Source organism: Bubalus kerabau, chromosome 4, assembly GCF_029407905.1.
Source record: "Bubalus kerabau isolate K-KA32 ecotype Philippines breed swamp buffalo chromosome 4, PCC_UOA_SB_1v2, whole genome shotgun sequence".
In the NCBI taxonomy this organism is placed as follows: Eukaryota; Metazoa; Chordata; class Mammalia; order Artiodactyla; family Bovidae; genus Bubalus; species Bubalus kerabau.
This window is the reverse complement of record NC_073627.1, coordinates 140,885,214-141,022,459: the sequence shown is the minus strand read 5'-3', so window position 1 is coordinate 141,022,459 and position 137,246 is coordinate 140,885,214. Positions and strand designations below refer to the sequence as shown.

Sequence of the window (137,246 nt, the reverse complement as noted above, 5' to 3'; positions counted from 1 at the left end):
GGGGGGATGGTTTCGGGATGATTCAAGCGCATTACATTCATTGTGCACTTTCTCTTATTAAGACATCAGCTCCACCTCAGATCAGCATCAGGCATGAGACCCCGGAGGCTGGGGAGCCCTGCTCTCAACACAGAACCCCGTCGCACCTCATACATGATAAAGGATCACGTCGTGTGATGGCTGTCTCCCCAACCCCAGAGTAGCAGTCCCAGGAGGGCAGGGACATCATCCACTCCTGTGAGCTGGACACACTGCAGGTCCTCTAGGATCTGAGCAACTCAATGGAAAATGTGTATGTCGACGGGTATTCCCCTCAGCTCCCAGGCAGCACACGGGACGTAAAATCATATACTGACAGAAAGGGTTTTGTGATAGCTTTAATAGCACAAAATGTTTGTTGCTACAAGTTATACATGGATTGTAAACTGTATATAATGATACAAAGTGCTAACTAAATAGATGAGGAATGCATAATCACTTTGGCTCAGTTAAGTCCAATAATTTCAACAACTGGTTCACTTGAAGATTCATCTGACTGGCTAAATCTTCAGTTTTCATTGTTTAGAATAGTCAATGTTTTTACTGCAATCAGAATAACTTGCTGCACTTGTCAATGTGCAAGTTCGTGCAGTTTTGCTCTTGATTATATTTACAAATATCTTACGCCAGTTTTCATCAAACATAGGAAAAGGAAGCCTGCCTTTTTGTCCCCAAATTGTGAACAGGCATAAAGCTTTTTAAACATTGATCTTAAAACATGTGAACTGTTCATTGTCCAATTCTCCTTTCCAATCACACAATCTGGCTCCAGTCAAAACAAATCTGGTGAGGAGCATAAACATTTATCCCACACGTTAAGGTTATTGATAAATACTGCATGATTTCATCTTATGATTAAGTTCTACTGTGATCATGTATTCATGTTCTAAGTAATAGTCCAAAATTTCACAGCTATTTGAAGAAAAGGGGCAGAACTACATTTATTTTCAATGTTGGAAAACAAACAAAAACCAAACCCCACAAATGTACTCAATCACACTCCTGATAGGATTACTACTGAATTTCAAAAGAGAGTCCTGTGTTGTCTGTATAAACTTGCTTTTCTCTAATTTTACCTTTCCCTCCCATGATATTCAATGTAATACAAACTATGTTATCAGAACAGTTTAGCTCTTTAGTTCACTTAAGTTTACCGGCCTTTCCAATTTTATTCAAGGCTTTTCGAAGTCCAACGAGCCAGCAGATGTACTTTCTTCCCAAAGAAAAATGAAGACTTGAAATAAATAGGTTATAGAAGGCAAATCAGGTGTTATTAGATTTGTGAATAAGACACAGAAACAAGGCATAGTAAAAAGATGGCCAAAACTGTTGAGACAACAAAAACTACAAAGAAAAAGTCAAAGAATTCAGAAGACTACCTGGATATACCATCTTCCTTAAAGATATCCAGATGTATTCTTGAATAAAGAGGTCCGAAGCTAATTTTTTTTGTTTAAGCTATACGTTATTTTCCACTATAACACATCAACTTTACAAAACTTGATGTGAGAGAGAAGACAGATAGTTTCTGCAAACTAGCAAACCTGGTGGTTCAGAGTGCTTTTGTTCAAGTTGACCTGGTTTTCCCTACGGTCCTCTAAATATTCCACGTCTACACCATAAACAGTCATTGCTGATACATGACACGTGTAACAGCATCCCTTCCGAGTCGTGCTGTGTGTTCAGAGAGCCAATCAACCTCCTTGAGATAAATGGTAACTGATGCTTTCTAACAGTTTGGTCCTAAAGCTTCACATTCGAGAAACGAACACAAAAGTGTATCATGAGAGGAAGTTGTTGAGTGTTCTGGGACTTGCGGAGTGGAACTGGAAAGATGGCTACGGGAGGAGGAAGTGGCCAGCGCCTGTGGAATCACAGGAATCGTCTCAGGCAGGTTGTATGGCAAACATGAGAAAGGGAGTGAGCGGAAGAAAACCGATGGCTTCTCTTCAAAACTCTGTCAACTGTTCCCACAACCCAGGTCTGATTTTCCAAGTTTCCCAAGAGCTTGAAATAACTCTGAGACAACTGTCTTCAGAGCTGAAAGGCTTCAGAGTGTAAGTGATGCTTCCTAAAACAAGAAGCCTGTATTTATACCACAAATTGGAACTCATTCCAAAGCCTCTTAGGAAAAAATAAAAAAGGAAAGAAAATCCAAAGTCGTGAAAAATTCACATGCAGCTAATAAACATAAAAATAACACACACACACACACAAACCCCCAAAGCAATTTCATAGATTTCTAGGCCTGAGACATCCCTTATCTATACTATAGAAAAGACAGCATTATAACCTACTGGTATTAAAATCTCCTGATGTATTCTAGTTCTTGTACTTTATACCTATCATTTACGTAGCCTGCATCCGACAAATTAAAAAGGCGCCGTTAAGAGGCTTAGACAAAGAGTGGCTCCAAAGCTGGTTTAAAATAACTTTTTATTGCCCAGGACATTTTTTTTTCTTGTGTCATATTTTGTCTGTTTTATTTTTCTTTTCTTTTTTCATAACTATAAATTCAAGCTTAGGGAAGCTTGCCTTTGTCTTGAAAAACAAAACAACAAAGCTTTCATATCATTTGTAACCTGGTCCCATTTGAAGAGACAGGTGGGTTATCTTGTAAGAGTAAGATTTATACCACGAATGGTGCAGGTTTAGGTCTGGTGGTACTGAGAGAAGACAATGGCATTCTTGACAAAATTACAATCTGCTGGTGGCGTTTGCGGAAAAGAAGCCCTTGCAAATTTCTAAACGACAGTAAACTCTTATTAGGAAATTCTAAAGTGTTTTACAGGCCAAAAAGGGAATGAGGTTATTAGTAAAATGCCTCAACAGAGTTGGAATAAAATACTGGATTTGAGAGTTACTGGTACTTGGATACGTAAAAAGAGGGTGGAGGTTGGGTCATGCTTACAATGGTCTCAAGTTCAAATAAACTACTGTGACAAGACACCACTTCACAAGTCACACGCTGGCCCAGGGACTCTTCTCCTCCCTTAGTAGGTGCTGGCAGAAGGCGTGCTCAGTCGTTTTCCAATGTAGATGCTGAAAGGGAAACAGAGTGTGTCGTGTTTCATCTGTTTCAACAGCTCTATACCAACTTGTCCACAGACTGCTGTACAAAGGAACGTCTTCAGCCGTTTGCAAAAAAGGGCTTTCTAAAGGTCCACATGCACGGTTCCCTGACACCCTGAAATCATCACTGACTTACCTGAAGCTAGTCACCAGCCAGCTAAACTGGTTTTATGTGATTATGTTTACTTGTGGGGCAGGACTGGAGAGCACAGGGCAGTGATTAGACACAGTCAAGCCAGAGAAAACAGATGCTTCTGAAGAGACAAGCAGAGCCAACCTCCTTTGAGGTGGTCTGCTGTGGTGGACAAAAAATTCTACCAATATTTAAGCTAAGAAATACAGCAATATACCTAACTACAAAGCTGCCCGTGCTATAAACGTTCTAACAGTTTAATTCTTTTTTAAAAAATTGTTTCATGATTCTTTTCTTCTCTTTAAATTTATTTACTTCTAATTACAGGTTAATTGCTTTACAATATTGTGTTGGCTTCTGTCATACATCAACATGAATCAGCCATTGGTATACACATGTTCCCTGCTTCTTGAACCTTCCCCTGTCACCGCATCTAGGCTGTCACAGAGTACCGGGTTTGAGCTCCCTGCATCATACAGCAAATTCCCACTGGCTACTGATTTTACATATGGTAATGTACGTCTCCATGCTACTCTCTTCATTCATCTCACCCCTCTCCTTCCCTGGCAGTATACCAGTTTAACTCTTAACGGCTTTATATCACTTTCCCATGCCAAGCAAGGGTTTTACCCTTATAGAACAGAAGCAGGAGGGAAGTTAAGGAAAAATACAGAACCAGCCCACACCCCAATGTAATGAAACTGTAATATTTTCTAGGTTTATTTTAACTGCGCTGGGTCTCAGTTGCAGCTCATGGGATCTTCCCTGCGGCATGCTGACTTATTAGCTGTGGCATGCGTGTGGGATATCTAGTTTCCCAACTGGGGACCAAACCTGGATCCCTGCATTGGAAGCTTAGAGTTCTACACACTGGACACCCAGGGATGTCCCCCGATAATACTTTTCAAAATCCTTTTTTCCTCCATCTGATTATATCAGTAGTTACACCAGCAAAAGAAACAGTCCAAAGATTCATAAAAGGAAGATAATTCAAGGTGCAAAAGCCAGCCAACCTCCTGAGGGCAAATGAACTGCTGTGCAGTCAACCCTGGGGCGGGGTGGGGGGGCGGGGAGTCTGAGCTCTGAGCCTGCCCCCACACAACCACACACAACTTTCACACACTCCCTGTGTTGCTGTGCCCTAAGGCTGTCCTCACCCTCATGGAAGCAGGCACCCAGAAAGACAGAAGAGGTGTGTGAGACAGTCAGGTGTGTTTCCAAGTTCACGACTGTGAACATCTCTCCCATAGACTGAGCTCCTTATAGGGAAGTTAAAAGACGCTGTATCTTCTGTGCATTCTACACAGAAAATGACCCACTGGGTATGCTCAAAGAGAAGGCCGGATACATCCTGAATATAAGTAACAGCAAGTGCCTAACTCCTAAAATACAGGGTTGGCCAGAAAGTTTGTTTGGGTTTTGTCCACAAGGTGTTATGTTAAGAACGAACTTTCTGGCCAATCAGTATTTAAAAAATATATTTCCTCAATTGTTCAAATTAAAAAAAAAAATAAGGAATTTAAAAGACATGCCAGAAAAAATGAATGAATTACAGGTAAATGTGGGGTCAATTTTAGAAGAATTAAAAAAAAAAGACTATAAGGAGAGAAGAATCGTACTAATAGTATCAACCAATTTTTCAGTTTCACTCAAGGACTATTCAACAGAAGTGTGCTTTCCCACCTGGGAAAAAGAAATATTCACACCAACCCCAGCTTTACACACTGAAGGTTCATCTACTTTCAAACTCAGCTGATCCTGAGTAATTTATAGACAACAGCAACAAAACCCAAAAAGAAAAATCAAATACAGAAGAGTTCATTTAAAAAAATGATCATTTCAGGGATTAAATCATAGAAACAACTTGTTTTCAAATGAGGAAAAAAACTCTACCATTACAAATTCTTGTTCGGACAGGTGTACCCCACTTTTTGAAAGTCTGATTTACGTCACTTCACTATGTAAGTTAGACCTACATTAGTACATGTTTTTGTTCACTGAAAGAAATCTGAAGAGGAGTTTCACTTGTATCAAAAAAAAAAAAAAAGGCAAAAAGTGAAAATACCACTTAGGACTGGTTTTGCAGAGAGCTGTTAGGGAGACAGGGCGCCCCAAGCAGTGAGAACTGCCCTGCCAAGCTCCTTCCTAGGGACCACACAGCATCTCAGCACCCAGCCTCCAGAGACGTGAACCGAGTCTGTGAGCATCTGTGCTTTATCTTGCACCCGCTAGCAAGACATGTCCTCAGGTGACTGCTGCTTCACCTTGTGCCATTTCAGCTTACGGAAGGTTTCCTAGAAATGCTGTTCTTTCAGAGACTGGGGGAAGGGTGGAGGGGAACGTGTGTATCAACAGTGTATCCTAACGACTCGTTCTTCTAAGCTCACTCCACTTGTGCTAACATATGAAAAGGAAAACAACACAAACTGCTTTCACATGTATTCCTTACATCCTGAAAACCAAATCTGTGCAGAAAATGAGTGGAAAAAACTTCAGCCATTGACCAGTACTTACCCTAGCCCCAAAGCCAAAACATGGGAGAGGAGGAGAGATGGAATGAACACCTTGAGAAACTCTGCGGAGAAGATCCCCCCTTTCTTCATGGCTCCACTTTTCCTCATGCTTAAGGAAACGGAACGCTTAGGGTGCCTGAAGTGGAACTCCCTGGGGGAAGAAACGCAGAGGAGGGTGTCAGACACATGTCAGACAGTGTCTCGGGCACTGGCGGGCCCACGCTGCTGCACTGTGTCCACTGCGTCCACTGCAAAGGGACATGTACCGACTTACTTGGGTGGAATGTTTTCAGGCCTACTGGACCAGTCGGACACCCAGTCTACGCTTTTCTTCAGAGCATCCACTTCTTTCTCTCCTTCTGCAACTTCTTCTTCTGACTGTAGAGGAGAATGCACACTTTAAAAAAGGAGAAAAGGAAGATAGAGCCTTCCTACTACAGAAGACAAATATGGACAGAAAATATACAAGAATCATAAACTTGGGCATCAGTAATTTTTATGTAAGAAACATGCCATGTTTCTAAAAAAGCTGATAAAAAAATCTAAGATCAGAGTATTTAATATCTTTAAAAAAAAAAAACCTTGAGTGAGTTTCACTGTGGTTATATAAACATAAAATGAACCTGAAACTTAAATTATATCTCAATTTAAGAATATGAATCTGAAAAAAGTGTACATTAGAACATGTTAACTGAAGTGTGGAAAGCACTGATAATTGTTGAATCCGAGTGGTACGTGTATGGATGGCCATCATAATAGGGTCTATTTACTTCTGTATGCATTCAAAAATTTTCATAATTAAAAACTAAAGGGAACATATCAAAAAGTATATGCTAACAAATAGGAAAAAAAAAACTGGGAGAGGTGCTGCAGGAACAATTTAAATAATTATTAACAAATATTTTAAAATAAATAGTATTTATTAAGCATTTATCCAGAGACACGTATCGATCTAAGCACTTTCCACGTACTAAGCACTTTTCCCTATTAAAAAAAGGAACTATTACTATTCCATTTTACAGATGAGGAAACTGAGACATAAATAACCACCTAAGACTGTATGAGTAGTAAGTAGCAGGGCCGTATTCAAACCCAGGCAAACTGTCTCTATAGCCCCCACTCTTAGGGATTAAGTTTTGTTTTATTCCCTGGAAGGAGATTATAGTTTTTAGACAAATTGCTATCCAAATATTTCCCAAAGTTTATTCAAACCGGTGGCACTACAGGTAAAGAATCTGCCTGCCAATGAGAGGGAACAGGAGACACTGGTTCAATCCCTAGGTCGGGAAGATCCCCTGGAGAAGGAAATGACAACCTACTCCAGTATCCTGGCCTGGAAAACTCAATGGACAGAGGAGCCTGGCAGGCCACAGTCTATGGGGTCACAAAGAGTCGGACATGACTGAACAACAAACTACATAAGCCAAAAATTTTAAAAAGTAATTTAATACTGAGTAAGAACTGACATCTTTCATATCAAATCTCTTTCTTGCTAATGAGATCCTAAACTTTCGGCCTGAGAACACAAAATTTCCAATATCTTCTCTTTCAACAGAATCCACAGGGATGAACAATTTCTGAAAAATGACACAGATTTATTTATTCAGTTTTCAGGAATATGACCCAAAACCAAAGGGTCTCAAATGACCTGAAACCAAAGGATCTCGAAGCTAAGAATTATTCTGATGTTCTTTTGTTTGGACAGTTAACTTTTTGACCCAAACTTTCATTCTTTTCAGTAGGTAGTTATGAAAATTCTCTATGAAACAGCTGCCCCAGGAAGGTAACTTCAGAGAATCTCTAGGTATAGATGGCCCCTTTTGCTGTCAAACTGAAATTAAATCCCTGTGGATTTTTGCTGCTCTGGTACTGTCATTCTTAGTTCTGCTGGGCTTAACAAATTCCCCTGAATGACACAATGCAGCCTTTAGGATTAAGCTTGTTCCCACTGGGTTTTGAGATTACTGGGAACCATGAGTTGGCTCTCTGGAGTAAATCTGAAAACACTAAATCAAAACTGATCAACTGCTACAATTTACTTAGAGATCAGCCTGTCACAATGTTTCATTCAACACACTGTGGGTCACTTGAGTTTCTATCCTTGGTCTCAATCACCTCTTTTAAAACCACTCAAAGATTTAGATTTACATTTGTGAATAAGGTAATATTTCATCCTTTCCAAAAGAATGAAAATATAATAAGATTTTATGCTAATTTTTAGAGATGATGATCTTCAGACTACGATTTAGGGGAAAAAAAACAAAACCCTGATCAGTTTAGAATGCTGACCTTAAGAATAAGGGCTGTAACCTTTCCTCATTCAGTACCTTTTGCTTACTTTTATTAATCTTAAATTTATGAGTTTTAGGCTTTAAATTAATTGCCTTCTGATTTTTAGAATTTTAGAATACTGTAAAAATGTGCTTCATCTAATGAAGTGAGACTCATGCCTTTATCCAAATCAACACCCCTCGTCCCACATCCACGTCTATTATAATAGAAGACTCTGATCATTTCAGCGTGCAATCATGTGCAAGTCCCTTACTTTCCAATTGCTTACATTTTCCTTCTCTGGCCCACCCCAAGCTCTCTGAGGTCTCTAAACATGGATATTAAATTCCATACCACGGTACAGATAAACCACAGTTCTACAGGAGAGAAAAGGAAGGCATTTTCAGTTTGTATCATCTTCCAACCCATGCTGGCCTCTTTGGTCCCAGAAACACATTGAGAATTGCCTCTGAGAGACAATCTATGATCTGTTTTCTGCTACAAATGTGCGATTCAAGAGGACCATCATCCTAAAAGTTCAGTTTGAACAATCTTTCTCCTAAACGCATTACATCTTAGGCTTCCCTGTACCATGAACGACTCACCTGACATCTCAGTTCATTCTCATGACCTTGTGAGTGCTCCTGAAATCAATCCCATTCATCAGCTTACTTTAGTACAACAGGGGGCACAGGCCCAGACAGCCGGGGTTTCAGCCCTATCACTTACTTCCTTGGGGACCTTAGCTAAGTAACTTAATTAAGACAAAGCTTCGTGTTTCCAGTTTATTCATGGGGATACTGTCATCTCTTTCACTGAACTGAAAATAATGTGGGAAAAACTTTAAAAAATATTCTAATAAATGAGTGTGGAGATTTCTTAAAAAACTGGAAATACAACTGCCATACGACCCAGCAATCCCACTGCTGGGCATACACACTGAGGAAACCAGAAGGGAAAGAGACACGTGTACCCCAATGATCATCACAGCACTGTTTACAATAGCCAGGACATGGAAGAAACCTAGATGTCCATCAGCAGATGAATGGATAAGAAAGCTGTGGTACATATACACAATGGAATATTACTCAGCTATTAAAAAGAATGCATTTGAATCAGTTCTAATGAGGTGGATGAAACCGGAGCCTATTATAAAGAGCGAAGTAAGTCAGAGAGAAAAACACCAATACTGTATATTAACACATATATATGGAATTTAGAAAGATCATAATGATGACCCTATATGCGAGACAGCAAAAGAGACACAGATGTAAAGAACAGACTGTTGGACTCTGTGGGAGAAGGCGAGGGTGGGATGATTTGAGAGACTAGCACGGAAACATGTATATTATCATATGTGAAACAGATTGCCAGTCCAGGTTCGATGCATGAGGCAGGGTGCTCAGGGCTGGTGCACTGGGATGACCCTGAGGGATGGGATTCGGAGGGAGGTGGGAGGGAGGGTCAGGATGGGGAGCACATGTACACCCATGGCTGATTCATGTGAATGTATGGCAAAAACCACCACAATATTGTAAAGCAATTAGCCTACAATTAAAAATTTTAAAAAAATTCTAATAAATGAGCGCCTTTCCTTTGTCTTCCTAAAAAGGCTAAAAAAGTCATGTATTCTTCATGTGGATGATATAAAAATATTCAATAAGAGCCAATAATAGGCCTTTGTTAACTGTTTTTAACTGTTTCCTAACCCTAAGCTTCCTTCCCATTTATGAAAAAAATTCATCCTTTTAAACCCTAAAGTAATTAAATGATCGCCTCTTCAATTAAAAACAAGCAATATAAAAAGCTTTTTGAAAGTGTAAGTAAATTACCCCTATTGATTTCTCCCTTACTAAGAGTCCTACTTTGAAAGATATAATGTTTTTCTACTGGAGTTAGACTGCTTTTCGAAAAACATAACCTGGCTTAAATAGACTGATCTGATTGTTGGCATCACTTACGCAGTGCTTGATGATAACAGGGTTCTTTTAGGTACTTGTTTCTGAATAGGGATCACAACAGCGATCCTATCACAATCTGACAAGAGACCAAACTCTTTTCTCTCCTGAATTTCACAAATTCCTTTGGAATTCTAGGATGGATGCAGTCAGCTCTAGAATTCCACTTAAAATACAATTCTCAGGTGAGCCTAATTGTACACCTGCCACCCCATGAGCCAGGAATGTTCTTATCTGTGGTTGTTAGTTATCAGGTAGATTATTAGGGGGAAAAGGTGTGTGTGGAGGGGGAGGGAGGTCTAAGGTTAAATAAGTTCGGGAAGCAGTCAGCTCTCAGTATCGGTGGATCACACATCCTCGAATATGGAAGCTGACTGCACTACCAGTTTACATAAGGGACTTGATCATCCGTAGACTGTGGTATTGGGGGCAGGTGGTGGTGGTCCTGGGACCAGTGTCCTGAGAGTACCGAGGAACACCTGCACTTGGTGGAAATCAACAGACTTCTTTACTGCAGCAATTTCCAGAGCCTTTAATGTGTTTCTCATGCCCTGGTACCACTGGAGAGGGAAGGTGAGTGAACCTGGGGACTGCAGTGTATTTCCCAGATATCTGACTTCAGAACTACTTTATGGAACCTCCCATCGAGCAAATGTTCCTTAAAATGTTTTTAGGGAAATACTAACTCTGGACTTTCGACTTGTCTGTAGAAAAGGCTATATGGATGGAGACAGCTAATTCAGGAAAAGACTGAAGCAAACCATTAATTCACTTCTCCATCCTGGCATTCCTTAGTACACTTTTTCCACCCCCTACACCACCCCCCGGCATGGAAGCTTCATATAGTCTCCTCCCAGTTAGCTATAGCTAACTGCACACAACAAAAGCGATGGACAGAGGCGAGCAATTCCACAATCACAGGCAGCCAGCTCCCTACATGAGTGCCTTGCTGCTACAAGCTTCTCTACAACATAAAGCTCACTGTAAAATCGTTAGTAGTCAGTCCCATAGATTTTCTAGGTTTCAGAAAACAGCACAAATGAAGCACAGTCAACAAAAGGAGAAAGTGTGCAGCTTCTCAAACAGAAAGAACACTGAGTGGATCCCAGGTAACATGCAAAGTATTTCCAGTGCAAAGGGAGTCAGGACACAGCAGAGTGAGAACCCCACAAAACAGTTTTTGTTAGCATTCATTGAAACATTCATTCAACATACATTCTTCAAGTACCTTAACGTGGGAGAAAAAAAAACAATGCTTCCTGTTCTCAAGAATTTGCACTCTGACACTGGGAGGTGATCTGACACTGGGAGGTGATCTGACATGTCAATAAAAGTCAAGGGCTGGTTATGAACATTCTACTTCATTAACATCCATTACGTATTTATCACAAGGTTTATAATAAAAACCTTTGTAAGCTTTCAATACTATATCCACCGATATTTCCAACAGTGTCAACTCCTAGTGAAAATTAACTTCTTCACCTTAAGGAACTTGACGTGTGTAATTTAGGTGAGTTTTATCTCTTGCTACTGAAAATCATCGCAACAGTCACTGACTTGATTCTAGGTGTAAAAAAGCTTCACACCTGGTTCTACAACAGCTTTCATTTATTCTGTGACCTTAAATCAGTCATCAGTCTCAGTTTTCAAATATTTATAAATTCAAGACACTAGCCTGGAATATCGGAATGGTATAGACAAAAGAATTTCCCAATTCTTTTAGGTGACAAGATCCCAAATTCTTGGTTGTAAAGGAGCACATTCATGACCATAGGCATAAGTAAATTTCAACATCAGAACCTCAGTAAGTTAAAACAGCTTCAAACTATTTTTTAAAGTCTTTACTAAAGTCTTTACTCATATTCTTTACTATATTTTAGCCAAAGAGACTTGTTTAGAGATTTGTATTTTCCTAATTATTGTAAATCACAAAATTAAACAAACATACACACACACCTGAGAGCTATGGTCCTTGCTGGTGTGCATTTCCACGTCAAACATGATCTGCCCATCTTCTTGGGGGGAAGGGCTGGAAGAAAAAGACATTGAGCCGTTAGTTTTCTTTCAATTTGTCAAGTAAATTAGCCTCTACTGGATATTAGAAAATTAAAAGCTACAGTAGTATGGCTTTCAAAAGGCAGCAAATCAGAAAGTATACCATAATGCTGTGTAATAAAAATTAAAACTGAGCACTCTTACTGTCCAAATGATCTAGAATTTTTCAGTGGTGTTAAATTCCTTCACAGTGATAAATATGCAATGGAAATATCACCTAAAGACAGAAAAGCCTGTGACATTTTCTTATTTTTACTCCTTTTCCCAATAATGGTAAAAGGATCTTCAAATTCAGAAACTCCAGTTTGGGATTCTTTTTCTCAATGCTCTCTCATCGTTAAATAATTCACCAGTAGTCCTCAAAGTGTGAAAGCAGCTCTTAAAGACTCTTTCAGAAGGTCTGTAAGGTTAAAACTGTTTTTACAACACCATTAGGATTTATTTGCCTCTTTCACGCTCATTTGCTCATGAGAGTCCAGTGCAATTTTCCAAAGGCTGCATTATGTATAATATCATGACAGAGAGAATGCAAAAGCACATGAGAATCCAGCTGTTTTCTATTACGTCAGATATTAAAGAGATGTGCATAAATATAAAACAATGCCACTATTCTTACAAATTTCTTGGCTATGGAAAACAGTTACTTTCTGTTTAAAAAAGTTACTTACGGTAATGTTTGTTGTTTGGTATGGTAGGTTTGTTATTATTGACTGAATGAATACATATTTTTTTAATGCTCTCAGTTTTACTTTCTACTACAGTAAATATCAAAACATATAACCCACATAAATAAAAGATCTTTGGGGTCGCTAATAGTTTTCACAAGTGTGAAGGAGTACTGAGACCAAAAAGTTTGAGAACCACTATTTTACTTATTTTTAGAAATATTAACTCTGAGATATTTCAGAGTGAATTATAAAAGCTTATAACAAGTGATAACCTTTAACAAGTACAAGAATTATAAACTTTTAGACAAAGATACATGATCAAGAGTTGTACTTGATACAATAGATGAATACAATGTGGTAAGTGCTATTCTTAGCTGTATCAATGACTCCTTCTGTAACCATAGCGAGTCACTACATCTTTCTCTACACAACCCACCTCCCCACATGTAAACTCAAGTGGGCATGAAGGATGCTCCAGGCTTAACTTGCTCAAAGGAATTGATAATGACTATTATGAAATTAGAAGACGCTTACTCCTTGGAAGGTAAGTTATGACCAACCTGGATAGCATGTTAAAAAGCAGAGACATTACTTTGCCAACAAAGGTCCGTCTAGTCAAGGCTATGGTTTTTCCAGTGGTCATGTATGGATGTGAGAGTTGGACTATGAAGAAAGCTGAGTGCCGAAGAATTGATGTTTTTGAACTGTGGTGTTGGAGAAGACTTTTGAGAGTCCCTTGGACTGTAAGGAGATCCAACTAGTCCATCCTAAAGGAGATCGGTCCTGGGTGTTCATTGGAAGGACTGATGCTGAAGCTGAAACTCCAATACTTTGGCCACCTCATGCAAAGAGCTGACTCATTGGAAAAGACCCTGGGAGGGATTGGGGGCAGGAGGAGAAGGGGCCAACAGAGGATGAGATGGTTGGATGGCATCACTGACTCGATGGACATGATTTGGGTAAACTCTGGGAGTTGGTGATGGACAGGGAGGCCTGGAGTGCTGCGGTTCATGGGGTTGCAAAGAGTTGGACACGACTGAGTGACTGAACTGAACTGAACTGATTAGAGCTGCCAAGAGCATGTGTACGATGGTAATACATAGAGATGCTGGTGAGACTGACTAGAAAGTGAGATCCCCAGAAATGTGTCAGATATTTCCAAAGGTCTAGGAGTCCTTGACTATTATAACTGACATAAGTGAAATGAAAAGTATTAGTCGCTCAGTCGTATCCGACTGTTTGCGACCCTGAGGACTCTAGCCCACCAGGCTCCTCTGTCCGTGGAATTCCCTGTGTGAGAATACTAGAGTGGGGAGCCATTCCCTTCTTCAGAGGATCTTCCCAACCCAGGTCTCTCGCACTGTGGGCAGATTCTTTACCATCTAAGCCACCAGGAAAGTCCCATAACTGACATAAGAGATTCTACAATGAGGGTAGGAAAAGGGAAAAGCTGGTTCTGTATCAAACCACCATATTAACGTATTTAGAAAATTTCTGTCTTGAACTGGAACAGAAATCTCAGGCTACACAGCACAGGAACCCAGTAGAATGAGGGACTCTTATCCTCAGTGTACGGTCATTAGGCTGCTAACACTGCTGAATTCACAGCCACAGATCAGGTGAGGGGCCAGCCTCACAAAGCCATGATGATGAGGACAAGGCAGCCAAACGATCAAGTCAAGAATCCCAGAGAAGCACTGTTCTTCTCTACACTCATCTTACCATGGCAAGCTCAAAGTACGCTCACTTAGATTAACACTCAGCATTTCACTGGTAGGCTGATCTGAACAATCTGGCATGCACTATTATCCTGGCTCGTTGGCTTAAAGCTCAACATTCAAAAAACTAAGATCATGGCATCTGGTCCCATCACTTCATGGGAAAGAGATGGGGAAACAGTGGAAACAGTGTCAGACTTTATTTTTTGGAGCTCCAAAATCACTGCAGATGGTGACTGCAGCCATGAAATTAAATGACGCTTACTCCTTGGAAGGAAGTTATGACCAACCTAGATAGCATATTCAAAAGCAGAGATATTACTTTGCCAACAAAGGTCCGTCCAGTCAAGGCTATGGTTTTTCCAGTGGTCATGTATGGATGTGAGAGTTGGACTGTGAAGAAAGCTGAGCGCTGAAGAATTGATGCTTTTGAACTGTGGTGTTGGAGAAGACTCTTGAGAGTCCCTTGGACTGCAAGGAGATCCAACCAGTCCATCCTAAAGGAGACCAGTCCTAGGTGTTCATTGGAAGGACTGATGCTGAGGCTGAAACTCCAATACTTTGGCCACCTGATGCGAAGAGTTGCCTCATCTGAAAAGACCCTGATGTTGGGAGGGATTGGGGGCAGGAGGAGAAGGGGACGACAGAGGATGAGATGGCTGGATGGCATCACTGACTCGATCGACGTGAGTCTGAGTGAACTCTGGGAGTTGGTGATGGATAGGGAGGCCTGGCTTACTGTGATTCATGGGGTCGCAGAGAGTCAGACACGACTGAGCGACTGAACTGAACTGAGGAAGCTTTTAAAATTTTCTCCTGTCTTGACAACAGGATGAGAATCTCTAGGGACAGGGTCTCTGCACTAGCATTTTTAAAAGCTCCTGGGGTGAATCTAGTGTACAGGTTGGAAACTCCAACAAGAGGCTGGAACACAAAGCAAACACACAGAGGTTATTTTCTAATCATCACTGCAGTGACAATCATGTTTGTTTGTTTTAGTCGCTATTTCATGTCTGACTCTGTGTGACCCTATGGACTACAGGATTTCCCAGGCTCCTCCGTCCATGGGATTTCCCAGGCAAGAATATTGGAATGGGCTGCCATTTCCTTCCCCAAGTGGCAATCATATAGCTACAGGATAATTTTTTAATTAAAAATATACATAGGGACTTCCTTGGTGGTCAAGCGGTTAAGAATTCAACTTGCAAAGCAGGGGACATGGGTTTGATCCCTGGTCCGGGAACTAAGATCCCACAAGCTGCAGGGCAACTAAACCTGAGCATCACAACTACTGAGCCTGTGCACTCTGGAGTGACCTGATGTAGCCAAATAAATAAATAAATATTAAAAAATAAATATATAAACATTTTAAAATAAATAAAAATACACGTAAGTTAACTTTGGAACTAATAGCCAACACTCCTAAAACACTTCCACCTACAAGAAACAGTTCTTAACAATTTCAAGTATAGACACATTGGCAATTTTGATGACATGAGCTGTAAAGATGTTTTTAAATGTTCAGGTGTTAGATATCCCTAGAAAGCATCACTGAGCTAGAGTCCGAGGCCTCCTCTGAGGGGTGACTGGTAACCCAGAGCCTGAAAATGAGTCAGTGAGAACACAAAAGTATCTAAGAGCACCTACCACACATCAATTAACATGTTTAGAAACCTAATTGGAACACGTTCATGGGAAGATGAATTTGTATTAGATCACAAATATAACTGCAACCCCTGGTGGTCAGTGGTAAAGAACCCACCTGCCAATGCAGGAGACGTTGTGTCCCATCCCTGGGTCAGAAACATCCCCTGGGGGAGGAGATGGCAACCCACTCCAGTATTCTTGCCTAGAGAATCCCATGAACAGAGGAGCCTGGTGGGCTATAGTCCACAGGGTCGCACAAGATCAGACATGACTTCTTGACTAAACACACACATAAGTGACACAAGATGACCAGAAGGTGGGCAGGTGATCTTTTCTCTGCTCAATGACAGCACCAAGGGAACGGCCAGTTAAAGGACTCGCCAGTTCCCATGATGCAGGACTGCATATTTGAACATATAATAAAAGCCTTATCAGCAGGCCCATAACCAGCAGAAGACTTCAGAAGCCCATCAGTGAGTCCCACAACATAATATAAATGTGATTCACAAAAACAGACTTCTGCTGGAGCTCCTATACCTGGCGGCAAGCTGCTCAGAGGCACGCCATCTGCTCATAACAAGAGCCATCCTGGCTCCTCAAAAGTCCAGGGACATGTGAGTGATGTGAGGAGGTGTTGGGGGAGAGGGGTGTGCCACACAGCCATCACACCAGTCCTTTGTGGCCTCAGTAATAGCAATGGATCACCGTCATGCAGGAACTTTGAATATGATTTAACTCTTGATTCTCCTTTTCTACATTTTCTGGTAAGAAACAACAGCAAGTACTATGCACAATTTTTACAAAGTATAAAAACTCTGAAGACGGATGGCCAGCATTGCATCCCCTACAGATAATCACTGTTTACGTTTCAAGATGGCTCCTTAATCTATTTCCTGTGTATCTGCGTTTTCTATATGGCCAGTGTCAGTGAACTCGCATTAGCCAGAAGATCATCCAATAACCCAAAGCGCTAACACTACAGCTGTCAGCGGTCTAAGAACTGTTCAATATACCGCTAATGTCATTTAATTCCTAGTCCCTCTGGAAAAAAAGAGAAGACTGTACTGAGAAGTACACTAACAACTCAGTTCCACTCGCCTCATATATATTTGTATCCTGAACTCCCTCACAATAAGCAGTCCTTCATCAGAAGAACTAGTCTCCCCAAGCCAAATACAGGAAAACAAGAAATAAAACTTTTGAGCTTTAAGGAAATTCAATAGCCTTCAAAATTAACTATCTTTACAGACCCTGGTTGGTGCCTCCATCAGACTAATACTGGTATAACTTGAATCAGCTTGCAGTTCCTGCAACTCAGACATTTAGTGAGTGGCTACTATATGCCAGCACCATGACTGTCAAGAGTGAAGCTGGACCCCTGCCTTTTAAAACCTCACAGACTACATAAGGGAGGACAGATATATACAAAGATAACTGTATACGAGGCAGAAAGAGACCTGTGAAAGGACAAAGGAAATGGGAGAAAGATTAATTCTCTAAGTAAACATACATATCACTGCCTGGTAAATATCTGAAAATAATACAATCTGAAGAAGGAAACTAACTGATTTAATCTAAGGAAAAAGTGGGAACTCATGTCCTTGTCAACTGGCTGTCTGATTTAAACACATGCTGCCAAGAAATTGGGAGCTATATTTTTGTCAAATGAGGATGTAACTGATTTATTTTTTCTAATGGGAATTAACCTGGCAGCCCATCCATTTCTGGAACTCCACCAGAACATGGATCTCACTCACCTGTCGCAATGAGAACTGCCTCTTGAACTGCTCTGTCCGGATTCATGCTGTGCGTCCAAAAGAATCTTCTCCATGTCTCCATTGTGGATGGAGGATGAGGAGGGTACGTGCTCTAGCCCCCCATTCTTCCCATTGCCATTATCATTGCCATTGCTGCTGTTCATGGGGAGCTCCACCCAGGAACCTGTTGGACAAGTCAGATAACTGCCGTCAACCACAGCAAACGGCGGGCTTGAGTGTGCATGTACCATGCAGCCATGGTGAATTCAGATAAGAATTCTGGCTCGCCTGGAACCAGAGGTCCAAGTATTCTCAAGAAAATAAACCAAGAGCAATAAAAGTCGGAAGATCTACACCACTCTGTTCCTGAAGGCTCTTGTGCAATCCACCGATGTAGAAGAAGCTGGAACTCTAAAATGAGGAACTTAGAAACATGTCTTTCAGCCAGTTTTCTCTCTGGTTAAAACTTATGTACAATAAACACTGCAGGAGAACTTTTAGGTTGCTTTTCAGAAAATAAATAGCTACTTTATTACCAGATAGGCTACTTACCTTTAATATTTTAGTTACATGTATACATATTTTCCATAGTCTGCCTTTATCTATTTAGTTGTATAGTCTCTATCTGGCTTAGAAATTTCATAAAGTTTATCTTAGTAGTTAGCAACTGTGCCCTGATTAGTTCAAACAACTGAGAAGCTCCTGGAGAGGCAACTTAAGCTGATCATAAACATGTCAACTTGTGTGCAAGTCTGGAGCACAAAAATGAATGCAGCTGGCTCTTTGTTAAATCAGGTGAGAATGCTAAAAGCTCTAAAAAACGCTTTTCTGTCCCACAAATTAGTTTCTTCCCTTCCTTTATACCGTATTCTTTCCATTCCTTCTTCTTTCTCTATGCACTAAACATACCTCGCAAACTTGGCTTTTCTTTCTTCACTCCCACAAGTTGCACTGCCTAGGGTTTTCATGAGGCTGAGCCAGTGCGGGGGAGGGGGGGGCCGGGGACGGAGCGCGCATGGGCAACACTGACTGCCTCAGACGGAAAAGAGGGTGGAGCCACAGGAAATGGGCGGGGCCCTGGACATACGGATTGGTCTTGAAAATATGGCTCCATGAGTTTGCTGACTACAAGAATGTCCTTTAATTTTAGTAAGAATTGACAATAGCCAATAAAGCAACTTCACAACAAAAGAAAAGAGTGGTATATTTTTTCTCATAATTTCCATTCCTTACAACAAATTTTGTTTATAAAAGGTAATCACATAAGTTGGTGGAATCGTTCCTGTAAACTCCAAGCACAAGTTTTGGAGTTCTGTGGCTGAACAGTCTCCTATCAGTAAGTCAGAATAACAGGCTCAAACCCTAAACTGCACCCTAAATGAGGTGATGGCTAATCCAGACTCAGAAGTGAACGCAATATGACCGGTCTACAAAGGAAAAGCTCAAAAGGTAGCCCTGGCTGGAAATCTGACTTTCCCATTTACTGTGACTTCAGTTGCCTCATCTGTAAAATAATGATAACAAAGTACCTTCCTCCCAGCATTGCTGTGAGGACTAAATAGAGGAACACAGGAAAAGTGTCTCGTAAAGAAGAGATGTTTGTCTATGCACTAGTTAAAAGAGTTGATATTTGTAATGTACAGTGTTTGCTCCATAAAAATGAAGTTCCCTTTTCCTTCCTTTTCCCTCCAAGGCAGTCCCAGTGGCTGTCAGAATCCCATCATCACCACCAAGTCTTTGGCATTGTATTGTCAAACGACACAATTGTGAGACATCTCCGAGGTCGTCTTCTGTCCACACACAAAAATGTACACAGATTGGACAGGACTCAAAACAGATGAACAAATTCCACTAGCAAAGCTAAGAAAGATCTAACATTGGAGGTCATTTAACTAAATGCTTATGCTTGGAGGGCATATGGAGTGCATAAGAAATACACTAAAAGCATCCTTAAGTTTACAGCTCTGTCAAAATATTTTCTTTCCTAAAGGCTATCAACCCAGAATATTCACTGAAAGGACTGACGCTGAAGCTCCAACACTTTGGCCACCTGATGCAAAGAGCTGACTCACTGGAAAAGACCCTGATGCTGGGAAAGACTGAAGGCAAAAGGAGAAGGGGGCCGCAGAGGATGAGATGGTTAGATAGCATCACTGAGTCATGAATTTGAACAAACTCAGAGAGATAGTGGAGGACAGACAGAGGAGCTTGGCGTGCTATAGTCCACGGGTAGCAAAAGTTGAACATGACTTAGCAGCTGAACAACAAGCAAGTATTTTAACTGAAAAGAGTGACAGATAAAGGTATATGATGAACAAACTGTTTTCTTTTCTACTCCCACTCTTTTCTAGGACTGAAAAAACCTAATTTACACCAATAAGACCAGTTCTTCTTGTTCAGAAGCCCAATGTGACAAATAAAAGCCTAGAGTTGCTCTGGTAGAAGTAGAACTAAGGAACCAGGAGTTCTAGAAGGGTCTCTGTGAAAGCCAGTCTTCCCTAAAATATAATTAACGTTCACTGGAAGCAGCTGATTGGGAGGAAAAAGGCTGTAACAATATCAGGGTTTGGAGACCTTGCTTTTTTTTGAAGGACTTCCAAACCCATATGTAAATTCCACTTTCTACATGAAACGTATATAAGTAATCAGAGTGTAGGAACTTGAGGAGACACACCTAGAAAGGCTTGGTGAAAATGACCTGCAACAGCCTTAATGTGTGTGTGTGTGCTCAGTCACTCAGTCATGGCCCTCCAGGCTCCTCTGTCCATGGGATTCTCCAGGCAAGAAGACTGGAGTGGTTTACCATTTCCTCCCCCAGGGGATCTGGCGTCTCTTCTGTCTCCTGCACTGGCAGGTGGGTTCTTTACCACTAGCGCCACCTGGGAAGCAAGCACCTCTACTGCATGAATATCATCTCAAAGGAAGAAGAAACCTCTGGCATAAGTCCTGGTAATATAACCATGTGATAAACAGCATGATGACTATAGTTAATAACTGCATTGTGTATCTGAATGAAAAGAGAGTAGCTCTTAGAAGTCTTCACCATAAGAAAAAAATTTTTTGTAACTTTGTGATGATGAATGTTAACTAGACTCAACTGTATTGGTCACTTCAGAATAAATAAATAAAATCATTATTTTGTATACATGAAACTCATACAATGTTGTATCTCAGATACACCTCAATTTAAAACACACACACACACACACACACAGAGGCAGCCTGGATGGGAGGGGACGTTTGGAGGAGAATACATACATGTGTATGTATGGATGAGTCCCTTTGCTGTCCATGTGAAACCATCACAACACTGTTAATCAGCTATGTTCAAACATAAAATAAAAAATTAAAAGAATACAGAAGGGTTGCCTGCACACAGTGCGAAAGCAAAAACAAAACACATCTACCTCATAGAGTTGTTGGGAGGATCACAGGAATAATAAAAATAAAGTGCTGTGTGTTAGTTACTATTATAGTTCTACTCATTATCTTTTAAAAAAACACTTATTACAAAATTAATACATTCCTTGAAAATGTAAACAGTACATGAAGGACAAATTCAACCCTGTTCCCAACCTCCCATTCCTACTCCTAAAGGAAACTACTTTAAATAGCTTCATTTGGAGACTTCCAGAGAATACTTCATTTTTTTGTGTTTTGCTCTTACAAAAAAAAAAAAAAAAAAAAGGAACTGTATTGCACCTACTTTTCTGTAACTAGTATTTCTTACCTAACAACTTGATGTTTTTCAATGTCAATATATGTTGCTTTACCTTATTCTTTTGCATTGCATCCCATCATAAAGATATACCATGCTTTAACCATTATCCAAATGGCAATGGTTAATCATTACCCAAATGACTGTCTCTTAATATTTTGTTATTACCCAGGACTTCCGTGAACATTCTGCCAAGTAATCTTGCAATATCCATTAAAAGCCTTAAAAAAGGAGATTGTCGTTAACTCTTAATTCTCTTCCAGAAATATCATCTATGGAAATATTCAGTAAAGAGCAAGTTAGACATGGATATCCATTAAATGTTTACATAGTAGCTTTATCTTTTGAGTAAAAATGAAAAAAGGCAGACTTGTCTTTCTCAATAGATGAACTACATATGCCTTTTTCTCATCACCTACTTCATTCCTGATTTGCAGCCTCAGAATTCCTGCCTGGTCTAAGGTTACCAAGTCCCTTTTTCCTTGGAAAGGAAACAAGGCAAGATATGAGCACTGTGCTGTCCAAGTATTACAAAGTTGAAAGAAAAACCTCAATGAATTCTCTTCCTAATAAATAAGCTTTAAAGTTAAAAACTGGAGGCTCTATTATGTTAAAAGACTACTTACAAACTAACCATGGTTCTGTTGTGTCAGGTTGCACATATACACACTACAGGAGCTATTTTCTAGTTGAAGTGTGAGAACTGCTAAGAGGATTCAGAGATGCATGCCTCCACATTGTGTAACACAGTTCATTGTGAAGGCTGGTCCAGTAATTGTGATTAAATTCATGACTGCGTGGTGTGTTTACTCTTTAGAATTTTATAACCACCAGTTCAATCCTCTTGCAAGAAGGGAAAATGGGAAAGTGAGAGAATGTGGGAAGGGAGAGAAGGAAAAAGAGTTTTTCTCATTCTTTCCCCAAGTTTTCAATCCCATGTGCAGCTCATTCTAACCCAGGGTAACACATTTCATTATGTCTTATTTTCTTTCCTCAAAACCTTTCTTTTACTTCAAGTACCTGATGCTGGAATCTAGCTGAGAACAGTCACTGACATTTTTCTTTAAAACAACAACAACAAAAAAACAGTATTATAAGGCACTGAAGTGTCATGTATCATAGCCTTAAAGGCCTTCTTGTAGTCCTGGGGAACCAAGTACACCATAGCTGAAGATGTTTAAAAGATTAAAAAAAAAAAAAAGGCTGTACTGCCTACATGAAATAATAACAAAAACTGGATTACTACTGTAATTTTCCTCATCTTACCTACTGAATTTTATGACATAAATGTCCAATATCCTTAAGTAAATTGATACTTTTCTCTAAACTAAAAGTAGCAACTGGAAAATATTCTTTTAACTTTGGAAGTAGTTCAGATATTTCTCCACTGATTTGTAATGAAAGCAAACAGTCCCTCTACACGGATAAACTTTTTTTAAAAAGTCAGAGAAAGGTTCCATTATTCCAAAAATTTCAATAATTTGCTATTAAAGCCCCGCTTTGACCCCTGAACTACAGATAAAATCCCAAGCCACAGATTATCTGTACAATGAGTTCATCTCATGTTTTTCAGACTTGTGCAACTCTGCCCAACAAAGAACTTCAACTTATCAGCAATTTGGGTAGTATTAGACGCCTGAATAAATTGTTTTGCAGAGTGTCCAAAAATCACTTGAAGGAATCAATAAGCCTTCTTGTTTTGTTCAGTCCAGATTTGTGTATCAGGCTTAAAAAAAAAAAAGAGTGAAAGGCAAGAGAAGCATAATGAAATGTGGCACCATCTAAAAGCTTTTCAATAACATTTAAAGCAGCTCGCCCTAGCTCCAACAAAACACTTTCTATCTAGCAGATTTCCCGAAGCAACATTTTGATACTATACACAGAGGCTGAGCATCCTTGCACTTCTGTAACAGCTAATACAAATGTATCAGCACCTGACTGGTCAAGGGTATCAAAGACCTCAGGGGTCTGTCAGGACAGGGAGGAAAATCATCACATGGAGTGCAACCCCATTTTTCTGTTACATGGTCAAAGGTAAAGAAAAATTCCTTTGCTTTCTGTGATGCCAGGGACATATACTAACCAAACAGCTAATTTGTATCACAGAAAAACTGGAGTGCAATCAAGAAACAGTACACTACAAAGAGATCCATAGGCAGGTCACCTCTGTACATTAGGTGGGATGTAACACAGGGAATAAGTAAGAAACACACAAGACCAGGGGATTGTGGATCACTGAAGAGAAGTGTCCTGAAAGGAACACTAGATCGGGTGAAAGTAAAACCTCAGCTCTAGGATTTAGCCTGTGGTGAACTTGGACAACACACCTGACTCTAGACTTGTTTCTCTCTTTTTATGTGCTAATTTCTGCTGTACAGCAAAGTGGCTCAGTTACACACATAAATATATATTCTTTTTTTACATTTGTTTCTAATATGGTTTATCCCAGGAGACTGGATATAGATCCCTGTAGTATACAGTAGGACTTTGTTGTTTATACATTCTAAATAGACCTGTTTCTTTACCAGTAAAGAACAGTGGACAGCTACTGCTAATGTTTCTCCCCGTTTTAAAATCACATGCTTTTAAAAGAGTATGTTTAAAAAAAATTCTTTTTAATTAATAATTTTTAAATGCATATTAATATGTGAGGCAAATAACATTAAAAGACAACGAAATTAATCCTAATTTACTGTGGGAAATAATACATAAACCCTACATTCCAGAACATAAGACACTTCAAATTTTTGAAAAGTCAACATTTAAGGAATCACTTAATCAAAAGATGGAGCAAGAAAAATAAGCACTGAAAACATTTTTTAAATACTCAAATTCTATCTCAATATTGTGAGGAAAGGAACTCTCTTCTTTAAAATAATTGTTGGGCCATATTGAACACCTCTCCCTGATCAAAGGTCTTGCAGTGCTTTTAATGTTATTTAAGCATCCAACTGATTTTTAAACGACTTTATGTGGCCATATGCTAACTGTCCCAACTACCTCTTTCAAAAGGCAAATTACAGGAAGGTTAGGCAAGAACCTTCCCAAGACTTTCAACGAGCTTTAAAGGGAACTGGGAAAAGCCTCAGAACAAGATGTCTAAGCACCAGAATGTTAGGAAAAGCAACCGTATTTGGTCGTAACTCGATATTGGCATTGCCTTTCAACAGCCCACTTTTAACACATTAAAAACGAATGCGTTTTTAATCCCGTCTCTGAAAATCCATTGCCCCAGACGCCAAGATTTGTGCAATCTTCGACGGTTCAAGAGGCTGTTCATAATCAGGTTCACAAGACACACAACACGATCGTTTAAAAAAAAATTACTTGAGCAACTCTGAAACATCTTTTTTTAAAAAAAGTAGCATAGCCTCCTCACCCCCACCCTCACGTGATACAAGTAACCACTAAATTACCAAATAATTTTCCTGGCCAGCCTGTGCTAACAAAAGAACGCAACAAGAGGGCTCACATTCCGAGCCCAGGGGAAAGGCCGACCCAGAGAGGTGGGGTCAGCCGGGCCTGGCCCAAGCTCACAGCACCCTTGACCTCCCGCCCGCCCTCGGCCGCCCCCTCCTCTCGGCCTGCTGCCCGCGTCCATCCCCCGGCGTTCCAGCCGCACGTCCCCATCTCTGCCCACGTCCCCTTTGCTGCCCGCTCCGCCCACCCTCCCTCCCGCGCCGCAAGGCCCACCCCTCCACACCCCGATTGGCTCCTCTCTGGGGCCCACCACAGGTGGGATCTGCTCGACCCCCTCGTCTTCCCACCCAACTATCCTCCCCAACCGCGAACCCAAGCCGTTCCCCATCCAGGACCCCAGGAGAGAGAGGAACCAGGTTAGGAGGAAGACAGAAGCGACTCCTCCAGACTTGTGACGGGAGCTGTCAGTCATCCGCACATCCTCGGCCTTGACCAATGGGCTGTCTTCTCCTCCCGCCCCCCGCGCGGAGCTGGCGGCGGCGACCCGAGCAGCTCCTCCTCCCCCATCCCCTTAACCGAGTCCGCTGGCCCAGCACTCACTGTTGAGGCCGGCAGGCGGTGGCAGAGACTGTTCGCCTTCCTCACAGTTATTGTTGTTGTTGTGCGGGGGCGGAGGCTGTTCTACTAAGTGAGACGACATTGTCTGGCGGCTGGAAGAGCTGCGGCCCCGCAGCAAGGACCGTCTCCGGTTCTTGGGCAGCAGCACAACAAGCCGAGTCCCCCGCCCCCCTTTCCGCGCCTGCGCAGTCCCTCCCCCACGCTGACGTCAGGACCCGCCCCGACCACGTGAGGACAACACAACAAGCGGCGGGGCGGGGCGGGGCGGGGCGGGGGCGTGCCCAGGCGAGCAAGGTACGTGGAGACGCGGGAGTCGCGCTGACGCGCGCGCCAGGAATGAATTCCTGCGTGTCATTGACTGGCAGGATGGAGTAAGGTATGCGGCTGTAACTGGGATAGAGGATGAGGAGAGGTGTAATGAGAAGGTGCAAGGGCCTCAGGTGCTGACACGCAGGTCTCCCACACCTGCGGGATCAACATTGTTTTATCCTACCCGTGAGCATTTCTTTTTTAATTTCCGTAAGGACTCTTCAGATATTTACCATAGGTATCGTGGTGACACAAGGGAGGTGCCTCCCCGTCATAAATCTAAAATCAAGCTGGTGGAACACTGACACGCCAAACAAGGAACAATGTAAGGCAGGCCAGATTTTTTAGTTGATAAACAATTAAAAAAAAACATGATTACAAACAACACGCAATCATTATTTTAAAAATGGAAAATTTCAGGAAAACAGAGAAGACTATAATCACATAAATCGCATCACTTGGCCCATTCTGGAACAGGACATGTGAAACCTTGTTTCCTATAGGTGGGTTAACCGTAAACCATGTTCCTTAACCCTCCACCTACGTCCTATCTCCGTGTCTTTGTCGTTTCCTTGGTCTCATTTATGTGTGGCATCTATTTCTCTCGGTCTGTCATTTGTTTTTTTAACCTTGTTTCACTATAGTGTGTTCTCTAGTGTTAGTCGCTCAGTTGTGTCCGACTCTTTGCGACCCTATTGGCTTTGGACTGTAGCCAACAAGGCTCCTCTGTCCATGGGATTCTCCAGGCGAGAATACTGGAGTGGGTTGACATGCTCTCCTCCAGGGGATCTTCCTGACCCAGGGATCCAACCCGGGTCTTCGCCTTTGCAGACATTCTTTACCAACTGAGCCACCAGGGAAGTCCAGTATTTCATTATGCTGACGTTAAAATTTTCAGGCAATCGGATATGTTATTTTTATGACTTGGGAATACCCTCACACCATGATTTTAAATCTACTCCCTAGAATTTTTTTCTAATAGGTTGGATTTTTATACTTATACCTTAGTCCATCTGAAACTTATTTTTGTATGTTGTAAATTGCTTAACTTCAGTTCTTCGCAGTTGATCCAACAGTATTTATTAAACCATCCTTTCTACACTGATTTGAGAGTACACCATTATCACATTTTGAGTGAGTGAGTGGAATTGCTCAGTTGTCTCCAATTCTTTGCGACCCCATGGACTGTAACCTACCAGGCTCCTCTGTCCATGCGACTTTCCCGGCAAGGGTACTGGAGTGGCTTGCCGTCTCCTTCTCCAGGGGATCTTCCTAACACAGGGATTGAATCCCCATCTCCTGCATTGCAGGTGGATTCCTTACCACTGAGCCACCTGGAAAGCCCTTTATCAGCTTACTTGAGATATAACTCACATACTCTACAATTAACCCATTTAAAGTTCACAGTTCAGTGTTTTATTTACAGAGTTGTGCAGCCATCTCCACAATCTAATTCTCAATTTATGTCACCTCCAAAAGAAACGCTATGCTCATTAGTTATGTCTGATTTTTCCTAACTTCTTATATTTGATACTTATTCCATTCATTATTTATTTGGGTGTTTAAGAATTTTTCTCTGTTCAGAGTATGTTTTCGTACTGTTTCTAGTTTGGCGATTTCTCTTAGGTTTTCTTTGGCGCCTAATTTATGGTTAATTTGGGGAACGTTCCATGAATATTTGAAAAGAAGGTATGATTCCTGTGTTGAAGACAGCACATTTGATATATCTATTGGAAATACCTTAAGAATTATTTAAGTTTTTCATATTTTTTCCCTCTGTGTATTTCAAGAGGTCAGTTAGTATTTCACTCCTGATATGTTTCTATTTCTTCTCTTTTGTTGTAATTGAGGCTTCAGTATTTGATGCATAGATGTTCATAACTGTGTCTTTATCATTATGAATTGGTCATAGTTTTGTCCTCAGTCCAACCTTGTCTGATATCATGATTTTGGGTTTTATTATTGTTGTTGATGTTTGTGTTTAGTTGCAACATTTTGAGAAGGCAATGGCACCCCACTCCAGTACTGTTGCCCAGAAAATCCTATGGATGGAGGAGCCTGGTAGGCTGCAGTCCATGGGGTCACTAAGAGTCAGACACCACTGAGCGACTTCACTTTCACTTTCCACTTTCATGCATTGGAGAAGGAAATGGCAACCCACTCCAGTGTTCTTGCCCGGAGAATCCCATGGACGGAGAAGCCTGGTTGGCTGCAGTCCATGGGGTCGCACAGAGTCAGACATGACTGAAGCGACTTAGTCGTAATAGTATCAACATTTTGATGTACTTCTACCCATTTTTTTAACTTAAAAAAAAAAAAACATTTATTTTTAGCTGTGCTGGGTCTTTGTTGCTGCATGGACTTTTCTCTAGTTGTGGCCAGCAGGGCTATTCTCTAGTGGTATGCGGGCTTCCCATACCGCAAGAGAAGTGGTAGCTTCTCTTGTTGCAGAGCACGGGCCCTAGAGCACAGGCTCAATAGTTGTAGCACAAGGGCTTACTTGCTATGCAGGAAGTGGGATCTTCCCGGACCAGGGATCAAATCCACGTACCCTGCATTGGCAGGCAGATTCTTTACCACTGTGCCACCTGGGAAGCTCAGCAGCTAAACCTATTGTGCACTTAATCTGAGCCAGGCTTTATGACTATCTCATTGAGCTAATTTCCTATTTAATTCCCCCAACCATCTTAGGAGTTACGTATTGTTACTATTTTATAAATAAGAAAACCATGACACTTGCTAAGTACCATACACATGATGGCGATACAGCTGGTACTTGGACCTGGAACCATTTGACTGCCAAGTACAGACTCACCACTACCGTGCTCCCGTTTCATTTCCACACACATGTGAATGAAGCTGCCAGTGTATTCTGATTATCGTCTTGCTTCTTAGCCTCCAAGGCACTGTCTAGAAAAATGGTTCCAGTTGAGCCAGATTCCTCTTTACCCAAATTTAGAGATCCCACCTGGATACAGTCTGCGTTATCCTAACTAGCTGCACTGCCAGGCACCCTTCCTTTGGAACTTTTTTACTATAAATCACCGAGTTCCTACTTATCAATTATGGGCTTATGCAAAGTTCAGTATGTTAGGTGTAATTATTTACCATTTCATTGGTAGGAAAGAATGTTTACTTTCAGACACTAAAAAAAAAAAAAAAAATGCTGCCTATATGCTGGTATGTTAATCCAGGGAGTGATTTCTCTCAAATTATAGTTTTACTTTGCTTTCAAGAGAAGAGCCATAATTGTTATCATGCAGAAAATGTTTTCCCTTGATCTCTGAAGTTTTGTCAAGTTTGAGAACACTGCATTGTTATTGCCCTTGAAAAAATAAGGACCAAGTGATATAAATCAGTCAGGAAATGGACATTTTGATCCACAATTTTTGGAAATTGCTTTGGTACCTATAACACTGATAGCTAAATTAGGACCTTAACTTGTCTCATTATGTAACAAATCTTTGTCTACAACCATTCTGGTGCAGACTGCATCCAGATTTTAAATGTAGTCTATTGGTCTAGAACTTTCACTTTCCGGAAATTGGCCTAACACAATAATCAAAGAGGTCTGTCCATGGATAATCATTGCAGTATTATTGGCCACAAAAAAACTTAGATAAAAAATCTAGATGTGGCCAACAGAAAGTCAATAACAGTGGTACTTACTTCCTTGTAATGTAGTAATGAAGAATGAAAATGTTGGTCAGTGATGGGAAAATGTGGGGCATCATGTGAAAACAGTTTACAGAACAGTATGAATAGCCCTCCAGCTTTTGTATCTGTATGAAACCAAAAGAAATGATATCTGAGAGGAAGAACTGTGGATAGACTTGATTTTTATCTTCCTTTCCTGGCAGTCTATTAAAGAAGTGGTTAAGACTGTGGGCTCTGGAGATGACCCAGTTGGGTAGTATTTACGAGTCATGTGGCTCTGGGCAAGTTACTTTGAGAAAATAAGTTAATTTGTGTAAAATCCTTAGTAAAGTGCAACTATCATCATCATTACAATTATGAAATGGAAATTAAGTAAAAATACATATGTCTTTAATATCAGAGAGGCATCGTGTGTAAGATAGAGCAAAAAACATGGGACCCCGAGTAAAAAAAACTGATTCTGAGTCCAGGCTTTCCAGTGATGAGATGCTAGGCAAGTCACATCCTCTCTGAGCCTGTTCGAGGGTCAGCTAGGAAAAGTAATCCTCTTTCACCATCTCAGGGATGTAATAGGCATCAAATGAGATGTTTGTAAGACATAACCATGATGTACTCTGCAAACCATTATTGTGTGTGTGTGTGTGTGTGTGTGCTCAGTTGCTCAGACGTGTCCAACTCTTTGTGACCCCCATGGACTGTATTCCCACCAGGCTCCTCTGTCCATGGGTTTTCCAAATGAGAATGCTGGAGTGGGGTGCCATTTCCTCCTCCCAGGGATCTTTCTGATCCAGGCTCCAACCCACATCTCCTGCATCTCCTGTATCGATTGGCAGATGGAATCTTTACCACTGAGCCACCCAGGAAGCCCATTATAAATTATATTGAGTGTTGATTGCATATTGTACCCAATTACAAATAATTTTGCCTTGTCTTGGCCCTAAAGCAGAAGAGGTGTGAACTCAGTGGTTTCAGAAGGGAGGAAAGGAAGCAAACGTGGTAGAATCGAAGCATGAGCTCTGAGAGGCCTTCTCATCCAGTGACCAGATCAACTTCTCTGCAAGGCCCATCAGCACTCGGCTGCCAGCTGAGACAGTGAAGAGGCTCAGAGGAGGAAAGAACTTTATAGTATTTTCTTAGACTGGCAGCATTCCTGGTGTGGCATTTCACCACGTCCTAATCACCTTGTTCTTTCCTACTGAAGGCAACGGCTACCTGGCCTGGTAAGTGGATCCTTTCAGGCAGTACTAAGTAAACTGGGCAGCAAGAGTTTGATCTGGATTGGGGCTAATACATTAACATTTTCAAAGATCCTGTGAGGAAGCAAAATGTCACTTGGAACACTTCAAATTATGATGGTTCATTCTGCCGACTCTGCTGAGAGATTCAGAGAATAATAAAACAATAATACATTTCAATTCTCCAAAGGGACAGATACTGCAGTTTTCTTTGTAGTGACTCACAGTTAACATGACCCTCAACACAACAATTTTATATTGTGTCATCTTTCAAATGAGGACTTTGGTTTAATGAAGTTTGAGGTCCCTTTAAACAATAAAGTAGTCCTTTGATATACAGGTTAAGATTAATTAATGCTAATGAGGGACATTATTAGGTATTTTGAAGTGAACACTTCACCTGTAGTAATTTTTCTCTCATAACCTTTAATGGAGTTCAGAATTAGAACAAGAACACCAGTAATAGAAATTAAAATGTATTAAGAAATAAAAGCATCAAATATAAATATGAACATAAAATAACTTTTTCTCATTTTAAGCTGGAGAAGACCTTTCTAACTATAAATGAATAACTCTTTGGTTTGACTATAAAATAAAAAATTAAATCCCAGTTTATAGTATTTTGAGCAGATTAAAAAATGAGTGTTACTAACTGTGCTCCTAAATCTGACAGTTTGTAAAATGGACAATTTCCTTGAAGGGAAAACCACCAAAACTCATTTAGGTAATAGATAATTTGTGTAACTTTATGTCTTCACAAAAAATTAAACTCAATTAACCTTCTAAAGAGACCCAAATGGCATCACTCGTGAATTCTATCCAACACTGAAGGAAGAAATTATATTAATTCTGCCTACAGTCTTTGATAATATAGGTAAGAAGGGAAACTCATTTTATGAGGTCAATACTACACAGACCAGACAATGACATTGAAAGATAAAGAAACTATACGTCAGTATCCCTCGTGAAACTTGCAAAAATACTCAACAAAATACTAGCAAAAGAATCCAGCAATGCTCTGGGAATGCAAGGCTGGTTCCACAATTAAAAGCCAATATAATTCACCATGTCAACATCATGAAGAAAAACTACATGATCATTTTTAATAGATACAGAAAAAACATCTGGCAAAACCCAACATCCATTTGTGATTAAGAATGCTCAGAAAACTAGGAGTAAAGGGGAATTTCCTCAGCCTGGTGAAGACTATCTACAAAAACCTACAACTACTAAACTCAATGCTAAAAGACTGCATGCTTGTTCCCCTGTATCGGTGATGAAACAGGTTGTGTCTGGCATCACTACTCTTTTCACCATCATACTGGAAGGTCTAACCAGTGCAGCAAGACAAGAAATAAAAGGCATTGGAAAGGAAAACTGAAAAGACTGGAAAAAATAAAACATTTATTATAAATAATAATAATCTGCAGACATGGCTATGTAGAAAACTTTAAAGAAATCTACATAAGTAATCTGGCAAAGTGTCAGGATACAAGGTCAATATACAAAAATCAATTGTATTTCTAGATATTAGCAATGAACATTTTGGAAATTGAAAAATTTTTTTAACTACCATTTATAAAAGCACACACAGACAAAACCAGAAAGTACTGATAACGTATTTGTGAGATCTTTATGCTAAAATCTAAAAACACTAATAAAAGAAATCAAAGACCTCTATGAATGGAGCAATATGCTGCACTCATGGACTGGAGGGCACATTCTCTCTTCCTGAAGTGGTCTACGGATTCAATGCAAATCATTAGCAAAATCCAAGCAAGTGGTTTTGTTCTTGTCAACAGGCTGATTCTAAATTGTATATGGCAAGGCAAAGGCTCTAAAGTTAGCAAAAGTTTTCAAAAAGAACATAGCTGCATGATTTATGCAAAGCTACCGTGATCATGCAATGTAGTATGAGTGAAAGTTCAGACATATAAACTTAACAGAATCGTTCAGAAATAGACTAATGGTGTGTCAACCGATTTTCAACAAAGGTGCAAAGAAAAATGAACCTTAGTCTATATATGGTACATATGATTTTTATATGTAACATATAAAAACCAACTCAAATGGATCACATTCACATCACTAAATGTAAAAACTGAAAACTATTAAATTTCTAAAATATTTAAAAAACTTTGTCACCTTGTTAGGCAGATTTCTTAGATATGATACCAAAAGCATAACCCATTAAAGAAATAGTTGAAAAAGTGAACTTTTGTGAAAATTAAGAACTTCTGCTCTTCAAAAAGCTCTGTGAAAAGAAAAACAAAGCAAGTCTTGTAGCCAGATTATAGGAAATAATATGACTAGAAATATGTAAACACAATTTGGCTTATCATTTTTACTTTTTCTGATTGACAACGATAAAACATGAGATTTTTATCCTTACTTAGGGGTATATTTGTGACAGAACTTCCATTTTTGGAATGGAAATTTGATAATATGTACCAAATCATAAATATACCCATATCCTTTAATACAGTAATTTCTAGGAATGTATCCTAAAAATCTTACACACCAAGGCTGGTGTGTATGTTCACTATTCCAATACTCCCACTTGCAAAAATGAAAATAAAAATCTCTCTTGATAACAGGACTAAATAAGTAATGCATCAGCCACAAATTGAGGCTATTCGAAGGGGAAATCTGGCTTCAAGTACGCCCAAAAGAGAGCCAACACAAGTACATAAAAATATGAATGGGAATTTTCTCTGCATGATTACCTCTGGGTATTTTTTATTCTTTGTGAAGAACATGTATTTAGAAGAAAAAAGTTAATTTTTTTTTTTTTAAAGGAATTTAGACATTCCAGAGTTAAGAGCAACATGAAACTCCTGGTCTCCTTTATGGTACACAAGGATCTGATTTTGCAAGGGGAAGGGGGCAGGCTGAGTAATCTCTGACTAAAAGAAAAGGCAGCTCGTCATTCTCTTTCAGTGTCATTTTTGCTACTTCTCCAGTAAGGCACACCATGGACAGACAGCAGAGTTGACATCTGGGTCGCCCCTCAGTCACTCACGCTAGGATTGTATTGAATAGTGGTTTTGTTTGGGTATAAATACTTTTGACTTCCCCTTTGTTTGGTTCCCAGTTTGGCTCTTAAAAATGAAGCTCTTTCGGTATCTCATTTATGCATTCTCAAAAATACCTCCGAAATGTTGGTCAAGACTTACCTAGTGCCCCCTAGTGGGAAAGTCCTCAAATAACTGGCTGCTATGCACATACTTTTGTTCGCTGAATTCCTTCTTTTGGAGAAAACTAAATTTTGTAGTGTCTTCCTTTTTATAGGTACTGTGCTAAGGTGGCCTTTTCATACATATTAACTTTAGGTGTGCAATTCTTACGTAGTAGGTCACATAGTTTAAAACCATTATGCAATCAATAATCTGTCAAGCAGACAAAACTCAATTTATTATTACACTTAAAACATTTGAGAATCCCAAGATGTTGTAAATTCTCTGAACTTCTGATTAATACTAAAGATGTCTTGACCTTATATGCATAGTTGTAAGATGAAGCAGAATCAGTTTCCAAGGCTTTTTGGAGAGGAGGGGTGTGTAAAAAACTTTTTTTTTTTTTTATAAAAAACCTTTTTAAACCGTGGTGTCTCTTTCGCTCTCACAAACAGCTTTAATTATAAACCATCTGAACATGTAAGTACCTAAAATAGTAGTGCTCTTATATACTACAGTAAATGGCCTTCATTCTTGATTGCCTAGTACTACCTTTCTATTCTGAAGGTTGGAGCCTGGTTTTGTTCTTCTGTAAGTACACACTACCATCTCCATTTAGTGTCCCCCAGCAGGGTAATGGCCTAAATTTCACTAAAAATAATTTTCCAAGAATAAACACATTACTTGTATAAATATTGTTAAAAAAGGTAAGAACCTCAATTTTATTGTTTTCTTTAGGAATGTCTATGACCAGAATAATTCTCACATTTAAGGTTTTTTAAAAATCCTCACTTAATCTGAAAGGAAAAAGTGTGAATGCACTTTTCTATTCCAAAAGTCTAAGGTCTTCACAGAAGAAAGCTTAACATCCAACAGTTACATGAACATGTTTATATAGATACAGAGATTTAGATAATAACTATTGCCCAGCCACTAAAGATCGAGATTAAAAGAATGAAAGTTCTCCTACTATTATTTTTCAAAAAGGTTGAGAGAGGGACAGAATATGTATGTTTGTAGGTGTCACGAGAATGGGAGAATATTAAGCAACTTGACAAGACTAAGTTTACTCTAAGTATAACTTCTATTAATAAAAGGATTAACCATGACCATGAGTGGCTGGGCTTATAGTTTGCTACATCAAAGAAATTAAAAATTGATTCTTAAGAATATTTATAATAGCATTCATTTTATAGAGGCATTTTAATTTTTAAGCAATGTTTTTTGTAAATATATAAAACTAACCCTTAGTGTCATGGAAGAGAATCATCGTAACTACTGCTAAATCAAAGAAGAATTTCTGAGAGCTGCCTGACGATATTTATCTCAACACCTACACCCAAACTTTAGGGAAACAATCTCTCTTTAGGGCGATATCTGGAAAACTGCCTGATCAGTGTCTGCTTGTAGCCAGGGAATAGCCCACTTCCAAGTCAAGCATGAAGAATGACACAAAGTACAAATGTACCCAAGATCCCCAAGTAAATTAGGAAAAGTGCCATTATTTTAAGAATTATCAGACATATAATCTGTTTAAATACAAATTCAGATTTGTTAAGTCCAAAAGATACAGTAATTTTATTACATATAATTTCTCCTATGTGCTAAAAATTTCACTTACAAGACACAGTATTTGTATACGTGTAGAGGGGTTATGGTGGAGTTGTTGAATCATTTTTCATTGATGAGAACAGAACAACAAGGTAGTGGACAGATAAGCACTTGGGTCCACTAAAATTCAAAGCGGTACTACTGCTCAACCAAAACACACTACCATTTTGTTAATATGAATGCCTACTCATTTATCTTTTAAAAATAAAGTCCATCTTTTCCTCCATTAAAGCTTCTGCAAGACTGACACAAAGGTTCCTTCTACCTGTTAAATAGGGGTACTCTTCATCTTTGGACAAGGTATCACCCTTTAGGGAAAATGTAATCATATACATTACTAAATTTTTACTTGAGGCAGCTGTTGGGAGTCCATTAAGCACTTTTGGAACACTGTACCTTTAAAGTTTGTCTTTAATATTAATTGCTTTGGAAAACCAAAAATAGAAAAACATCTATGGCAAAGTACATTTCATTCAGATTTGACAGCAGTAAAATACGCCCCCCCCTTCAAAATTAGTGCAGTGTCAATTTTGTCTATGTAAATCACTTGAGGATAGTTTTGTTATGGTATGACTGAATAACCAAAAAAGTTTTAACTTGTTTAAAAAGTTTGTCTTTGACTTAGTATTCAGTAATGCAAAAATGAAATTAAGCACTGTAAAAAGTCTTTAAAAATGAAGTTCTACAAATGTGGTTCCCATTTACAACAGTTTTCATTAACAGATAATGAATTAAGCGTAGACACAATGTATCCAGTACCCTTATAACTACAATTAAAAAAAATCTCTAGTAGCATGTATATAGATCATGATATCTTTAGGAATACCAATATATAGTCAAAATATGTTCATACAGAACCAATACCTCTCCTTCTCCATGTAAAGAACACTTTTTAAAAATAATTAACAAAAATACCAATTAAACAGTGGAACCTCATTTCACTTCATTGCGCCCAAAGGTATGACACAAAATATTGGCTTAAAGAGGTAGATTAAAAAGAAAAAGGAAACCAGATTCTCCATTCTTTGTCACTTTTATTCAGTAGTAGTATTTTTTTTCCTTATTTTCAGTGCCAGACACGGCAAGGAGTGATTACAGCCAACTGTTATTAAAACATTTGTTCGCAACATGTACCCCCTTTACCACTGACCCCAAACTGACTCGTTGTGTGCTTTCGTTCTTTCCTTTTTATACCACCACCAAGACTGGGTGGAGGGGCAAGGGGAAGAGATGGAGGGGAAGAGTCCAGGAGCCAGAGAGGAGGAATGCTACAAGCCACAGTAAGAATGAGCTGTATTTAATTTAAAAAAGGGGAGGAGGGGTGTACCCCACAAATGATACAGTAATGAGGATACACAATTAAATCCCATAAGCATGACTGAAGGCTTTCACTGTGTTTGACGTCATCACAATGGAAGGCATAAAAAGTGGAGTAAATCAATGTTGACACAGTCCAATCTAGTCCATTAGGCAAGATGGTGCAAGAAGTCATTTAAATTAAAAGTGCCCTACCCTTACCTAAATGGCTAGCAGACATGGAGAACACCACAGGGAGGGATCCACAGAGCTTTCTCCATGTAGCTATGGAAAATGTGTTGTCGAATGGCACATTGTCAAACACTGGAAAAGGGGCGCCACAATGGACCTCTCTCTTTTTTAAGTACGAATGCTAGATTCAACTATCTCAACTAAGCAGGAAGTGGGTTCTTCTGCTAGGAAGGCCAACCCTAATTCACTTTGTCTTGAAATATATACAGATTGTTTGTAGTAGCTACGGCAATGATATTTTCCTTGGGGTGCCAGGCTGTGTGAAGTATTTTCTTGTTGAAGTCTAGGCTGTCGACACTGATTTCATCTTTCTTTCGCTTGCCACTTGCACACACTTTGCGTGGCTTCAGAACCGTGCGAGGTTTATTGTTTTCTCGTGATGCTTCCAGGGTTATGTCTCGCTTTGTGTTCCGGTCAAACATTCTGAAGAAATTATTGTAAGATCCAGTCATGACAACACTGGAAAAGGAGACAGAGCATCCAGTCAAATAATGAAAATGAGTTTTCGATAAACATTTCGCTGGTGAAACTCGGCCTAATGCTCCAAAGCAAGAGCTACTGCAAGCAGATCTGGGTTTAGGGAGAGGGCTGCTGGCACCAACCCAGAGACCAATCACTGGAATAAACTAGGAATACGGTATTAGTTACTTTGATGTCTATTCATGACTTTCATGACTGCCCAAACTGTCACCAAAGTTGAAAGCATCCTCAAGTAAGGCTTCTAAGTAGTAGTGAATGCTCTTAGTTGAAAACATTTACAACCCCAGTCTATGCAGTCCTCCAGACCAGCCAACCAACAACAAAACATAATTTGTGTAGTTTAGACTGGCATCCCCATGTTACCTGCATTTGTGAGGTTTTAATGGATTTTAATGGATTCTGACACCTAGTCTATAGCTATTTAAAAGGTGTTGCTAGCCAGCATTTCTATGGTATTCTTGCCAAGTATAACCTGAATCTAATCATGAGGGAATATTAGACAACACTCAAATGAAGGAATATTCTATACAATGAATGGCCTGTGGTTTTAAAACAAGCTGAGATCATGAAAGACAAGGGAAGAATGAAGAACTGTTCCAGATTAAAGGAGGCAATGAGATGGGACAAAGAACACGATTGAGGGAACTTGTGATATTTACAGGGATCTGTGTACTGCATCCATGTGAAATTTTCTGCCTTAGATGCCCGCACAGTCATTATATGAGAGAGCATCTTTCCAAAAAAAATTTTTATGTTAAGGCAAACTAACAGTTTTTCTATAATGCAAGATGCTGTTCAAACACGAGGAGAACGAGCTGGTGTAGCTGCGCGCTGCAGGCTTCAGTGATAAAACTATTGTTGAATAAAGTACTCTAATGAATATCTTGAAGGTAGGTTTAGTTAATTCCAGAATTATGTTTTCTTTTACTATTGTCTGTTCTCCTGGAACATAATGAATGGTAAATAAATACATGGAACAACAGACTGGCTCCAAATCAGGAAAGGAGTATGTCAAGGCTGTATATTGTTACCCTGCTTATTTAACTTATATGCAGAGTACATCATGTGAAATGCCGGGCTAGATGAAACACAAGGTGGAATCAAGACTGCCGGGAGAACTATCAATAACCTCAGATATGCAGATGACACCACTCTAATGGCAAAAAGTGAAGAACAACTAAAGAGCCTCTTGATTAAAGTGAAAGAGGAGAGTGAAAAAGTTGGCTTAAAACTCAACATTCAGAAAACTAACATGGCATATAAAAAAAGTGATTCATCTGGTTCATTAAAGGGAAAAATTAAAATTTATATAATAAGATTGTAAGTTTCTAGTGTGTTTTCACATTTACTTAGTGAAACACAATGTTTAATTTTTATCTGCCAATATTGCTGTAAGATTTCAAGGAAACCCTGGGGAAAATAAACTTGGAAAATGTAATTTATCTCAGTCGAAAAACACAACGGCCATTAGCAAATGTGGCAATCATACTAGGAGTGAAATAGTAAATTTCTTTCCTCTAACAGAATTCACATTTGAGTAAGATGTTTAGTTCAAATTAAAATCAATTTACCTGTCAGATCCATTCCAACAACATTCAAATTTGTCAAATATGCAGTCATTTTCATACAGTGAACAAAGTTTACTTCTGAGGTATTCATGCACCTGGCGGGGGGGTGGGGGGGAGGGGGTAGAAAAAAATATTATACACACACACAAACACACACACATATGTGTACTTAGCTTATATCACATGATCTACGGCTCTTGAAACTGAAAAATGATTTAACAAGTCTGTATCTTTTTAAGAAGGAAAATATATATAGACACATGGATTGAGTGAAACTCACTCAGTTGGGTCCAACTCTTTGCGACCCTATGGATTGTACCCACCAGGGTCTCCTGTCCATGGAATTCTTCAGATCATATACATACTTAATCTCATTAAAACTCAATTCTCTAAGAAACAGTAAAGGTACCGAGCTCCCCATTCCACAAATACACATTTTTCTTTCATACAACTGAGAGATATACCCTCCTGGGGATGGCACATTTACTCTTCGTAAGTTTGACTAAAATAGTAGGCCAGTAAACATTTTAAAATGGCACAGATAAGACACTGATTAAAGAATATATAGCAATATTTGAATTTTACAACCCTTCATTTTCTATTAATTGTTGATTAAAAAACATACAATACTGTGGCTTTACTCCCTTTTTAACTACCATTTTTGGGGCATAACTAACTGAAGCCTACAGTATCATTAAATGCATATGTTATGCACTGCATGACCCTGCCCTGATCCAGTGATAAATTATATGGTTACTTCACGTATGCATCATGGAAATATCTGACACACTTGTTATTGCTTACACACAATATGTACTCAGTCACTCAATCATGTCCAACTTTCTGTGATCCCGTGACTGTGGCCCACCAGGTTCCTCTGTCTATGGAATTCTCCAGGTAAGAATACTGGAGTGGGTTGCCATTTCTTCCTCCAGGGATCTTCCCGATCTAAGGACTGAACCTGCATCTCCTGTGGATTCTGTATTGGCAGGTGGATTCTTTTACACTGAGCCACCTGGGAAGCCCATTTCTTATATAGTACCCAAAGCTAATGAAAATAGTTGTTTTTCTAAGTACAATTCTATATTCACTAGTTTTCCACAAAGGGATCAACTAGAAAATAAATTTTAAAATATTCTTAGAAATGATACATTTCTATATTAATATTACTAAATTACAAAGGAAAGTTTCAAAGTATTTGTTGTGATCATAAGGGGAAAAAAGGAGTCTCCATCTCACTGTTCTTTTTCATTTAAATGAGAACCTTAAAATGAAGTAATGATAGAAAAGAACAAGTACTTTCTCAATGCTTAGAATTCTCTATGAAACAACCTAACGTCATTTTAAGTGTCCGTTTTATCTTTAATGGAATGATTCAGACCACTGTGTGTGACATTTTAAGTGAAAATCTGTTAACACAGAGGATTTACAACACTTGTGGGTTAGGACCCACAATGAGTATGTGAGGCAAATAGTAATGTTAACATTACCCTTCAATCACATAACAGGTCAGCTAGACGCTTATACAAACTCAATGGGAGTTGAATCTGCACCTGCTACACTGGGTATGATGTGAGTCTACTCCAATCACTAAGCCAGGTCAGCACAGGTAGAAAAACTGCACCCTGTCCAAGCTGTGCACATCTTCATTCTCTTCTCCAGAAGAACGGGACCCACGGGAGCAGCTTGGCTGACGGGGAGAATCCAGAACTGACATTCTATGACAGACAGGCAGCTCCCAAAGCTGTCTGCTGGGTACTCATACATCCCTCTCCTTCAGCTTAAGACAACAGTTACCAACCAGTTCACCTGACTGGGCGACACGCCAGGGTTAACCTCTAATTCAACTAGCACTGTCCACACTCTATCTGGGATGCCTCTAGTAGGCCTAGCCATTCTCCCCCGTCTTCTCCCCAGACCTCGGTAGAGACCTAAATTCCATCCTCACTTCAAATGTAGATAACAGTAGGAAAAAAAAGTTATCATTGAAACAAATTGGTAGCTTTACATTTTAATTGTAAAACTAAATAGAAAACAATCTACAAAAGTAGATATAAATTTAACATAAGGAAAAGCAGTGTATTCATGGATCTCTGAAGGAAAAAGCCCAATGGTGAACACACACTTTGTACTAGGATTAACACATACAGGCTATATACTCATTAAAAGAAAGAATTCCAAATACCTGGTATGTTTCCACAGGCCTGTTTTCCATATTTAAGTCCCAAATTTTGACTGACAAATAGTCTCTAGTCATCATATATCGACCACTATGGCTGAATTTTACATCAGAAATTGAAGAGATGATTTCAGAAAAAAAAGACCTGTTACTGGGATCTTCAGGTTCTTCAAACACTGAAAACAAGCAAAAAATGTTGGGACCATCTGTAATTACTCTGGCTTGGACAAAGCATTTACCCCAAACATTATTCACAAACTTCCTAGCAGTGAGCTAAAAATGACAGGCTAATAAAGAACTGGAAAACATCTCAAAGAACATCTGTAAGATTGTAACCTCCCTGAGAGAGTTTCTTAGGAGAATGAGAATACAGAAGCTGAAGAAGCAAAGTACATTATGTAGCACAGCACTTTCCAGAGTCACGTGGCTAATTCACCAGAACCAGACTTGTTTGCCACATCTGACATGTGTCAGCTCTGTGGTCCTACATATACCTCACTGACTTTGCCTATACCGTCACCGCAAGACACAGACCACCTTTGCCACTCCTATGCATACCCACGGTTTTGAGTGGTCAGGTAAAATTAGATTGATAAGAGGTATGTAACAGTGTTTGTAAGTTTTTTAAAAATTCAACATGAAGGTAAGAATAATGCAACCCCTGAATTTCTTAACCTTGTACTCTTCAAACTTAAACGAGCCAAAGAAACCTCTTCTCAGAAAAAAATCTTCCTAGGAAGCCCAAAACAGGAAGGAAGGGAGTGGGGAGAAGAGAAAGGGAGGCAGGCAAGAAAGGAAATGTTCTACTTGCAGACAGGACTTGAGAACCCAAACCCAAGTTCCCAAAGAATAGCATTCTATTAAAAGCACATCTACTGGGACTCAACAGATGTGCCCTAGAGACAGTCTTCTATGTTCTTCCAGTAGGAGAACCTGTAAAGTCTCAGGTTGATTCAGGCAGCTTACCAAAAGGTACAGGAGGTTTAAGACCCATGTGCTGTGCTTGCTCAGTCCTGTCTGACTGTGCAACCTCATGGACTGTAGGCAGCCAGGCTCCTCTGTCCATGGGATTCTCCAGGCAAGAATACTGGAGTGGGTTGCTATGCCCTGCTCCAGGAGATCTCCCCAACCCAGTGATTGATCCCAGATCTCCTGCAGGTGGATTCTTTACTGTCTGAGTCACCAAGAAAACCTATGTAAATGTTACGACGTCTGAAGACAAACAGAAAATGTTATCATTTGAAAATAAACTTACGTTTAGAATGCCTATCACAGAGGGCGGATGCCCTCATGTCACATAACCGAATGGTTCCTTTACTGCTGCTGTATACAAATGTGTTACAGCTGTTGGGATGGAATTCTGCAGCTGTAATCACCTCTGTCAGCTCTTCCATATTGGCAGGCTTGATATCCACAATATCTGGAGAGCATTTTATTAAGGAATTTCCTCTTAAAAGAAAGGTCAAGTATAATTTTATATTTCTCAAATCTACAGCTCATTCACAGACTTAAGCACACATATTAACACTATTTTAGAATGTAGAGGGTTTTTTTTTTCCCCTGAGTATGATATAAATCCCAGAAGACATAAAGAAAAGATTGCTAGGCCATCATCCTAAATATTAAGAACTTTCCATATTTCCAAACAAAACAAAAGGAAAAATCTGGAAGGCAGCACAATGGGGAAGCTGCACACAAATAACGGAGCTGATTTACCTGATATTAAAAAGGTGCTTAAAAAAAAAAAAAAACCTCCAATAAGAATATATGCAAATCCAATGAAAATTTTGGAAAAGAACAAAAAGAAATGGTTGAAAAAATATGAAAACATGCTCAAGTCTACTAAGGATGAAAGATGCAAATGAAAACAACTAGAGACCCTTTCACTAACTAGACCACGAAAGGAAAGCATTACAGGCAGACCTTGTTTCTTTGCTCTGCTTTACCGTGTTTCACCTATCAGTTCACTGCACTTCACCTATGATTTACTGCATTTTTTATAAATTGATGTTTTGCAGCAACTGTGCATCAAGCTAGCCTATCAAACACCATTTTCCCAACATCATCAGCTCAAACCTTTACATTATTATTACATTTGTTTCGGCGACCTGTGATCAGCTCAGCTATCTTTGATCCTGTAATCATGTGGGGGTACCATGATACACACATAAGGTGGTGAATTTAGTCAACTGCTGAAAGGACAACCAAGGGCTGAGAACATTACATAAACTTAGCTGATAAAGCAGTAGCAGGTTTGAGAGGGCTGACTCCAGTTTTGAAAGAAGTTCCACTTGGGTGAAATGCTGTCAAAGAGCACTGCAGACTACAAAGAAATAATTCATGACGGGAAGAGTCAAAATTGATGTGGCAAACACCACTGCTGTCTTATTTCAAAGAAACTGCTACAGCTACCCTAACCTTCAACAATCACCACTGATCAGTCAGCAACCTTCAACGAGGCAAGACCCTCCAGCAGCATAAAGATTACCGCTTGCTGAAGGTGCAGGTGATGATCAGCATTTTTCAGCAATATTTTTAAACTAAGGTATACATTTTTTTTTTTTTTTTTAAAGACATAATGCAACTACATACTTTAGCAGACTACAATATAGCGCTAACATTTATAAGCACTGGGAAACCAAATAATTCGTGTGACTTAATTTTAGGGCAGTATTCACTTTATTCTTGTGCTCTGCAACTGCATCTGTAGTATCTCCGAGGTATGCTTACACTGGTAGAGTATGAATTATAGTACAGTGTTAATTTTTCAAATGATATCTATTTGGAAAGATATACATTAATAGCAGTCATGATAATTAACATTTATCAAGAACTTAAGTACTTAAAAACAAACATGTATATACATTTCTATATATGTGTCTGTGTATATCTCATAATCATAGAAAATTTTTAGGAGGATAACATAAACAATGAGAAGTATTTAGACCATCATGCATCATGACTTGCACAGATCTTTTTCCAAACTAATGAGAATACTTTTATAATTAAAAACATTTTAAAGATAATACTCCACATATTTGTTTCTGTTACAAGAAACAGCTATTAAAAGTTTTTCTATTTTCATAGGTACAAAGAGAAAAATTCGTTAAAATTCCAAGAATCCAGTTTTTAAATTGATACATTATGCCTTTTATCAAATAATTTCACCCAGTGTTTAATAACACAAAAAAAGTGCTATAAAATAATAAGCTATTATATAAGAATCAAAACACCCCAAGGAGAGAATGAAAATAAATCCAGTATGAGGATAACATGCCTTCTTTACCCAACACCAAAAAAGGAAACCAAATGGATACTAAAACTCCTGTCTGTTATTTCCAGATGCCAAAGATTAATCCGCAAATCATCTGCAGATAAATATGTTTCATAATCACTATTAATAGAAATTGAGTTGATGTGATATGTATGAGCATTGGCAAATATTCTTCGTGGACTGGCCTCAACCATTAGATCCATGGGCCGAAAGACTGGCACCTGTCAATAAGACATGAAAAAGAAGTGATTACAAAATATTCACTTTCTACAAGAGAACTGAAGGTTCAGAAGACAGCATTACTCCAGTTTCTGAGGTAATATTAAACAGCATAATACTACACAGATTTAGTTTTATGAAGTAACTGATATTGGTTGTTTAAAGTGCTGACATGGGAAGAAAAATGAAAAACAAATTTGCCTTCCTACACTGGGTTGGAAGAAGCACAAGCTGGAATCAAGATTGCCGGGAGAAATATCAATAACCTCAGATATGCAGATGACACCACTCTTATGGCGGAAAGAGAAGAGGAACTAAAAAGCCTCTTGATGAAAGTGAAAGTGGAGAGTGAAAAAGTTGGCTTAAAGCTCAACATTCAGAAAACGAAGATCACGGCATCTGGTCTGATCACTTCATGGGATATACATGGGGAAACAGTGCAAACAGTGTCAGACTTTATTTTGGGGGGCTCCAAAATCACTGCAGATGGTGATTTCAGCCATGAAATTAAAAGACGCTTACTCTTTGGAAGGAAAGTTATGACCAACCTAGATAGCATATTCAAAAGCAGAGACATTACTTTGCAAACAAAGGTCCGTCTAGTCAAGGCTATGGTTTTTCCAGTGGTCATGTATGGTTGTGAGAGTTGGACTGTGGAGAGAGCTGAGTGCCGAAGAATTGATGCTTTTGAACTGTGGTGTTGGAGAAGACTCTTGAGAGTCCCTTGGACTGCACGGAGATCCAACCAGTCCATCCTGAAGGAGATCGGTCCTGGGTGTTCACTGCAGGGACTGATGCTGAGGCTGAAACTCCAATACTTTGGCCACCTCATGCGAAGAGTTGACTCATTGGAAAAGACTCTGATGCTGGGAGGGATTGGGGGCAGGAGGAGAAGGGGACGACAGAGGATGAGATGGCTGGATGGCATCGCCGACTTGATGGACGTGAGTCTGGGTGAACTCCAGGAGTTGGTGATGGACAGGGAGGCCTGGCGTGTTGCAATTCATGGGGTCACAAAGAGTCGGACACGACTGAGCAACTGAACTGAACTGAACTGAGAGCAATACTATCAGAATTTATAGTTTTTCCTAGTTTCAATCTTTTGCTTGAAAGACTTGCGAAGCTAATAAATATTTATGATTTAAAGTGGCTAAAAAGGAAATCAGCCCAAAGCATCAAATTCTTGGTATTTTTTATTGCAACTAGAAGATTTAGTCCATTTTTATTTTTTTGATCTCCAAAGAAAGTTAATCTTGAAACTTAACCTTCTAATAGCTGACAACCAAACCATAAGAACAAAAGAGAGCATGGTGGCATAGTGAAAAACAAAACAAATCAAAACACAGTCTTGTTGTGTTGGGTTCTGGTTCGCCCCTGGCCACGGTGAGACTCGTCTGTAGGTCGGGGTCTGTTTAAAATTTGAGTCTTTAATGTTGTGTCTGGTCACACAATCTTGGGAAGGGGCAGAGTGTAATTATTCCTATTCATGTTCTGTTGAGGATCTAGACTACATAACAACAGTACAGAAGACTATTCATTGGAATCAGATTTTTTTTAACATGTACTTACACGTAGTGTAGTAACTGTAGTAGGATCTCTATACCTTCCATCTTCCTCTTTCAAGTTATACCCTTCTGGTCTTTTGTCCCTTTCACTGATTTTCCATAACTTTATTGTTTTATCTGGGGAAAAAATAAAGAAAGTCTTAAAAAATGAGAGATTAACCTTGACAGAAGAAACACATTTTAAGTATATTTAAACATGCGATTTCATATCTCACCCAAAAGGATCCCAAGAATAAAATCCCTGATCCAACTCAATAAAACACAAACTTTCTACTACCAGGTGAATAAAAACACCTGTACATATAAAAACAGCACAGAAATTTAAAAAATCTATGTTAATGCCACTCATTAAATATCATTTAATATTAAAATCAGGTCACAGCCAGGTCCTTATCCTTCAAAAATTATTATAGCTAGAGGGGGCAGGGGAAACTGTGTGTGTATGTGTCCATCCCCTGGAGGAGGGCATAGCAATCCATTCCAGTATTCTTGCCTGGAGAATCCCCAAGGACAGAGCAGCCTGGTGGGCTACAGTCCATGGGGTCACAGAGTCGGACACAACTAAGTGACTAAGCACATGCTTAGTCATATGTCTATATATGCATAATGCTTAATATTTAACTTTTACATACGAAAAAAGTCAGTTAAAATAGCCCAAGGGTTAGTCGCTCCTTCATGTCTAATTCTTTGCCACCACATGGACTGTATAGCCCACCAGGCTCAGTTTTTCCTAGTTCATGGAATTCTCCAGACAAGAATACTGGAATGGGTATCCATTCCTTTTTCCAGGCTATCTTTCCGACACAGAGGTGGAATCTGGGTCTTCTGCACTGCAGGCAAATTCTCTACCATATGAGCCACCAGGGACTATTTAGAGTAAAAGTTACATTTGTGATTCAAGTTAAGTACAAGCCCCTGAAAATAGTTTACCAATTAAAAGCATACATCCCCAAATCCTTCAAGACAAAATTATTCAGTATTGAGAATATATAAAATAGTGTTTTTTACAATAAACTTTACCTCTGAAGTAAGTCTAGAGTTACAGAAAATTGCAAAGAGCACTGAGTTTCCATATACTCTTTACCCAGTTTTTTCCTTATGTCAGCATCTTATGCAACCACGGCACATTTGTTAAAACTAAGAAATTAACATTCCACGTTACCATTCACTAGACTTCAGACTTTACTCTGATTTCATCAGGTTTTCCACTAATGCCTCTTTCTGTTCCAGGATCCAAACAACACCGTATTTAGCTGTCACGTCACCTTAGTCTCTCTGCAACAATTTCTCAGCCTTTTTTATTTTTCTTCATCCTGACAGTTCTGAGAAGCAGTGGCAAAATGTGTGGAATGTACCTTCACTGGGCATGTCTATTGTTCCCCTCATGATCAGATTGAGATCATGGGGTATCAGGAAGAGCCCAGAGTGAAGTAAATATATACATAGAACTGACATGACTTTTCCACCGGTGATCACTTGGTTAGGAAAGAAACTGCCAGGTTTCTCCACTGCACACTTACTCTCTCCCCCTTTGGAAATGAGGCATTAAATCCATCCATGTCTAATAGGACAAGTTACAGTCCGGGCAGGGAGGAGTATCCATCCACATGTTATTTGGAATTCTCTGTAACAAGCACCTTGCTGCTGCATCACTTTAGTCGTGTCCGACTCTGTGCGACCCCATAGACGGCAGCCCACCAGGCTTCCCGTCCCTGGGATTCTCCAGGCAAGAACACTGGAGTGGGTTGCCATTTCCTTCTCCAGTGCATGAAAGTGAAAAGTGAAAGTGAAGTCGCTCAGTCGTGTCCGACTCTATTGAACCCATGGACTGCAGCCTACCAGGCTCCTCCGTCCATGGGATTTTCTAGGCAAAAGTACTGGAGTGGGGTGTCATTGCCTTCTCCAACAAGCACCTTTCTCCCCACTTATTTACTCAACCAACCATTTACATCACGATGGAATCAAGCACATTTATTTAATTCTGTGTGCCCAAGTGGCCAAGTGTAAAGAATCCACTTGCCAACACAGGAGATGCAGGTTCAGTCCCTGCGTTGGGAAGATCCCCTGGAGTAGGAAATGGCAACCCAATCCAGTATTCTTGCCTGGAGAATCCCATGGACAGAGGAGGCTGGAGGGCTACATCCCATGGGGTTGCAAGGAGTCGGACACAACTGAGCATGCATGCCTATTATAAGCTTAAAACTGGACTTATAAAATGCCACATCTTAATGGCCCTTCATATGCAAATGAGTATACCAGAATCTGAAAGGCAGTGTATAGGTCAATTTGTAGTGCTCCATACAGAGACATAGCAGGGACTCCTCCAGCCTGGCCACCCCTCTGCCCAGTGGAGAAGCGCACGCTAAGCACCACTGTGGGTGCCCCAGCAGAGATGACATGTACACAGAGAACAACTGCCAACTTTACCAGCTTGCAGCTAACTATTTCATCTGAACCCTATGTACCTGGAGTTTTCAGGTATACCGCAGTTAAGTTATGGAGAAGGCAATGGCACCCCACTCCGGTACTCTTGCCTGGAAAATCCCATGGACAGAGGAGCCTGGTAGGCTGCAGTCCATGGGGTCGCTAAGAGTCGGACACGACTGAGCGACTTCACTTCCACTTTTCCCTTTCAGGCACGGGAGAAGGAAATGGCAACCCACTCCAGTGTTCTTGCCTGGAGAATCTCAGGGACGGGAGCCTGGTGGGCTGCCGTCTCTGGGGTCGCACAGAGTCGGACACGACTGAAATGACTTAGCAGCAGCAGCAGCAGTTAAGTTATATGTGTTTTCTATGTGCCATTTGGTTTACATATATTTATATAATTTAGGTAAAGAATGACAAATTTTAGAGTATTTAACCTGTCCCCAAATCTATCATATAAATGAGCCATGCCTGAATTCTACATTTGGGGAGAAATTATCATCTAAAGATTATAAGGATGAACCCCTCCAACACCATCACACACACATTCCCATGATTTCTTATGGCCTGCTCAAATTTGTCATCCTTATTAAAGATCCAGATAAAGAAATCACATTAAACTTATCAAACATTTCAAATAAGATATAGTTAGTTTGTGGTTCCTAGTAGTGTCATAGAAAAAAAAAAAGAGAAAGAAAAAAAAAACTGGGCAAACAGATTTTTGAAATAAATTAAACTTCAGAACAAAAAATTTTAAGTGATAAATCTGTGACTTAAGAGAGTGCTAAAAACTTTTAATGGCATAAACAAAAGACCAAGAAGTACTACACAATATCAGTGCAGTGCTTGTGAATAGGCAGGTTGGGAATTTTTAAAAAAATCTAAATTCTTATATGTTCTACAGTATTTTTTAAAACTTTTTTTTTTTTTGGCTGTGATGCTGGGCTTGTAGGTTTGTTGCTTTCTTTCTTTTTTTTAAAGATTTATTTATTTATGGCTACACGGGATCTTCGTTACTGTGAGCAGGCTTTCTCTAGTTGCAGCAAGCAGTTTGGGGGGTGGGGCAGAGGCCTACTCTCTAGTCGCGGTGTGCAGGCCTCTCGTTATGGTGGTCTCTCTTGTTGTGGAGCATGGACTCTAGGGTGCTTTAGTAGTTGCAGCCCATGGGCTCTAGAGCAGAAGCTCAGTAGTTGTGGCACAAGGGCTCAATTTTTCCACAGCATGTGGGATCCTCCTGGACCAGGGATCGAACTCGTGTCTCCTGCATTGGCAGGCAGTCTACCACTGAGCCACCAGAGAAGTCCAGCAGTTACTTTTACCTGGAATTTTGGGCCTGTAGTTGGAGGTACATGAGAATAATCAAACTCCAAAAAACTGCACACAAGAGTATGTGAATATACTCATTTTCTGTGACGAGGGTTATTAGATTCCTCAGAGAATTGTTACAGTCAAAAAGTTAAGAACCACTGCTCTACAGTGTTCCCCGACATTGTGAATACTGATATCTAAAGTGTTTCAGAAGTTCAGAGTCCTGGTGTTCCCCCTCACCACAGAGGGTTAGAACAGGGAAAACCAAAGCCACCAAGTTTCCTTTGTGGATGTGCGGCTTTTACATAGAATCCAAAAAGCTTCTTATTAATAGGCTGTTAACACAACCTATTCACAAGTGAACTTTTATTAGTTATATATTCAAAGACCCATGGTCAACTGATTTTAGAGCTGGATGTTTTTGCAACATACAGAAACTGAAGAGAATTCAGAGAAAGGCAAAGGAGGTTAAAGAGAAAGAGAATAAAGTCACTTGAAGAAACATTAAATGAATAAAGTTATAAGAAGAGGACCATGAAATTATTTAAGTAAAAACGATCTGGGAAATACTTGAATAGTGACGATCACAGAAAGCCAATGCAAAGATGAAGACTAATTCTGATCAGTCAAAGTTGGAATGTTTGGTCCTATTTTCCATCAGTCTCCCCAGCAGTTTTCTAACCTTCTGTGAGTATAAAGACCCATTACACTATGAAGAGAGGAAGCACAGATATTATACTGTCTGTCAAAGAAAACTCTACCAAATAATATAGAGACATTGCTCAGATTTAACCGAAGTTGACATTTTTCCATATTTGCCTTCTCTCTTTTCAAAGAATAAAGCTTTTCAGATGCAGCTCAAGTCCTACTCCTCTCATCCCTTTTCCTATTCTCAGCACCCCCAGATACTGTGGTTTGTAAAATTTCCATACTTGTTACATTCTTCCACATTGGACTCTACTTTTAGCACAAAAAATAATACAGCTACCATCCCAAAAGTTGTGTTTTACTTAGTATTCATTAACAACAACAACAACAAACCCCAAACAGGTACAATGCATTGTGTATTGCTCTTAAAAATAAGCTGTATTACTAATCAATGATTTTTCAAATTTACATAATCCTATTTGGGGAACACTGTTTATTCTGTACACAAAAACAGCACTTAGGTTCACATAACTCCTGACCCAACCCTTGGAATTTCCAGTGGTTTCTCCTTCCACTGAGCTCTTGTCAAGTTCAGTGCCTAGAAAGGCTGGGCTGATTATATGATGCCTTATTTATTTCAAATCACAAAGGAAACCTGCATGGACAACACGCAGAGATACAAATGAGAACTGAGATGAAATGGGGTTTGCTTTCAAATAATACTGAGAAGGCAGGGTAAGAAGTACCAACGAAACACAACTGGTGATGAACTGAGAACTGTTGAAGCTGGGTGTTTGGCATATGGGACTTCATTATGCTACTTCAGCTTGTATTTTAAAAATTCCCCTGTATAAAAAATAAAACAATTTAGCCTGTAAGAAGTGAACTGCCGAAATTACTACGAGCAAACACACTTCGTGGGACATTTACTTCCGAAGTAGAAACTGCCTAAATTGTATAACACATATTGCATGCGTGCTTAGTCACTTCAGTCATGTCCGACTCTCTGTGACCCTATGGACCATGGTCTGCCAGGCTCCTCTGTCCATAGGATTCTCCAGGCAAGAATATTGGAGTGGGCTGCCATTTCCTTCTCCACAATAATACATATTGGATGTCAAAGAGCAGTACCTGAAGTGCTCTTTGAAAGAACTTAACTGTACAAATCAAAACTGAACCAAGACTAGAAACCAACATACAACATGAATAAACATATAGCCTCCATTTATAATGTTGTAAACTACAAGCTTTAAATCATTATTTCTATGTATTTTTCTTTTAATAAGGAGAGGAAAATGCAGTTCATGTTATCAGCCTGTGGTATCATTCTGTGGAATGCATTTCCAAGAATCTGACACAGTGGGTGAGAAGGCCTAAGGTGATGAAGTGAAGTTGCTCAGCGACCCTGTAGACTGTAGCCCACCAGGCTCCTCCGTCCATGGGGATTCTCCAGGTAAGAGTACTGGAGTGGGTTGCCATTTCCTTCTCCAGCACTTAATGTTTTCCACTGTGTCAACCAAAGTCACCTGAGTTTAGATTCTGCAAGTGCTAAAGAACGGTGAATTCTAGGTGCTATATCTGATTTTACTAATACCAAGGGGATGAGAAAATGGAAGTCTTCCCCAATCCTTGTTTCAATATCAAAAAGCTTTTAATTTAAATTTTTACAGACTGGCTACCCAAAACACCTGGAAGTACTCCTTAACCATGCTAATGATTCTCTCTAGACCCAAATCCGCAGGGATAAGCCAAGTCACAACTCAGGTGAAAATAAGAAGAACAAAAAGAAATGACCCACTTCTTAACCTGTCATAAAGGACTTTAAATTCTTATAGAGTCATTATATAATTCTAACCTTCATTTAGTAACTCCTCCTACAGAAACAAGACAGAATGGCAATGAGGCAACTCCAGTTTGTGTCCTTCTTGAACGAGGATCAAGTAGGACAAGCGCTGTTCTAGAGAGTGTCCTGGAGTGGGGACTGTCCTTTGACAGTGTTTTGCATTTATAGTATGAAATACTCTTTGGAGAGTCAGGCACACTTAAAAAGGAAGAGGGAAGGAAATGAACACGTACTAAGCACTCACTGTGTACACCAGGAGTCATCCCCACAACCAGATGGTAATGCAAACCCACCACCCTGAGGGTGCAGACGAGGAGACCCGAGCAGGGTCAGCAACCTGCCCAAGGCTCCTAAGCCAAGAAGGAGCAGGAACAGGATCTGACCCAAAGCAGATGTAAACCTCATTCTTTTTACTACAAACAGTGTGTGTACTACAGACAAGGACACCTAAGGACCTCTTTCAGAGAATTTAAAAACTGAAAGAAAATAAAAAAGGAAAGACAAAAAAGAGTTTACATTCTATATGAAGAAGAATATTTCCAAATGTCTATCTCCAGAGCCCTCTTAACAACTACTCCTCTTTGAAAAGGGGAAAGAAACCCACAGGATATGTGTACATAGTGGGCATATGAAAAGAAAAAATGTACACTTACCATTGGTAGACAATAAAAACTGAGCAGCATTTTTCTGGGGTAACCACCTAATTTTGTTGATCTTTTCTTCTATTTCTAAACTTTTCAAGTAGTCAAACTCTGGTTCATGGCTCTGAAAGGTGCTGTAAACATTATATTCTCCTCTGCTATGAGACTGGATTTTGTTCTAAAATGGAAACAAAAATATTTGGACCAGTTGAGAAATATTTCAAATTAATCAAACATTTAATCAATTCTAACAGACCCTGTATCATCTTTTATACAATTCTATTGTTTTTTATATTTAAAGCTTTCAAGGAATCAATACAAATGCTTTAAAGAAAAAAAGGAAAAGCTAGATAAATCCTTTACTTAATTAGGCACAATTTATTAGGAAAAGTGATATTAAAATATGTATCATTTTGATTGCTACTTTACCATTATATATGACATACTTAATAGAGGACTACTGAGCATACATAACAAGTTTCATCCAAAAAGTAAAACTAAATAAGAAAAACATCAGAAGCAGCAGAAGGACGAGGCACACCTTCTTCCTCTGCCTTTCTCATGCCTCTTTAGGTCGTTTCACTGCTGGAAGCTCTTGAAGAGAAGAGCCCTCATAAGTGCAATGGAACATTTGACCCCAACCTCCCCCACTCAAGACCACAGTTACAGGGCTGTATTACTCACTGAGACCACATCCAACACTACCCAAAAACGCTAACCCTCCTTAAATTATCTTTCTTAATTATGAGCCTAGCATACACCAATGATTTATTTAGTATCAGTGCGAGTGAATATAACGTAAGCTACTGGATAGAGACTACTTGTGAACGTAAGCTACTGGATAGAGACTACTTGTGAACTTCTTCGGTTAACACTAATACCTTAGCAAAAATGAAAACTGTAATCATTTCTAGAGTTTCACTTATTAATCCATCATCACACAATCAAAAACATTTCCACCAAAAACATTAAATGTCTAATTCAAAGAACCAATGGAAAATTCATTTAAAAGGAAGGGTAGTATTTATAATCAACTATTTTAACTAAATATGAATTAACAAATGAAATATTTAAGATGATGTGATACTAAGAATAGCCTATTGGTCATTATTATTATTCTTTATAAAAAGAAAATCTTATTGAATCATTATCTCATAAGCATAGGTTTTAGGTTGTTGCTTCCAGTAGTTTGATTATCGGGATTGATCACTCATGGTCACAGTTGTATCTGGATTAATTATTATTGAGTGCATTCACCAATACTGAGAATGCAGAACACATCACAGAACATAATGCACACTGGGGATGTGGAAAAGGGTAAAATTCAAACTGAGAATCTTGGTCTCATTATAATATTCTTACACCAAATCTAATAACCCAACCCATTTAATAGCTATATACCAATATCTCTTTAGAAGAAATTCCATATATCTTCCACTGAAAATTACTTACTCAGTCTCAAAACATTTGTCATATTATTCTCCAAGAAAGTTACAATAAACAGCAATTCAATTTTTAATATGAATGCTATTTTCCATGTAAGCAAAAGACTACAGTACTATGTACACTGGGTCCCAGAGGTATACAGAGATTTAATAACACAGAATCTCAGCCTTCAGGTAACTTGTGTATAAGAAACTTTAGTCAAGAGTAGAAACTGAAGTCCATATAATTCAGGTAGGCCTGAATTAGGACAAAAGTGGAACTGCTGGGCCAGGATGGTCTTTTCACTAAATAGTTTTCGGTTCATTGGTTATTCATCTATTCAATATAATAAAACAAACCCTGACCCTTACTACACCCACCTTAAACCACTCATATAAATTGATTCCAGGTGAATTATCAGGAATATAACTGTAAATGCTTCTAGTACAACACTATCCAAGAGAGCTTTCTGCAAAATGGAAACAGTCCTCATCTGCGCTGTCCAATGTGGTGGCCACAGTCGTATGCGGTTGCTGAGCACCACTGTAGCCACTGTGCCTAAGGAGGTGAAGTTCACATTTATTTTAACTAATTAAATTCTAAATAGCCACATGGAGCTAGTAACTACCATACTGGAAAGCACAGATCTAAACAATAACGGGAATATATTATCTTCCTGGACCTTGGGGTAGAGAAGTATTTCTTTTACAGGAAAGAAAAAGCAGTTATGTCTAGAGAAAAACATAGATAAACTGAATTATATTAATAACCTTATCAAAAGATATCATTCAGAAAAATAAAAAGGTAAGTCATAGAATGGGAGATACTTCCAACAAATACAACTGACAAAGGGTTAATATTCAAAAGGTGCTAAGCCTACACATCACTGAGAAAAACGACAATCCAGTAGAAAAAAGTGCAAGAAATTTTAGTGGGTACTTCACAAAAGATGACATCCAATGGCCCATAAACCCATAAAAAGATGCTGAACCTCAGTATTATTCAAGGAAGTACAAATTAAAACTATAACAAGACACCCTCATAATCTCAAAATGCTTAAATTATAAAATTGAGGACAAAGCATTGGCAAAGATGTGGAAGAGCCAGAATTTTCATACATTGTTCATGAGAATAAAATGGGCAGAACCACTTTTTAGTATTGTTGTTCAGTCGCTCAGTCGTGTCCGACTCTTTGCAACCCCATGGACTGCAGTACACCAGGCTTCCCTTTTTACTATGCCTTTTTTTTTTTTTTTTAAACTTTTTACTATGTTGTCTTACAACTTTTTATTCTTTATAGCCAGCCACAAACTGAACCAACCAAAACATCCACATCTATAACAGAATGGATAGATTATGGTACAGTAATACAGAAGACCACAATACAGTAATGAAAGAGAACAAATTATTACACCAACAAAAACTGAGCAAAAAGGCCAGACACAGAATGCTTACTGTAGATTCCATTTACAAAAAGTTCTAAAACTACAGGCCAAACTAAGTGTTAAAAGACTTATGAAGAGGAAAGAGAAACTAAGTGTTAAAAGACTTATGAAGAGGAAAGAGAAAGGAGTGGCTTGGAAAGGGAAATGAGGAGGGTTGATGGAAGTGGGGAAGTTCTAGCTCCTGACCGAAGTATCTGCTGCATGATAATCCACTAGTGTTTTGTGCATTTTTCTGTGTATATTTCAACAGAGTTAAAAAAACAAACAAACAAAATAGCATAGAAATTGTGTGGTCACTTTGAAAATAGTATGGGGGTTCCTCAAAAATATAAATAATAGGGACTTCCCTGGTACTGCAGAGGTTAAGACTATGCTTCCACTCTAAGGGCCATGGGTTCAATCCCTGGTTGGGAACTAAGATCCCGTATGCCACATCGAGGGGGAAAAAAAAAAGAACTACTGGATGATCTGGCAATCTGGGTATAAATCCAAAAGAAATGAAAAAGAAATCTCAACAGACATTATTCACAATAGCTAAGAGGTAGAAATAACCTAAATGTCCACTGATGGATAAATGAATAAAGAAAAGGTGGTGGGTGGGTATGTGCCCATGCATGTGTATATACATGTAAATTATTCAGCCTAAAAAAAAAAAAAAAAATGAACTCCTCTCATAGGCTACAACATGGATGAACCTTAAGGACATTATGCTAAAAAAAAAAATAAAGCCAGTCATTAATGATAAATACTGCACAATTCCACTTACATATATGGATTATCTAAAGCAGCCAACCTCACAGAACAGGAAGTAGAATGGTGACAGCCAGGGACTGGAGGGGGGCAGGAAGCTGCTGTTCCGTGGGTACAGGGTTCCAGTTATTCTGGGGGTTTGGCTGCACAGTATGTGCATGTGGTTGGCAAAACCGTGCTGTACACATCGAAACTGCTGGGAGGGGGAATGTTATATTTTGCCACAAATAAATACAGTTCAGTACACAAAAACAAAATGAAAATTACAAAAACGCATTCAAACAGTTACCTATGAAGTGAGAGGTGAATGGCAGCACATATGCAAATGAAAGCCCGTGTGTGCACTGCCGCACACCTATGGGCAGGTTTACTTAAATCGAGGGCCTGGCCATGGCTCCAGTGGCAGTGTCAGGAACTCAAGTATGCCCCTGAGATTCAACCAACCAGAACAGAAAACAGCAGTAAAATCCAATGGTGTTAGAGCCGAACAAACATTTGGAAAGAGAATTAGAACTTCATTTCTTACACAAAAATAAATTTCAGAGGGAAGAATTAAATGTTTAAAAAGTACATAAAAGAAGCTAAGAGAAAGTACAGTAGTGAATTTCTATATAATTCTCAAGTGAAAAGGAGCTTCTAAATACAAAAGTGAAAGCAAAGAGCACAGAAAGGTTGACTTCTGACAAGGTAAGAAGAAAAATATTTAAAAGTTAAAAAAAAAAAGCATACTAGGGAGAAAAGTGCATCATAAGACAAGGTTACTACCTTTCATGTGTAAAAAATGTTACTATCTTTTCAAGTCCTTAAAAATAATTAGTAAAAATATTAACACTCTCCCCCTTGAGAGATGAAAAGGTCAACAGTTGGTAGCTTACCTAAAAAATGGTCAGCAAATATATAACTACTCACTACTAGTACGCAAAATTAAAGAATAATGTTTTGCCTTTAAACCAGTGAAGAATTTAAAAAATGATAATGGTCATTGCTTTAAAGATGAGAATATGGACAAAAATTATACACTACAGGGAGAAGTATAAATTTACACAGCTTTTCTGGAGAATAATCTGTCAATACTTATTGAAAGCCTTAAAAGATGTACTCAACAATTCCTCTTCAAAGTATACCCTAATGAAAAACAATGTATGCAAAGATGTATTAACATAGGGGTTATGGTGCCAAGTTTCTGCACAGTGGGAAGTCCAGGTACAACTTGTATTTGGTCCTCTATATTGTGGATTCAACCAACCATGGAAATGTGTAAGTTACAGTTAATACAGTTGATCCCTGAATAGTGCAGGACTGCTTTTACATGTGTATTTTTAATAGTAAATACAACTGTACTATGTATCAGGGGATGCAGAGGGCTGACCATAAATTATACAGGGATTAACTCCATGTTGTTCAAAGGGTTAACTGTAATGCTTTAAAATGTTATAAAATCTAAAAAGGTTAAAGTGCTATGATTCAGACTGTATCAGTTCAGTTCAGTCGCTCAGTTGTGTCCGACTCTTTGCCAACCCCATGAATCGCAGCATGCCAGGCCTCCCTGTCCATCACCAACTCCCGGAGTTTATCCAAACTCATGTCCATCAAGTCAGTGATGCCATCCAGCCATCTCATCCTCTGTTGTCCCCTTTTCCTCCTGCCCCCAATCCCTCCCAACATCAGGGTCTTTTCCAATAAGTCAATTCTTCCCATGAGGTGGCCAAAGTATTGGAGTAAGTAAGGACTTCAGCATCAGTCCTTCCAAAGAACACCCAGGACTGATCTCCTTCAGAATGGACTGGTTGGATCTCCTTGCAGTCCAAAGGACTCTAACAGTCTTCTCCAGCACCACAGTTCAAAAGCATCAATTCTTCGGCGCTCAGCTTTCTTCACAGTCCAACTCTCACATCCATACATGACCACTGGAAAAACCACAGCCTTAACTAGACAGATCTTTGTTGGCAAAGTAATGTCTCTGCTTTTCAATATGCTATCTAGGTTGGTCATAACTTTCCTTCCAAGGAGTAAGTGTCTTTTAGTTTCATGGCTGCAATCACCATCTGCAGTGATTTTGAAGCCCCCCAAAATAAAGTCTGACACTGTTTCTCCATCTATTTCCTATGAAGTGATGGGACCAACTACCCAGGATAATTTAGTTCTAAACCATGACACAGAATAAAAGGCATAGAGCAATTTTAATTACTGGGAATATTAAGAGGTAAACTGAAACTAGCAATCTGGAGAACAGACGGCTGAACAAGAGAGGTGCTTGGACGAGTTAATGGATATGAATGAGGACTAGAGCCCAGGTCTCTAAACTCTCGAGGCTTCCAAACTCCAACTTTTCTGTCACTAAACTTCGACAGAGAGGCCATCATTCCTTAATGACTATTATTAAAAAGTCTGAGGACCAAGGCTTTTCTCATTACTATAGATGAAACTGATTTTCTTGATTTATAAGGTTCATTACTTAGAGGAGTTAAGACTTGTTTTTCATTGTGGATATTCATCCCAATTTATATTGAATTAGCTTTTCTTTTTTTAACCCACTTGACTAGCTGTGTGATCTTAGAAAAGGCATTTAACTTAGGTCTCAATTCACTTATAAATTTGTAATAAATTGAGATGTAGTAAGTAAGCATAACATCTCCATTACTTTACTGTGAAGATTAATAAGATTTAGGGAGCTTGGCAGAGAGTGTGGCACATCAACTGTTGTTGCTAAACCCGGGTCAGAAAAGGGAATGCAATGGGCAGGGAATCGGGAGTAACAGCAAAGGTACTAGAGTAACAGTTCACTTCTTTGTTAACTGTATGACTTCTGACCAGTAATCTGTCTGAGCTCCTCTGTTTCTTTATTGATAAAAGCAAATTGCATTGCCAGGAGTTGCAAATCTAGGGCCCACATACTACTCAACTCCCAAGAGAATGCTACCCTGTCACCCTAAAACAGCAGGTTCTGTCCCTTCACTTTAATGAATACACTAAACCAAGCCCTTTGTATATATGATATTAAATTCTATTAAACAATATCGTGCGGTTGAGTCTCATTCTAGTCTTTCCAAATAATGTAGAAAGGGAATACAAACATATAAACAATACTATCCATCTTTTGAGATAAACATGCTAAAGGTTTCTTCTAAACCGTGTTAGTTAAGTGAAAGTCGCTCAGTCAAGTCCGACTCTTTGCGACCCCATGGACAGTCCATGGAATTCTCCAGGCCAGAATACTGGAGTGGGTAGCCTTTCCCTTCTCCAGGGGAATCTTCCCAACCCAGGGATTGAACCCAAGTCTCCTCCTGCATTGCAGGCAGATTCTCTACCAGCTGAGCCACCAGGGAAGCCTAAACCGTGTTAAGTTTTAGGAACACTACATTAAGAACAGAAAAGTGAGAAAGAAATCCTAGTAAGTAACCAGCAGTGGTAGAAAACAGAGAACAAGGGCTGCATAACAATCCAGAAAAATCAGTTAAGAACAACCTTTCTGTTCACCTTTCTCCTTAACTGTCTATTAAAAATATTAACCCTCCCCCAACATTCTAGCTTATATGTATCAAAAAGCCTCAGAGAAACCAGAAGGTCTGAGCAATCCAAAGCCAACAGGAAACCAGTTACTTCAACAAGTGCTGACCACCTCCTGTGAGCGCCCATAGAAATAAAGATTCCTTAAAAAGTATGGAACACCACAGTCTGACAGCTGCTTGGGCTCTCCCTCCACATTACCATCATCAGAAAGAATATTGCCCCATCCACTGTGATGTCAAAAGCTATTATTTAAGCTGTTACAAAAGTAACTGCAGTTTTGCACCTGTTGAACTTTGCTGTTTTGATATTGGAATCAATTCAGTTCAGTCCCTCAGTTGTGTCAGACTCTTTGCAACCCCGTGGACTGCAGCACACCAGGGTTCCCTATCCATTACCAACTCCTGGAGCCTACTCAAACTCATGTCCATCGAGTTGGTGATGCCATCCAACCATCTCAGCCTCTGTCGTCCCCTTCCCCTCCTGCCTTCAATCTTTCCCAGCATCAGGATCTTTTCCAATGAGTCAGTTCTTCACATCAAGTGGCCAAACTACTGGAGCTTCACCATCAGTCCTTCCAGTGAACATTCAGGACTGATTTCCTTTAGGACTGACTGATTTGATCTCCTTGCAGTCCAAGGGACTCTTAAGAGTCTTCTCAACACCACAGTTCAAAAGCATCAATTCTTTGGCACTCAGCTTTCTTTATGGTCCAACGCTCACAACCATACACGACTACTGGAAAAACCATAGCTTTACCTAGACGAACCTTTGTCAGCAAAGTAATGTCTCTGCTTTTTAATATGGTGCTAGGTTTGTCATAGCTTTTTTCCCAAGGAGTAAGCGTCTTTTGATTTCATGGCTGCAGTCACCATCTGCGATGCTTTTGGAGCCCCCCAAAATAAAGTCTGTAACTGTTTCCATTGTTTCCCCATCCACTTGCCATGAAGTGATGAGACCAGATGCCATGATCTTTTTCTGATGTTGAGTTTTAAGCCAGCTTTTTCGCTCTCCTCTTTCACTTTCATTAAGAGGCTCTTTAGTTCTTCTTCACTTTCTGCCATAAGGGTGGTGTCATCTGCATATCTGAGGTTATTGATATTTCTCTTGGCAATCTTGATTCCAGCTTGTGCTTCATCCAGCCCAGCATTTCGAATGCTGTATACTGCATATAAGTTAAATAAACAGGGTGACAATATACAGCCTTGATGTACTCGTTTTCTGATCTGGAACCAGTCCGCTGTTCCATATCCAGTTCTAATTGTTGCTTCTTGACCTGCATACAGATTTCTCAGGAGGCAGGTCAGGTGGTCTGGTATTCCATCTCTTTCAGAATTTTCCAGTTTGTTGTGATGTACACAGTCAAAGGCTTTGGCATAATCAATAAAGCAGAAGTTTTTCTGTAACTCTCTTGTTTTTTCTATGATCCGATGGATGTTGGCAATTTGATCTCTGGTTCCTCTGCCTTTTGTAAATCCAGCGTGAATATCTAGAAGTTCTTGCTTCATGTACTGTTGAAGCCTGACTTGGAGAATTTTAAGCACTATTTTGCTAGCGTTCAAGATAAGTGCAATTGTGCGGTAGCTTGAACATTCTTTGGCATTGCCTTTCTTTGGGATACATCCGTAAATAAATGTGGTTATGTTATATACCATTTTAATGTGCATTTCCTGCTTTATGTTTTTTTCTGCTACTGATTTATTACTAGGTGTTTATATTTACTTTAGACTATGAAAATGATGTCAGACAAAATGAGCTACTTTTTTTAGTTCAAAATGGGTCATAAAGAAGCAGCGACAACTCGCAGCATCAACAACACATGTGGCCTCGGAACTGCTAACGAAGGTACAGTACAGTAGTGGTTCAAGAAGTCCTGCAAACGAGACGAGAGCCTTGAAGATGAGGAGCATGAAGAGTGGCTGGCCATGGCAAGTTGACAATAACCAATTAATTGAGAGTCATCATCAAAGCTGATCCTCTTACAACTTACATGAGAAGTTGTAGAAGAACTTTCTTAACATGGACCATTCTATGGTCATTCAGTATTTGAAGCAAATTGGAAAGATGAAAAAGCTAGGTAAGTGGGTACCTTATGAGCTGACCAAAAATAGTTGTTTTGAAGTGTTGTCTCCTTTTATTCTACACAACAACAACGAACCATTTCTCAATCAGATTGTGACATGCGACAAAAAGGGGACTGTATATGAAAACTGGCAGGGCTGGACCAAGCAGAAGCTCCAAAGCACTTTCCAAAGCCAAACTTGCACCAAAAAAAGGTAATGGTCACTGGTGGTCTACTGTTGGTCTGATCTACTACAGCTTTCTGAATCCTGGTGAAATGATTACACCTGAAAAGTATGCTCAGCAAACCAATGAGATGCACCAAAAACTGCAACCCTTGCAGTTGGCACTGATCAACAGAAAGGGCCCAATTCTTCTCCACAACACAAAGCTTCAAAAGTTGAACAAACTGGGCTACAAAGTTTTGCCTCATCCACCATATTCACCTGATCCCTTGCCAGCCAACCAATCACTTCTTTAAGCAACTTGACAAGTTTTTGCAGGGAAACTGCTTCCACAACCAGCAGGAGGAAGAAAATGCTTTCCAAGAGTTCGTCAAATCCTCAAGTATGGACTTTTATACTACAGGAATAAACATTATTTGGCAAAAATGTGCTGACTGTAGTGGTTCCTACTCTGATTAATGAATACATGTATGACCCTAGTTGTGATTTAAAATTCATTGTCTGAAACCACACTTTTGTACCAACCTAATACACAAAAGCTGTGAAAATCAGCAAGATGGGTGCCTTATTTCAGGACACGCTACACAGAGCACTGGGTGAAACTCCGAAGTCTGGACTCTGACTGTGTGATGCCTCCTGGAAACTCAATCTACCCTGTGCCTCAATTTCCCTACATGCCCTGCTTCTATCAGAGATTCTGTCAAACAGAAAATCATTCAAACATGTTAGTTTAAAACACACACACACACACACACACACAAAACAGTAGAACATGCTACAGAATCACCAGGCTGAAATACACTCGAACCAAATGAAAATCTTGTAAATGAGCACCCAGTTTCTTTGCCTGGGGAACAGATGGACAGGCAGCAAAGTGTGCCCGACAAGATGACAGGAAGGGGACCTGCCACACCTTAGGAGTAAAGTGAGACAGAAAGGTGGGATAAAGCGGTCCAAGTCTGATGTGCAAGGTTCACTACTACTGTAGCATGACCTTTTCTTCTTAAGTAAGTAAGGACTATAAAAGGAGTGAGTGGAAATATTTAAGTCTCCACTCAAGTGAATTTTAGCAAGGAACCCTGCCACTGTAGACACAATAGTGCAAACATCATTGTATTTTGCAAAGAGAACTAGCAGGTTCTTAAAACCGCTCACTTGTTAAGTGCCAGTGTACCCTGGAATGTGTGTATACATACATTTGCTGCTGTGGTGGTTAGAAGAAGCTACTGAAATTTAGGGATCCAAGTTCTAATCCCAGGCCTTTGTTATTAAACTGAGCAATGTAACTTTATGTAAACTTTTGCTGAGATTTACCTAAACATTAGAAAAAGACTATCTCTAAGTTGGCTTCCAAGTTTCAAACTCTAACACTATTTTACAGACATTTAAAGGCTATGAACACTACTTTACAGGCATTTAAAGGCTATGAACTCATAAAATCTAACCTAAATATGTTAGCTACTGATATAAGGCACATATATTTATAATTAACATAGGTACTGAATGTCCTGAAGACAGCATAACGTTAGAAGCTCCAGAATAAGGGCTTTAAAAATGTAGAAAATATATTGGGTGAAATGCATCAAATTAACGTTAACAACATCAATTTCAAGAAGGAGAATAATTATCATCTTTATTATTTATCACTAAAAAATACACTGAAATTTACACTAAGTAATTCTCAAAAGACATACTACTAATCTGAGGTTCTAGATAATGGATTTCTGTCTTGAAAACTTACATGCAGTTAAGAATGACAATTTATACTTTTAAACAACACAAAGCCCCCATTAGAAATGTAGGCTCAGAAACCCACAATGTAAAGCCCTTCAAGATGGAAATGCTTGGGAAGCAAACTTAAATTTAAATGTTTTTCTCCAAACACCTTTTGTTTTTAAAACAAAAATATATAGAATGCCATTAATTTTCAGTAAAAAACCAAACCAAACCATAGAAGGGCAGAGAATGTCTATAGGAAATCCAGCTCTAACTTCTGAAGAACAACGTTAACACTCACATTTTGGTGACTTAACATGAAAGGCACTGGAGTGCACCGAGAGGGGACATGCTGGAAGTTCTGGATTCTGGTTGTGAGTTTGGATAATCAAGTGATCTCTTAACAATCTGCTTTCTCATTTGGAAATAAAGGTAAACTATAATGATCTGTAAGGCTCTATTTCGACTCCAAGTTTTCCTAGATTGTAATGGTCAAGTTTTTAGCTGCTTGAAAACAGAACAGAAAACTGATTTTGCCCCCACTTCCCACAAAAACATCCTTTGACAAGAAAACCTTGAGTCTTATTTTCATATTTCCTTCCAACCAAAAAGAAAAATAATAAAAGGAGACATATTTAGTGCTTGTGCACCTTCTAATCAGACACTATTAATCATTTCTTTTAAAATTAAATTACCTACCTCACTGGGTGTTGTGAGGATTAATTCATTAGTGTTTGTAAAGCACTTTGAGATCCTCAGGTCAAAGGCGCTATAGAAGTGCAAAGTAGTAGTATTATTACTAGATTCTTGCTTATTTAAGGAATTTCACAATCCTTTAAAAGCTAACTCTGTGTTATGATTTAGACATCTGTTCATAAAGCCCTGCATTTTATCCACAGTACTTTCAACTCTTTTTGAAGATAGTATAGACAGGGACAGAATGTTTGGAAGCAAATGATAAAATTAGCTTTGATCTACAAATGTAGAGGGAGACTAAGGGAAAATCTAGTGTGACAAATCTTGTTTAGTATAAAATTTTAGTGAGAAATCTAGTCAATCAGATTTAGAAGTGTGCCTATGTTGTACACAAAACCAAACCAACCCTATTTTAATCACAGATTCTGCAATGAGAAATCCCTTTCTTCAAAGAGAAAGGAAAACAATTTTCAAATCCACTTTAAAGAGGAGTAACTAAGCTTACAAATTACATACATTACATGTGTATACATGCAACTATCATTTAAAACCTTTATACTTAAATTGCAGTAAGTGTATTAGTATATACTGATATAAAAATAGTTGAGCAGCTTTTTCCTTTAAACCAGGCTCCCACTCCTAATTACACAAGGAAAATTATTCACTGAGAAGATGTCAAAACAATTTTACTTTATGGAATTTTAGGAGGAAAAAAAATGAGGGCCAAGGCTATAAAATCAGTTAAAATCTTGTATAACACACTTCTCACTCCTTTCTCTAACCAAATCCTTTCACAATTAAATCAAAACAACACGCACATGTACACAGACACACAAAGCTAAGAGAACTAGAGCTACTTACACATTCAATATTCTGCTTGATATACAACAAATTTTTAAAGAAAAATTTGCCAACATCCTCTGATGAGATTCTCCAGCATAAGCTCCAGTCCCAAGGGCAAACTGAAATTTAGATACCAAACTTTAAGCACTTACCTCCTGCTCCTGCTGAAAGATGACAACTCTACCACCTTTATCTCCGGTTGCTAGTAACTCTCCAGAATGATTAAATTCTACTGTAGAAATTATATCTGCTGTATAATTGAAACAAACAAAAAAGACATTAGTTCTTCTCTCCCAACTCACGACAGAGTTTCTTAGTAAGAACTCAGCATGTTTTCCTAATATATTCCAAGTCTATATATCAACCTGCCCTCAGAAATAAAGTAAATCTAAAGTTCTTTCATGAAATTTTGAGTCATGAATATTTGGCTCACTCCCCCCACAAAACTCTTCCCAAAGTAAACCAATGACACTATTTTTTAAAAAAATAGGCACATAACAAAAAATATCAGTGCTTTATTAATAATTCACTAAATTCATGAATATAAAGAAATCAACAATTCATGAAACAGTCCATGATAGCACATTAAACATTAATAATTATTGTGCTAATTTTTTCTTATATACTTCTGATAAGCTGATATACACAAACCCAAAGGACTATAAAATTAAGACAGATATAACTAAAATGGGGAAATTCTTTAAATGCAAAAATAATTTCAGATAGAACTTTAACAATCATAAATAAATAAATTCAAATTATGGCCTCAAACAAATGTTTGTAAATAGAACACACTTATACCAGCAATGCTTTGTGCTATGCACCTTCAAAATGCACAGCTCTTCTTGTGGTTCCCACACATAGACACAGCAGGGGCTACTAGAATCAGTCATGTTACACTCAAAGTCGGTGCTAATTTCACAGTCAAGTTCAAATAAAATTATCAGGGTTTTTTCCTTGCTTTTTGACACCAGTCATTTTCCTAAAGAAAAAAATCTAAGTTACAGAATTGGGCATTAAGATAAAGCAATCACACTACACAATTCCCCACTGTTACAAGTTCTTCACTACTAAGCATTATGCTAAATTAGGGAAGACCCCATCAAACGCACGTTACATAAAAAATCAAACTCTTACTATGGGAGAAGGGTCATTTTCTTGCCAACATTAGATCACTGTAAGAATTTTAAAAGTGACTTTATATAATAATGGAGAAGGAAATGGCAACCCACTCCAGTATTCTTGCCTGGAAAATCCCATGGATGGAGGATCCTGGTAGGCTACAGTGAGCAACTTCACTTATATAATAAAGAACATTATATACTTTAAATTTTAAAACTTACTGACCAATGTAGCACATCAATAAACTGACCAGCACTGCATTTTATCATTTTCATTTCAGTGATTTTTCCAAGTTGAGCTTGATTTTGCAAAGCTTTCTTTGCTTCCTCCACTGTCTAGGTCCAAGGCACTTATCTTTTTGGAACTCTCTGAGAATCTACTCAAAGTTATACACACTCTCCCAAGGAACTGTACACATTTAAGTACACACAAAAATTTGCATGTAATTTCAAAAGGTCTTGGACAGCACCCCATCTCCAGCTTAAAACCTTTGGCCCAGACAACTCACCATGGTTGGTGCTATCAGGAGGAAGGAATAAATCTAGTGTTTATGCTATATGCATATGTAACACCAAGATGTAAAACTGAATATATTGTACTATTTATTCTATAAAGCCCTACATCAACCAGTACTTTTTTTTTTTTTTCCACTTGGTATTATCTTTAATTACAAAGACTTTTCCAATCACATCACATAGAGATCATTTTATCCACTGCTCTGTTTGGCTGCCAATCTCTTATCTCTCTCCTCAGCAATGGTAAGGCGAATACCCTTTCCACGGGGAAGAGAGATCCATGGTTTGTTGCCTTTGCCAATAACAAAAATGTTTGAGAGCCGTGTGGCAAAGCTGTTGCCGTTCGCATCTTTCACATGAACTACATCAAAAGAACCTGGATGCCTCTCCCGGTTTGTAATCACACCAATTCTTCCCAGGTTAGCGCCTCCAGTCACCATGCACAGGTTGCCAGTGTCAAATTTGATGAAATCAGTAATCTTGCCAGTCTCCAAGTCAATCTGAATGGTATCATTCACCTTGATGAGGGGATCAGGGTAACGGATGGTACGAGCATCATGGGTTACCAGATGAGGGATTCCTTTTGTCCCCACAAATATCTTTCTTACTTTGCACAATTTATACTTGGCCTCCTCAGGTGTAATACGATGAACAGCAAATCGACCCTTGGTGTCACAGATCAAACGAAAATTCTCTCCAGTCTTATCAATGCTGATGACATCCATAAAACCAGCAGGGTAGGTTATATCTGTGCGGACTTTGCCATCGATCTTAATGAAACGCTGCATGCAAATCTTCTTTACTTCATCTCCAGTTAGGGCATACTTAAGTCTATTCCTTAGGAAAATGATTAGGGGGAGACACTCCCTTAGCTTGTGGGGGCCGGTAGATGGACGAGGGGCAAACACACCAGTCAGTTTATCCAGCATCCAATGTTTTGGAGCTGCTACGCGTTTCAGGTGCTTCTTGGGACCCCGGGCCATGGCTGCGCTAGGCACGAAAAGAGCTCAACCAGTACTTAAAAGCCATTCTATTAGGTGCTCTGTATTTACTTCTGTATTGAGTATAATAAAGGATTAAAATCACACAGTCCTTGCACTAAAAGCACATTATAGTACAGTTACAGAGAGAAAATAAGCAGGGGCTAACTATTTGACAGAGCAAATGGCTGCATGTTACTTGTAGGTCAGATTATAAAATCAGGGAATAAGGGGGGAAAAAACCCCTATACATAGTAAAAATTATCTTTAAATTCAAATCCCTCAGACAGGCACCACTTTGGAGATGCAAACGTTCTCCTGTTCTTTTAAATCCAACTCAGCCAGTTTTCCCTACAGCATTCATACTCTGTATTTCCCATGAACTGAAGCATTAGTTAATTTGGCTAAAAATTCATGCTATACCAAAAACTCCTGACCTCTGGACTCCAGGATATACTCTTGGCTTGGTGAAATGCTCACACTTTATACCAAAATCCAGATTCATTCTCCAGTTCACTCAATGGAGTAACAGGAAGTCATACTGGCTGAGGAACCCTAGAAACAACTGACCTAAAGCGAGAGGCTGACTGTCAGGAAACGACAAGAGCCAAAGATTTACACCATAAAAGTCAACCCACATTAAATCCTTGAGGGTGGGAAATACAGAGAGAAAGGCAAATAAGTTCTCATTTCAGCTATTTTTAAGGCACTATTGCTTTGTGACTATTTATCTTGCCAAAAGCCAATGAACAAACATAACATTTTAGAAATAGCTAACTAAGCCACTGATGCTTAGGTGAATAGTATAGTGGAATTTTATCTGGGGGAGAGGTATGCAGATTCATGGCTTCCTCACTATAATTTTTTTACTGCATGTATTTAATATGGTCATATCTCAGATAGGTAAATTATTTTCATGACTTGTATGGCGAAATTAAATAGGTACATGTCATGGTGTTCCTTCCTCCTTCCCATCAAATAAAGGAGAAATGACACACCATGACTTCTGTAGGCTTGGCCATCCATACATGAAGTGAGAGAGCCACTAAGTACATAAGCACCTATTAAATCTCCAAGTACATGAATGCTTTCAAAGTTGTTCTCAGTTGTAAAATGCCTAGATCTCACAAGGTCTTCTTGGGAAAATGACATATAAAAAGGATGAGTAACAGGGAGAATAAAATCAAATCCTGCTTTACAGTCCAAGAGAAATTTTATCCAGGAATCCATTAAGGAGTACACTATGAAACTGAACTTTGAGCTGTATGTGCCTCTCTGCAGCACACTAGTATGCCAGGAAGGGGATATGGGTTTGCAACCACCCAAACCTAAGACTTCCAGCCTGGAGCCCACACTTGACCTCAGAGTGCCATAGAAACATTTCTGCTCTCAAGTAGGCCACAATGTGGAAAAGATAAGGAAGCATGGCTCTAGAAACAGTGCTCCCATTTCGTGAGTAGTGACACCCAGATGAGACTGGTCAAATACTGCTATCTCATGTTTTTGAAAATAACAATAACCCTGCTCCTAGAAAATATTCTTTATTGCTCTGATTTCTATACAATTAAAAAAAAAATTACACAGTAGATGACTGCAGGAATAGCACTGTTTGCACAATAGCACTATTCAGCAGAAATCTGTTACCATAGAGGGGTCCTATATCTGTGCTGTTCAGTACAGTAACTACGAGCCACGTGTGGCTCCTGAATTTTTAACTTTAGCCATATATGGCTAGGGGCTACAGTAGTGGAGAGTCTAGGTCTAAAACATTACAGAGTGGACACTGACTTTTAAAAGACAAGAATGCTGAAGCTAAGAGAATCCTGAACCTTTAAACAGTAAACTTTAAACAGGTAAAATAAAACTACTGTGTACGCACACACCCAGATTGTTACCTCAAGGAGCAGGCTGAAAATATGAATGCACTTCATGAAAATTTGGATTCCTGGACACTATTTTTAAAACAAAGTATTAATGAAAGCCTTGAAAACTTGCTAACACTTTACTCTTGAGATTAAAATAACTATCACATACTTTAAAAAGGCAAAGACACTAACCTCACCGTTAGAGTCACGTTACTGAACTCGAGGCAGGGTCCAGTATAACACATCAATTATGTCTGTTCTCATAAAGGATTCATAAGAATCCTTCCTATGACTAGTACAAATGCTTTTTCACAATGAAAAAAAAGTACCTGTTTAATATCATATAAAAGAACATTCAAATACAGTTAATGAAAAGGAAGGACTCTGGATGAGAACATCAGTCAAGGACCCTCTACTGTGCATCCAGTCAACACACAGCATTCTAGGCACCTTAAACACGGGGTTTGAAAGGCACAATCTGACTGCTGGCAAGAAAACTTAACCAGTGTTCTCGACCTTTGATGTGAAATTCTACATAGTATTAATAAAAACCAATAAATTTATAATGTGTTATATAAAATGGAACTCAATTTCTTCAACCCTTTTTTCCTAAACCATCAGCATCCAGGTTTCATCCTAAGAAGATGATATGACTGCTTTCTTTTGGGGGCAAGAATGGTTAAGTGGTGGTGGTGGTGGGGGGGACGACAATGCTATTTCTGGTCTATCTTTACTTCATCAGGCACACCACACCCTTCCCTTGTTACTCACCTTCTCTATTTCTTATGTACTCTAATCAGTGGAAAAGGACACAGACAGCCAATGGTTAAAAAATACAACTCACTCAACATAAAAATCTAATGATGGAAAATTAATAGACAATATATATGCATAAATGGTAGAAATTAACAATAATTACTATATATTAAGTGTTCAAATTATTATTAGCTCTGACATTCTCTAAATACGTCAACTCTTGCACTGTAAGACACTTTATGGGTTACTCAGTGATTTTATAATTCCACTTGAGGACTACAGTTCAAACACATTATCTGAAAGAAACCAATTAAAATTAGCACCAACATGGTTATCGGTGAATTACCTATACAGAGGCATACTTCATTTATTGTACTTCCCTTTACTGTGCTTTATAGATACTGTGTTTTTAACAAATTGGAGGCAATCCTGTGTAGACAAAGTCTATCAAAGCTACTTTTCCAACAGCATTTGCTCACTTAATATCTCTGTCTCTCATTTTGGCAATTCTCTCAATATGCCGAACATTTTCATTATTATGCTTTTAACAGTGATCTGTGATCAGTGGTCATAAATATTATATTGCAAAAAGACTACAATTCGCTGAAGACTCAGATGGTAGTTAGCATTTTTTTTTTAGCAATAAAGCATTTTCCAACTAAGATATGTACATTTTTGGGGACATAATTCTATCTCACACTTAAGAGACTACAGTACAGTGTAAACAACTTTTATATGTGCTGGGAAACCGAACAATTCATGTGACTCTATTTACTGCAGTCATCTAGAGCCACATCCTGAATATGTGAGATGTGCCTATAATGAAATAAGACGAACGTATTTCAAACATCCAATAATGAGGAGATATAAAAGCAATCTCTAGTACCTAGGTTTGAAAATTATGGCCCGCCAGCTATTTTTGTAAAGAATGTCTTATTGGAACCCAGCCATGCCCATTTGTTTATATATTGTCTTTGGCTGCTTTCAATTGACAACAGCAGGGCTGAATAGTTGAGACAGACTGAAAATATGTACTACCTGGTCCTTTATAGAAGATGCTTGTCAACCACAGTTCAAGTATATTAATACGACTGAATGCTGTGCTAAGTCGCTTCAGTCGTGTCCAACTCTTTGTGACCCCATGAACTGTAGCCCTCCAGGCTCCTCTGTCCTTTGGATTCTCTGAGCAAGAATAAATGAATATTAACATTAAAAGAACAAATATGATTTATGTGGGGACAGAGACCTGAATAACCAGTGTCAAAGCACACTCTATCTACAGAAAGATTCAACTATAATATGCCAAGCACTGTACTAAATGAGCATTTATATATATAGTCTCATTTAATCCTTATAATGCCACTACGATAGAGACATCACTTTCAATTAATAGGAGGGTGTACAAAAGCACTGAGGCATTAAGTAACTTGCCTTTCACACCTCTGTCAAGTGTCAAAGCCAGGATTCAAATTTAGCAGGTGTGAACAATCATTACATATAAGGAGGCAGCATAAAATCCTGTAAGCCACTGGATGATGAATAAATAAATAATATAAGTGTTCAGTTTACTGCTTCTTTTTCACTGCCAAAGTGCCTGTGTTCAAAAAAACATTTAAGGTCAAACTACATCAACTTTACACTATTTACTAATGATCTCATTACAATTACTGGTCTGGCCCTACAATAAAACTAAGCATTTTTCCAGCACCTGCTATACTCCAGGGGCTGGGTGAGCCAGAGTCTAAATTGTACCCTTTAAAGAGGTTTATAAGCAAAATGTTATTAAAACAGGTAAACAGCTAACCAAGAAAAGATTTAGTAAATGTTTAAAAGAACCAAAGAAGGAATATTGTAAGCATTATAAAATGAATTCTAAGACATAAAGACTGAGTAAATATATAAAGAAGCTCCCTTTATTTTAAAAATAAAGGGGGAGGAAATCAACTGGAAGAAACTGCTCACACGTATATTTAACCTTCTGCTATACAGTCCCCAAAGGTTCACCTGAAACAGTTAACAAAGCATCCGTTGACTGCTGACACACCTGATTCTGTTATTTTTATCAATAGGCTTGCTCTCTGTTTTTTAATTTTTGCTGACTTGGAATTTTTATTGTTAAATATATATATATAAATGAAACAGGAATGTGCAGTGTTCTTTCAGTAAAATTGTCAGATCAGAAACATTTTACTTAATCCTAAATTCAACTTTATCTTTACTCCACCCAGAAAACAATGCAAACTGTAACTTATCTTGCAAATTTACCTGCTCACAAAAACTTTACTTCACTCTCACTGTGCTGTCACTGAGACATCAGTAGTAAAAGCCCCTATAAAAGCAGCTCCTATTTATACACTGCTTGCAGGGCACTGTGCTCAATTCCCTCAATAGGACTAGTTTTTAAAGCCAAGCTACAGAGAAGAAAATTTAAAAGGTTAAAACTCAGAAAATACTATAAACATTGTTACAGTAAATAGTTCTAAAAATTCAGGCACATTTGCCTTATGCATCACGAGACAGCATAAATCTCAAGACAAGAGGTTCGAAATATTCACACAGAAAAACATGAGTTTCACAAAAATTCTAGGAATAACCTCTGCTTCTTAAAATTCTACATTCTGAATATTATCTCAAAAGGGACTGCTCTGGGGGGAAAGTAAGTGTCAGCAAAGACTTGCTGCAAGAGCTGCTGCCAGCATGGCCTTCTAGGTATCATGAAACTTTCAGGTCTGGAAGAAAACGAGCTTATTAGCAGGTTGGCTATGCTGAATCTTACCTTTCTGCAAACAGTACTTAATTACCTATAAAACTCTACCAAGGTAATCAGTCTTCTTTCCTTTTTGTTATATTTCAGTAAAAACAAACATTAACAAAGAACATTAAGGCTACCTGCATAAACTGTCTCCAAAAAGTACCCAGTGAAAACATGAAGCAACTTTTAGCACTTCAAAAGGTTGAAGTGAAAGAGAAAAATCAAAATTAAAAATCTGTAATTGGTCTTCTGCTTCTGGCCATGGGGAAGCAAGACAATCTGGATTCAACCTCTAGCTGGGAATGACTAGAAAATGAACAGAGAGAAAGTTAAAGGGATCTACAGAAATCACTTAGAATCTTTAAAGGGTTTAATACTGATCTGAGGATAGGAGGGCATGGCAACCCACTCCAGTATTCTTGCCTGGAGAATCCCTTGGACAGAGGAGCCTGGCAGGCTACAGTCCATGGGGTCACAAAGAACTGGACACGACTGAAGCAACTGAGCACGCACGCACGCACACACGTAATGGTGTAACACTCCACAAGGCCTACAAAAGAACTATCAGGAAGCTTACAAGGTCTCAAAATAAACAGAGATCCCACTCAGCCAGAGAAGCCTGGTTGACAATGGTTTAATCAATAATTTGTATCTGACTCTTGCGACACCATGGGCTGTATAGTCCCTCAGACTCCTTTGTCCATGGGATTTTCCAGGCAAGAATACTGGAGTGGGTTGCCATTTCCTTCTCCAATGCATGAAAGTGAAAAGTGAAAGGGAAGTCGCTCAGTCGTGTCCGACTCTGCGCGACCCCATGGACTGCAGCCCACCAGGCTCCTCCATCCATGGGATTTTCCAGGCAAAAGTACTGGAGTGGGGTGCCATTGCCTTCTCCAAAGCCTATGATTAGTAAATGCCAATAATGCCTTCACTCATTGGTAAAATTAGATAAAAAAAGAATTCAATAGGACAAGAGTTTATATTATGTTTATATTTATTTGATAAAAGGTATGGTGAAGATGTAACGGTCATAAATCTTTATGCTCAAAGATTGTTACTTTATATATTTCAGGGTTACCAGGAGTAGAAGAGTTAACAATAATTGTCCAGAAGCTGGATAAATCATTTTCCATGCCTGACAGATTAAAAATAGGTGGGGCAGGAGGCAGGGAAGCAGGGAAAAGAAGGGACAGACACATGAAAAATGTAACTGATACACATACAGAATTTATACCAATACAAAATATGTTATTTCTTCAAATGAGCTTTGCGATTTAAAAAACTCACATTTACTGATAGAGTCCCTTAAGGAATTCTAAAGACCACATTGTCTAAGCACAATAAAATTAGCTACTGATAAGTAACTACTGGTTCTAATCAACTACTTAGTAACCTTAAAACTCTAAGGGCAAGGACAAAAATCAGTACTGCAATAAAATTATTTTTAAAGATTTACAGGAACACAAGTATATAAATATTTAAGATAGTAATGTTCTTTTTTAAAAAAAGAGATACAAGGATCACTATAAAACTAACATAAAAACTGAAATAAAAAACCTGAAATCCCACCACAAGGAGTAACAACCATAAAGTAATAAATGAACAATATTTTAGCAAACACGCAAACTGCAAAATACATATCAGATGTATTCATATATAAGATCAATTTCAGTAATGGAATTACAATTAAAATTTACTTTTTTTTGATCACACACATTACTACTTTGTTAAAAAAAAAAGAAAGAAAGAAAGAAAAAAGATAATCATTCACTCTTAACCCCACTTCTGAGAGAATTTCAGTGAAGCATACCCTTCCAAAGTTTGTCCACATGTACTTGCCGTCCTCAGTACAAAAAAAAAAATCTATTGTACTGAGAAAAAATGTTATCTATAATATATATATTTTAAAAGTTACAAATCATGCTTTATCCTATTGGTGCAACATAAACAAATCCATCAGAGCATTATAGAATTGGTGACCAGAGCTTAGATAGGAGACCAGGTACAGATACATTTTCTCATTCACGTAACAGTAACATAGAAACGAACGGACTAATCTCTACAAAGTAAAAAACAGTAGTGAGGTTAGCATTACACAGTATTCAAATGACAACTTTTATTTAAAAACTGACAATGGCTGGTGCTGGTATTGAGGAATTGCAACCCTCCCATATAGCTGGTAGGAATGCAATCCTCTTTGTGGGAAGAAACAAGTTTTTCAGCACTGCCAAACACAATGCAACCCAGCAATCACTAGATATTTACACCAAGTCAAATGAAAACTACCATTCATACAAAATTCTGAATGCAAATGCTTACAGCAACTTTATTTGTAATCACCAAAAACTGGACACAACCCAACTGTTTCTCAACTGGTGAATGAATAAACAATATGTGGCATATATCCATACAATGAAGTACCACTCCACAACAAAAAGGAACAAATTATAGATACAAGCAGTAACATGAATAAAATTCAAAACACATCATGCTAACGAAAAGAAGCCAGATTCAAAAGGTTGCACACGATATGATTCCATTTATCTGACATTCTGGAAAGGGTACAACTAGAGGGATAGAGCAGAGAAGGCAGTGGCACCCCACTCCAGTACTCTTGCCTGGAAAATCCCATGGACGGAGGAGCCTGGTCGGCTGCAGTCCATGGGGTCACTCAAGAGTCAGACACGACTGAGCGACTTCACTTTCACTTTTCACTTTCATGCATTGGAGAAGGAAATGGCAACCCACTCCAGTGTTCTTGCCTGGAGAATCCTGTGGACAGAGGAGCCTGGTGGGCTGCCATCTATGGGGTCGCACAGAGTCGGACACGACTGAAGTGACTTAGCAGCAGCAGAGGGATAGAGGGAGGGTAGACACCGACTTCAAGGGGACATGGAACTCTTTGGAGTGACAGAACTGCTTTTTATGTTGACTAAGTTGAAGAACTGTACATAAAGGATAAATTTCACAGGATGTAAATTATACCATAAGAAAACAACAAAATCCTGGAATCTCAGACATGCCAAAATGTGTTTCTTCTGTTTTACTTACAGGTTACAAAATGCTTTCCTGCTCCAAAACCTTCAAGGCCCTCTAAGGATTACAGCAAGATCTGTGAAGTACTGAGCGGCATTCCATCTCCTCCATAATATGAACCCTTCCTTAAGCATACCAACGTACTTCTGAGGACCACAGCACTCACCACATTCTCCAGTGAAGCTCATGTTTACACCTCCCACATATATACTTACACCCAGCCTCACTACCTCTTCCTTACCCTGGATATGCTGTCTACCTTGCCTGAAATACCTTCCTTCCTCTCCTAGTTCCTTCAGCCCTTCCCTATGTGCCCCATCAGGGAAAAGTTTCTTAAAAAAGCATTAATTCACATTAGAATTCTGGTGAGGTAGAGCTACACCGGAAGATTACAATCTACAAGTGTAATAAAAGAAAAATGTGATTTTTACATAAATAAATAGAAGCTAAATAGACTAGGAAAAACACTTGTATTTTTAGAAACAGTTCTTACAATGCAGCAAAACAATTCACAGAAGAGGAATACTAGTAAAACCCAAGGAAACAGCCAGTCAAATTAAATTAAATACATTTTTTAATAAGACACCATTTTCTATCTCCTAGAGGGAAAATACAAATTATTTACAAGGTTGGTATTTGCTCTGTGTGCTCAGTCACTTTATACTTTTATCTACAATGTAGGTTACCTGCCTACATTGTAGACAAAAGTATAAATTATTACTGTAGAAAACTATTCCATAATTTATATCAGAAGCCACAAAACATTCATTCCTTTGGAACGTGATCAGTTCCAGAAGTCATCCTACTGAAATAATCCCCCCAAATTTTTTAATGTATAGTCACAAATGCTTTTATAAATTGTTTAAAATGTTAAAGAACATATGAGAAACATCAAATGTTCTTACTCTGCCAATATCCTTTCACATTTTGCTCTAATCCTCCTCCACATTCACTACAAGCTCTGGCTCTTCATTAACCATGAAGAGCAAGAGCAACAAGATACCTGGGGAAACAGTCTCAGTTCTGCTATTAAGTAATAATTTGACTATGAGTAAGTCAATTAATCTTTATGAACTTCAGATTTCTTATCTGCAAAGAAATATGGATAGATGATCTCATCAGAGAATGTCAGAGCATGTACTCTGACACTTAAACTCAACATATTTAAGGAAGGAAGAAAACAGAATAATGGCTGGAGGAAAATAACAAGCTTTTATTAGGATGCATAAACATCTAATATATGAAATTAAAGACTGAAAGGACAACCCTTCTGCAAAAGCTGCATAGCTCTACCCAGGACCATGTATCTCTACTGAAGATCACACACGGACAAAAATTGATCCCAGACTCATTTCTTCTTTAATGTGGAACTAATTAACAATAGTGATTTACTTCCAGTTAGTTCTAAGCTACTCGATGATGAAACAGGAATGAACCCAGACAATGAAGCTGCTCTGCTCAACATGAGCCACTGCTGCCGCAGGGAAGCACCAGAAATTCTCGTGTCATCTGTCATCACACAACTTCAGGAAATGGCATCTTCCTCACTTTTACACAAAGTCACAGACAGCTTAATACATATACACAAAGCAGCAAAGTTCCCCATTTTTCCAATGTCACAGAACAAAAGCTGAATAACACAAGAGTTAAATGAGCTGGATCTTTTTGGCTTCTGTAAGTTTATTTTAGCATAATTTTGGATCTACAGAAGACTTGCAAAGACAGTACAGAGTTCCCATCTACTCTCAGGTGGTTTCTCCCACTGTTTATATCTTACATTACTCTGCTACATTTGTCACAAACTAAGGAATTGACACTTGAATATGATTATTAACTAAAGTACACACTTTAGTTCAGATTTCATTAGATTTTCCCTAGTGTTCTTTTTCAGCTCCAGGATACTGCAATTAGCTTCTTATGGTCTGTGACAATTTATCAGCCCTTTCTTATTTTTGATGACTTTGACAGTTCTGAAGAGTACTAGTCAGGTACTCTGCAGCAAGTATGTCAAGTGTGATTGCAATGTGTTTTCCTCAAGGCCAGGCTGCAATTATGGGGCTTACTGGCAGAGAGATCACAGAGATGAGATACCATTTTTATCACATCATAGCAAGGGGACATCCTACCAGCATGACTTACTGATGATAATCTAGATCATCTGGCCAAGGTATGGTTTGCTAAGTTTCTCCACCAGTCACTTCACCCTCTTAAGGTACTCCAGAAGGAAATAACTAAAGGAACTGAGTGCATATGCATTAACTAAGCTCCATCTATTTGAGGGGGAGCAGCTAAATTATCTAGAATTCTTTTGTCTGGGAAATTTGTCTCTTCCCCCTCATTTATTTATCCAACCAATCATTTATCAGTAGGAATTTACAGGTATTAATGTCATACTTCGGAGAAGGCAATGGCACCCCACTCCGGTACTCTTGCCTGGAAAATCCCATGGATGGAGGAGCCTGGAAGGCTGCAGTCCATGGGGTCGCTAAGAGATGGACACGACTGAGCAATTTCACTTTCACTTTTCACTTTCATGCATTGGAGAAGGAAATAGCAACCCACTCCAGTATTCTTTCCTGGAGAATCCCAGGGACGGGGGAGTGTGGGGGGGCTGCCATCCATGGGGTCGCACAGAGTCGGACACGACTGAAGCGACTTAGCAGCAGCAATGTCATACTTTGGGTTATAATCTAATAGTATGTAATTTATTGTGCTGCTCAAACTGTTCCAGATTTGGCCACTGAGAACTCTTTTCAGGTTGGTTCCTTGGTCCCTTTGACATTTTCCTATTCTGCTTTTTGAGAAACTTTGGAATACTCTTTTTAATGTAAACTTTCAGATAGTCTTAATATTACCACAAATTAAAAATGACTTCTAACTCTTTCATTCTGTAGTTACATACTAAATTTTAAGAACTGAACTCTCAATTCTGAAGTATAAACATACTGAAAACAAAAGGAATAACTAAAAGAAAGATTAGCACCATAACTAACTCTCATCCTTGGAATAACTGACCGTGACTAAGATTTCTACATGGCCCAGTGGCACAGCAGTCAAGAATCCATCTGCCAATCCAGGAGACACGGATTCAATCCCTGGGTCGGGAGGATCCCCTAGAGGAGGGCATGGAAACCCACTCCACTATTCTTGCCTGGGAAATCCCATGGACAGAGGAGTCTGGCAGGCTATAGTCCATGGGGTCGCCAACGAGTCAGACACGACTTAGCAACGACATAACAAAGATTTACATCCTGGAACAGATTCTCATTTGGCCAGCTGAGGTTCTAGAAGTTAAGAAGCTGTGTGTGTTAGCCAACACACTTGGATTTCTTAATTCTAATCTTTCGGTACTCACTGCTTTTTTTTTTTCAGATGTTGGGGAGATGGGGTTAAAACACAGCAGCAAACTACTCTCTGTTATAGTCATGGGCCTGCTGTCAAACATTCTGGCACGTTAACAGCACAGAAATGAATTCTCATTTGATCCAGTTTGTTTCAACAATTAGAGCTCTCATTAAGAAGCATGTTATCTTGTTTGGAAACATTACCAATTTTTACAATCTTTTCTCCTCTATTCATTTAATACAACCTATGTGGCAAACACTGGACTTCAGGATTGGCCCCCACATAGCTAACTAGAATATAATTCACCCAGATTTCTTCCCAAAGGTAACTAATTCCTCCCCAGTATAAGAAAGTATACTTTGTTGGATAATGCAGCCATAAAATGCTAGTTTCCTGATAAAGGGCTGGCAAGCTTTAAGTCTAGTTATTTCCCTTCACACTACTATGATGTTCATTTATCTCTGTTGACCTCTAGAGGGAGCTCAAAGTTCTTATTACATTTTCCCCTCAAGGTCAGGACACTCCTCCCACAAATTTGATGTGTTCAAAACTTAAGAACATTTTATTTCAGCACTCCGAAGGGAAAGCTAAGTTCGTGCCATCCCCTTAGGAACTGCTTGCTTCTCAGGGCTGAGTATGCCATGACCTGCTTACCTGCTCCTGGGGTGAGCAGACCCCAACCATTTCTTCCTCTATCCCTTCCTGACTCCTCTTTCCTGCTTGGCACTGACTAGGGCAGATCACTGTCATCTGAAAGGCTGTGAGCACTCCTGCTGACACGTGACTTTCACTGCTGCAGCCAGTGCACCACCTCCTCCCTCCAGCAGAGAACATTAGCACAGAGGGGAGAGGAGGCTGCTCCCAGCCGCATTCAAGAACCCACCTCCAAGGACTGAGGGATTGTTAACTTAGCACACCTGCACCCCATCCTTGGGGCCACATCTACAGGGAACTTGGGCAGCAGATGACCAGAAGCCAGACTGGTCATTTCCCCACTGTCAAATCACTACTTCTCCTGTCCATACCCTTCCTTACCCTGAGGAAGTAACAGCACCTTAAAGACTTAGCTTCCTCATCTTAAAAAGATCTACCTCAGAGTTGCTTTTAGGGCTAAACAAGCAGCAAATGCAAGGAAATAAGCCTTGTATGAGGCACATAGTAGGCACACTGCTTGGGAAAAAAAAAAAGACATGGGCTGGGATCTGGGCTTTGTTGCATGAAGCAGAAACAAGCATTTAGCCTTATTCGTTTCTAGACTATTCTGCTGAATCCTAGCCTAAGTAAAAAAGTTCTCCAAATGGTCCAGCGTAGCTCCCAGGAGCCTGAGGCTAAAGCCCAAGCTAGGAACAAAGTCCTGCAACTGCCTGGCTTGCTGCTTCTCTGCAGAACTTAGGAGGCCTCAGGCTGAAGCACAACTGACCGAGAACAGGATCTTGTACTCCTATCTCTCGGCCCAAATACCCCCTCACTTACACCATCATTTCCAAGAACAATGTAAAGTGCTAGTGGCCTATAAGCCTTTCCCCAGCCTCTGACTCAGTGACCCAGAACATGTTATGAGATAAGCTCCACAAAGACCACTGGCTGTCGATGTTCACACAGAACCTACACTGTAATGTTGCCATGAGAGTCAGGATCCATAGGGTAATTTCCAGAGATGTGTTCTGGAACCAGTCTCCCTTCTTTTTAACTTGTTCCTGGATAATCTGATATCATGTTTGGATAAAATGGAATGGAACCATACCCTCCTGCAACAAAGAACAGAAAGATACACAGTTGCTAATACATTTAGTCTACAAGGGTGATCTTAACAAACAAGCCCTGGTGTATCAATGTTACATACAATGTCTGAAAGAAGAGCTCTAAATTGACCATTCTAAACCTAGTTATCATATTCATTAGATGTTCACCAACTTTTAAAGAAGTCATAATTAAGTCCACTAAACAAATCATCTCATTAAGCTGCCTTATCAAAATAGACTGTAAATAGCTTCTCGTGGAGATCATACAAACAAGCAGTACTGCACAAAGCTCCTGCATCTTCGCATGTATTAAGATACTTTTACAACCAGAATGGTTATCTGGTTGCTAATATCTCTCTAAAATCTTTACAAACTAGGATTATTACAGCCATTTACAAGAATCAGGAAGCACTTCACTGGACAGGTCTTAGCAGACTCACAACCAAAGCAAATGTGTTTTCTGACAGGATTCCTTCAGCTCCCTACAGACTGGGTATAAAGAGGCAGAATATTTTAGAGAAAGAAGTTAAGAGAACTTTACGATAGAAAAAAATATTATAGACTTTATTCCAATGACAAAAGGAAGCCCACTGGGTAGATATGCACCTTAGATTACTCACGGCTGAAGCAGCCTGGGAATTAGGAGAAGAGTAAGCAGGGGGCAGTCTGGAGACAAACCCAGGGTCATTCCAGAAATCCTGCTATGTGATGACTAGGACCCAAGTGAATCAGTATTAGCACAGTAACTATGTTATCAAAAGTAGCCAACATTTGAAATTCAGTTTATGTTAAGTATTTCATCTTCACAACAAACCTCTGAAGCTGGTTATATTAATATATCCATTTAAGAGATGAAGAAACTAAAGCATGGAGGCAAAAGAGGGGACAGAAGTCTACAGACTTTAAAATCTATTTATGAAGTATATAAAGCAAGGCTTGATCACTGCTAACGTGTGGAAAACCGAAGATGAAAGCAAGCACAATGTCCAGCTCCTCAAGCTGGATGAATGTATTAATACTTACTATCATTAGTGGACAGATATTTTACCTTACATTAGGCATTATTTTGGAGAAGGCAATGGCACCCCACTCCAGTACTCTTGCCTGGAAAACCCCATGGACAGAGCAGCCTGGAAGGCTGCAGTCCATGGGGTTGCTGACGGTCAGACACGACTGAGCGACTTCACTTTCACTTTTCACTTTCATGCATTGGAGAAGGAAATGGCAACCCACTCCAGTGTTCTTGCCTGGAGAATCCTGGAGAACCCCAGAGACGGCGGAGCCTGGTGGGCTGCCGTCTATGGGATCACACAGAGTCGGACACGACTGAAGTGACTTAGCAGCAGCAGCAGGTTATTATTTAACAGCATCTATGTGGCAGGTCCCCTGAAAAAGAGGAAATGGCAACCCACCCCAATTTGTGCCTGGGAAATCCCTTGGACAGAGATCAGTCTCGCAGGTTACAGTCCATGAGGTCGCAAAGAGTTGGGACACGACTTAGCAACTAAACAACAACAACCCAACTCATAGGTCCAACTTCAGGTAAAAGAAAAAAAGCTAAGTTCCATTAGCTAAGTTAAAGATTATGTCAAGAATAATTTCATGAAAACTCTTGAACCAAAAGGGATACATCATGTTATTTAAAAAAAAAAAATTAGCTCAGAACATTCTTTTTGCTCATTTTTCCTGTCTTAAATCTTTTTCTTCTCAGTTCTACATTAGTCTGCGCAAGGTGATAATTCCCTGACCTTCTTTTCAACTGTATTTACACTGTAATCATTGTTTCTACTATACCGTTTAAACAATTATGTTGGACACTCCAGGTTATGCCAGCATTTCTAAGTGCTAGGGATACAGGAGTTCATAAGACATCTCAAAAGATCCCCAGTCTCATGGACCACAGATTCTAGAGATGGGGGTATATTATACAAATTAAAGATAAATATAATGCTTATTTGGCAGTGCTAAGTACTATACAAACACAGTAGGGTAGTAAGAGAAAGCCTCTCTGAGACGACTTAGGTAGAAACCAAAATGAACAGGGAATCACTCATCCTAACTTATAAGGAAAGCATTACAAGCAGAGGACCTAAGTAGAAATGAGTTGATAAGACTAATGCAGAACAAGGTGGAGGAGAGATGGCACATTTAACAGATGACAAACCATATTCAGCCTATAAGCCAAGGGAGGACTAAGACTTTGTCATAACAGTGATAAGAAGCTACTAAAGAGTTTTAAATTTGTTTTAAAACCCTTATCTGGTTCTTAAGTTATTGCAGTAGCCTAAGCAAGAGATAATGATGGTCTGAAGGCAGGTGGCAGCCAAAGAAATGGATGAATTCAGAATACATTCTGAAGACAGCACTGCAAAATTTGCTGAGGTCTCAAAAGAGGTGTCAAAGGATGATTCCAAGGTTTTAGTACCACATTCAATGGAACAGCCAGTGCCATTTACTGAGGAGACACATACCAGGAAATGAGCAGCTTTGGATTAAGAAAGGAGCCCAGAATTCCATTTTCCATCTGTGGTGTTGATTTCGACCAGACACATAAGTGGAAATGTCATCTAGGAAGCTAGACAGATTTGACAGTTTAGGGAAGGAAGAGCAGATATAAATTAGCGTATCATCAATTAATAGAGGCATTTAAGGACTAAATGTGATTTCCTAGTGAACAAGTACAGATAAGAAAACAAGAGGTTTGGCCTCAGGACTAAGCCTTCAGGCTCTCCCACAATTAGCTGAAAAGGAGAAAGCAGATAGGAAAGAATACCCAGGTGCTACTGGTGCGGTAAGGAGACGTTTCTAGAAGCCAGGAAAGAGAATCTTTCTAAAGGGAGGCAGTAATAGGGACTTCCCTAGTGGTCCAGTGGTTAGGACTCCACGCTGACACTGCAGAGGGGACAGGTTTGATCCCTGGTTGGGGAACTAAGATCCCGCATGCTGCAGTCATAAATAAATAAAGGAGACAGTGATGAACTGTGTCCCAAAGTGCACAGAAATCAAGCAAAGGCTGCGAAATTAAACTTTGATTTGGTGACATGCAGATTTTTGGGGTGATTTCAACAAAAGTGGTTTCAGTGGATTCAGTTCAGTTCAGTCACTCAGTCGTGTCCAACTCTTTGCGACCCCATGAACTGCAGCACGCCAGGCCTCCCTGTCCATCACCAACTCCTGGAGTCACCCAAACCCATGTCCATTGAGTCAGTGATGTCATCCAACAGTCTCATCCTCTGTCGTCCCCTTCTCCTCCTGCCCTCAATCTTTCCCAGCATCAGGGTCTTTTCCAATGAGTCAGTTCTTCGAATCAGGTGGCCAAAGTATTGGAGTTTCAGCTTGAGCATCAGTCCTTCCAATGAATATTCAGGACTGATTTCCTTTAGGATGGACTGGTTGGATCTCCTTGCAGTCCAAGGGACTCTCAAGAGTCTTCTCCAACACCACAGTTCAAAAGCATCAATTCTTCGGTGTTCAGCTTTCTTTACAGTCCAACTCTCACATCCATACATGACTACTGGAAAAACCATAGCCTTGACTGGATGGACCTTTGTTGACCAAGTACTGTCTCTGCTTTTCAATATGCTGTCTAGGTTGGTCATAACTTTCCTTCCAAGGAGTAAGCGTCTTTTAATTTCATGGCTGCAATCACCATCTGCAGTGATTTTGGAGCCCAGTAAAATAAAGTCAGCCACTGTTTCCCCATCTATTTGCCATGAAGTGATGGGACCAGATGCCATGATCTTAGTTTTCTGAACGTTGAGCTTTAAGCCAACTTTTTCACTCTCCTCTTTCATCAAGAGGTTCCTCAGTTCTTCTTCACTTTCTGCCATAAGGGTGGTGTCATCTGCATATCTGAGGTTATTGGTATTTCTCCTGGCAATCTTGATTCCAGCTTGATTCCAATCTTGATTTCAGTGGATGGGCATCCTTAAAATACAAGTCATTTTCTGTGGCTTTATTCTACAGTTGTCAGGAGAAGCAGCTCTGGCGCTAAGCTGGCAAGGTTGAAATCAGTGCTCTGACAGACTGAAATGTGGTTTACAGAGGGCGTCCTCTTTATGTCTGACATGGATGAAGATATCCCCTTACTTTTATTCAATCTATGTCTTGGGTTATTCTGGGAACCAGAGGGTTAAGCAAACACTGAAACTGACTCACCATGTTCCTGAGAGGCTGATTTCTCAGGGGGCTGGGTGCACTGAGAGTGGTGTTTTTTTCCCCCAAGAAAAGCACTTGAGTGATACACTTTGAGTCACTACAAGCCTGAAAAATGCTATTTTGTTGCCCTATGTGAAGGACAGTCTCACCAACCAAAGATTCTTGGGTTACACAGCTTTCCTCTTAAGTTCTCTCGATGCCACTCCACTGTGTTTCACCAACACAGCAAAAGCGAGGAAGAGAGCATTTTCACGTCAGAGGCCTAGCTGCTCCCTTGAGCTTCAGCACTCTCTTCTTTTTGATCTTATACCTTTCAATAAAGCCACTGAGTAGGCAGATTTGGATTAAAGGAGGGAACCAGAAAAGGGCCCCCCAAGTTTTTAATCAGGCAAAATGCTACAGTCTAGCTTTTCACAATTCTGTTTTGGACTATGAAACACAAGCTAAATTAACCTAAGGCTACACTGCTCTCCTTTGTCATTGCCCCTTATGAATACATCTCTTTGTTAAGTCCCATGGGAAAATGGCATGACCATGTTCAACAAGGTACTCCTGCATAGTTCAACAAGGCTTTCTGATCAAGAAATGTTCTATTCTGCACTGTTCAACATGGTGACCACCAGCCACCCGTAGCTATTTACTGAGTACTTGAACTGAGAGGAGCAAAACTGAGGGAATAAAATGAATTAAATTTAACAGCTGCATGAGGCTAGTGGCTACCACTAACTGAACAATTCTAGCATACAGAAGACAAACTCGATGTCTACCTGATATACCTTCCTTCCTGTCTCAATACTTGAATTATTTATTTCCACATCCTAAAATTTAGAAATCCACTAGGCTATTTCTAGGTGTGGATCCCACTTATTTTCTTGGTATGCACTTCAGTTATCTGTAAAAGGGTAATATCAACAGATCCTACCACGTGGAAGCTGTGTAGACAATTTTAAATGAGTTTCAACTTGCCCAACACAGGGTATACACTAAGTGCTCAATAAATGCAAAGTATGTTCCCTGAATCCTTTTGATCTGTTCTGACTTTTCACTTTGAACTCTCATTCTAAACAGAAATATATTATTTGTGTTTCTTATATTTGTGTCCACATTATTCATCTTATTTCCCGAGTTGCAAGAATATTTCTAGAGCCCTGCACTTACCTCCCTGCCTCCGAAGAGTCAATAGTTAAGAATCACATATTTCACCAAAGAACTTTTTCTGCTCTCTGTTACTTCTTCAAATGCTCATGAGTCTCCTTGAGAATACTAACTAGTTTTTCTTTAAATTTCAACATTTTCTCTTATTTCTTGCAATAAATATGTCACTTTCTCTTAGACTGAGTCTATGTCTATCTTTTCATGTATTTAACTTTAAAGAGAAAGGTCTACGTTTATGCAACACTGGTAACTGTACTGGGTTCAGTCAAAAAACATTCAGAAAACCAAGTTAAAATCTTTAAGCATGGGGAGATGTTTACATGGTTACTTCCTATATTATTGATAGCTCACAAGTGCTGCCTGACAAATTACCCTCAAATTTAGCAGTTTAAAACAACAAACTGGCATCAAGAACCTGGGTGTGCTGAGGGGTGCGCATGTGGCTCAGGATCTCTCAAAAGGCAGCAATGTGTCAGCCAGGGTCTCTGTCATCTCAAAGCTTGATGCAGGCTAGTGGAAGGAGGATTGGCTTGTAAACCAAGCTCATGCACACGGCTGCTGGCAAGGCATCAGGTCTTCACTGGCTGCTGGCCAGAAACACCAGCTCCTTGCTGCACAAGCTCCACAGGGAAGCTCACAAAATGGGAGATGGTTTCCCTCAGAGCAAATGAGCAGCAGTCCAACGTGGAACCCAAAGCCTTTTCGTAACCTAACCTTGAAGGTGACATCCCATCACTTTTGCCACACTTGTGGAAGCAAGTCACTACGTCCAGCCATTCTCAGGGGAGGGAATAACACACAGGACATGAGCACCAGGAGGCAGGGTCACTGGGCCACCTTAGAAGCTATCTGCCACACTTTATCCTCAGTCAGCTGCTCAACCCAGTCATGTGCAGTCAGGAAGCAGGATTACAAAGCCAAGGTGGTGGCCTCAGAGCAGGGAGTTTCAACACTGTGCTTCACAGTTAGTCTCTCTCCTACAGCCACAGGGAGCCAACCCCTCTCCACTTGTCACATTCTCCTTGGTAAGAACCAGTCTGTATCACTGTTGTTTTTTTTGTGTGTGTGAGTACTATTTATTAAATAAACAAAACAGAACGCAGGGGGTATGTCTGATCAGCTAATATATCCAAGTAGTTGGCTTCCAGATATGACCAATGTAAGGACACCAGTTAAACAAGGTTTACTCCATTTTATTTCTGGGCTCAGCATTTGATCACTTTTCAAATTTACCATTCAGCTTTTAACCCAGCTTAAGTACAAAACATCTCACTAACCAACTGCCCCATGAACAACTTTCAATTCTAGCTTTAGCTGCTTGAAGTAGGTTCCTGTAGCGCACACCACAGGAGAGCCTCTCAACCACATAAACGCACCCAAAGCGGCCAGTAAGAACTTTCCTCACTCTCTTTCTCATTTGCACTGTTTCCTGACAAAATTCTTTTCATTTTGTTACGGCACTTCCAGGGTTTCCAAGGAGACTGCACTCTCCCCATTATGCTTGTTGGTCATTTCAGTGTGTCTGTCTGTCTGTTAACACATGAGCTTAGATCATCTTCCTCCACTGGGTGTCAACACAGCTATTTGTTTAACTAAAGCACTTTACACACTCTTTCAAAGACTCTTGTTTTGATAAATACAACAAGAAATGCTTGTTGATTTTCCAAGTCATATAATTCAATTCCGTTGTTGGATAAAACAAAGATTTCAATCTATACCATTTCCCAGACTTATTCTATGGCAATTTAAGTAACTAAATTTTGCTGATTTCTAAAAAAATGCAGTGTCACCAAACTTAGTTCAGCTTAAGATGTGACTAAGTAGAAAACTTAACTTCTCTGGTAGCCCAGCTGGTAAAGAAAGAATCCACCTGCAATGCAGGAGACACTGGTTCGATTCCTGGGTCGGGAAGATCCACTGGTGAAGGCATAGGCTACCTACTCCAGTGTTCCTGGGCTTCCCTGGCGGCTCGGATGGTAAAGAATCCACCTGCAATGTGGGAGACCTGGGTTCAACACCTGGGTTGGGAAGATCCCCTGGAGAAGGGAATGGCTACCCACTCCAGCATTCTGGCCTGGAGAATTCCAAGAGGGGTTGCAAAGAGTGGGACACAAATTAGAAAACTTAGTAAGCAAAGTAACACTTTAACAATATCTTTAAGGAATCACAACACACAGCTGCTCAGTGGGATGAACTAATCAGAAGAGGGCTGTAAAGACGTCCCTGCCACTGTGTCCAGCAGGGGGCACCGAGCACTATGGGATGGACACACAATCCTTAGAAGACAGATGTTGCTGTCTAGTCCCCTCAGTCGTGTCTGACTCTGTGCAACCCCATGCAACCTCGTATGAACTGCAGCATGCCAGGCCTCCCCGTCCCTCACCATCTCCTGAAATTTGCCCAGGTTCAGTCAAAACACCAACAGTATTCTAACTCACAAACCAAAATATCCATTTTTGGTTTAACAAAAAAAGATTTTCCTATACCATATTATTCCTCTTACCCTATCCTCATTCCCATGAAGACAATTTATTTGCCCTATTTGCTTACAAAACTAACAGAGAGAATAGGAAGAGAACCAACAAAAACTCAAGGTACGTCCCGGCAATCCAGTGGTTTAAGACCTTGCCTTCCGATGCAGATAGTGCAGGTTCAATCCCTGGTCAGGGAGCCAAGATCCCACATGCCTCACGGCCAAAAAGCCAAAAAAATAAAAAACACAGAAACAATATTGTAACAAATTCAATAAAGGCTGTAAAAATGGTCCACATGAAAAATATTAAAAAAAAAAAAAAAAAAAAAAAGAAACCTTCTATCAGACATCAACGAATTTTCAGATCTGATACTCTGGTACTGGACAAACGGAATTCAGTTTCTTTGTCTGATGAATATGTGGAAAACATAATTAAGAAGGGACTTAACACAAATGCCGTAAGTTAACACAAGGCCACCGCGCTGCTGCACAGGACCTAACCTACACACGCAGCATCCTGCACAGACAGGAAAGGTACTGCGCCCCAGGGTTAAACCCTCTATCTGATCTGATCAGATTTCTAGGTGGTATATTTTGAGTCAAACAGGATTTTCAAACACTTTAGCACTTCACTTACTGTTCTGCATCCACCAATGTAATAACTGCCTCAGGCAAGGGCCATCAATGATTCACTTATTGATACAAAAGAGGGAAACAGCCTTTTTTTGGGCAAGATTTAGCATATACTACATGACCAAGTGATCTGGCCAGAAATGTTTAGCATGGATTTCACTATGGGAAACAATTGGTGAAATCCAGAAAATGAGGTATTTTATAATAGGCCTTGACTCTTCAAAATTAACCAAATGTTTTGACTGGATCCTGAATTGAAAACAAAAAAAAATTTAAGGATGATTTTTAAGTCAGTTGGGAAAGTTTAAAAATGGACTGTGTAATAGAGAGCATTTCTGAATAAATTTCTGCTAAATTTTTAGGGTAACATAATGGTATTGTGGTTGTAAGAGAATATTCCTGTTCTTAAGAGATAAAAGCTGAGTTATTTAGGAGTAAAGCATCATGCTTTCTAATTTACTTTCAAAAAAATTTAGGGGCCAGAATGCAGGTATAGATAAACCAAATGTGGCAAAATGTAATTCGTGAATATAAATAAAGAATGGTTATCAAATTTATTTTTCAGCTTCTTTGTGGGCTTAAAATATTTCAAAACAGAAGATGAAAAGGAAGGGATTGAGTGAAATACAGCAACTCCAGATACATTCTCATACATCATAGCAAAAAAAGGAAGTGCTCTCCTCTCTGGGTCTCTTTCTAATGGGCTGCAAAGCCTTTCAGGGAACCAACCACCCTTCTGGTTCCTGCCTCCAGGAGACAGCACTTCATATTCCACTGTATAGATCTAATATTATCTATCTGACCTCATTTCACATATAACTGAGTCCTAAAACTATGAAGCCACCTATAACGGCTAGGGGCGGCAGGGGCGGAGGCACACTGGCTTCTTCCTAACTAACCAGCATGAAAACCAAGATCTAAGTTGGCATATTTCCCTCAAACCCTTACTAAAACAGAAAGATAATCTGCCCAATTCTAACCAAGCTATACAGGGCATTCGTGACTGGGAAAGATGAAGTCACACCTCTTAAAAATGAGATGTAGGCCTACTCAACCCCACTTCAAACAAGACACAACCAAAAGTTCTAGTTTTAAAGAGATTTAATTTTATTTTAACTTTTAAAAGTTTAATTTTTAAAAGATTGTTAACTGTTACTCCTCTAGAACCTATTCTGTTCTGCAAATAATCAACATTTTATCTGACAGTGAAAATTACAGTAACATTTTTGAACTTTTTTATGCCTTGAAGAAAATATCTAATGTTAAAGGTGCAGATGAGGTAGGTAGGAAGGAAAGAGCACTGAACTAAGGAGACAGCACTGAGTAACACTGCTAAGAATGATGAGCTATAACAAACTCAATGACCCTGCAAGTGGCCATTTCCACTTTGCTTAGTAACAGAACACCCTGGTACTCCCCACGGCCCCTCACCCATACCCCTAGCAAAACCATGCACACAGTTTTAACAGGAAAGTAGAGATTACATTTCTTGGGCTCTCCTAAGGCCATGTGACCAAGCTCTGAACAATGGGATATAAGTGTAAAATTCCCATGTCACATCCTTAAAAAAAGCTCCCTGTCTTCCTCTTTCTGGCTACCTCACAAGAAGCAAGCACAGATGTGACCCAGACCTGGCCATGCAGACAAGAGCAACACACTGTGGAAGGGTAAACACAAAGACAGAAGAAACCCAGGGTGCTGGATAATCCCTGGGAAAAAAGCAGCTTATCATTAAAAAGTCACAGGGTTTAACCCTGGGGCGCAGTACCTTTTGTGTCTGTGCAGTCATAAAAAAGCATTTATGACTCCTCTCTACCACTGGTGGCTTATGAGAGAAATAAGCTTGCAATTTGGGGAACCACTGTGTATTTGGGTCTTTTACAGCAGCATGGTCTGTAACAGCTTGTATGACTTGGGGTGTTTTTATGGGTCTCATTTTGTGAAAGTCACTCAGTCATGTCCGACTCTTTGTGACCCCATGAACTATACAGTCCATGAACTATACAGTCCATGAACTCTCCAGGCCAGAATACTGGAGTGGGCAGCTGTTCCCTTCTCCAGGGGATCTTCCCAACCCAGGGATCGAACCCAGGTCTCCTGCATTGCAGGTGGATTCTTCACCGGCCGAGCCATCAGGGAAGCCCAAGAATACTGGAGTGGGTAGCCCATCCCTTCTCCAGAGGATCTTCACGATCAGGAATCAATCCAGGGTCTCCTGCATTGCAAGCGGATTCTTTTTTTTTTTTTTTTAAAAGAATCCGCCTGCCAATACAGATGTAGATTCAATTTCTGGTGCAGGCAGATTTTTTACCAGCTGAACATTTTACTGGTTCACAAAGCTGATTAGAATGACAGGAATGCTATTAACTTCTTTAGCTGGCTGTATCTTCTGTTATTAAATAAAAGCACAAATATACACTTTGGGTAAAATAAAAACTGAAGTTTTACATATATTTGAATAAATGGGATGACATATGAAAATACTCTGCACAATTTATCTACCCATTCAACAAGTAATTACCAAATGCCCACTGAGTGCCAAATACCGTTACGTGCCTGAGACTACTCAAGATGTTAAGAATAAAATGGTAGAAATAAAGAAACAAGAGTTCACTGCCTCATGCATGAAAACTTTATAAACATGAGAGGAAGCCTACAATAAACAAATAGTAAGATTATTTCAAATAATAATATGGGGAAAAGGAGGGGGGAAAAGCAGATAACACTAAGTACACTTTGGAACTGGGAGGGGACTCAATTTACACAGGTACTAAAGCCATGCAAAAATTTAAGATATTCCAGGTTAAAACAGCAAACTCAAAGCCTTCAACAAGGACAAGACTGTGTATGTTCATGGAACACAAGGGTGAGATGACAGACAAGTCTCAGAGGCAGGCAGAGGCGCCCTGGCACTAAGGGAACAAATGCACAGTGCTGGTTTCAGGGGATGAATACTCGGGATGAAAACCAGAGAATATCACTCCCTCAATTCTGTCTTGGTTTCAGTAAGTGATGTTCCCAGGAGAAAATTATGAACTCAGCTGCCCTGCAGTCAGTAACTGACTACAATTTTATTCTATTTACTTTGGGACAAATATTTCAATTCATTAAGTGATTTTAGGAGTTGGAAAAAAAAAGTAAAAGTCATCTCTAATAGAGCAAAACCTTTCTCTTGATATTTTAAAAATGTAAGCAAATTTCACATATAATTTTAGTCAACAAATTATCTCATGAGCGGCTATTACATACGCAGACACTGTTGCAGGCGCTGAAGGTATCACAGTAAAGAACTGGTCCTTGTAGAGTTTAATGTATCAGAATACATTTCAAAGTTTAAAAATGATAATAGTAAATTTTTAAAAACTTCACTCATTTTGGCTGACTACTTAATGTCTAAAATATGGTTTGAAAACAGTGTATCTTAATTTCTCTCTTTTTTTGCTGTAGGCTTATTATATTGAGAATAAAAGGACACAATGTTAGAATTTACATCTGAGAAAACAATTAAATCTACCTTTACACTAAAAGAATGAGAAATACTACTGTGAATTCTCCTATTGCAAGACAGAGAAAGTGATTATCAAGTGTCCTTTCCTGGCACACGGAGGAAACAGACCTATGTTTACTGATCTACCTGTTACATACAAAGATTCAAAACACTTCATTTATCACTCCCCTTTAGAGCCCACTAAAATGACAATAAATGAATAAAAACAGCTTGAGACACTAAGAACAAAAGAACATGTGGGCAAACAGCAGAAGACAACAAATGTGCTAGAAAACAGAAAGAGGTTAACTTAGCAAATAAAGGAAACTGACAACTAAAAGCATGTGGAGGGGGTTGCCAAGCAGACGGTGCCAGGGGTCAGGAAGACAACAACAGTGAGACATGAGATTCAAAATAAGACTGTTGGTTGAAGGGATCTACTTAAGATGCAGAGAAGTCTAATTCTCAAGGAGAGAACTAGTTTCTGAAGAAACTGAGCCAGAGGAGATATGGGTTGGAGCTGAAGGCCAAGTAACAAACTGAAAATGAGACCTAGTGAAAGGATGCATAGTCAACCATGAGCTGACCTTCCTGGCTCTCAGAATGTCAGCAGCCAGGCTTAAGACATGACATGCCCCCCCACACACAGAACTCCCTCTGCATGGGATTCCTTCTGCTGAGACACTGCGAGTCCCCAGTTCATCACCTTACAGTGAGCCCACCAGCTGATTCGCTCTTCCAGTGAACACAGCCCTTCCAATCTCCTCTGAGCATCTCACAACTAAGGATCATCAGATACTGCAGTCTACTAACACAAGAAAAAAAGGAACTCAAAGGAAACAGAATACCAAGATTAGAATTGATCCTCTCAAAGACACTCCAATCTACAAAACAAAGGTTGCTGAAAAAGGAAAACACCACAAAAAGCTTTTAAAAATAGTCGGATTTGTAAATATCAGTGAAATAGTTGGAAACAAAAGTGGGGAACTCTCCCAAAAAGAAACAAAATGTAAAGCTGATGGAAAATAGAAGGGGGAAAAAAAAACCCACAAAAACTAAAGGATCAATGCAGAAAGTCCAAGACTCACATGTCAGGAGTTCCAGAAAGAATAAGAGAATAAGATAGAGAAGGAAAAAACCCCCGAAGAAAATGAATCTACAAGTTGAAAGGGGCCAATGAGCCTAACTAGTGAAAAAGATACACCATGCCACATTGTCCAGAGAGGGAAAAAAATAGTGAACAGAACAGCACGAGGTTTCTTAAATGCCACACTGGACTCTTAACAGACAGAAGAAATGCCTTCCAAACTCTGAGGAAAACTGATTCCCAATAACTAGCCAAACCCAACAGTGTGAAAACAGAAAGACATCCTTTCCAAGCAGGTAAAAACTTCTACCAATGGAGGGGGGGAAGAAAAAACGAAACAAAACATGCCACCCCAAAACTGGAAGATTCAACACAGGAAAAACAAAAGGAACTCCCACAACGGTGATGCGAATATGATAAGAACAAAGAAAAATCCCAAAGGTATGCAATAAACCTAGAAAGCACCTTCTGTCTCAGAGGGACAGAGTTCAAGGAAAAACTGAAACTGGTAGAACATCCTGATGTACTTTAAAATACTATCAGGAGAGCTGGTCTCTTAGAGGATTTGAGGGTGATCCAATGACAGATTCACAGAAAATGAATCACTCCAGACTGAAACAACACTATGGAGAACTCCAGGGGTCAAGGGGAGATAAACAACTGATTATCTGCTTCTTTTAGCCATGTAGAAAATTATATTGAAAAGCTGCTGAAAGGTGCAGAAAGAAAACAGGGATGGTAGATTGAAACAAACATCAACAACAACAACAAAAAAAACAAATGGAAAGACATGATAATTAAAAACTCTAGACAAAAAATGTCATAACAGCAATGATATAATTCATCATCTGACAGTGGTGAACAGTATCTATATGGACATAATAACGTCTACTTCTGTACTTCTTTCGCATGATTACTGTAACAAATTAACTTTAAATCTGGTGGCTGAACACAACACAAATTTATTTTCTTACAGTTCTGGAAGCCTGAAGTCCAAAATCAGTTTCACTGGAATAAAGGTATTGGCTGCCTAGCTCCTTCTAGACACTCTAAGAACGGGATTTCTTGCCTTTTGGAAGCTGATGGAGGTCATCCTTTGGCTTGCAATCCTTTCCCTGCATCACTCCAACCTCTCGCTTCTGGGGTTGCATCTACTACTTCCTCCTTAGATCCTAATCTCCTCCTCTTTTCCTTACAAGTACCCTTGTGATTATATTCAGGGCCTAGTAGGATAAACCCAAATAACCACCTCATCTCAAAAAATTCCTAATTTAACCACATCTCAAATCCCTTTTCCAAGTAATATGCACTCATTCCCGGGGCTACAAAGTAGAGATCTTTTTTGGGGGAGGGAGGCCATTATTCAGCCTGCTACAATTCTGAGTACTGGTGTAAACAATGATAATGGGACAACAATCCTGAGGAAACAGCAGGAGTGGTAACAGGGGCAGAACAGAGCTCAATTCTTAGCTACTATTTACATCTCAGGATGTCTAAAACTGATAAAAGAACAACTATATGAGCATACTGTTTAGAAACAGGAAAACAAATACCAGAAGAAACTGCTAAGAGAGTCCAGGTGAGGAGGGACAGAAAACTTTTAATCTTCCTCCAAAGCATTGTGAAACTACTGATTTGTTAAATTATATACATGAACTATATGCATAAAATGAAAATCAACCTAAAATAAAACTAAGATTAGGTGGCTGGGGAGGGAGAAATCCTGGTGGAGAATGAAAAGGTAACTCAAGGCTAGTGAAGCAGAGGAATCACAAACATAAAAATTAAATGGTTGCTCATTTATACTTATTAAAAATCTGTGTTAAAGGTAATGAAACAACCAATTAAGGAGTTAAGACTTCACTTCTTAAACTCATCCTTTTCACAGAACTGGGAGGCCATCTACTTATAAAAGTAAATCATTAGCAAAAGCAAGGCTACAAGTATAGTAAGATCTTGGCCTGAGCTAAACTGCACTTGCAAACACAAACTTAACCCAACAATTACGGATGGCTGAAGCATAGTACTATGATGCAAGCTGTTCTGTTAACACTAGTACAAAGCTCTCCAGGAGTTGTTTATTCATTTACTGAACAAACGTTCACTGATGTGACAACCATACAATGGATCTATTCAGTCTGTCAGAAATGCTAAGTCAACAAATTAAGTTACTACCCTACCTGTTCTCCTTCCCCTAAAAAAGGCTATAAACCGCCTGGTCGCTCAATCTGTGGACCGCAGTCCACCAGAGCAGCAGCAGCAACATGGCCATCACTGGAGCTGGTTACTAACGCAAAATCAAAGGCTCCACCCAGGAAATTCACAAGCACATAAAGCTTGACAAGTACTTGTACTGGGCTAACACCATACCTTCCGACAACCAAACAGCATACTTCTAAATAGAATGGAGGAGACAAATAAGGGTGCTCACTGGTATAATAAAACTTTCTCTTCAGACTCATGTAGAATTTTTTCTGAGTTATACATATATTCATCAGTCTACTCAAGGTTTGGTAAAAGATTCAGATCATCATAGAAACAGCTAAAGAGTGAAGGAAAGAATACTGAGAACACTTAAACAATATAGAAGGATAATGCACCTATAAAGTTGCCTTCGACATGGGAGGGGGGTTGGGGGGATATGAGAAAGCTTTTTAGCGCCTCAGTAATTAAAGGATCAATACTTCTAAGAGGATTTTCCTCGTATCACAACCTCAGGTGTCCCAAACTCCACTCTTACATGCCAAGGGAAAATGAAACTGATGGTGAAGGGTGCTTTTGGGCTCTACTGCCTGTCTCAAGTTCCCCCTCACTCCCGAACTGTAGTATTCTTCAGAGAAGATGCAGAGTATACAATCAGAGGGAAGAAGAAAACATGGAGGAACTTGAGATAAATGGGAAAAGGAAGCCAAAAAAAAAAAAGGTTTGAAATTTTGTTGCCACAGAGTAATTTAGTTAAATTAATAGGCAAAGTGCCAAACCCCAGCCTAACCCCAATTCTGATGAAACTAATCTTCCCACTTCTGTGTTTGGATTTTCCAAATTCCTAACCCAACCAAGTTACAGCTGTATTCATGGCAACATACCCTGGTTCAAAGTGTCTATCAGTTCAGTTCAGTCACTCAGTCATGTCCGACTCTTTGCGACCCATGAATCGCAGCACGCCAGGCCTCCCTGTCCATTACCAACTCCCGGAGTTCACTGAGACTCACGTCCATCGAGTCAGTGATGCCATCCAGCCATTTCATCCTCTGTCGTCCCCTTCTTCTCCTGCCCCCAATCCCTCCTAACCTGCCCCAAATCTCAAAACCAATTAGGCTTTTTAAAAAAAATTTATGGGCTCAAATAGGCTTTTATTCTTATGTTAATTGCTAACCTGTTAGCATTAAATAGCTAAATAACTGCACCTAAATTTTCTGACCACTTAGTATGTGTCAAAACTAAGGACACACAAGTGTTTAATCCGAATAACAAAGCAAGTCTAGTAATTATCCCCATTTATAGACAGAAAACACAACAGTAGTTCTCAAATGTTTGGTTTCTTACCCTCTGGCCTTCCTTTGCCTGTCAAAAACAAACAAAACCACTTCTTTTAGAAAGTTTCCCCCATTTACCCTAGACTCAAATTATTTCTTCTCTGTGCTTCCATACAACCTCCCTCAGGTATCACATGACTGGGAGCGGGGTGCGGGAAGGGCAGGGGGTAAGGTGGGGATGGTCATACATATGAAAAAGACAAGCGTCCCCAAAGAACAACAAAGGACAGGAACAGAATCTACACACTTAAAACATGCACAAATAAGTGGAAAAGATTTTTCTGAATGGTAGTATTGTGCCAGACATTGTCAACAGGTCAGGAAATGGGCACTGCCATTCACTGGTGGAGAAAGGGAAAATCAACACCAAGTTCTACTGAAATTTGATAATACATACCATTGCGCGCATGCCAAGCTGCTGTAGTTGTGTCCAACTCTTTGTGACCCCATGGACTGTAGCCTGCCAAGCTCCTCATCCATGGGATTCTCCAGGCAAGAATGCTGGAGTGGGTGGCCATGTACATATCATCAGCCATTAAAAAAAAGATCACACCTTTTGACTACTAGCTTCTACTGCTAGAAATATGCCCTAAAGTAATAATAAGATTCCCACAAGGATGTTCATCATAATTTATAATAGCAAAAATTATAAATATGTCCAAATTAAATATATTAGGCATCCCTGGTGGCTCAGACAGTAAAGAATCTGCCTGCAATGCAGAAGAACTGGGTTCGATCCCTGGGCTGGGAAGATCCCCTGGAGGAGGGCATGGCAACCCCACTCCAGTCTTGCCTGGAGAATTCCCATGCTACAGTTCATGGGGTCACGAAGAGTCGGACACGACTGAGCAACTAAGCACAGCAGAGCACACAGCCAATTAAGTATCATATAGCCATTTATCTTCTTAAATGTTAACTGGGGAAAAAAGCTTAATACATAACTATACATGTAATGCCAGCTTTGAAAATACATATTCACAGCAGAAAAAGGACTGTACATTGGAAAAATCTATGCGAAAATGTTAACAGACGTTACCTAAAAATAGTGAGATTACAAGTAATTTTCTTCATTTACTTATGATCGTTTTGAGGTCAAAAGAACCAGGTTCATCTCCTGGCTCTCCCACTTACCAACTGTGTGACCTTGGTCAAGATACTTTATCTAATCCTTGATTTCCTCATCTACAAAATGAAAATGATAGTATCACCCACCCTCAGAGATTAAACGAGACAATGCATGCAAGGTGCTTACACTATAGGCAATCAGATATGTTTCTTGGCGCTTCCCTGGTGGCTCAGCTGGCAAAGAATCTGCCTGTAATGCGGGAAACCTGGGTTCAATCCCTGGGTTGGGAAGATCCCCTGGAGAAGGGAAAGGCAACCCACTCCAGTATTCTGGCCTAGAAATTCCACGGACTGTATAGTCCACAGATTCACAAAGAGTTGGACACAACTGAGTGACTTTCACTTTATGTTCCTTGAGCACTTATTTTTTAAAACATATTAAGAAAGAATAAAATTTTTTAACATTAGCAAATAACCACACAGCAAGAGTTTGATGAAGCTATGTTCTCATCAACCTGAGCAGTACACTAACGTTAACCAAATTTTGGCATTTTACACAATGTTAAACAAATTCCCAAGAAATTCAGTTGAGAATTAGAGATGGTGGATATACGAACTAAAGGACCTATGTATTTACTCAACAGTCAGAAAAACACATTTAAAAAAAAAAATTAGGTCCTTGGGAACCAGCCTACTCTATAACATCTAGAATAAGCCTAATGAAAGAATCACCAAAAAGACCAGGTGGCTTCGGACTCTACCAGGAACAGTAAAATTCAACTAAAAACAGCTCAAGGTCTAATTTAAAAAGGAGTAAGACACCAGGAATCAATAAACCCAAATGTTATTTTTAAAGACACTGATCTCTTAGAAGCTAATTATTATAAATTTTACTTAGCTGTATTTATAGCACACTGATCACATATCTAGATTCACATCTCAAACATGTACACGCTTCTCAGCAACTCTTCAGACTGAAGCTATAGAAATCACAGAGCAGTTAAAAGAAACAGTAGCTACTTGGGCAATTCATTAGATCCTCTCTAAGCATCCTGCCTACAGACCGTGCCCATCATGGACTTCTGGAATACAGTTACCCACTTTAAACCTAAAATGATGAACATGCTGCATTAACTCAAAAACATGCAAATATGAAATGTTTCTGCAATAATAAATATGAAAGTTCTGACAGTGTATCTGCGACATAGGACCTAGGAGAATGGGTAAGAGGGAGAAATGTTTTTACCGTATACCTCCTGTACCGTGTGGATTTATCACTGTATATATGTGTGTGTATGCAGTGGTGGTGGGAGGTGTTTATATTAAATCCTGGTTAGTAAAACACAAAAATAATTGTCTTACATTTGGTTTGTAAAAAAGATATGCAAACTAGATTTGGTTATTACAGAGGGGAAAGTCAGATGTAGATGTGCTGTGTGTGTGAGAAGTACTACTTTTTTCTTTTGTGAATGGGAGTTTTTTTAATTGGCTCTAGAAATTTTTTAAGGAAGGGAATCCTACTTTGTCTCTGTTTATTTTTTAGTTTATTTACAATTATTATGTTTTCAAATTTAGTGTACATTACAGTAGTTTTTACTAAATTTACAGAATTTTGTGACCATCATCACTTTTCTAATTCCAGAATGCTTCCATCATCCCTTAGAAAAATGCTGTACCTACTGGTAGCCACTTCCCTTTCTCCCACCCTTCAAAGCCCTGCTGCTACTGCTAAGTCGCTTCAGTCGTGTCCGACTCTGTACAACCCCAGAGACGACAGCCCACCAGGCTCCCCCGTCCCTGGGATTCTCCAGGCAAGAACACTGGAGTGGGTTGCCATTTCCTTCTCCACTTCAAAGCCCTAGAAACCACTAATTTATTTTCTGCCTCAACATATTTGTCTATTCTGGGCATTTCATACAGAACCATGTAACATGTGGGTTCTACGACTGCTTCTTCACTTAGCATGTTTTCAAAGTTCATCCACATTGCAGCATGTACCAGGCCTTTGTTCCTTTCTATGACTATATGATGTTCCATTGTGGCTACAAACTAAAAGATGCTTGCTCCTTGGAAGGAAAGCTATGACAAACCTAGACACATATTAAAAGGCAGAGACCTCACATCACTTTGTCGACAAAGGTCAGTATAGTCAAAGCTATGGTTTTTCCAGTAGTCATGTACAGATGTGAAAGTTGGACCATAAAGGCTGAGCACCAAAGAACTGATGCTTTCAAACCATGGTGCTGGAGAAAACTCTTGAGAGTCCCTTGGACTGCAAGGAGATCAAACCAGTCAATCCTAAAGGAAATCAACCCTAAATATTCATTGGAAGGACGGATATTGAAGCTCCAATACTTTGGCTACCTGATGCGAAGAGCCAACTCACTGGAAAAGAAAAGACTGAAGGCAAAAGGAAAAGAGGGTGGCAGAGGATGAGACGGTTAGATAGCATCACCGACTCAAAGGACATGCGAAGAAACTCTGGGAGATAGTAGAGGACAGAGGAGCCTAGTGTGCTGCAGTTCATGGGGTCCCAAAGAGTTGAACACAACTTAGCGACTGAACAACAAAAATCCTGTGTTAGTTTTCCGGGGCCACCATGACAAAATACCACAGGTGGCTCCAACAACAGAAATTTACTGTCTCATAGCTACTGAACAACAACAATAATAATGGCTTACATCACCTTTTCTTTATGCATCACCAGTTGACAGATATGAGATCTGTTTCCACTTTTTGGCTATTAAGAACAATGTTGCTATAAATATTCAGGTACAAGTTTTGCGGACACAAGTTTTCAATTCCCTGAGGTATATACATAGGAGTAGAATTGCTGGGTTTTATATATATATATAGCAAATCTGTGTTTAACTTTTTAAGGAACTGCCAAAATTTCAAATGAAGGTTTTGAAACATAGGATACAAAGGAAAGAGACAAAAGGGCATGTAAACTACCACAAACATCTGCCTGGAGAAATCTCCAGTTTTTCATTAGTAAATCCAACTCACAACCATTTGTAACCACATAGTTATGTCTTAAAAAGACTTGAGATATTTGTCATTTTTTTTGAACAACTAAGTATTGTACTAAACACCATCTCAGTATCAGGCAGAGTAACCTCAACCTGAAACGCGGGAAATAATTTACTACTCCCAGCATTATCTATAAAACTTTTACATGGGCTTAGTCAAGGATCTCCTGGTAATATGAACAAGTTAATACCAAAGGCCACAGTGTTATGGAGAATGCTTACTGTAATAAAACTGACCTTTCTTAACATACCTAAAGTGATGGAACCATGTCTTTTTATTTCCCTCACATTCTCCAAAATACTGGGCACTCAACAAATACTTATTGACTGGTAGATGAATAATTAGGGTCTCACCTGAGCATTACTCCCTATGATTACCAGTGATTTATATTTAATCAAATAGTATTTTTTAAAAGTGAACCACAGAGAAGCAACATGGGAGCCTAAAAGGCAGAAAGAATAGTTTTTCTGACTAACTCATAATCTTAGATTAACATTCCTCAACTTCTTTTGGCTTCAGTGTCCTTCTGTACAAAATGACAATGTCTACCTCAAAGGCTTGTTAAGAAATGCAACCTTGGTCATTCCTTATCTACAACTTCATTACAAAGGAATGCAATGTAGTTATCAAATTTTCCTATTATGCTGAAGACTTTGCCTAATTAAAATACACACAAAACAATGTACTGTCTTTATTGTTAGTTTTACAGTAATGAAATGTGACACAAAATCCATGGGATTTTCTACTTTTACCCAGAAACTGAAAAACAAATAAGGTGAAACTTTGGTCAAAAATGTAGATTTTGCTTCATCTTATCCTGAAATGGCCTACAAAATAACCCAGTTCTTGTCCCCAAACTGTTAATCTGGGATAACAGACATGTATCACAGCAGTAACAACCTGTATTTTTCAATATCCTCTAATCTGACACTTCCATTTTCTGCTTAGGGCTCTTCCTGTCTACCTCCAACCACTTACAGAAAGTTCTTATAATGTTCTTCCCCCACAGAACCCCAGGTGTATCTATAAAGAGGCTGGGAGCACACAATGGCTAAGAGGTGCAAACAACGTAAGTGTCTGTTCAAAAGATGAATGGAAAAACAAAATGTGGGATAGACATACAATGGAATATTATTCAACCTTAAAAAGGAAGGAAATCCTGTCATATGCTACAACATGGGTGAACCTTGAGGATATGAAATAAGCCAATCTCAAAAAAACAAATACTATGATCCCATCGGTATGAAGTATTTGAAGCAGTCAAATTCATAGAATCAGAAAGTAGCCTGATGGATACAGGAGTGAGGGGAGGAGAGAATGGGGAGTTGTTTCAAGAGTCCAGTATCTATTTTGCAGATGAAAACCTGTTCTGGAAACCTGCTTCACAATAATGTGAATACAGTTGGCACTACTGAACTGTACCTTTAAAAGTGGCCACAATAGTAAACTTGTGGGGTTTTTTACAGTGCAAAATACATAAAAATATCAAGGCACTAAAAAAATACTTAAAGAAGTTTTTCTGCTAGGAAAAAAATAATTCTCCTTTCAAGGAAAGAAAGAAGACTAGAAGCAATCCCTTCTCTACTACCAAGTCTGATAATAATTTTTAATGTTGCATCCCTGGGTAAGGACTTTGACAAGAATTATTAATTGCCTACCACAGCTTGTTTTCTTGAAATACAGCCCTCTCAATCTATTAGTCAACAGAAAATATTAAAGATTCCTCTTATGCTATTTTAAAAACACACCTACTTCAGGCCCACAAGACTCTCACCTTGAGATAAACTGGGTGGGGTGGGGAGGTGAGGGGTGTGTGTGCATGCATGTTTAACACCAAAAAGGCTGTTTCCACTTTCACACAGAGCAGACCTGAAACTCTACAATGGCAAGTTCTAAAAGGTAACATTGTTTCAGAAGTTCAAATAATTTAAAAAATGTTCCCACCAATCCCTTTTTAATAGACTAATGAAGAAAATTTAGATTCCTTCTGAATGAAGTATAAACAAGTAAAAAATCCAATATATTCCTCTAATATTTTTATCCACGGTTAAAGAGACAACAGTTTTTCAATTGAAAAAAAAATTAAGATGGGACTACACTAAAGCTGTCAAGTCCAATATCTTAGAAGAGGCATCCCTCTAAAATTATATCAGGAGAGTTTAAGTACTAAAAAGATTCCTAAGAAAGAATAATCCTCTTAATAGTATTATTAAAAACTATCATTCTCATATAAAATATCCTTGACTCCTCCAAATTAACCATATAGGCATATTAGCCACAGACAAATTTTTAGATTAAAGCAGAGGTTCTTAAACAGGGTCACTGGTCCATGAATTCCCTCAAACTGGATAAAAGAGATCATTCAAGGACTTCAGAAAAGAAAATTCCAGTTAATATGTGAGCATTCAGAGAGAAAAGCAACATACAGAAACTAAAATTACAAAAGTCTGACCTTGGTACAGTGGCACACAGAAGCATTCAATAATAAACTGCCAAGAATTCCATGTATGTCACAGGCAAAGATCTAGACAACATCTTAGTCAGCTACAGCTAACATTAAAAATGTCCATATTAGTAAAAAATTAGTTTTTTTTTTTTAATAAACTCAGTGTTTAAACATGAATGGAAAATTAGTAAAGCTAGTTTTAAAAGTCGTAAACAGGTTGACAAATTTTTAAAAAGGATAGAAAAATAGCCACAAAAATATTGAAAATACTAAGCAATAAATAGTTGAGACTGCATTCTTAGAATGGAAAACTCAGCAACTATTTAAAAATAGGATTATGCTGCACTTTAAAGCAGAATTTAAAAAACACTGTTCCTTCTCCTTTCCTCTCCCTTAAGAGTTGAGAAACAGTTACCATGCCAATTCTGTGTAGCTCTCAGAAGGGGAGAAGGAAAAAAAAAACACATAAAAACTGCTACATGTTGGGTTCAAAATAAAACACAATGGCAAGGGCACCAACTCATTTCTAATGACCAGGCAGCCAACCCAGAAATGGCAGTAAACTAGGCATTAAGGAATTTTTAATCCTACATTAAGTATTAATGATAGTGGACCTCATCAGAGACAGTGACAAAACCCCTAAAAAACTTAAGGGGTATTTAATTTGGTACCTAAAGAACAGCAAGGGAGTAAGCTGAAACAATCTAAAGTTACAGGAAAGCTTTAAACATTCACACACAAAAGCAGCACTTTATGATTCTGTTTGTTCACTTATCTTGTAGTTCAGGAGACTCATCTAAAGCAAAGGTACAATGAAATTAACAGAGTGAACCCACAGTTGTAAGCTATTCCTGGATAGCAGGATTTCCTTACATTATTAAAATCTGAGGACCCCCAAAGGCCTTTTAAAATATTTATTCATTTAAAAATGTAATAAGCAGCCCTACATGTTAACTAAGAAGTTATAAAAAGAAAAAACTATCGCCCCTCCCTTCAAAATTAGTGTGAAGAATGCCATTTCAGTTCAGTTCAGTCACTCAGTCGTGTCCAACTCTTTGCAACCCCATGAATCGCAGCACACCAGGCTTCCCTGTCCATCACCAACTCCCGAAGTTCACTCAAAGTCACGTCCATTGAGTCGGTGATGCCATCCAGCCATCTCATCCTCTGTCGTCCCCTTCTCCTCCTGCCCCCAATCCCTCCCAGCATCAGTCTTTTCCAATGAGTCAACTCTTTGCAAAAGGTGGCCAAAGTATTGGAGTTTCACCTTTAGCATCAGTCCTTCCAAAGAACACCCAGGACTGATCTGCTTTAGAATGGACTGGTTGGATCTCCTTGCAAGCGTCTCCTTGAAGAGTCTTCTCCAACACCACAGTTCAAAAGCATCAATTCTTCGGCACTCAGCTTTCTTCACAGACCAACTCTCACATCCATACGTGACCACTGGAAAAACCACAGCCTTGACTAGACGGACCTTTGTTGGCAAAGTAATGTCTCTGCTTTTGAATATGCTGTCTAGGTTGGTCATAACTTTCCTTCCAAGGAGTAAGTGTCTTTTAATTTCATGGCTGCAGTCACCATCTGCAGTGATTACATTGCTGCAATCTTTTCAATGTCTCGCTTAACAAAAGATGCTGAGATTCTCTCAACTCCTTCTGCAGTCAACATACCACACCATGTTGTGTAGGTTAAATATATGAAGAAATCCAGTCGTACTCAGGTACGTGGTTGGGAAGGTAGGAACAGTTTCCAGGTTTTTCAGGTAGTTACAGATATCCCTTTGATACTATTGCAAAACTCAACATGTGACAGTTTCTTACAAGTTTGTGGAATCTGAAACCATTATCAGTTGTCTGTTATATTAAAATCCAGCCTGGGAGTCGCAACTTCTGAGGCCATGTGCTGCAACTACGGAAGCCAGTATGTATTGGAGCACCAGCTCCAATACAGAAGCTACCACAATGAGAAGCCCATGCATCACAACCAGAGTAGCCCCTGCTCACCACAAAAGCCCAAGCAGCAACAAAGACCCAGCAGAGCCAAAATTCAACAAATAAATAAATAAAATTACATACACTGAAAAAACCTAATGCTCTTACACTTCAATTTATGCACAATTCTTTAACATCACAGGTACTGGCCATTTGTAAAATTCTGATTCAGTTATGTAGATCTCCCAAATGTTGACACATTTCATTACACAGTATCAAAAATCACTGTCATTAAATATTACTACTGATCTCATCTAAAATTATCTGTAAGTATTCAGAAGTTATCAAGCTCAGGAGATGCATGTTTTCCAGCACTTTCTGAGTTTTGCTTGGAAACTCAAATTTTATCAAGAGCAACAAACACTGTCCACTGCAATAACAGATTCACTGTTTATTTGAGAAAATGTCTGCCAAATATTCAAGTCTCAACAGTCTGTCAGTACAGGGGGCTTCCCTGTTGGCTCAGATGATAAAGAATCTGCCTCCAATGCAAGAGACACAGGAGACGTGGGTTCAATCCCTGGGTCAGGAAGAGCCCCTGGAGAAGGGCACGGCAATCCACTCGAGTATTTCTGCCTGGAGAATTCCATGGACAGAGGAACCTGGTGGGCTACAGTCCATGGAGTCACAAAGAGTCGGACATGACTGAGCAACTAACACATACATAGCTCTTTCTAGTAAAAATGATGTCCCCCAAAAGCAGCTAGTTAGTTCATCTTGAAACCCAAATAACTCACTAATGCTTTTCCTCCAACCACTGTATTCTGGTTTACGACACTTCAGGTGTACTTTCCATTTTGCCACACAGAATGTTCAACACGTGTACTCGAGAGTCAAGACTTTCAATAGTGGAGACTTGACAAAATCCATTTTTACTGCTTCATCAAAGACATTAAGTAAAATGTGCATTTTCAAATGGCTGATACATGCAATGAAGATGACTGTGGTGATACTGTTACCACCCTTTGGTGCCAAGGCCTTAATACAGGCTAAGAAGTCAGCAGATTGACCCATCACTGCTTTTCTATTGTTGGTGCAAATGTCAACAGAATGAAAAAGGCAAATAGTGTCTTAGTATGATTTTGAAAATAGTTTCAACTTCAGAGACCTTTAGAAAGAGAGGCTGCCAAACCACACTTCAAAATGGAATAAATGACCGGTTTTGACAATGCACCAACGTACAAGGACGTACATTACATGTCCTAGCTTAAGAATTCCATTAGCAGAAAATTCAGTAAATCTCCAAGTTGGATTCAATTACTTCAAAACAATAATCTGCTAGGCATTACAAATTAACTCTAAACCAGTCACATTCCAACAATCTCAAACACCTTCACCTTAACTAAAAGGAGCTCACGTTTTTAAGTAAATAAACTTACATTAGGGAAATCTAAAGTTTTGAGGTGAGAATCCTAGCTCCACCACCTGCTTGAGGATACAGTTAGTAAATTAACCTTTCCGGCCTGTTTCCTGTCTCTGTGGAAAAACAACAGCATCTATGTATTTCACAGACTAATAACATACATAAAGCACCTACAACAACACCCGGCACATAATTAAGAGATCTGATTTATGTATGACCAGGCCTTTACTTCTCTTTCCTTCTACTAAGGGAGCAACTTGCAAATCTGTGATTACTCAATTTTAATTTCCATTATCACCCAGGAGAAGGGAAAAAAGATGACAGTTGAGGGCATTAGCTGAAATATCTATTTCCAACCCTTTCATTTTCCTATTTAACAACATAAGAAGCTTAAAATAAAGTTTACCCTTCTCCCTGCAACTCAACTAAACTGGGCAAATACAGATATATAAACACAAAATATATGGCAATCTTTTTTTTTTTTTTTTTTTTTTACTGATTTAATAAAATTAATTCTTTGCTTCAATCTCTCATCATTCTGCTTATTCCACAATTTTCAAGAATTTTAAAGTATAGTTCACTAAAAGAGAGTACTGAGAAAAACCTAAGTGTCATTTTTGGTTTATAGGCTGAGACAATCAACACCATTACTTCGTTTTTTCTTTTTTAAACCAATAAAGGAGTACGAAAAAACTCCTTAGTACCTTAGGAAAAAACAAGGATACTGCCTACTACTAGAGAAATATACTCATCCATGTTGTTTAATGGGCAAAGTGACTACTCTATGCGATGGCACTGCATTAGTACCAGACTTCTGTCCGCAGTAATGCTAGTGTTAAGAGAAAGAAGTTGTCACGTGTGTTACAAAGTGAAAATGTTAAGACCTTCACCCCAAGTCATTAAGTTCTGGAATACAGCCGATGTGCCAATACTCTTAAATTTGCAAAAAACTAGGTTCTACTTGTTTTTTCTACTAACTGACCCTAGTGTGTAAATCTAACATGCATACTACTCTAAGAAACATAGAACACAAATGATGTTAAGTTCTGTTATACTATAGCATTAAACATGCTGAATGGATTTAAAACTGTGAAATTCTGTGATGCCCCAAGACTGTTTCTTAAATTATATTTACTTCATTACTTGGGCAGTATTTAGATTCTCCCACTGCAAATTTTTTTCCCAAGAACTAGTCCACAAGTCTAAGTCCAAAAATAAACAGGAAGCAGTGTTGAAAAGATGCAATACATTTGGATCCAAGTTTCACTGGCTCATGTAGGAAAATCATACCCTAAAATAATACCCTATGAAAGAAAGTTTAAGATGGTCAAATTTGGAGATGAGAAAAATTACACTTAATGAAAATAATAAAAATTTATTATTTAATATTCAATATTAAATAGTGAAAATTTGCATCAAAATAATTAAAATAACCATTTAATTAAAAATTTAACCATGGTTAAATTTTTCTTATTTTTTTTTTTACTCAAAATTACACACTTCAGATTGCCCACATGTATCTGAATTTTTAACAATCCTATGTTCACAAGTCAAATTTGAACAAATTAACAAATTATGAGAATTGTCACTGCAAAAAATCATTAGGAAAAATTCCTTACTGTTTCACATTAAAATAATGAACTTGATTTTCAAATTTGTTGAATCTAGATTTTGAAAACAAAACCAATGGTATTTCTATTACTAAATAATAAGAGCTGGGAAGGAGTCAAGAGATCCACAGCACCAGCCACATGTCAATGTTGGGTGATGGGAGCTCATTACACTATTCCATCTACTTCCTGTAATGTTCAAAATCTCCACAATGAAGAATTTTAAAAACATTTTTTAAAGAACTAGGCAAATTATAAAACAGGCAATCATTAGCTTCAGGGAAAATAAAGGGATGCACAAAAAGTGAGCAACATCGCAGAGCAGTGTTGGCTCAGGAATGAATTATTTGCATCCTCATGACAATGCAAGCACTGATTTCTAATCTGACCATAACACGTGATGCAGCACTGGGGCGAGGGGACAACCACATCAACAGCTAAATCTTCATCTACCAGGGAAGGAAGTCAATCGGAAATGTTTAAAATCAACGAGAAACAGAAATATCATTTTATTTACCAAACAAAATGTAATTAAGCCCAATGGAATACAGCTAGAAGAAGAGTTCAATATAACTGCCCTTAGGAGAGGGACTAGAGAGGATATGAGACAGAGTGTGGAAGGGACTGTCGTTTTTCATTCAAACCCTTCAGAACAGTATTGGATTTTTTAGAAACCTTTTTTACTGTGAAGTCTACCAAATATAGAAAATTAAAATTAATCAATTATTACGAACATCTGTACAACCACCATTCAGGTCAATTCACCATCCCACTTATACATATTCTTTGACTCCACTCATACAGAGTTCAAAAACACACACACCATTTTCCTCACTTTGGCTGGTAAGTTTTTAGTTGCCTTTAAAGACAACTGCCCAGTTTCCGACTCTCCCTTTACTCCCCATAAATGTTCAAGTAATAACAAGAGCTAAACCCTTACTATGTGCTAGGTTTCTTTTCTAGGAACATTAGCTTATTTAATCATCAAAACATCATCATAGGACACATTTTACTGTCATCCTCGTTTTACAGAGGGGAAACAGGTATAAAGAGGCTGAGTTAACTGGCCCAGGACCACACCGCTATCAGGCAACCGGGCAGTATTCCAACCATGCAGCCTAGCACTACAGTCTGTGCTCAAACTACTGTCTCATAAGAGAACAGCTATCAACAAAGGAAAAACTTAAAGCAGAAGATACGATAAAATGTAGTTCAAGCTACCACAAAGGCTAAAATAAAAACTACATGACATGAGACTATGTGAGTGCTAGGGGTTTTAGTGCCTCATCCTTCTCCCAGACAAGCAGCTACATCAAAGGTAAACTACTTAAAGTGCCTGAAGAGCACAGGGCATAGAATAAGCACCTCAACACTGGCTGTAAACATTCTGAAGGGCTTACTTGGACCAAAGGACAATAAGAGAATATGATCAAATGTCAAAATTCTGTCTCAGTTCTGAAATGTGACAGTCGCTCAGTCCTGTCTGACTCTTAGCAACCCCATGGACTATAGTCCTCCAGACTCCCCTGTCCATGGGATTCTCCAGGGAACAATACTGGAGTGGGTAGCCATTTGCTTCTCCAGGGGAATCTTCCCAACCCAGGGATCGAACCTGGGTCCCCCGCATTGCAGGTAGATTCTTTACCAAATGACCTATCAGGGAAGTCCCCCTGAAATGTTCTGAAATGTACTTAAGGAAAAATCCTGAGCCCTGAGTAACCAAGACCACTGTCTTCTTTTTAAATTAAGGCCCCCAGAGAATCCAACATCTCAACCAACTTAACTTACCAGTAGTAACAACATGAGGCCGTCTCTTTTCTAAGACATCTTTGAGAATTAATAAGATCAGAGGACCAGGAACAACAGAAATCACCTAATCCAGTTCTGTTTTCTAAAGGCTAAGCATACTGGAACCCAGATTGACATATACCAGCCTGTTACTAGGATAGAAACTCAAGGTCGCCTCACTTCTTCCTATTATACGGCTATATGTGTATCATCAATCCACTTAAAAAGCTGCCAAGTAAAAAGTATGTCTCAATCATCGTATCTTTCACCCATATTTGTCCTCCTTCATAACCCCGTAACAGTACATTTTTATCCCTCCATTCAATAAACACTGAACACCTACCGGTTCCAGGCTTTGTTCTAAGCACAGCAGTTTGTATGTAGAAAGTCCCACATAGAGGACAAAGATACAGCAGTCCTGCACTAAGCTTATAGTACAACAGTGAAGGTTGGGGTTAATATCTAAATATTATAGATACCAAACGCTATGAAGGAAGATTTTAAATATTTCTGGAAAAGGGAGATGAGTATAAGGGTTACAGATGTAACGTGAAGGATGAATATGATTCCGGTAAGAGTGGGAGGAGTGTCAGGCATTCCAAGGGAAGAAGCGCAAAAAGGAAAAACGAAAACAAAACGAAGACCTCAAAATAAGTACAGGGCTTGTCTGAAGAACAGCATCCATTCACCTGGACAGTGAAACACGTTGGCAAAGAAACAAAGAAGTAGGAGTCATATTGGTGAGAAGTCTCACCTCACATTCTAGGCTAAAATATCATTCATAATCCTGTGGATACAGTGACCACTAAAAATGTCTAAGGAAAATAAACTTGGGCAGCATTTAAGATTAACTTAGAAGCAAAACATTTAACAAGAAGCAAGGAATCATTTAGGAAGTTACAGCAATCCTGATGAGAAATACTGAGAACCTTAACCAAGGTGAAAGTGGGCATGGAAAGAAGATTAAAGCATTACAGAGGTAAAAAGGGCATGCCATGACAGCTGACTGTGTGTAGGAGGAAAAGACAATTTGGAGCCTTTGATGGAAAAGAACTTGGGATGTATCGTTAACAGAAAGCAGGCAAGCCAAAGACTGAGCCAGATGTAATCATTTACAGATCACACTCTGAAGCCAGGGGAAAATGTACTAATCTTTTTTTATTTCAGAAAAATAAACCTTTTCTTAGTAAAATAAACATATCAGACTATAGTATGCAAACTATAGTATGCAAAAATACCCAAATTAAAGCTACGTATTTTGAAAATTGAGTGCTTTTTAAACTCACTACATTTGTATGGACACAGGTACTAGAATAAATCATGTTTTTATTAAAATAATACATACCACACTTCGGCATGTTAAAATGCCAAGAGTATACTGTGTGTTAAAAGTAATACTTAACAACCTCATATGAAAATTATGTAATGAATCAGTAGCAAAATGCAGCTATTAAGTATTAGCAGAAGAAAACTCCTACTGATCCATCATATACGTCACAAACTATCATTTGGTTCAGTTAGGTAAGTTTGAAATCATCAATTTCTTCTGATTAAATAAAATTCATGCGGTCTTTGCCTGTTTAACAAGCAAACTATGAACTCCTTCAGGGCAGGGTTTATGTTCTAGACACATCGGACCCCTAGTGTGTTTAGGAGGCCCCCAGCAGATCTCTGACAAAGGGAATAAATGGAAATCAACAAAGGAATGTTTTTCAAGGATCCAGGACTTTCATAACTTGGTGGGTATTACACAACAGCACAGAACTAATGATCCAATATTTGAGTGCCTACTGTTCAACAGGTAATGGAGTTACAAAATGAGTAACACATGACTCCTCCCTTGAACTTAGGATTTCTTTCTCTGAACAAGCTGAATGCCACAGGCTTCACCAGAAAACCTTGATTTGCACTATTTGTATGACCAGCAGTGAGTCTCGACTCCTTTAAGTTTCCAGTTTCTCATCTGCAAAACGGATGAGGATTCAAGAGAAGGAAACGTGAGAGAGCTGTCTCAGAAGTGCCATGGTAGCCAGCTGGCTCCCCCACACGGCTCCACAAACTCTGATCAGGTACTTAATCAAGAATGACACTGACAAGAGCAAATCCAAGCATTCAACTGGCTCAACACAAGGCCATCATCCTACCATCACCTGGAAAAACTGTCAGAACAAACGGTACACTGACAGGAGGTCAGAAATAGGACCTTATGATGAGGACAATACGATCTAGAGAATTTATAAATTTTCACTAGACAGATTTTTGAAAAGTACCTATTTTAATTTTATCTGAATTTTAGACAATTCCTACTGTAATTCAAGACACAAAATACTATTAAAATTCATACCTTAATATTTCTGAACAATGACGTAATACAACTACTCTATGAAAAATGTCTCCTTAAATGCCATCAAAAATCAAAAATCTTGAAGTTTCAAAAATTGAGAATTCTGAGATATGCTAATAAACAAATCTGGGGGGAAAATAAATACTTAAGAAATTCAACTGATCAAATCCAGTTTCTAAGAATACAGAAGACATGCTCTATATCCATTACACTGTCTTTTCTTATCCACCTAAATTAACCTTTAAAAGACAATTAAAGGCATCATTTGAGCCAGCACTTCTTCACAGAATATGCCAATTTCAACACCACACTCTCAAAGTAGGCAAGTTAAAAAAAAACAACTAAAAACCCCCTTAAAAATGAAAGATGCTATCAAGAATATTTCTGAGCTAAATGCTGATGGCATCTATTTCAACTATCTAAAAATACGGTGTATAACCATGAAAATGTATCACCATTTATTGGTACATGAAATTTACACAGCAAAGACACCTTTACCATATGGACCTTAGACTCTTCTTGTGACAGTTTTATATACATCATTATCTAGTGCTCCTTATTTTAATCAGGAAAAAATAATAAAACACACATAAACAATAAAATATTTTAAGACTATCTTTTAAAACTGTTCTCCCACTGCTTGGACAACAAACATAAAACGTTCTTAAAACTATTACAGACTCAGCTGCAAGGAAGCCCTTCAGCAACCGAGATTTTGAAAAGATTCTATATCCAAATTCTGCATTATTAAAAGCTCTCTTACCTTCTGCTACATCATCGTCTACTGCTCCTTTCACCTGAGAAAAACACCACTGAATATCATTCCCTCCTCCAGCTCCTGGAAAAAGAAAACATACCAATTAAAACTGAGTTCTGCTCATGTTTACTCTCGTAAACACAGTGATGGTATCCATGGCTGGCATGAGACTAACCGCCTGGTACTACCCACAGATACAACCACCACCCCAGAGCACTAATTTGGAAAAAGGTTAGTCCCCAATAGTTGGTATTGTGTTCAAAAGAGAGAGATTCCAGGTCTGAAATATTTATTGTCCGTGTACTATCATCACCACTGTACATAAGTGCAAAACTTTCCTTCCAGTTTTCCTTCCCCTCAAATACAGTAAAAGCCTCACTTCAAGCAAGACCTACCAGAAAAACGTAAATACCAAAAGTCAGAGTTTTTCTTTAAGGGTACAAAAGCCTGCAGAAGAGTTAATAAGGTTAAGCTACCATAAAACACCGAACGAAGAGAAAACTTCAGGAACATTACTGCCTGGGTGAGGAGCAGTGATTCATATGAACCCTATCACCACAGGCGCACATACAGCAAACACAACCTCACCACCCATTTCTTTGCAGTTCATTACCAGCAAATCACTGGCTCCAGACTGAGAGGAAGAGAAACTGAATTGAATGCTGAAGGGACTGCCACAGGAAGCTTGCTTCCCCTCCCCTTCACCTAATCCCTCAGAAGCCAAAGGACCTTGCAAAGAATGAATTCTGCTCATTTGTCATCATCTTGTGCAAAACAACTGTAATTTCACATAATTATTCAACGAGGCCAAAAAGCAACTTATTCATAGCAAACCCTAAGTCGATCCAACGTGTTAACTTTTTTACGGATTTAATGATCTGTCTAAATATTGATGAAAGCACATAAAACTGGTTTAGTCCCTGAATGTTTCTATTTCACTTTCAAGCACAGAGAGGGAAATGTCCTGGATCTATCAAGAAACTGGATCGGGATCTAGAATTGATTCTACTAGATGAATGAAGATATTCAGCAACATCAAAATGTACAAAAATAATCCTCGAAGCAATTGCCTTTCTCCCCCTTCACCTCCATTCCTTGCTAAATATTCCAACCTGGTTTTCTCTCTGCATCTTTTTCCCCCTCCAAGCTTTTACCTAAATCTCTCTTCCGTTGGCTATTTATATCTCTGAACTCCACAACTATTTTAACTAACTCCATGAAACCCTTTTGGGAAAAGGACATCTGCACAAAAGCTAACATGCAAAACGTAAGTTTAAATTACATTTTCCACGCAACTTGCTGTAGTAGAGGCCTTGCACTCTTTGGATGTAAAGGGTAAGAAACCAAAGGCAGAATGGTTCCAGACCCTCCAAAAAATTCAGGCTTACAGTCTCAAAAATATACGTACCCACAGTGGAAAGAAATACACTATGTCCCCATTGTATTTTAACTTGTAAAGCACTCTTCCTTCTCGGTGCAAAATAGATTTATTTGTAAAAACACCGGAGAAGGCTTGCAGAAGGGAGAAAAATAGGAAATACCCGAAGGAAGAGCCGCAAAAAAGCCCCCCGGGGGGACGCGGGTGGGCGGGGGCGGAGGTTTCTCCCGGCCCCCAGGCCGCAGGGACAAATCGGCAGTCGCCCCCACCCCGCCCCACCCACGCCTTACCCCTGGGCTCGCCGGCACACACCCCACCCCCACCCATGCCCAGGCTCCAGCCCTCATTTTAAAAGCCACTGCGATGCCACAGCGACCACTCGCCTCCCCAGAACCCTCCCCACCCCCACCCCACCCGACCAATTCCCTGAAATCCGAGGGGCGCCCCGTGGCTCTCCGACAGGCGCAGGCGGTCGCTAGGGGGTGATGGAGGGAGGAGGAAGGAAGCGGTGCCTTGTCAGTGGAGAGGGTGATTTCTCCTTTACCTGCCATGTTGCGCTGCAAATGGTGACCCTGCTGGGTTCCTCGGGGTCTCCGCTTCCTGAACTCACCCCCCTCACCTGGGGATGGGGGGGTAGAGAGGGCGGATGGCGGCGGATGGCACCTGAGGGGGGAGGGGGCAGGGGTCGAGGGAGAAGGAAGGAGGGGCGGGCAGACCAGCCGGCGGGATGGTGGATTTCACTCAGGGGCTTCCCCACTCTTGCTCTTTCTCCAGCGGCGGCGGCGGCGGCGGCGGCTACGACAGCGACGGCGGCGGCGGCGGCAGGGCAGGCGACTCCACTTTCAAAATGGCGCCGGCTGGCCTGGCCAGTGACGTCACCCGGAGGGCGGAGCCGCCGGGCTGGGCCGGAGGGGCGGGGCGGGGCTGTGGCGGGGAGCGGAGGGGGAGGGGCGGGGGAGCGGCCTGGCGGGCTCCTGGCCCCGCCCCGCCCCGCCCTGCCCGCTGCGTCCCAGCCGGCCTGGCCCGCGCGTTTCTGGTCCCTGGGTGTAACCCTCACTGTGCTCGCTTCGGTACCAGTCCGAGGTCCTGCTGCGCTTCGGTGCCCACACCTTCGCGTCAGTGCCTGCACTCTGGGGCAGGCTCAGTGATCTAGTTAACGTCCTCGCTCGTAAGAGTTGATGGGGTCCTGTGTCTTTTTAGAGAATACTCGTACTGTATTGCTACTTAAAATAATGACTATAGGGCAGCCCCGAGACCAATAAAATAAAGGGACGGTGGTGCAGACTCGCTGCTCAGCCAAGGTGAAAGTTCGCGAATCTGAGAAGGACGTGGCTGGGCGGGTGCCATTTGGGTGAATTAAATTACCTTCTCTTGGGCCCGGAAACTAAGGCGAGAGCCCTTGATAAGTGAAGGCAATTGAGAATGGTTTCAAAAAGAAAAACTGAGTTAGTAGATTATGGTCGAAAAGGTGACCCAGATCTGTTCCTCCAAATGTGCAGAAACAGTAGTTAAGTGCTGGGCTCTGAAACCACGCAGCAGATCCTGACTCCACGCAGGAAATGAGGGTAACAATCCTACCTTATAGGATTGTTTCAAAGATTAAATTATTTGAGTACGTGATAAACGTGAGCTGCCAGTATTATTAGATTTGTATTGAGAGCATCTTCAGTGGAGTTAGAAGGTTTAAGAATAAAAATAAACTGGAAACACCCCTCATCAGCCCAGAGAGGATGCGTACTTCTTTAAAAGATGCGCTAATGATGCATGCAGCCCCTAAAAACATACACATTATATATTTCAGTCTCTGCAATACTCCAACAGAATAGAGAATCACGATTTCCACATAAGAAACACCTCGAAAAACATCCAGGATTTGACTTTAAGGCAGAAAGGAGATAAGGCATTCAGAGACCAAAGAAAAGTTTATGATTATTTGCACCTCCTCTACAATATTTCCACTTTCTGCCTAATTCTTCTTTGTGGGGGCTCGGGGGGATGGCTGTACTGGGTCTTCCTTGCTGCTGGGACTTTCCTCTAGTTGTGGGAGTGGGGACTACTCTCTAGTTGCCGAGCTTGGGCTTCTCTTTGCTGTGGCTTATCTTGTGGAGCACCAGCTCTAGGGAGCCCTGGGCTTCAGCAGTTTGCGGCTCCGGGCTCTAGAGCACAAGCTCAATAGCTGTGGCTCACAGGCTTAGTTGCTCCAGGGCATGTGGAATCCTCCCAGATCAGGGATCAAACCTGTGTCTCCTGTTTTGGCAGGCCAACACTTTACCACTGAGCCACCAGGAAAGCCCACTGCCTGATTCGTTGATCTGCAGAGGAGTTTGATAGTAAACTGTTAGTCGTTCAGTTGTGTCCCAACTCTTTTTTGCAACTCCATGGACTATAACCATGCCAGACTTCTCTGTCCATAGGGTTCTCCAAGTAAGATTACTGGACAGGGGAGCTTCCTGACCCAGAAATTGAACCTGGGTCTCTTGCATTGCAGGTGGATTATTTACCATCTTAGCAAAAAGCAAGTTTCAAAATCCCTCCAGATGTAACAGCTGCAGTGTTGTATTATGTCTCCATTTCTACATTAGTATTTCTTGCTTAACCAATGAACAAACCCAAACTAAAAATCCACCCTGTATATCTTTCAGCTACCTAAAAGATACAAAAATTCAATGCAGTGTGTCATCTTGATTGTTTTAGGTACAGTTAATCTTTAGTTCCAGGATGATTTGTTCCCATTTCTTTGTGATCAGTTCTTGGAATTGTGGCAGCTTGTCCTGGGTATACTCTGGTTATCAAGTAGTTAATGTCTCCATATGGTGTTTGAATATCTATAAGACAGCTTACAGGCTATGGCTCAGAATATTATCTATGGCCCTTCAGAAAGAACTAAAAGTCCTTAACTATGCTTAATGAGTACTCATTCTTATTTAGTCTCCTTTGATTGTTTTCTTTTGTTTCCCTATTTCTCAGGTCTCTGATTAAATTTATTCTTTGACTAAAGTTTTCCATAGACAAAAGACAGGTTGAGGACTCGGGGAATGGAGGGGATGCAGCAAGGACCATAGGATCCTGCTCCCTTTCACCTTCAGCTGTGTTAGGTGTCCTTCCGAAATAGTCTCATAAAATCTAATGCACTTCTCTCTTACTTGATTATGTTCAGTTCAGTTCAGTCACTCAGTCGTGTCTGACTCTTTGATGCAGCACACCAGGCCTCCCTGTCCATCACCAACTCCCGGAGTTTACCCAAACTCATGTCCATCGAGTCAGTGATGCCATCCAGCCATCTCATCCTCTGTCGTTCCCTTCTCCTGCCCCCAATCCCTCCCAGCCTCAGGGTCTTTTCCAATGAGTCAATTCTTCGCATGAGGTGGCCAAACTATTGGAGTTTCAGTTTCAGCTTCAGTATCAGTCCTTCCAATGAACACCCAGGACCGATCTCCTTCAGGATGGACTGGTTGGATCTCCTTGCAGTCCAAGGGACTCTCAAGAGTCTTCTCCAACATCACAGTTCAAAAGCATCAGTTCTTTGGCACTCAGCTTTCTTCACAGTCCAACTCTCACATCCATACATGACCACAGGAAAAACCATAGCCTTAACTAGACGGACCTTTGTTGGCAAAGTAATGTCTCTGCTTTTCAATATGCTATCTAGGTTGGTCATAACTTTCCTTCCAAGGAGTAAGCATCTTGATTATGTTAGAATTACCTAAATATGTGTCTGTTACTAGACTGAGTTCTGTGAGGACAGGAGATTTATTTTAATCATCTCCATATCATCAGCCACATAATTTGTTGGATTGATGGATGAATGAACACATCTCTCTGGTTTAGGAAGAAAAATGGTGACTTGTTGGCTCCTTACTGCTTTGTTGTTGTTGTTGAGTCACTCAGTCATGTCCAACTTTTTTGTGACCCCATGGACTGTGGCTTGTCTGTCCATGAGATTTCCCAGGTATGAATACTGGAGTAGGTTGCCATTTCTTTCTCTAGGGTATCTTCCCTACCCAGAGATCGAACCCATGTCTCCTGCATGACAGGTGGATTCTTTACTGCTGAACCACCAGGTCATATCACAAATTGAGTGGGTGTTTTCACTCACCCTTCTTAATCCTGGAAGAAAGAGACATTTTACAAATTATCCTGGTCATACCAATCTACATTTGTTAGGCAGTAATTGGTTAAATATGTAAGTTGCTTATAGGTAGTTATCCCCACTACTTCCAGTGGTCCTATGTCCCTGAATACATATTACCCAAGAGAATCTCATAGGGCACCGTTCCCTCACTCACATGAACCATGTGCTATTATGCAAGCATTTTTCCATGTGAGCCTGAGCCAGAACATCAACAACTGACCACATGTAAGATGTACAAAGTAATAGTTGCCAGCAGAACTGGGTTTGGCTTAGTTACACCAAGAGGAAAATTCCCTCTGGGTTTTCCTGAGGGGGTCCTACAAAGACTGTAAGGCCTGGACATGTTTTGCTTACAATCTGAACTGAAAGACTCAAAGGACAACCACAATCTCACCAGTAGGACACAGATAACAAGACTTATCTGTGGGTTTTTGCAAGACGGCTTTTTAAAGAATATTATGTGATGAGGGGAGAATCACTTGAAAGTTGTTCTTTTCCTAGGAGTTAAGATAAACACAAACTTCCTCCTCAGCAAATAGAAGTGGCACTATTTAGATGCTCCTTTCCTCTAGGCGATTAGGACTGAGGGTGTCTAGGAAAGATCATCAACTCAAAGGTGAGAGGAGAGGTCCCTGGGAATTCCCTGGCTGTCCAGTGGTTAAGATTCCACACTTCCTCTGCAGAGGGCACAGGTCTGATCCTTGGTTGGAAAGATCCTGCATGCCATGCAGTGTGGCCAAAAAATAAATAAATAAAAATGAAAGAGAGAGGTTCCTGATTAGAAAATGATTTGGTTTAGGAACTGTATTCAATATCCTGTGGTAAACTATAATGGTAAAAATATGAAAAAGAGTATATATGTGCTTAGCTGAATCACTTTGCTGTACAACAGAAATTAACACATTAGAAATCAACTATATTTGAATAAAATGAATTTAAGAAAAATAATATGGTTTAAAATTCTGGCATACCCATCAGGGTCATGCTTTCTGATATGGAGCAGGTTCAAGGACTTTACAGGGAATATTACAAATGGTGGGTATGTTCAGACTCTCAGTCATGACGGACTCTTTGCAACCCCATGGACTATAGCCCGCTAGGCTCCTCTGTCATGGAATTCTCCAGGCAAGAATATTGGAGTGGGCTGCCATTTTCTCCTCCAGGGAATCTTCCAGACCCAGGGATCAAACCCCAGTCTCTTATATCTTCTATATTGGCAGGCAGATTCTTTACCCCTAGCATTACCTGGAAAGCCCATTATAAGCAGATGTCAGCATTTTTTTTTACATAATTTCTTAATATTTACAAATTTGGCCTGAAAGACAGTTTCCCGAAACTATTCATTCCACAATATTCAAGATGTAGAACTCACTATCAAGATGCCCTCCAGTGTTCATTTTGTCTTTGCTTAGGAACTTCCAATTAACCAAAAACTAAAATCTATTCTATTTTTAGATAGCTATAATCACTAAGTCATTCTTCCCTATATTGTACAGAAATGTATTAATACCTCACTGCAGCTTTATTCTGCAAACTCTGGCCCTCCCACAGGGGACCTCTTCAACATGAACACAAATATGGTTTCGATACTGGAATAGAACTACATCTCCCACATTTTCTCTTTTCCACAATAATCGACTTAACTTCTTCAAAGCTTCCTTCCTTTATCCAGATTTGGCCTATGTATCAGTGCATTATCTCAGTCAATATTATCTGTATAAAATCTAATCATTCCAAATGTAGCATACAGAGATGCTCAGAAATAAATATAACAATTCAGGCCCAACAATTACCCATTTGAGTAAAACTGTTACCTGCCCTCTTCTGTGCAAACTCTATTTCCATTAATGTTGCCAGAAGTCCACTGGACTTGATAATCAAATATTGTAATTTGGGGAACTTTCCTGGTGGTTAAGATTAACTTTCCTGGTTAAGATTTTACCTTCCAATGCAGGGAGTATGGGTTTGATCCCCAGATTGGGGAACTAAGATTCCACATGCCTCACAGCCAAAAACTAAAACATGAAACAGAAGCCATACTGTAACAAATTCAGAAGAGACTTAAAAAATAGCCCACATCAAAAAGTCTTTAAAAAAATATTGTGATCTAGGCCCTTTTACATGCATAGGTGTTAATACACAACTCCTTAATCTTTCTTCCCAATGGCTCATTTTTTGGATTGATACGTATTCTCTGGAACATAGTAGGAACTTGATAAATATTTGAATAAACAAATAGAAAGTTTTATCTTTTTCTCCTTCATAAGTGATACCTTAAAAAATATTTTATTTATTTATTTGGCTGCTGCCAGGTCTTCGTTGAGGCTCACAGAATTTCTAGCTGCGGCATGTGGGACCAGGGCTTGAATCCGGGCCCCCTGCACTGGGAGCTTGGAGACTTATCCTCTGGACTACCAGGGAAGTTCCTATAACTGAGATTTTATTGGTAATAGTTTGGTGATCAATTCATAGAAATGACAATTAATTTGTACAGAAAGTCTAAAAAGCCATGTAGTTGTAATTCTTTCGAGAGAATTATTCCAAAGATTTTTCACCTTAAGATTTGGTGGCAAAATGTTTTTTAAAAGAGGATATCAAGGAATTTCCTGGCAGTCTGGTGATTCAGTTGAGTTCAGTTCAGTTGATCAGTTGTGTCTGACTCTTTGTGACCCCATGGACTGCAGCACGCCAGGCTTCCCTGTCCATCACCAACTCCTGGAGCTTGCTCAAACTCATGTCCATCAAGTCAGTGATGGCCATCCAACCATCTTGTCCTCTGTTGTCCCCTTCTCCTTTTGTCTTCAATCTTTCCCAGCATCAGGATCTTTTCCAATGAGTCAGTTCTTCACATCAGGTGGCCAGAGTCTGGTGGTTAGGGCTCCACAATTCTACTGCAGAGGGCATGGGTTTGATCCCTGGTTGGGGAACTAAGATCCCAGCAGCTGCCTGGTGCAGCCAAAAAAAAAAAAAAAGATTTTAAATATACTGTCTTAAGGCATTTATAAGTTCTTATATCCAGAGCCCTGTGATTTCATGATTATCAGTCACATTACATGCTCAAAAATTTGTACATTACACATTAACAAATTATTACCAAAAAGTGGACTACCACAACCAAAGATAATATAGCTGGCTCATATATCTAACAGGGTAAGCCTCCTAGAAAGAGAGCTTCCAGGCTCCAACTCCAAATATTTTGATTTACTAGGTCTCTTAAGAAGCTTCCAACCATACAATCCACCAACCCCATTTCTGAGTATATATCCAAGGGGAATTAAATTAATTAAAGAATTATCTGTGCTATCAAGTTCATTGCAACATTATTCATAATAGCCAAACTCCAAAACAAATATTAGAGTCTGTCAACAGAAGAATGAATTTTTAAAATGTGATATGTATATAGGAATATCATTCAGCCTTGAAAAAGAGATCCTGCCATTGGAAGCAATATAGATGAAACTGGAGGACATTATACTAAGTGAAAAGCCAGATGCAAAAAGAAAATACTGCATGATGTCAATTATATGTAAATCTAAAACTGTGAGTCAAACTCACAGAAGCAGAGAGTATAATGGTGATTGCCAGGGGCTAGAGGGAAAAGGGAAGAAGGCAATGGCACCCCACTCCAGTACTCTTGCCTGGAAAATCCCGTGGATGGAGGAGCCTGGAAGGCTGCAGTCCATGGGGTCACTGAGGGTCGGACACAACTGAGCGACTTCACTTTCACTTTTATGCATTGGAGAAGGAAATGGCAACCCACTCCAGTGTTCTTGCCTGGAGAATCCCAGGGACGGCGGAGCCTGGTGGGCTGCTGTCTATGGGGTCGCACAGAGTCAGACACAACTGAAGCGATTTAGCAGCAGCAGCAGCAGCAGCAGAGGGAAAGAGGAATAGGGAGATGTTAGTCAAAGGGTACAAAGTTGCAGTTATATAGGATGAATGAGTTCTGGAGATCTGATGTACAGCATGACAACTATAGTTAATAATATATTTAGGGACTTCTCTGGTGGTCCAGTGGTTAACACTCCGCACTTCCATTACAGGGGGCCCAGGTATGATCGATTCCTGGTCCAGGAACTACTATAAGATCCCAGATGCCATGATCTTTTTTGGTGTGGCCAAAAAAAAAATTTTGCCGAGACAGTAGATTTCAGATGTGCTCATCACACACACACAGACACATACACACCCCAGTAACTATGTGAGGCAATGGATACATTAGCTAGACTGTAGTAATTGTTTCACTCTTTGTGTATAAAATACCATAGTGTATACCTTACATATATACAGTTTTTATCAGTCAGTCAATCCTCTAGGTGAATCTGATGTGCAGTCAAATTTGAGAATCACTGATTTAGCATATCCACACTTTTGATCAACATGCTATGAAGTGTCTGATGGAAATCATTAATAGCAAATGTTGAGGGTCAGGCTTCTTACAGTAGAAGTACAAAGCAGTGTTCCTCCACCTATTTTCCACAAGATTTTAAGTATTCTATGGGAAAAAAAAGGATTCTATGGTCAAAAATGTTGGGGAACATGAGGTATAAATGGGTTCTTTACTGCGTGATTTTTTAAATATACAGTTGACCCTTGAGCAACTGGGTTAGGGGTGCCCACCCTCTACACAGCTGAAAATCTGCCTTTAGCCTGTAGTCGGCCCTCTGCAAATGCATCTCCTCCCATCTGAGTTTCCGAGCCATGAACTCAACCAATCACAGATAGATTGTGTTGTACTGTAGTATTTACTATTGAAAAAAAATCTGCCAATTAGTGAAGCGGTGCAGTTCAAACGTGTGTTGTTCAGGGGTCAACAGTACATTGTGAATCCGCAGCAGAGAAGATCTAACTTGAAACATCACCACACTTAGGGGACAAGAGACTTTGATCTATGAGCCAGAGTTATTTGAGTATAATCATTCAATAATGAAGTAACTTAAATGAAGAAGAACCTAAACTCACATTTCTCCATATTTTCTTATAAGTAAAAAAATATTTCACTGCTATTCCTTCCTTCCTTATTTTTCCCCTTTTTTATCTTGCCCTAAAAGTGCTCTGATGTTCCTTCACTCATTGCTGTGGTTGCTTACACTGGCTTTTAAGAGCTGATTGTTAAAATTTTCAGGAATTTTGTGAGCTGGTTGTTAAAAAAAAACAAAAACAGCCATTATTAAAAATAAATTAGATGGACTTCCCTGGTGATCCAGAGGTTAAGACTCCAAGCTTCCACTGTAGGGGGCATGGGTTCGATCCCTGGTCAGGGAACTAACAAACATCCTGGATGCCTCTTGGAGTGGCCAAAAATAAATAAATAAATAATAAAAACTTACAATTAAATCATGTAAGTTATAAATAATGGTAATAAGTAATAAATATTCAAATGTCATCATTTCCTAATTATTCTACTACATCTTACTGTATACTGGGCTCTTGGGGTTATTTATGTCTATTGTATTTGAAGGGAACTGGAAACTGGTCTTGATGGGAACATTTACACCTCAGAAATAAACAAATGCTAGGGTTCCCTCCATCCTACATCAGAAAGTCAGAAAAAGTTGCTAAACATTTACTGGCACATCACTGTCCATTCACTGGGCAGCAACATTCCTACATAAGTAAATCTCTGTCTGACAGAGACTATTCTGCTTTCCTTCCTAATTGGCGTTTTTTTACCCCAAAGCGTTTCATTGCATTGATGTATTTCAGTTATGATGAGCCTCATCTCCATAATAAGTCTGAACTTTATATTTTAAAATTCCAATTTTAGGGGAGTTCCCTGGTGGTCCTGTGGTTAAAACTCTAAGCTCTCACTGCTGGGGTCCTAGGTTCCACCTCTGGTCGGGTAACTAAGATCCCACAAGCCACTCCAAGCAGCCAAAAAAAAAAATTTCAGTTTTAAGATGTTTACTAAAACAAGCCTATACATTGGGTATGAATCTTTTTCCTATCTAGATGGCAAAATAGTGATGTTTGAACATGTGTGGTCATGAATAAAGATGACTAAACAACATCGAAAGGTATCAATGCTTACAAATTGACGTTGTTTTTGAGTTGCAATAAAGGTTGATTTGGACATGCTTGAAGCTGTTACTTATTCGTTTCTAACCCTCTTGCCAGTCAGTGTTGCTTGCATAATTTACCCCCAGACATCCATCCACGACCCTGCTCCGATGTTTGATAATGTACTTTAGAACTTACTTAGGTTATTGTTTCTGTGCTTCAACCTCAGTTTGGACATCTGTTATATTAAGTTTATTGTTAATACATTGCCATTATCCTGTCCTATGCATATCTAACTCAGAGCATTCTGTAGTTAAGTCATAAGAAATTCTTGAGTGCTAATTGTTCTTCTGAGCCCTCTGGCAGGAGAATTGGCATTGTCCTTCATCCTTGATAGCTCAGTTGGTAAAGAATCTGACTGCAATGCAGGAGACCCCAGTTCAATTCCTGGGTCAGGAAGATCTGCTGGAGAAGGGATAGGCTACCACTCCAGTATTCTTGGGTTTCCCTTATGGCTCAGCTGGTAAAGAATCCACCTGCAATATGGAAGACCTGGGTTTGATCCCTGGGTTGGGAAGATCCCCTGGAGAAGGGAAAGGCTACCCACTCTAGTATTCTTGCCTGGAGAATTCCATAGACAGTCCATGGGGTCATAAAGAGTCGGACACGACTGAGCTACTTTCACTTTCACTTTTCATCCTTCTACCAGATTCATCAACAACACTGATGAAGCAGCTCTTCCATGAGTTCTTTTAAAAAAAATTTTTTTTATTTACTTATTTTTGGCTGTGCTGGCTCTTCATTGTTGCACATGGGCTTTCTCTAGTTGCAGTGAGTGGTGGGATTATCCTCTAGTTGAAGCATGGGGGCTCTGTAGTTATGGTGCTCAGGCTTAGCTGCCTGAGTCATGAGTAATCTTCCTGGACCAGGGATCAAACCCATTGTTCTCTTCACTGGCTGCTGCTGCTGCTCAGTCATTCAGTTGTGTTTGACTCTTTGTGACCCTATGGATTGTAGCCCCCCAGGCTCCTCTGTCCATGGGATATCTCAAGCAAGAATACTGGAGTGGGTTGCCATTTCCTTCTCCAGGAGATTGTACTGACCCAAGGATCAAACCCATGTCTCTTGCATCTCCTGCACTGGCAGGCAGATTCTTAACCAACGGACCACCAGGGTAGTCCCTGTGAGTTCTTACTTACACATATTTCCTTACTTACACACATTCTTAGCCATGGAACACTCAACCCCAAATCCTAGATCTTTGATGTAGGATGAATAGACTTTTTATTCATCAGTTTCACACTATTTAGATAAGCTATTGGGTCTGGTAAGCTATTGGGTAATTACGGTGGCTCAGATGGGAAAGTGTCTGCCTACTATGTGGGAGACCTGGGTTTGATTCCTGGGTCAGGAAGATTCCCTGGAGAAGGAAATGGCAGCCCACTCCAGTACTCTTTCCTGGAAAATCCCATGGACGGAAGAGCCTGGTAGACTACAGTCCATGGGCTCGCAAAGAATTGGACACAACTGAGCAACTTCACTTTCACTTTTCACTTTCATTGGGTCTGATACATTCAAGAACCTGGGGGTTCTCTAATATTGATCGCTGAATCCTATTCAACCATATCCAAGTTCAGTCCATTTTGCTTCAAGGCCCTTCAGCAACAGTCAGTTTAATTGTCATCTAACCATCCAGAAAATAGCCTTTGATATTGACACACACATTTGCCAGTGTCCAACCTCAACAATAGCACTCCTGAATTCAAACACTGGTCCAACAATGAGTCTGCCTTAAGCACTGAAAACTCCTGAAGGGTGGGGGCCAAGGATTGCCAATGCAGGTCTTCCTACGTTCACCGTGCAAGTATTTGAGTGAGCTGAAACTCTGCTCATCTCCGCTTTTACCACAATTCAGGTTTCAAACCTCACATTATTATTTATGACAACAAAATCAACAATAATATCTTGCATTTGAACAGCTTTGTCATGTATATTATCTCAAAGATGTTCATAAGATAAATGAGGACACCTTGGGGTTCTAAGAGATAAAGGCATTTGTTATTAAATGCTGACAGCTTGTTTGAGGTCACCCAGCTGGTTAGTGGAGAGGCTGGGAGCTGTGAACCAGTTTTGGGCTCTATCCACTCAATCTAGTGTTTCTCCTGTCATCCCACCCAGCTGCTTATTTCTCTGCTATTTTCCTTGATATCTTATTTTGTCCAGAATACTTATGGAAGATACATCCTCAAATACATACTTTAAAAACAAACTGGGACTTACCTGGTGATCTAGTGGTTAAAGTCTGTGCTCTCAATACAGGGGCCCTGGGTTTGATCCCTGGTCAGAGAATTAGATCCCACGTGCCACAGCTAAATTTCCATGTGCTGCAACTAAAACCCAGTTCAGCCAAAACAAACAACAACAAAACACTCAAACTCGAACTGGTCAAGTAAAAATTCCATGAGGGTAACACATGTCAACTCTCTCTAGCCTGCCAGGCTCCTCTGTCCATGGGATTCTCCAAGCAAGAATGCTGGAGTGGATTGCCATTTCCTCTCCAGAGGCTCTTCCTGACCAACCCAGGAATTGAACCTGAGTCTCTTGCATTGCAGGCAAATTCTTTACTGACTGAGCTGTGAGGGAAGCCCCAATGTACATAAACTCACCTATGAAGCTCCAAAATAATAGTCTAATATGAGTGTACCTCTCATCTTTACTTTTTTTTTAATTTGACTGCACTGGGTTTTCGCTGCAGGATGCAAGCTCTTAGTTGCGGCATATGGGACCTAGTTCCCTGACCAGGGATCAAACCTGGGCCACCTGCATTGGGAACTTGGAGTCTTAGCCACCAGACCACCAGGGAGGTTCCCCCATCATCTTTAGAACAGACTCCCCTTTCACCCCCTAAAAGCTTATAAACACTGCCGCCAACACTTGAAGATGGCTTTAGAGAAAATTGAAAGCTTAATGAATCACATCCAGCTTACACTTAATAGACCTGCAAAAACCTCTCTGACATGGTATGTTGGTAGCTTTGCAGTAAAAATTTAAATTTAATAACTTCTTAATTTGGAAGGCAATAACGCTACAACAAAAGTTAAACTTCAAAATTGCTTTTGGCAAGGGAAATTAGCTGAGGCACCTCTTTGCACATGCTATTTGAAGCACCCACCTCCACAACCTAACCTCCTCCACCATAGCAAAGTTCACAATCCCCACCAAACTGCAAAAGGAAAAATCTGTGGTTCTTTGGAAGGTCACAAGAGGATGCTATCGAGTGCCCCACCTATGTCTGCTGCCAGAGTCCTTTCCAACTTAAGAAGATTTCCATCCATCACAAGTACTTGCCTCAACAATTTAGCCTCTTTGATTAAAGAATCAGATTGGATCTCTGGGTTGGAAGATCCCTGGAGAAGAAAAAGGTAACCTACTCCAGTATTCTTGCCTGAGAAATTCCATGGACTCCAGAGGACCCTGGTGGGTTACAGTCCATGGGTTGCAAAGAGTCAGACATGATTAAGCACACACAGACATAAACCCCACTATAGGTTTTCTGGCCCCAGGAAACTCATTCAGGGGAAAATATTGCTTTGTGCCTGGAGGGAGAGGCTGATCAAAATGACACTGTGATAAGGTAGCAATCAGTTCAGTTCAGTTCAGTCACTTAGTTGTGTCCAACTCTTTGCAACCCCATGGACTGCAGCATGCCAGGCTTTCCTGTCCATCACCAACTCCTGGAGTTTACTCAAACTCATGGCATTGAGTTGGTGATGCCATCCAACCATCTCATCCTCTGTTGTCCCCTTCTCCTCCTGACTTCAATCTTTCCCAGCATCAGGGTCTTTCCCAATGAGTCAGTTCTTCACATCAGGTGGCCAAAGTATTGGAGTTTCAGCTTCAGCATCAGTCCTCCCAATGAATATTCAGGACTAATTTCCTTTAGGATGGACTGGTTGGATCTCCTTGCTTCCAAGGGGCTCTCAAGAGTTTTCTCCAACACCATAGTTCAAAAGTATCAATTCTTTGGTGCTCAACTTTCTTTATAGTCCAACTCTCACATCCATACATGACTACTGGAAAATCCATAGCTTTGACTAGACAGATCTTTGTTGGCAAAGTAATGTCTCTGCTTTTTAATATGCTGCTAGATTGGTCATAACTTTTCTTCCAAGGAGCAAGCATATTTTAATTTCATGGCTGTGGTCATCATCTGCAGTGATTTTGGAGTCCCCCAAAATAAAGTCTGTCATTGTTTCCATTGCTTCCCCATCCATTTGCCACGAGGTGATGGGACCAGATGCCATGATCTAAGTTTTCTGGATGTTGAGTTTTAAGCCAACTTTTTCACTCCTCTTTCACTTTCATCAAGAGGCTCTTTAGTTCTTCTTCACTTTCTCCCATAAGGGTGGTGTCATCGGCATATCCGAGGTGATTGATATTTCTCCTGGCAATCTTGATTCCAGATTGTGCTTCATCCAGTCCAGCATTTCTCATAATGTACTCTGCACATAAATTAAATAAGCAGGGTGGCAATATACAGCTTTGACATACTCCTTGCCCAATTTGGAACCAGTGTGTTGTTCCATGTTCAGTTCTAACTGTTGCTTCTTGACCAGCATACAGATTTCTCAGGAGGCAGGTCAGGTGGTCTGGTATTCCCATCTCTTTCAGAATTTTCCACAGTTTGTGGTGATCTACACAGTCAAAGTCTTTGGCATAGTCAATAAAGCAAAAGTAGATGTTTCTCTGGAATTCTCTCACTTTTTCAATGATCCAATGGATGTTGGCAATTTGATCTCTGATTCTTCTGCCTTTTCTAAAACCAGCTTGAACATCTGGAAGTTCATGGTTCATGTACTGTTGAAGCCTGGCTTGGAGAATTTTGAGATTACTTTGCTAGCGTGTGAGATGAGTACAACTGTGCGGTAGTTTGAGCATTCTTTGGCATTGCCTTTCTTTGGGATTGAAGTGAAAACTGACCTTTTCCAGTCCTGTGGCCACTGTTGAGTTTTCCAAATTTCCTGGCATATTGAGTGAGGCACTTTCACAGCATCATCTTTTAGGATTTGAAATAGCTCAACTGGAATTTCATCACCTCCACTAGCTTTGTTCATAGTGATGCTTCCTAAGGCCCACTTGACTTTGCACTCCAGGATATCTGGCTCTAGGTGAGTGATCACACCATCATGATTATCTGGGTCATGAAGATCTTTTTTGTACAGTTCTTCTGTGTATTCTGCCACCTCTTCTTAGTATCTTCTGCTTCTGTTAGGTCCATACCATTTCTGCCCTTTATTTTGCCCATGTTTGCATGAAGTGTTCCCTTGGTATCTCTAATTTTCTTGAAGAGATCTCTAGTCTTTCCCATTCTGTTGTTTTCCTCTATTTCTTTACATTGATCACTGAGGAAGCCTTTCTTATCTCCTTGCTATTCTTTGGAACTCCAACAAAATTGGAAAAGAATGCCACAGATAAAGAATAAATGGGCTTGGGACTTCTCTGGTGGTCCAGTGGTTAAGAATCTGCCTGCCAATGCAGGTGACATGGGTTTGATCCCTGGTCCAGGACGGTCCTGTATGCCTAGAGGCAACTGCGCTTGTAGGACACAAGTACTGAGCCCAAGTCCTAGAGCCCATGCACCACAAGAGAAGCCACTGCAATGAGAAGCCCATGCACCACAACTAGAGAGCAGCCTCTGCTCATCGCAACTAGAGAAGGCCTGTGTACAGCCACAAAGACCCAGGGCAGCCAAAAATAAATCAATAAATAGGCTTAAGCTATTTCCATTTAGCAAAAGGACAGTAACAGCCAACTGACTAAAGAGCACCAGTGCTTGGTAAGTTGCTCATTTAAGATCATTGAATTAACCAGATGCTATGTTAGGAAATCTGAAGGTGAGACAGCAATACCTGGGTGGATGTTGAAGTATTAATAACTGAGATCTAAATATTTTAAAGGGGTTGTGTTGACTGACTCCTGTTCCCAATTGGTCCCAACCATGATGAGAAATGGAGTCCCAAAAGCCAGTCTCACAAGTTTTATACTAGCAATTCACTCCATGTCAATGCAGTGAGATCATAAAGGCTTATCAAACATCTCAGAGTATGGCAACTACATTGGACCCCTTGGGGGAAAACCCAAGTGGTGCAAGAGAGATATATAATAAGACAGCAGTCTGTTCTTGGAAGGTCCCCAAAGGGTAAAAGCCAACAATTTAACTCATGAGAGTTAGCACCTACAGAAATCTGACTGGAGATCCCACTGATGTTGCCCAAGATTTGGCAGATATTGAAATCCAGCCCTAATCAAACAGAGCCTAATTTGGAAAGAAGGCAGATCTGTTTTTGTTTTGTTTTGTTTTTCACCTTTTTAGTATATTTTTATGTGGTGTTGGAGAAGACTCTTGAGAGTCCCTTGGACTGCAAGGAGATCCAACCAGTCCATTCTGAAGGAGATCAGCCCTGGGATTTCTTTGGAAAGAATGATGCTAAAGCTGAAACTCCAGTACTTTGGCCACCTCTTGCGAAGAGTTGACTCATTGGAAAAGACTCTGATGCTGGGAGGGATTGGGGGCAGGAGGAGAAGGGGACAACAGAGGATGAGATGGCTGGATGGCATCACTGACTCAATGGATGTGAGTCTGAGTGAACTCCGGGAGTTGGATGGACAGGGAGGCCTGGTGTGCTGCGATTCATGGGGTCGAAAAGAGTTGGACACGACTGCGCGACTGAACTGAACTGAACTGATGTATTTAAAAATATTTTTGGCTGCTCTGGGTCTTTGTTGCAGTGCGTGTGCTTCCGGTTGTGCTGTGGTGTGTGCACTTCAGAGTGCAAGGCCAGACCGAGTCATTGCAGCGCTCAGGCTCTCTAGCCGTGGCTCCTGGGCTTAGCTGCCCCATAGCATGTGGGATCTTGGTTCCCTGACCAGGGATTAAACCTGTGTTCCCTGCCTTGAAAGGCAGATTCTTAACGACTGGACCACCAGGAAAGTCCCAGCCCTGTTTTTTAACAAGCAAAAAACATACAGAAATTGAAACATCATCTTCTCAAAAAGAGAACCTCAAAAAAAAGAAAAGAAAACCTCTGGTGGGAAAGAGAACAAGTGCACTCATCTGGGAAGCAACACTGCATCTCTGGGAAAGAGAAGTCAACTCACAGAGACTTCATATGGAGTGAGGGTTTCATAACCATAAACTCCACAGGAAAGAAGTGAAGCAGGAGGTACAGGACACACATCTGAGATTTTACTACCAAGGAAGATGTATTCATGAAACCACTCTCAGAAAAGTCCACGTGTTACTGCCTTGGAATGCTAGGGTCCAGATGAAAGAGGGAAAAAAAGAGCAATAACAGGAGTTACCAGCCAGTTTGATTTTTTTTTTTCTTTTTTAGCGTTTATTTATTTGGCTGCACCAAGTCTTGGGATCTTTGTTTAGTTGCATGCAGCATGCAAACACTTAGTTGTAGCATATGTGATCTAGTTCCCTGACCAGGAATCGATCCCTGGCCCCTGCCTTGGGAGCATGAAGTCTTAGCCACTGAACCACCAAGTAGGTCCCCAGCCAGCTCTTCTTTTGATTGACAACTTAGTGTTCTCAATGGAAAGAGCTGGCAGATGACTTGAAGGGCATTGAAAAGATACTAACAGCCACTCTCCAGAATCATTGATGGTAGAATTATTAATATGGTGACTACTACTAAGTCACTTCAGTTGTGTCCGACTCTGTGCGACCCCATAGACAGCAGCCCACCAGGCTCCCCTGTCCCTGGGATTCTTCAGGCAAGAGCACTGGAATGGGTTGCCATTTCCTTCTCCGATGCATGAAAGTGAAAAGTGACAGTGAAGTCGCTCAGTCGTGTCTGACTCTTATCGACCCCATGGACTGCACCCTACCAGGCTCCTCCATCCATGAGATTTTCCAGGCAAGAGTACTGGAGTGGGGTGCCATTGCCTTCTCTGAATATGGTGACAGATAACATCAAATGACAAATAATGGCAAATAGATTTTAAAGGGAAATAAATCTAGGTTTGCCTGTTTGTTTGTTTTTTTCTTTTTCCTCTTAAAAGTGCCTAGGTTTGGATGATAAGGTGTATGGTCACCTTATTAATGAGTTACATTAGCTTTCTCTGTTCACCAGATCTCTTTCGGCCATAGAAACCCCAATCAGCCTGGCATCACAGAAGATGAGAAAACACTGAATTCAGAAGATCTGGGCCCTGCGCCTGATCCTGCTACTCCAAGCTGAGATCTGAGGCAGGAGCACCAGCTTGAGTTGCTTTCTCATCTATAAAATGAAAGAAATGGCACTTGACTGTCTCAGTGGTCTCATTGAGTTCTAAAATTATGACTACAGGAAAAAACTTTTTGTTTTTTGACTGCTCAATCCCACCTACTCAGTCTTCACCTTACTCTTCACCTCCTACGATGAAAGGAACATCCCTCCTTAGATGTTTCTGCCTTGTCTCTGGACGTCATGCAGATTTAACTGAGTCATCTACCTTTTCAAAATCAGCTTAAAAAATTTTTTTTTGGTCACCACCTCCTCTTTGTCTTTTGCTCTTTCTGTAAAGCATACTGTCATGAGATTGGATGGAGTTCAATAATCCAGGAAAGGTTTTCTTTTGCTTCTTTCTTCTTCTTTTTTTTTTTTTCTGTTATAACTTCTGAGTCAAATGAAGTCTTTTTTAAGTAGAAGTTGAAAAATACATTTCTTAGTGACATGAGGTGAAAGACAATTATTAGCTTAAAGAGTATATTGTACCAAACACAGAAAAGGTACAAAGTCCCTGGTGGATCAGTGGTAGAGAATCCGCTTGCCAGTGCAGGAGACACAGAAGATTCAGGTTTGATTCCTGGGTTGAGAACATCCCTTGCAGAAGGGAATGGCAACCCACTCCAGTAATTTTGCCTGGAGAATTCCAAGGACAGAGGAGCCTGGCAGACTACAGTCCATAGGGTTGCAAAGAGTCAGACACAACTTAGCAACCAAGTAACACAATTTAGAATAGTTAATATCCTTATATCAGTAGAATATTGGCCCTTTCAAGGATAGACATTGGGAGTCATTGCTCCTGGTTGAAAAAAGTATCACTCACAAGAAAGCAATGTATATTTTCTAGTCCTCTGCTCTGATGAAACAGGGTTAATGCCACCTGTTCTGTCCCACAGGTGTGTCATGTGAAGCAACAGCATGGCCAGTGCCCAGTGAAAACGAAGCACTTTCAGGAGGGAACAACAAAAACACAGGACAGCAAATATTGACCTTGCACTCACCAGCAGTGCCAGACAGCGATCTAAGCCCTTGATGTACATGAACTCATTTGTGCTTTCCGACAGTCCTAGGAGGGAGGGACCGTCACTGTCATTGTACAGGCAAGAAAACGGACGCACAGAGACTATAAGTAACTCGATGAGGTCTCTCAGCTAATAAGAGACAGAAGTGAGATTTAAACATAGATAGTCTGACTCCAGGGTCCATCTTTAACTAAGTGTCACAGAAACAAAATGACCGATGGGACTTCCCCGGTGGTCCAGTGGCTAAGACTTTAAGCTCCCAGTGCAGGAGGTCTGGGTTCAATCCCTGGTCAGGGAACTAGACCCCACATGCTGCAACCACCAGTTCACATGCCACAGCTAAAGATCCCTTATGCTGCAACTTATGCTGGGAAAGACCGAGGGCAGGAGGAGAAGGGGGTGACAGAGGATGAGATGGTTGGATGGCATCACCAACTCAATGGACGTGGGTTTGGGTGGACTCCAGGAGTTGGTGATGGACAGGGAGGTCTGGCGTGCTGCAGTTCATGGGGTCACAAAGAGTCGGATATGACTGAGCGACTGAACTGAACTGAACTGAACCCATACACACCACAATGAAGATGCTATGTGCTGCAAGTAAGATCCAGCACAGCCAAATAAAAAAAAATAAATAATTTTTAAGATAGATTTTTAAAAAAAGAAATGGTCAGTTGAACAACCAATAACAAAATCTTTTTTGAAAACCTTTCACTGCTGCAAAGCAAGTCATGCTCTTCTTTCTCATGACCACTTTTGCTGGGCTAGAGATTTCTGGGGACAATAATACGGCTAAGGTGATAACACTGTGGTTGAAGGAACTGGAGTATGAAGCAATGAAATGTGCTCTTTTTCTATTTATTTACCAAGAATTTCTACTCATCAGTTGCTGCTGAGAAGGTGACCTTCCTTCTAAGGGCTCATGGAAGACAGGCTTTGGAAGAAAGGCAGATCAATTACTCCACACCTTGAACATGACAAGCAGGCTGCTTTGGTTTGACGTTGTAGACTCATCCCCATGCTTCTTTGTCATGGGACTGAATTCCTCTGCAGAAAGCCTGACAGCACAGTCATGATAAGAGTGCCATTTCATACCACCCCCATCCACTGGCACACCATCAATGATTCCACGCTAAATACAGGTCCTACTGGTTACCCAAGTACCTACCGCCTCCAGGCCGTGCTTGGAGATGTGCTTCACAGCTCTCAGGAGGAAGAACTTGTGTATTCTTTAGGGTGAGCATCAGGTCCTTTCAGGGAAATTGACTCTTGGGTCAAATCTAAAATATCTGTGAGCTCCATCATGTCACTCCAGCTCCTAAAAATTCACAGAAAGTGCTACGGTATTCATTCACGTTGCTTTTGTTTTTGTTTTTTTTTTGGTCAACTGAAGCTTTGCAATTTGGAGTTTCACCGTGAAATCCTGAACTTTCTTCTGCAACTCAATAGCCTACACTGGCTTTATCAATGACATCTAGGAGATCTCTCTCCAGTATCCCTAA

At 39.8% G+C, this 137,246-nt stretch overlaps 3 protein-coding genes across 6 annotated transcripts; all 3 read right to left on the bottom strand.

Moving 5' to 3' along the window:
* Nucleotides 1-2,458: 2,458 nt before the first annotated feature.
* BNIP3L (BCL2 interacting protein 3 like) lies at nucleotides 2,459-25,779 on the bottom strand. Its single transcript, XM_055578777.1, has 6 exons — nucleotides 25,570-25,779; nucleotides 17,832-18,015; nucleotides 11,943-12,015; nucleotides 6,032-6,135; nucleotides 5,759-5,908; nucleotides 2,459-3,081 (listed from the first exon to the last, which is right to left on the bottom strand). Exons 1-6 carry the CDS (start codon nucleotides 25,667-25,669, stop codon nucleotides 3,033-3,035), a joined length of 660 nt encoding a protein of 219 aa, XP_055434752.1. The 5' UTR covers nucleotides 25,670-25,779; the 3' UTR covers nucleotides 2,459-3,032.
* Nucleotides 25,780-36,589: 10,810 nt separating this feature from the next.
* PPP2R2A (protein phosphatase 2 regulatory subunit Balpha) lies at nucleotides 36,590-117,171 on the bottom strand. 4 transcript variants are annotated; one of them, XM_055578774.1, is made up of 10 exons: nucleotides 116,862-117,171; nucleotides 114,946-115,020; nucleotides 66,053-66,150; nucleotides 53,285-53,450; nucleotides 46,413-46,525; nucleotides 44,668-44,845; nucleotides 42,606-42,770; nucleotides 41,357-41,526; nucleotides 39,175-39,266; nucleotides 36,590-37,582 (listed from the first exon to the last, which is right to left on the bottom strand). In XM_055578774.1, exons 1-10 carry the CDS (start codon nucleotides 116,866-116,868, stop codon nucleotides 37,303-37,305), a joined length of 1,344 nt encoding a protein of 447 aa, XP_055434749.1. In that variant the 5' UTR covers nucleotides 116,869-117,171; the 3' UTR covers nucleotides 36,590-37,302. The 4 variants fall into 4 exon arrangements, with proteins under 4 accessions (XP_055434749.1, XP_055434748.1, XP_055434750.1 ...); XM_055578773.1 differs by lacking the exon at nucleotides 116,862-117,171 and adding an exon at nucleotides 115,416-115,467; XM_055578775.1 differs by lacking the exons at nucleotides 114,946-115,020; nucleotides 116,862-117,171 and adding an exon at nucleotides 81,881-82,005.
* On the bottom strand, nucleotides 67,656-68,571 carry LOC129650384 (40S ribosomal protein S4, X isoform-like). The gene has a single exon (XM_055578776.1). It carries the CDS (start codon nucleotides 68,518-68,520, stop codon nucleotides 67,729-67,731), a length of 792 nt encoding a protein of 263 aa, XP_055434751.1. The 5' UTR covers nucleotides 68,521-68,571; the 3' UTR covers nucleotides 67,656-67,728.
* Nucleotides 117,172-137,246: the final 20,075 nt, after the last annotated feature.

Coding starts and splice junctions, on each gene's coding strand:
- BNIP3L (XM_055578777.1), bottom strand. CDS start 25,669: ATGTCGTCTCACTTAGTAGAACAGCCTCCGCCCCCGCACAACAACAAC. Junction 18,016..25,569: donor ACCGCCTGCCGGCCTCAACA/GTGAGTGCTGGG, acceptor CTTGTCCAACAG/GTTCCTGGGTGGAGCTCCCC. Junction 12,016..17,831: donor GGCAGTTCTCATTGCGACAG/GTGAGTGAGATC, acceptor TTTTTCTTCCAG/CCCTTCCCCCCAAGAAGATG.
- PPP2R2A (XM_055578772.1), bottom strand. CDS start 72,348: ATGTTAATATTCATTTATTCTTGCTCAGAGAATCCAAAGGACAGAGGA. Junction 66,151..72,176: donor CATCTTCTATAAAGGACCAG/GTAGTACATATT, acceptor TCAATTATACAG/CAGATATAATTTCTACAGTA. Junction 53,451..66,052: donor TCTTTCAGCAGGAGCAGGAG/GTAAGTGCTTAA, acceptor TTTCCATTTTAG/AACAAAATCCAGTCTCATAG.
- LOC129650384 (XM_055578776.1), bottom strand. CDS start 68,520: ATGGCCCGGGGTCCCAAGAAGCACCTGAAACGCGTAGCAGCTCCAAAA.